The sequence below is a fragment of the Spea bombifrons genome, chromosome 12 (genome assembly GCF_027358695.1).
Source record: "Spea bombifrons isolate aSpeBom1 chromosome 12, aSpeBom1.2.pri, whole genome shotgun sequence".
Lineage (NCBI taxonomy): Eukaryota > Metazoa > Chordata > Amphibia > Anura > Pelobatidae > Spea > Spea bombifrons.
The window spans coordinates 23808812-23952990 of NC_071098.1; the positions used below are offsets into that span (position 1 = coordinate 23808812).

The 144179-nt window shown below is 39.7% G+C and overlaps 5 protein-coding genes across 5 annotated transcripts; 3 read left to right on the forward strand and 2 right to left on the reverse strand.

Moving 5' to 3' along the window:
• The first annotated feature begins 2386 nt into the window (after nt 1-2386).
• On the forward strand, nt 2387-34372 carry LMTK3 (lemur tyrosine kinase 3). The gene is made up of 16 exons (XM_053451873.1): nt 2387-2786; nt 3132-3264; nt 11954-12087; nt 12386-12536; nt 13910-13980; nt 14305-14423; nt 18144-18231; nt 18894-19042; nt 23683-23767; nt 24019-24140; nt 24325-24474; nt 25577-28599; nt 29586-29944; nt 30090-30198; nt 30780-31028; nt 33873-34372. The coding sequence occupies exons 2-16, from the start codon at nt 3177-3179 to the stop codon at nt 33887-33889; spliced, it is 4914 nt and encodes a 1637-aa protein (XP_053307848.1). The 5' UTR covers nt 2387-2786; nt 3132-3176; the 3' UTR covers nt 33890-34372.
• A 9579-nt stretch (nt 34373-43951) lies between these two features.
• LOC128470051 (brain-specific angiogenesis inhibitor 1-associated protein 2-like) lies at nt 43952-84087 on the reverse strand. The gene is made up of 14 exons (XM_053451876.1): nt 83879-84087; nt 74513-74588; nt 70797-70883; nt 65065-65126; nt 64582-64653; nt 64330-64467; nt 54414-54566; nt 52587-52796; nt 50323-50560; nt 47728-47929; nt 46150-46221; nt 45277-45448; nt 45037-45077; nt 43952-44559 (listed from the first exon to the last, which is right to left on the reverse strand). The coding sequence occupies exons 1-14, from the start codon at nt 83924-83926 to the stop codon at nt 44487-44489; spliced, it is 1644 nt and encodes a 547-aa protein (XP_053307851.1). The 5' UTR covers nt 83927-84087; the 3' UTR covers nt 43952-44486.
• A 14213-nt stretch (nt 84088-98300) lies between these two features.
• LOC128470050 (toll-like receptor 13) lies at nt 98301-102015 on the forward strand. Its single transcript, XM_053451875.1, has 2 exons — nt 98301-101053; nt 101694-102015. Exons 1-2 carry the CDS (start codon nt 98361-98363, stop codon nt 101863-101865), a joined length of 2865 nt encoding a protein of 954 aa, XP_053307850.1. The 5' UTR covers nt 98301-98360; the 3' UTR covers nt 101866-102015.
• Nucleotides 102016-106549: 4534 nt separating this feature from the next.
• Nucleotides 106550-112669, forward strand: LOC128470052 (neuronal pentraxin-1-like). Its single transcript, XM_053451877.1, has 5 exons — nt 106550-107584; nt 109676-109838; nt 110503-110750; nt 111293-111472; nt 112291-112669. Exons 1-5 carry the CDS (start codon nt 106769-106771, stop codon nt 112498-112500), a joined length of 1617 nt encoding a protein of 538 aa, XP_053307852.1. The 5' UTR covers nt 106550-106768; the 3' UTR covers nt 112501-112669.
• Nucleotides 112670-121145: 8476 nt separating this feature from the next.
• Nucleotides 121146-134237, reverse strand: CYTH2 (cytohesin 2). Its single transcript, XM_053452121.1, has 12 exons — nt 133897-134237; nt 127393-127540; nt 126863-126929; nt 126575-126693; nt 125999-126079; nt 125244-125356; nt 124649-124797; nt 124197-124308; nt 122190-122266; nt 122041-122112; nt 121731-121885; nt 121146-121371 (listed from the first exon to the last, which is right to left on the reverse strand). Exons 1-12 carry the CDS (start codon nt 133913-133915, stop codon nt 121260-121262), a joined length of 1224 nt encoding a protein of 407 aa, XP_053308096.1. The 5' UTR covers nt 133916-134237; the 3' UTR covers nt 121146-121259.
• Between the last annotated feature and the right edge of the window lie 9942 nt (nt 134238-144179).

Sequence of the window (144179 nt, forward strand, 5' to 3'; positions counted from 1 at the left end):
ATATATCTATATACAGTTCAATTTTTTGCTTAATATAACATTTTCAGACAGCCAATGACATATTAGCCATTTATGTATGTTCTAACCCTGTTATCTTTTCCCAAGCTACTAGACCAACAACTTCACTCTTTATCATACTGCATGTGGTAAACTATAGAATTGCTCAGTGTTAATCACCCAATCAGACACTGACTAATGAAAGCCTATGGAACAATAGACCTCATTAGCATTGCCATAAAGAATCAGCTCAGTGTGGTGATTGTGTAGGACAAAGTCACCCGAAATGTACTCTTACTGATGAACCTTGAAGGTGGCATGAAATCTGTAAATGTAAGTTTGGATGCCAATCCAAATAATGAAAGTAATAAAAACTAAAATATTTTTTCGGAAAAGCCCCAACCCCTATCAGTAAAGGTATGATGTATATATCGTTGCTCGGATGTAAGCAAGTATCGAGCCGTGGTTCCTGCATGCTGACAAGGTGATCTGGCAATGTACTGCCAGCATGCAGGGACCGTTACAATTTCATTCTATTTTTGTTACCATGGAAACTGGCAGCTACCGTAAGCTTCCAGTCCCATGCCTTGACCCTGCTCAAAGGCTGCGATGGGATAATTTATTTTGCTATTTCAGAGAGATGCGGCCAACTTAAAAGGTGCACTTCAGCCCTCTAATGCACTTTAAAGCATATGAATGAGGAGCTAATTCATGCCCTTTTATACTTCAAGCAGCTAAACTCAGTGGTGATCATGTAGGGCAGAGGCAGTGTTAGAGCTGGGGCATTTTCACGACATAACTGATTTTGAAACAAAATGTAAACCGAGTAAAAATACATATTAAAGGACTCACTAAGTGCCTTAACATGCATTCATGTATGGTGACACTGCCTGGGGCAGCAGACCGTACCTTTAACCAACCATAAATCCTATATCTGGGTGTCATGTCTTACAAAGGGATGAAGATGGGGGAGTAGGATCAGGAACTAAGGGATGGCGCTCTACCTGCAGAAGAATGACACCTGGGAGAAACAAATTAGGATTTAATCACATATTCGATAATAACGGAACATGATTCCAATAACATGTTAATGCGGACATCTTTCTTAGTCCCTGAGGTGTTGTCAGAGTCTATGCTTTAAATGATGCGCGCGCCGTCCTACGTGAGAAATCGTCCGCACTGTCTACAAAAGCTATTTTAAAAATTAAACAACTGAGACTTGGCATTGACTCAAACATTTCTAGATGCATATACTCCGATTTCCTCAAGGACCCGTCACATCTTATCCAAAAGATTATCAACGATAGTTGTGGATCACATTGTGGCTATTAAGGTGGTCCGGAGCAAATAAAGACAGGAACTTTAGGGGTATTAGTATTAGTGAATAGTTAACTCTTAAACTGCCTTGTGAACAGGCTGATGGTCAACGTTTGGCAAATTCCCTATAGAAATATAGAAGACGGGACCAATTATATAAAAACGAAATATTAAATTGTGTCGCAACGATCTGTCCATATGAATCAATGTAAACTGTGTTTGTAGATAAGCCTAATATCATCAACATGTGCTGATTTCTTTTCATCTAACTACTATGAATATCACATTTTATTCTTAAGGTTAACATAACATCCGAATAACTGCGATCTGAATATCCGCGTCTCATTAGAATTCTGCGTTTACATTAATGTTCATTTTATTCATAGTTTCTCTGTTAACCATGTGGGTGCCTGAGGCAATCAATATATGCATCAATGAATTGTCCACTCCTGCTCTCCAAAGCTTGGGGGGGGGATGGGGGGCATCTGATCAGCGCTTTGCACTATTCAGCTGTGTAGGGTTTATGAATAACCTCAGGATTCTGGATCAGCGAGCGATATCGATGCTGATATTGTCTTGATTTTTTGATCGCTCCCAGGCTTAGCTACGTTGGCCATCGTTAAACATTGCTCATGGGTGATAATACATGGTCATCTAAAGAGCCAATCTCATTAAATACATATTGTTTCTTCTGGTGTAGGGACTTGGAGTGACATGTCGGGTCTGATGAATCATCCGTGCCCCCCCAGCCCTTTCTAACGCCATTCTCAGCCATCCCCACAATGGTGGTTAATTCAGCTCTGCCTTTCCACCAGATTAGCCTGAACCCTCGTCCTGCAGTTTCTCTGTCAGCGATGCTGCTGCTGCTGAAGCTGCTGCCACTGAGGTATCCATGACGACAGCCATTACCCTCCCCTTTACAGCATCTCTTTTTCCGAGGACCTTAAAAAGACAAGTCAATCAGCCAATCACACTCTCTAGATCTTAAAGGCAGGTGGGCGGGATGATAGGAGGGTCTTCTATCCATCACATAGAAGGGGGGGGCCCTTGCAACATACAGAGAAGAAAAAAAAATATCAATCTCACCTTCATTGCATTTAATGTATATTTTTGCATCATTTTCTTTTGTAACAAAAATACACATGTATGTATATGTATATGCCTATATATACACGCATATCTGGACATACATGTGTTTGCGTGGATTTTGTGTTTCATTCAGCAGCAGGCAGGAATCGTATCACTGATTTGCAGGACTCTCTCCTATTTTCTCTGTCTGCTTCCAGGAAAAGCAGCAAGGCATCCGTGTGCGCGTCTTTGTAAGCGCGTGCGTCTATTCTTCCATTCCACGTTTGCGTTTTGTTTTTTAATCCTTTGGAGGGGAAGGTGATATTTTTTTTTTATTTTTTTTAACAAAACATGAGATCCAAAGCACTGCATTCTGCAATGCCATCATATCAATGGAGATACAGGTAAGCGAGGGGGGCATAGAAAGGCCCCCTATACTTGCTATATCGGTTTGCAATGATGATCTCGGGCAGTCACAATCGGACCAAATAAGATCATTTATAGAAGAGATAAATTGTTATCTCCTAGTTTTAACCTATTCATGTGCCAGGAATCCCGTTAGATGTTCCTTGTGCTACTAATGCTATATATACAGTATAACATATATATATATATTGTGATTTTAGTTGCGTTATTAGGATGTTCTTGATTTCATGATCTTCATATCTGTCCGTATTCATGGTGCACACTGCCTTGTGTTTGTTCTCCCCCCCCCCCCCAACAACATCATTCCCCGGCTCGTGCCATAGCAGAGACTGATCCCTTCAGGGCCATAGAGAGATTGTCCCCCTAAGATGCCGAGACTGGACGCCCTGTTCATCCTGGTGGTTTCCATGTCGTATTTCAACCCCGAAAAGGCCTTGGCAGCCCCAGCAGAAAATGGTAAGCCATCCCTCGTCCTTTTAATGGGGTTTTTAATTCTACTCTGTTTAGTTTCACCCACATTGCATAGATTCTGGTCTCACCTGCTTTCATTGAGGACCCACGAATGGGCACAATGGTTTTCTACAATTGTGATTTAATTCCGTTTTAATCTCTCTGAGATGTTGTCCTAGTTATCACAAATCAATTTCCATTGCCTTATTCATTATACTCCTGTAACTAAGAAACCCTTTGTTATCTGTTTTTTTAAGCTTGATGAGATCATAACTTTCATGTGTATTGGCACAAGTTGCAATCAGAGATGTGGATCAAATTGTATTCTTATTAGTGTCCATGTTTAAGTATAAATCAGCGCGATAACGTGTTATGGTGTTATCTGCAATGCTCACTTAATAGAAGTTCGCAGTTATGGTTTTGAATGTTTATCGCACACACAGAGCTGATTTGCGGTTCCATATAACCGTACTCAGAGCACCAAAATTAGGGCACCCTTGTCCTAGCACCAGTACACGTTATTGATAGCGTAGGGGGATCGCTATGAGTATCCGTTCCCCTTAATGTTTCAGGTGTCCAAATCAGGGTACCTTCGAGAGTCCATCCATCTACCTCACCTGTCCGGCATGCCTGGAAATTCTCGGGGTCACACAATCAAGAGCGGACTTCTTTCTATCCTACACTTCTGCGATCATATCTCAGATTCCCAGATGGTTCTTTTGCCAGTCGTATGTTGTGGTTGAAATCCCTGCTTGAACGCAGGTGACTCTGTTAAGTGTTTTAATGACAAGTCAAGGTTAACACATTTGGGGAGTCATTACATAGAATCTCCACAATGTGCTATTAAATGGTTAATATTTCAAGTGTCAGCTCATTTAGAAAGTTCCTACACCTCATAGCACTAAGCTTAGGTGACTCCCAAGGGGGCCATGTGGGAGATGTCACAGCAATAGCAGAGACCTTTATTGAATTCACAGCTCGCTGGACCATTCAGGGGACATAAACACAGGTTGAGGATCTACTCAACTGGCTTGTGATCCCCCCTGACCTCAAAAGCGGGACTGTAGGGCACAAGACAGTTGGGAGGTATGAGTATGTAAGGCTTGGGAGTACTGAAACGTGAAGCCTACGCTAGTGTCCCTCATTGTCATATAGGTCATCTTTTGGTTAACCTCCATGTGCCCTAATTTACTTCTTAAAACAGATAATCTTGGGTCGTAATGACAAAGAACTACATGATCAGAATATTAAGCCAAGAGGGGAAAATATCTCATTTTATCTTGTGCTTTTTTTTAAAAAAAAAAAGGCTTTTCCGTTGCAGTATAAATTGTGTTTTGTTCCTTTCTGGGATAAATCCCATTGGAGATGCTGAATGTTTTCATCAAAAGCGGTCCTTTGTAACATAAGGGTGTGATGATCAGCAGATACTAATAGTGCTTTTTTGGAACTCCTTGCCTCTCCAGGCTTGTGGGACTGCAACTCCCAGTTTCCATTTCAATTACAGGAATGCCATGCATTTCTTTTGGCCACATTTATGTTAGGTCACATTGTGAATGAATGAAATGTTTTGGTAGTAATTGAAGTCTGCATTCTATTCACCATTGCAGATAGATAGATATATCGATAGATAGAGCTTAGTATTTTCAAGAAGTCAGCTGGACTATTGCAACATCTGGCCACCTGTACCCAATGGGTAGCCACACACTACAGTGTTCGCTTGGCTGCAGAAAGGCACTTATGGTAAGCCTTTGCCCTGATGACCAGTCTGGACCATTACTCCCGATCTGACAGTTCCAGCCATGGTGTGAATCTTATTTTGGCCCTTGATCTTGTCTTAGATTCAGTAGCCATATGCCTATCCTATACATGTTTACATTCCCTAACTGTATTAACCTTTGGGATGCTGTTTCACTTATCTGCCACCCTATCAGTAAAGTATAACTTTACATCTAAGCCCCTGACCCTGTATATTTTGGTTATGACCTTTTGTTCTAGCATTTCTCTTTTCCTCTCTCTCTCAAGCCATTCATATTTATATCTTTTAGTCTTTCCTTAGTAGACCTCCTCTGATCTTGGTCTAGAATGTCAATATCCTTCTGCAGATGGGGGTCTCCAGAACTATACACAATATTCTAGATGAGGTCAGAACCCCCCCCCACACACACACAGAAATAACTGTGGTATTTGAGATTGTCATAAAAGTTTGTGTACAATTCTAAAATACCATGTATATAATCCACTCCAAAAACACCCAAAAAGTAAAAAATGGCTAATTTACTAAAAACACAACATATTTTATTCAAATATCCAAATATCTTTACAGTAAATATGACATTACATTTAGTTATATAGCATATGAATGAGGCAGTAAGAGAGGAACGCTTGGATAAGGATGAGTTGATTGAAGTAGGTGCGACACGATCTTGTTGATCTTGCAGGTGGGCATGGCAGGTGGCTTCTCTTCAGGATATTATGAGGAAAGATTGTCCATCGATACATTACAGAAGTTGCAAGTGACTTTTACCATTGATACTTTGTGTTCCCAAAACGTATTTTAGGATTAATATTTAACATACGGCAGGGTAAAACCTTTCAAATAACACAGATGTATTGCAGTGTTTTTCCTATTTCTGCATTATTATTATTTTTTTTATCAAAAAACAAAATGCTTGGTGCTTTATGAAGTTTAACATGTATAATTACGTTCATCATTTAAGATGGTCTTCATAAATTGTAGTGTGTAGGGCAGCTGAACAACCCCCTGAAACTGTCCCCTTTGCCTATTCAGAACGTTACGTGAAACTTAACAAGGGAAACACAGCTGTCATGGATTATCATTACCCGGCACCGGAGTTAAGTTTATAAACACCGGAATGACAAATTAGGACATGAAGAAGGTTTTTCTTACAAACGTCTTGATGACCTCCTTAGTGAATTTATCTCGTTCAGCTGATATTATATTTCCGATGCTGCTCTACATCTGCCATTATCCTGTGATATATACATAGTTAGACACCTCTGTTGGTCCTTAGGACTTTGTGATACATTATAGCGGGATAACTAATTTGTACAACAAGATGTAGATTCACCGTCTTTGAAGACCTTGGTGATTCCTTTCCATTGGAGGAGACCATTCATTGTGTTCTGTGATAAGCAGGCTATCTTCTTTGGGACCGATATGGCAGCATCCAATATTAGCTAGAAACCAACTATTTAACTTTAGAAAGTTGTCCTGAAAAAATACGAAGATACTGTTTACTATGTCGCTTTCATGATATCTACTCATCTGCTCATACCTTCTCGCAGGGGAAGCTCACTGAGGTTGGCCTTTCATAGTATATGATGAAGCAGTTTAATGTTTGTAATTGAAACTTTTATCAAATACATCTCAGTGAGTTCCATCTGCAAAGTTGACTACCATTTCCCTCCTTCCATATGCTGACCCAGAATGTTTGGATAAGAATATTCACTGTATATAATTATGAGGTTCTCTGAATAGAATGCATTGGCCACAGGGATGCATTTCTTTTTAGTTGTACTGTCAGTTACTCATTGATAATAGCCACAATATTTGAATAAAAATAGATGGTAGCCAAATGCTAGCACAGTCTGTTAAATTAAGATTACTGCCCAATAAATATTTATAGAGTGACAGCCTATTCCATGGCTGGGGACATTAAAATTGACAATATGCAATTCGACAATAAGATATTGTACACATGTTAAAACATACAAAAGACAGAGAAGAGGACAATGCTCTTGCGATTATATTAATTATAGGGTACAATTCATTAATTCTCCTATAAATACTATCATCTCTAGAAAAAAAAATATGAGGTTAAGTTTTGGTATCAACAGGATTCTTGGGACATCCCACCCTACCCAAAATGAAAAGTAGGTCAACTTTGGCTTAAAACATATTGAAATGAAGGTATATGACAGAGGCTGACTGGGCAGTGGAACAGCTGGTGCAAGTTGGACCGGCCCTTTGTAAACAATTTTGGGCTGGCCAGGGGAGACAGGAACGCAGCGGGTTCATATAACACGAGGTTACGTGATCCCGCGGTAAAAGGGTGGCTGCTTGAACAGAGTGTATGAATTAGAAAGAAAACTGCGGGTGAGGTATAGTGAGTATTTATTAATGACTGAAGGTATGTACTGTATGTTAGTTAGAATGTATATGTGTGTTTGTTATACATGTATATGTGTGTTTGTGTGTGAGCATGAATGTGTATGCGAGCATGAATGTGGATGTGAAAGTTTGTGTGAGGGAGTGTAAGGTTTGTTAGGTATGAGTATATGTATCCTATTGTAACTTTGTATTAGTGTGAGTTTGTACTTTTTGTGTAAGTTTGTATACATATGTGTGCCAGCCTGTATCTTGAGGGAGGGGAGCAAAGGACTTTACACCCCCCTCCTCGGGCCTAAAGGTGCCAGCTCTCCCCTGGGATATGAGTCTGAGATAAACTCATATTGAAGTCAAACACATCTCAATTCTAGAGAAATTAGGATATACAAAAATGGTAGTGACAAATGAATTCACCAAGCGGTTTCAGAGGACAGCAGGAGTCATCTACAGCATAGATTAACTTGGAAGCTTTCTAAACCCAGCATGGGTTACACTTGTTGCTTGATAAGTGCATAAACCCTTTAGTGAAAGGGGATGCCTAGTACTTTACGTATGAAACAAAGTTCCATGCTCGTGTTTATCAGCCACCACACTGTGGTTTGATCTATAAATGTGATTTGAAGATCCAATCAAATAGGCATCTTTTGTTCTTTGTTTTTGCTCCACCCTGAAACCATTATATTATAATACAGCCAGAACAATGACCTGGATCGTATCATGCCTGTGATTAACACTTGCAATACCTTGTGTAAACGTTTATTTATTAGAGGGACAGTCTGATATGCCACACAGCCCCATTCACAAAAAATGCATGTTAAAGTACTTTAATATGGATTAATTCCCTGCATCCTTCCAAAAACGCGACATTCCCATTCTGCATGCACTCTGCTTCCCAGGAGATGACATGAATCCATGTTTAAGTATACTGGCTGTATTTCAGCCAGCCAAACTCATTACCGTGCTCACTCCATATTGTTTTAGTTAAGCAAAGTCTGGATGAGCCAATCTGAGCATCATCTGGGCCCAGGCCCAAAACCTACTGTAGCTCTCACAGGTAGACAGAATATCTTCGGCTGACATAGGTGTGTGGGACAGAGTTTGTGAGAGTCATTGGTGCTCCATAACGGTTGCTCTTGAACCATGTAAGCATTCTTCTTCCACTTCTAGATGTGCACGAGAGTCTGTGACTGAAGGGGTAATTCAGCTTGGCTCCACGCACCATGTCCTCTAGCTTGGTCTGTGTAGACCTGTTCTGTGGTACGGCCACCTGGACTACCCTGTATGTAGTGCATTCCTTCTCAATTCTGTGCCGTATCTACTTTCTGTAATCATCTCTCTGAGGGACCTTCAGATCTGGAGCCCAGTGAACCCTAGCAGTAGTGTTGTATGATCTGCTTCCGTGTTAGGTTTCCACATAATTTTCCTCATTGTACCAACATTTAAAATGTTTAATAGCACGTCTAAGATGATTTCATCATTTGAATGTCCTCCAAAATCCCCAGAATAATATCATGCTCCCAGCAGGCTGCCACTAACAGTCTCACCATCCCTCTCCATGTGGGACCTGAAAAGGAGGTGCGTAGTAGACAGAATCAGGGGAACAGTGCTCAACGCTTAATATATCTGCCCCAACTGGAGATCACAAGAACTCTTTTGAAGACCAGGCATTCAGCTGCAGTAATCAAAGCCTTAGGTGTAAATTCCAGCTATATGTCTGAGTAGAAGAAAGTCACTAAAGACATGGTATAGTGTGGCCCATATCTCCTCTTTTGCCATTTAACCTGATAAAACCTGATGAAAAAAGTGGCCCAAGAACCTATCATGGAATGTCATAAAGAAAGTAGCTTCCGTGCACAGTAGGATCCATTCATCCTCCCGCGAGGATCCATTCATGAGTAGTGAGTCAGAGACTGATCAGCAGAATCTGCGAAGTTAAAAAATGTTTTTAAAAATCCTAAAAATAAAAAGAAGAAAATATAACGCAACCGGTGACAGGCTGGATCGCTGTGAACGGCCATTAACCCTCCCAGTGCCGGAAGCCTTGCGCGATCATCCAAGACTCTCCTTATGAATGGATGCATTGCCTTCTCAATGAATGCGACGCTCCATGCATGGAAAGCGGGTGCTGCTGATCAGTCAGAGAACGATCAGGAGCCTTGAAAAAGTAAATTAATTAATAAATTTCAAAAATTAAGAAAAGTGTCCAACTGTTGATCCCTGCTGTCATGCAGAGGATCAGACACTACCCCCTACCCCACCTGCAAATAAAACTACAAAATTGTACACACAAAAAAATACACAAATAAAACACAAGTAAGAAACGTACCCTACGCCAACATGATGAGTGATGGGAGTTGTGGCCCACAAAAGTGCAAGAGAAACATACATTGTGAAAATGTATCTTTTTTTTTATTGAAACTGTTTGTATAGCGTATCATCATTTAACCTTTTATTTTTGTGTGCCCTATTCTCCGTGCTGTTGCCTGTGCCATGATTATTTAAATAAATATACAAAACTCTAGAGATGCTGCTGAATACAGTTTGATCGGTTTCTCTGCAGTTGCATGTAATCGGTGCAAACAATCCCAAGCAGACATCGAAGGTTTGGTGGAAAAACGAAACTAAAATTAATGTTACGGCTCCCTTTGCCAGAGATTATGGTGACCAGATAACCATGGTACATGTCCAAATGTCTCTAGTAAAATACCCTGGCTCGTCTTCTCTCGGAGAATATGTACTTTGGTGAGGGTATTTTCGTGCTGGTGGGCTGCTAAAGAGTCCCAAATGAGACATGGGCTTCACAAAATCAAATTTGAAATTTTCAGTTTCGGAAAACTGTGCCCCGTGACGTCCAAAAAAAACTTAAGACAACATATGCATGCTGGGTTTTTTTCAAATTCAGGACACTTGCATTAATCTAGTTTGTAGTATTTTGGTCAAATGTGTATTTTATTTTTTTAAAAATGTTCATTATTTTAATGTGTCATTCATATTAGGTGTTAGACCATACATCAATAGAAAGCTCTATGTGTCCTTAAAGAAACATTATATAATTTGTGCGGGTGTATGAAAAAGGAGAATCATGGTTAAGGACACATTCTGAAAGGGTCACAACACACCCTCAGTAAAGAAGGGGTTAATATGTTGCACTGAATGCTATGATTTAGACCATGTTTGAATGTAGTAAGTTTATAACAACCTTTCCAATGGTTTCCCGTAACAAGCGACGTTACGTGAACATTAACCACGGCCCACAACCTATAGCTTTTAAAGAGAGATCCGGGTACATTTAACTGTTCGTCTTCAGAACACCTTTAATTGGTTAATGCATTATTAATTAGATCAATCACTGAGCAACTCTCTGATTTTAAAGTTCCCATTTTAATTTGTTACATTTACCAATCACAGGATAAGAAGCATGTCTAGCATCATTTAAGCTCCTAATAAGTTGGTTCAATTAGGGGATCTGTTTTTCAGGCCTGTTTAATTTGTACTGTTTAATTTTGCATTAATAAAATATAGTTACGAGAAACATAATATGAGCGCTATATCTACATGTAAAAAAAAAAATGAATTATTACAAAATATCACTGTATAGAATAAAGGTACATGAATATATTAGATAGATAGATAAAATAGGTTATAGATAAATAGGTTATAGATAATTAAGATAGATAGGTGATAGATATATATATAGATCACGATGGATAATAGGTAGATACATAGGTAGAGCGATATATAGATGAATTAAATATAGGTAATAGATAATATATAGATAGATAACAGATAGATAATGGATAATTAGATAATAGATAGATAGATGATAGATCATAGATAATATATATAATGGATAGATAGATGATCGATACGTGATAGACAAATAATAGGTAAAGAGATAATAAATAGATAATTAAGATAGATAGGTGATAGATATATAATATATATAGATGATCGATGGATAATAGATGGTAGATAGATAGGTGATAGATATATGATAGATGATATATAGATGATCGATGGATAATAGGTAGAGAGATATATAGATAGATAATAGATAGATAATATATAGATAGATGTTAGATAACAGATAGATAAAAAGATAGATAATGGATAATTAGATAATAGATCATAGATAATACATAATGGATAGATAGATAAATGATCGATACGTGACAGATAATAGAAAGGTAGAGAGATAATAAATAGGTAATAGATGATTAAGATAGATAGGTGATAGATATATGATAGATGGATAATAGATAGGTAGAGAGATATATAGATAGATGATAGATCATAGATAATACATAATGGATAGATAGATAGGAAACATGTTTGTGTATTACTTGAAAGTGTTGTGTACACATTTTGCAACTTAATAGAATTATAATATCGTCTTGTGACTGTGTGATAGGCTAACCTGAATTTATTGCCCTCTAATCTTGTTAGCTGTATTAGGAGAGGACAGTCGCTATATCATGCATGTTATTGGAAAGATGCGATCTCGTATAAAAACCAGCCACCTGTCTCAGTTCCACACTGATTACATTCTATTAAATCTCTTGTCAGACGGTTCTTCACAAGGACGGGCTCCTCTCGCCCCACCGTATGCAGTGGTCCTTATCTCCTGCTCAGGGCTATTAGCCTTCATCTTTCTGCTCCTCACCTGTCTCTGTTGCAAGAGAGGAGATGTCGGATTCAAGGTGAGAGTGATAGCTTCTTCTAAATTACCGGGTATAATAGGCATACAGTGTGAAAGCAGGCCCTTGGCCTGAAGGATTTACAGTTTAAGTAACATTGTTCACCATCAAGCGACAAAGACATCCAGCCCTGATAGATGTGTAGTAACATTTGGACCCAACTATCAGAAGCACATTAATTACCACCAAGTAATGCATGACCCACCATTAGCTGCCAGGACAATACCATACCTTGAGATGCGTGCACGCTAATGAAATGTCTTTAAGTTCTACATTTCTTATTGTCTCCTTTTTTTTATAGGAGTTTGAGAATCCTGATGGGGAAGAGTTTTCGGGGGAATACACCCCGCCTGCCGAGGAGACCTCCTCCTCTCAGTCCGTTCCTGATGTATATATTTTGCCTCTTTCAGAGGTGTCTTTACCTGTCCCCAGCACACAAGCTCCTAAAACAGGTACCCTTCATGCCACTGACCTCCTTTTACATGCTTCTGGCTCATACTCATTCCATCGATTAAAAAGTAGAACATTAGCAAAAGGAGAACCAGCTTTTTCTTTCTTTGGCATTGCCAAGGTTTCTATAGTCTGCATTAAATATGAAACCTCCTTGATAGTAGTTCCAATTTCCAATCATATTATATGTATTTTCATTTAGAAAATAACTTCCATGCAGTGAGTCATCACTTATAGTTATATGCAGTGTACTAAAAATAATTGATGGAGAAACAAGAACGAGCAACCGCATTAGAGGAAAGAGGTCTAGGACAATCAATAAATTAGGGTGTTATTCTAAAGAGGGGTGTCCACACCAAGGCTGCTCGATGTCTGGGTTTGAAACATAAAATAGTTTGACATAATTGATTAATCAGAGTTCTGAACAACCAGAGAGTGCAGTTCTCAATTATAATTGTTCAAATATGTCAGAATATAATTTGCATTCATTTCCAGCAGAGTCAACACAAAGTGACTTATAAGATTAAAGCAAAAAGGATATTAAGCAGTCGCAGATTCTTCCCAACAGTTTGGGCTGCATTTGGCTTGTTAACAGGCCCGGACTGGGAATGAAGAGGCACCCCTGGCACATTAACGCCAGCAGCCACCAAATGAGATAAGTCCAGCTGACGGCTGGATATGAGAGACCGCGCGCTCCATTTTTATGCTCACGCGGCAGGTGGCCAGGTTTGGAGCTCTGTTGGCCAGCAGCCCACAGAGAATTAGTGCCAGATGGCCCGTCCGTGCCTGCTTGTTAATGCCACTAGAGTACTCACCTCATTGAATGGTAGAGGAAAGCAACCATATTAAAATCCAGTGTTGGCCATCAATGATATTATACAAATAGCCACATCAACATTATGTACAATGCAGTGTGTGGTTTGCAACTAGGACTAATTTTATAAAACAAAAGTTACAAGGTCAAATTATTTTTGGTAAGCGTATGTTCCCCCGTGGAAAGCAAGGTCTGGTACATGCCATTGAGCTCACACGAATCTCTAGCTGGGTCAGAAACATGGAAAGAACCAGACGTTAATCAATCCTTGGCCACGTCTTAGATTCAGGAGCCATATTAACCTCACTTCTGCTGGGAGACGGTTCTACTTCTACCACCACCTTAGTAAAGTAAAGCACACCAGTGAAGGAAAGCATAACCAATGTCCTTCAACTAGAGCCATTGCAAGCTTTATTCTTAATCAAGTAGGTTGTCAGCCTGGTGTGACAATGGCATTTGAATACGGAGTTAGATGTAGTCTGTGGTAGAATGAAACAAATGCATGTATGTGTCTTTAATGTGGAATTACAGTAAAATATTTATTCTTTATTTACGATCCAGTAAAGCAAACAGGCTTTAGTCGGCAGGATCTAAGCTATCTCCAGGAGATTGGGAACGGATGGTTTGGAAAGGTGAGAATGAATTTCTAGGCTAACATTTTTGCTTTCTATGGCATATTATTGTGGGAGTGGATCTGGTTCCAAACTGTTGTAGCGTATTTCCCATGCAGCTTCTTGGATACTGCTTAGAATTATGGAGAAACTCGGGTTTCGGCTACTCAGGTCTTATTTGGGAAACTGTAACAGGCCTATCATGTGTATAATCATTTTTTTTAAGTAAACTGATGTGTTTTTGTGGCATAAAACAAAAATTAGAATGGAATATGCATTACTCACGAGAACCTTCATTTAGTGTTCTTCATTTAATTATCAACCTCTGTTTATTTCTCCATAAAGGTGATCCTGGGTGAGATTTTCTCAGACTATACCCCAGCCCAAGTGGTTGTTAAGGAGTTACGAGTCAACGCCAGCCCATTAGAACAAAGAAAGTTCCTGTCGGAAGCACAGCCTTATAGGTAGGTGTACCCGTTAATGTTATGGGTTCTTAGAGGCATAAGCTTTGGCCCTGGTAGAGTTGATTCCAGATGACACCTCTGGCCCATCATCCAGAATCCCATCTGAGCCAAATCCAATTTGCCTCCTGAATTTAGATGGACCCAAAGGTGGAAGGGGAGGAGGTGTTTTATACTCCATGTCCTCCACCTGTCATGTGAACTGGGCCAAGGTACATGTTGGATTTAAGCTCACACAGGCTATTATTCATGGCCAAATTGGTCCTTCATGCAGAAGAAACTTTGCAGGATTAGCCATAATGCATAGTATGAGATATATTTCGCAATTTCGTTCGATCGAATGTCATTGGGTCCTGAACCTTGGATATCTTCATTTCCGATGGGTATTGAGAATTATTTATTGTTACGCAGGTCTTGATCTCTACTAGTTATCGATGTGTTTGCGGAATAAAGGCCTGGGAATGATGCTCTGGTATATTGGAAGTAACTACAGTGAATTATTTTAATTGCAAATATTTCCCAGACCCATTTGGCAAGTCACAGATGGCTAATAATTGACATTCAGGGCCACCTCAATGGGCTGCTCTGATTTGTAGAAATCAGAAAGGAAGCAATGTTTTTTTATTTGTTTTAGAACTTATAAGACGTTAGTAAGAAACATATGACGTGGAATAATTACTTTCAACATTGGTTCCATCTGTAGACCTTCTGTAAAGCCCAACTTCATTGAGGTACATGTTGGATAGTTCTGGCCAACATGGATTAAACCCTATATGAAGTAAGTGCAACAGATGTGGCTTACGGGAAGCTGTAGTATTGGATCATTTTATGCTTCAGGACAAGGTGTTATGGGGACAATGTTAGGGTTTTTAAACACGGCTGGAGGCATTCCTGCAGTATAATGTACTTCGTTTCTTTGCGGTGGAAAGTAAATGTAACTAGAAATGGCTTATCAGCAAAACCTTCATCATGTTTATAAACTACATCTGCCCTTGTGCTTGTGCGCTTTCTACGTCTGGAATCTATGATAACTATTTACATAGGTTTCTATACAAGATCCTCGTCTGCCCCACGCAAGTCCTACATTTGGAGATGAATTCACTTTGGTGGCTGAATTCTAGATCGCTGGGGATTATCTGATGTGGAATTTACACAGATCAGCCTGTTATCTGAAATTAGTTTGTAGGACCCGACGATTGTAGGCTTGGATAGAGAAGTGTGGAATTTAAACACAAACATTTAGAAAACAAATGTAATATTAGGCACCTCAATGCAGATTCTGCTGCAGATATGATATATAAATGGGCTATAATATCTAATTTCCTCTTTGCTCTGCGGTTATCGGTTACTCTCGTGTTTCAACACGTGTGTCTTGGATCAGGAGGCAGAGGCATCATTAAACACCAATCCACATCCACCATGCAAGGCAGAAGACCTGCTTATCCACAGAAACCTTGCAGTGCTGCCACCACTGCAGGAGATTCTGTGTAGGTATATGTAAATAAGGCCAACAATGACCACTATTTTGTCAGTTGTGGATTCCAGAACGAATCCCTTATCTACTTCCAAGCCGGGTGCCCTGTCTGAGGGCTTCGAAGCCGGGTGCCCTGTCTGAGGGCTTCGAAGCTGGGTGCCCTGTCTGAGGGCTTCCAAGCCAGGTGCTGTGCTTGAGGCTTTCCAAGCCGTGCTCCTGCCGTGTTCTCTGCCAGAGGGCTTCCAAGCCGTGCTCCTGCCGTGTTCCCTGCCAGAGGGCATCCAGCTGTGCTCCTAGCTTTGCCTTGCCGGTGCGCTTCCAGTTTCCTACCTGTACTGAGCTTGTCACTAGTGTGTCATATTGGTCTACAGCCCAAAAAGTCACAGATAACACAGAGCAAATCAGAACATTAGTATAAACACTCAATAATTGTGTTATTCATTACGCTATCGAAAATGTAAAAAATGTGGGGGTTGTTGCAGTATTGTGGCCTGGGGTTCCATTTGGTCTGCGACTACGACTCAGCTGAGATCGGTGCTGCTATTGGCCCAGAGACTGGGCAGACCAGCAACAGCCCACTTCTTCTTTGCCTTGGCTGCTCCATTGTATGCATGGTTCCGGCCAACACAATGCATTTGTCTGTCTTTAGTGCTGCCTCTATCAGTGAGTGAGTGAAAGAGCTGGAGTTTACTTGAGTTGACATGAATCTCTAGCTGGGTCAAAAACATAGAATTTGATGGCCCATCTAGTCTTCCCATTGTGTTCCTGCTGTAAAGTATCAAACCTTAATCAATCCTTGGCCTCTTCTTAGATTCCGGAGCCATATGCCTGTCCAATGCATGATTAAATGTATTTGTCAGTCTTAAGCACTGCCTCTCTCCTCCATCAGTGAGGGAGTGAAAGAGCTGGAGTTTATAGTGTCGTGTGCTCCAGAGGTATGAACACACCTGGAAACATCCAGGCTCCAGCCACTCGGAGCCCACCCTCCTCGGCTATCTGGAGGGGGATCTATTTACATCAGCGGGCGGTCCAATGATGCCATTGGGCGTTCTTGCTAACGTTGGTGGGCTATCCTGTTGAGATGTGTGCGCAATCCATTGAAGTTGGCGGTCTTGCTAAGGTTGGCGGGCGATCCCACTGATATCGGTAGGCGTTCCTGCTGACATTGGTTGGGGGTCTGCTGACCTTGTGTGGTACGTGCTTCCTTACTGCTCCCCAGACCTGGAGATTCTCAACGGAGACCTGGAGAAGCGACGCTTCATCCAGAGTCCCCCGGGGACAATATATATGAGGAGATTCTGCAGATAATTTCTAGAGATCACTCAGCAATCATATGCATTAAAGTGCGTATGATCTCTGGAGTGTTCCTTTAATACAGGTGTGATGCAGGAGCAATGCAACCTCTCCGATTAGGAGAAACATGCCGGAGATGGCCCTGAATAATACACAATGTGTCATGGAAACTCTGAGCTTTGCTAATAGTATACTAAAAATCTAGACTAGAAAATGCAGATGGTTGTTCTTTTAATAGGCTGCTCAGAAGAAGATTAAAATCCGCGCAGCAGGCAGGAGAATTCTGCGTTGCTTATGATCTCGCTAAAAGTTCTAAAGCAACATAAGCAGGTCACTTGTGAAAAGACAGGCACACATAATCATACAACATCCTACAAGTAATTTCAGGATTATGAATCTGTGTCACCGCATATTTAACTATACGTGGGCAAAGAGTACACTCATAATGTTCTGTCTCAGTAAATTATTTGAAACAAGGATATAATGGCTTATCTGTTCCTGCATGGTTTTCTTTTTTAGTTGTTTTTGTCTCTTTCATTTCTTAAGTACATGCTGCCGTCTATCGTTTGGCTCAGTGAAGAGCACCCTACGGCTTGCGGGCAACAGAGGCTCGGAATAACGACTTAAACACAAAGCAAACTATCCTATTGCTTAGATTACTTGGGAACATGCAACCAATACCTTATTGTGAATATACAGTACATTAATTATACAGGTACAAGGGTAGAGGACGTATATTGCTCATATTTTGCTATAGCCATCAGGGTCTACGACATTATCACGTATTATCACGTCCAATTGTGTCCACCACTGATGCACTGATGCATTTAACACATGATTGATATATTGTATGTAGATTAAGGTTGAGAATAATGTGAAATGGGACAATTTGCCATTTAATTACTGGTACTGGTAACAAGTAACTACAGTAAACATGTTCTTCTCTTGTCTTGAAGGAGCCTTCAGCATCCTAACATTCTCCAATGCCTGGGTCTGTCCACAGAGACGATTCCCTTCCTGCTGATCATGGAATTCTGTCAGCTGGTGAGTTCAAAGAAAACATTACATGCATCTCCGGTAGATGAATCTCTCGCATGCCAGGGGTTCTCAGGATGAAGGCGATGCCAATTTGATTGAAATTCAAAGTATACTCTTAGCTTTAAAGAAGAGCGCTGCATTTCATCATTGCTCATCACAACTGAATGCTGAAATGCTCGTAAATTCATGCCCTACGCGTCTTGTTTCTTTCGAGAATATCAGATCACATCGCATTATCATGTTCTAATCGTTATAAAGTATAAAAAGAATAATGACTGTAGCCATATAAGCCCAAGAGAAATCGGAGACTTTAATTGAAGATGTAAAGTAACATGTGCTTTTTGGATCTCAGAGGCCTCTTCTTTAGATGGAATATAGATCGGCCCAATAAAAGGTACCAACGTCAACTAAACACTCCAAAGTACGGAAAAAACTATTCCCAAACTACGTGAAGCAATAAAGAAGTGAAGTCGTTCTTCATTGGAATAGATAAAACGATAAAGTTAACAATGCAAACAAGGGCATCCCTTCCAGGGCCTGACGCGTTCTGCGTTTCCTCAAGTTTAGTCGTAACATAAAGGCACATGAAGGTTGCCGCTGACTCTCCATTTGGATGTTTTCATTGTGTTTGCTACAACTAAGAGTCATTTTTATATATCTTTTTTTAGGGAGACTTGAAAAGATATCTAAGAGCCCAGCGGAAGGCGGATGGCATGACTCCCGACCTCCTTACGTGTGACCTCACAACATTGCAGAGAATGGCGTATGAGATAGCGCTGGGACTCATGCACCTGCATAAAAACAATTACATACACAGGTATAGAAAAGAGCGAGGTTTATTTGTATGGTATTTGGTATTTGCATTTCCCTGGCACTGCTAAGTTAAACACAGAAAATCCATGTTGGGGAACTAGGTATTTTTATTACTGGTCTCAGATTGAAAACAAAATTTCAGAAATATTGCTCTGCTTTATTTTTTATTTTTTTTAACATTTTTACTTTTTTCTTAATATAATGTTTTCAGGCAGCTGCATATTAGCCGTTTGTATTAGTTCTCTTCCCAATCTACTAGACAACCCCCCCCCCTGACTCCTTATCATACTATGTTTAGTAAATAATAGAATGCTTAGTTTTAATCACCCGGCTGTACTCTCTGACTAATGAAAACCTGCGGAGGAAAATACTTCATTAGCATTGCCATAAAGCATCAGCTCAGTGTGGTTATTAAGCAGGAAAGTCACCCAAAATATCACATGACTGACAACAATGGCGGCCTCCTGGTCTGCAGAGGGAAGGCAGTTTATTGGAACAAAGAGAGATCCAGGTCAAAGAGAAATATATTTTTCCCATGAGACTTCTTCTTAAACTTCATTATTTTTTTAAATACTAATGGGTAGTAAGAATTACTGAGTAAAATGGTGCTAGTTTATGCGACAGGCAGTAATTTGTACCATCCCCCTATTGGGATAGCGCTACAAGATCTGCTTAGACTCCCTAAATTCCAGCATTACTTAAAACAGGATATCAAAACTCAAAAGGCAAACTATCTATGAGTAGTCCTATGGTTTATAAAAATGTTGGAAAAACCTGCCATCGCAAGTTCTGCCAAATCAAAAGTCATCAATATGTGCAAATCTGCTAAATATCTGCTAAAAATACTAGTCAGAGGCAGTGAGCATATAGGACAGAGAGGATGGTTTCATCATTGGCAAGAAGACTGTGAAACTATTGAATAAAGGGAAAATAAGAATTTCAACTTTAGGGAGACTGACTTCTAGGAACTGTGCAAACTTTGGAAACATGGAAACAAGGCAACTAGTGACACAATTAGTGACGGAAGGAGATATATCAGGGGAAGAAAGGTCATCAGCGAATAGCTGGTTCTGTAAACCAAAGGGTGAAAATAGTTTCAATGCCCATGAGAAGTGAAGGGGTCCTAGAACTGTGTCCTGGGGTATGTCAGTCCAGAGGGAAACTGAAGAGGATGGTTTATGATAAAAGAAGACATGGAAAAGGTGAATAGAGAGGAAGGATGGTAACCAGGAAAGAGATCAAGACTTTGAAGGTTTTGAAGATGAGCAGGGTGGTCAACTGTGTCAAGAGTGACAAAAAGGTCCAGAAGGATTAGCGACGAGTTGTGACCCTTGGATTATCCAGTGAGTGGTTAGTTTAGTAAAGACAGTCTTAGATTATCAAGAGAGGAATCCAGATGTGTGTCAAGTAAAGAGTTGGAATCAAGAAAGTTTTGAGGGTAGAAGATATACAGTAGAGAGATGAGAAGGTAGTTTGAGAAATTGGTGGGGTCCAGGGAGTTATAATGGCATGGTTCAAGGAGGACTGGAAAGACACAGTGAAGAAAGAGAGCTTAAAAATGTCATGGTAGGGGCAAGCATGGACAAGAGAGACTGTGTAAAATTAAAAGGGACAGAATCAAAGTGACAGTTGAGTGAAAGGAGAAAAAAAGAGAAAAAGGGGTAAAAAAAAAAAAAAAATCATAGATGAAGAAAATGAGGGAGGATTAGAATTTATGTTTTATTTTGTAAATTATTATTTTATAATGTAATTTGCAAAGTCAGGGTCTGTAATTCTAATGTGAAAGAGAGGCCATGACTGTGTCTAGGAACAAATTGAAGGCACAGAGGAAGATCCGTTAATGGTTGAGAGAAGTATGAGGTGGGTTTGCTTTGCAAGGGAAAGGGCCGAGTAATAAGAATGTAGTATGCAGCTATGGTACTAAGCATTTTAAAAATGTCTTTGATAACTTGAGATCATTGACCTTTTGCCTGTGTTGGAGCTACACATCTATCACATGTATCAATATTGTGCAAATCAGATCAAATATCAGTCAGGAATAGTTACTTCTGGTTGTTTAACCAAGCTGGTGGCCACTCGCACCCAGTAAACAAACAGATTCTATATATTGCTTCTGTCCTTGTAGTTGTAGGCAGAAACCACCGGGCCCTGATGCGAAAATTCACCCTGGGCTCCCCAACTTCAACAGCTAGTCTGTGCCTTCTTTGCACCTTTCCCCCCTCCTTCCAACATAAAACATATGTATACTTACTTATACTCACTAACACATACTCTATCTCACACAGGTACACACCCATGCTAACAAACACGCACAAGTACACATCCACTCTCATACACACAAGTGCACATCCATGCTTACACATGCAAAAGTACACATTCATGCTCACACACATACACACACAAGTACACATCCATGCTCACACACACAAGTACACATCCATGCTCACACACACAAGAGTACACACAGTGCGAGCAGCCTCGGTTTCACCGCAGGGTCATGTGACCCAGATACTCTCCTGTCTCCCCGTGCCTGTTCAAAATAGTGTAGAAAGGGCCCTTCCAACCTGGAGCGGTTGCGGTCCAAAGTCAGAAGGGCCCTTTTTAAAAAATGTAAACGTTATGAGGAGACAGGAAGAAGGGGTCGCAGGGGTTGCACCGGGCCCCCTAGAGGCATGGACCTGGTTGCAAGTGCGACCCCTGCAACCCCTGTAGTTACCCCAGTGGTTGTATATTATCATTTTTTTAGATGGTCTACATTGAAGATTCTTTAGCCTGCAGCTTTGTGTGTGTGTGTGTATATATATATATATATATATATATATATATATATATATATATATATATATATATATATATATATATATATACACTTTATCATACTTCCTAATGCTTCCCGCACTTGATTGAAATGTTAGAGAGGGTGCATGGTTAAATAATATTGCAACAGAATAATGGGCCAAAAGCATATATTTCTATAAAAGTCCAAGAATCCATAACTGACCCACTGGAGTATTGCGAGTGTCAACAATATGTGTTGTTTTGAAAATAGCTTTGCCCTGTTGGTAGAAATCGCCTTGGTTTGCTGGTGTGAACTAGGGTACATTTATATTTGAGATCAGATGCTATAAATGTAAAGTGATCCAATTAGCACCGTAGATGTGAGTATCTTGACATCATTTGGACGCGCTCCTGTAGCGTTACTTAATGCCAAGCCGTTGCGGTTCTGTGCCTGGCTACGTTTATTTAGTCAATCAGAAAGAAATGCAGATGGGTTCTTTCCTTTCGCCATGCAACTTACTCTAAATCAGGTTCTTAGAGAGAGTTTGCTCCAACCGTAAAGCGCGGGATCTGCTGCACTGAAAGCACCTTTGGGGCATGAGATAACGGCGGCTCTCCTCTATGTTTATGTATGTACTGGGAGCAGCGGAGGCACACAGGTCTTCATTATTTATTTTATGATCTAATATTGCTTGTTGCTCTGAGCTGCATACTAATAATTGCGGCATTTTCTTTATGTACGCTGCCGCTGCCGCATATGCTGCAAGCAGTCGGAAGTCAAAGCTGCAGCTCTTTATGTAACAAACGCCCGGCACATATGGGGGAGGCAGAAGGTGGACAGAGCCAACTCTCTGAATGTTAATGTTAAATCTGAATGTATTTCCTCCAAAAAAACAGAGAACATGCAAAACGGTGTACCACCTCCCTGCCCATGTGATTTATTCATTCATTAATCCATTCATTTGTACGTTCATTCATGAATCCATTCATTCATTTGTTCACTCATTCATAGAGAATTCCAGATCCTGCTATTCCTTTGCAGAAGGCACCATATGGTGGATGAAAAGAAGGTGGCCTAAGACTCTGGAGTCCATTTGATCTGAAAATTAAAGATTTCTGAAAGTTAATATCGTGTATCATCTCCTTAAAACATATACTGGGAGCCAAAGTGACAATTTAGAAACATCCAATGCTATGTTGGGCATTTGGAATGCAAATGCTGATAAGCCTCTTTTTAATATTAGTTGCTTTAAAAAAAAAAAATTGGCCAAATAGAATACATTTCAGTGTCTTTCTCCTGTCATCTCCTGTAAATATATTGCTAATCAAAGAGGTTCTGTATTGAATAAGCACTATTGTTGTTTATTATTATTATTATTATTATTATTATTATTATTGTTGTTATTACTATCCCGCTATTTCAAAAGTTACTTATGTAATAATTTGCATTGGTCTTATAAAGTCTCTGATATCTCTGTCCTTTAATTGTCCTGTCGGTTATCACCATAGAGAGATAGAATTTAACGGCAGATAAGAACCGTTCAGCCCCATCTAGTCTGCCTCATTTAATTGGTCATTGGCCTTGTCTTAGATTCAGGAGCCATATGCCTATCCCGTGCATGATTAAATTCCCTCACTGTATTATCCTCTGCCATCTCTGTTGGGAGGCTGTTCCATTTATGTAGCACTCTCTCAGAAAAGTGAACCTGTTTACTTATTAGAGACAAACTCGTTATAATTGAATAGCACTAAAGTTAGATGCCCTATGCTGTTCAAACGTAGAACTAATAACCTTACATTATTTCATTAATATATTAATTTATAAAAGATCCTTTTGCCAATAATCACTATTATTTTTTTATACAGTGACTTGGCTCTCAGAAATTGCCTTCTCACCTCTGATCTTACTGTTCGTATAGGAGATTATGGAATTTCTCACAACAATTACAAGGTACGTGGCATGCATAGGGTCGCAATATACGTTAAAATAAAATTGTAATATACGGTAAAATTGAATTGTAATATGCGGTATCAAACTTCATTGATCAGCAAAATTATGTTCAATTGTTGTGTTAAAATAAAATTATAAATCAAAAATGTTTTTTAAACATGTTCTTTACTACTGCATTTTGGGGAGAAAACATGTAAACGTGAATGAATGAATGTATGAATGATCTGTGTGTTCTTAATGCTTGCGTCCAGGAGGATTACTATATCACTCCTGATCGACTCTGGATCCCATTGCGCTGGGTGGCACCGGAATTACTGGATGAGGTTCATGGCAACTTAGTTGTGGTCGACCAAAGCAAGGAAAGCAATATCTGGTGGGTCACCTACTTTATTCTTGTTACATTTACTCTATATACACAATTGTGAATAAATCTATTTCAAGGGATGTATCATTCAAACCTATCATTCTTTTACTTTTAGAATATATGCAACGAGTTTTCTTCATTTTCAGCCAAAAACCAGAACCTATGCATTTAGCAACTTTGTAACCATTTGCAGGTCCCTTGGAGTAACAATTTGGGAACTCTTTGAATTTGGGAGCCAACCATATCGCCACCTGTCAGATGAAGAGGTGTTGACCTTTGTGATCAAAGAACAGCAAATGAAATTGGCAAAGCCCCGACTTAAACTGCCCCATTCAGATTACTGGTGAGTATATTGCCAAGATCATTGAATTTAAACATAACATTAACACATATGAGAACCCCCCCAGGGGTGGGCTACTCGTAACTTCTTCCTCTTCATGCATAAGTCCGGCTCCCAGACAGTCTTGAGTCTTGACCAAACGGCACGTCTCTGACCAGAGAAAGAAGAAATGGATCTGGAGACCTTCGGAAGTACCCAGAGATCTCCCAGATACATTGGTAGATACCAGGAAAATTTACACTTAAATAGGCTTTAATGGGTTTGATGGCAGAGTGAGCAACCATGAGATACTCACCTCCACCCAGCTCCAGTGCTGTCTCGTGTGAGATCTCCAGGTCTAACGAGACCCCCTACACATGCATTTCTTGCTGCCATTGATTCCTTCCAGTGATTTTTCTTTATGGAATACTTTTAACTATGCTTTAATGCGTGATGAGACTGTCCCGGGCAGTAGACTGTCCTTTCAAGTTGCTCTTCCATTTTTATGGAAGCTGCTTGGTTCCTGACATCCTTTGTAAGCTTTTGCCATCTTCAGTGTGATACATTTTATTTGATCTAAGAGTGACCATAAGGATGGCAATGGTTAATAAACGACCTGTTTAATTTTAAACAATATAACCACTCTTAGACACTGAATGTGCACAGTTTAGATTATTTTCATCCTCTCCTATGTATCATACCACTATTTAAATTTAATGATAATGTATTGATTTATGGTCATCGTAAGTCTGGACGGTTCATTGAAAAGAAATCAGCATCACTTTTCTTAATGTATTGAGACATTAGAATGAAGCGACATCACAGTTATTAATGTAATTCCTAACAACTAATACTGGGTTAACCTAATTTATTCATACTCTGATTAGGTTCCTACATTTTCAGCTATGGAATTTAGCGTTAAGTGGAATATTTTTCCCTCAATTTTCTGATTCATTTTAAATAAAAAATATATATATTCAGATATTAAAAGGTTCTGTATCTTTAGCGTATAATAGCTAAATGGCTGATTGTTCAATACACAATCCACATGTGTTGATGCCCAAGTAAAGTAAAAAACATTTTAATACTCGTCCTTCAAAATATGTCTGTCTCCTCACTTTTTAAGGTATGAAGTTATGCAGTCCTGCTGGTTATCTGTTGAACAGAGGCCCACAGTAGAAGAACTTCACCTACAGCTCACATATCTATTAAATGAATGCTCCAACCAGACAGAAGAAAGCTTCGAGTGGCGTTGGAATGCTCTGAAACCAAGCAAATCATCAGGTGGTCCATTGCGCCACTCAGAAGAGATTTCAGCATTTCCTCTGCTTGACAATTTTAGTAGTGGAGATGGATTCCATGCTGACATGGATGACATTTTGACGGTAACAGAGAGCAGCCGTGGGCTCAATTTTGAGTATATGTGGGAGAAAGCAAGACTCGGGCGCTGGAAGGCATCTTCACAATGCCAAGACTACCCACCAAACAGTGGCGGTCTAACTGTGCCTGCTAATCCATTTTATGATTCCAGCCACCAACATTCACGCCAGAGTTTGGAGACCCCTAGTGTGGTCCCAGTTATCAGTGCTCGCAGTCCTTCAGTAAGTAGTGAATACTATATTCGCTTAGAGGAGCACACAGACAGGGGTAACACTGTTGACTGTACCGTCTGTGCACCCAGTCCAGTTTATGAAAGAAAATATGACTTACAAGAAAAGAGAACACTTCACCAGCGTATGTCTCTAGGGAGCCCGTCCTCTCCTCTAGAACCTCTTTTTCCTTCAGACTGGGACCCACTAGAGAGTGGTAGAACCAGTCCTGATGAACCACCCGCCCACCTGGTTTTGCACGAAGTTCCTAAACTTATAGACAGGTGGACACCAAGTAACAGCAATCCTTTTATTACAATAGGGCGAGAACTTCCTCGTTATGTAAACCCTTTCTGTGGATCAATGGACAGAGATTTATCAAGGCAAGTACAAGAGACATCTCTAATGGATCCCATGTCAGATGTCTTTTCATCAGATTCTATCTTAAATGTTTATCGGGACATTGAAGATCACAGGAGGAGCTGGGACTCTGATACACTTGAAGAAAGAGGGGCTGGAGAAACATTAGCCGGAGATCCTGAATCTCTTGCTGAGTTCTTGGATGATCGTGCCTCACCGTGGGATTGCGAGGCTTCTTTAATGGAAGACCAAAGCACAGAAAGCAGTAGCAGCAGTACAGACAATAGTAATCACCGTAACATGCCTTCATGTCCTTTGTGTAGCAGAGGGATGTTGGGAAGCCTTCAGAGATGCTCTTGTGCTATGTTACGTGGGGATGTTGTAATTGACTGGACCACTCATGTTGCCATGCATCAGGACCATTATGGCTTGGACGATGATTCATCTTTGAAAGTTGAACAAGGTTCTTTATCAGAGTGCTCTATGCAAGCAAGAACATTTGGCGAAGGTGATCTATATTCTGGACCTTTTGGGGAGAGCCTTTGTGCATCAGAACACCAGGAATTTTATGACCCCCTCATGGGCACAGCTGTAAAAAGTTATGATATTCAAGATTATCGTAATCGTAATCAAATGAAGGCTTATGAATCGCTTCAAAAGACTGTATCCAATCATCCACCTTCTCCTTTTATTGGAATTTCTAACTCCATGGCTAACTGCAGTGTGATTGTGCCTATTGAAATCCCACCTCTGTCCACTTTAGCGGAAACCATAGAAGAGGAAACTATAGAGATCGCTCCAGATGTGATAAAAAGGTTCCCAGTCAGTCGTAATTTGCTTGCAGAAAAAACACAGCATGGCCCTAGGGTAGCACTAGACTCTGTCGATTCTTTGGACATTCCATCAAACACTAGCTCGTCAGATGCATGCAGTCCATCTTCTCACTTTTCTTCACCTGGGCAGATGTTTGGAGACAGTGGCTATGAAACAGAGAATACATTCTCTCCTGAGTTCACCTTTAAAGAAATTACAGACGATGACGTAGGGCCTAAAGATTTAAAGTTGACTTTAACACCAATATCAGAGTCAACCAGTGACTTGACATTGACTGAGGAGTTCTCAGAAGCACCAGCTACCCCTATGGAGGAGGGGTCGCTTCGAACACTGGATCTCGCAACACCACACAGAGATTCTGCTTATTTTTCTGATTTTGACAATGAACCAGAGAAACATTGTCGCTCTACTAGACAAAGGCTTGATGGTGAAAATCATAATGGATTTTGTAAGGAGGAAGACATCACATTTACAATACCAGCAGAAGAAAGTGATCATAACGAGAGCGATGAACAAGCAGCTGAAGAAATCAATGCCAGTGAAAGGGCTAACGATGATACACCTAAAGATTTAACTGTCACAGCAATGGATAACAAACAAAGCCATGCAACAGATGATGTTAAAGATGTCAGGGAAGGAAATGTCAACTGCAACGGTGGGTTAAAACCAAAGGAAAATGAATTAAGTCATCTGCTTTCTGAAAAGAAAGCAACAGAGCAAGAAGGTTCTGAAAAGGTACACGTTGGAATTGATCAGAAAAATGGAAATGAAAATGTACTAAAAAAACATTCCGAAAGTGGTTTTGTAGTTCAGGTTTGCAAGGAACAACTTCTGGTCTCGTTGAGAGAAAATGTAACTAGAAATGTATTGTCCACCTTTGAATCATCCGGGACTGTGAACTCTTGTGTCTTAAAAGATACGGCCGTACTGAAGTTTTGGTCCTTGGAGCCAGAAGTTACAAAAGCTGAAGCCACATTAAACAGCGAGCTTCTGGACAGTGATTCACCTGAAAGCTCCAAACATCAAAACCCAGAATGCAGTAATTCACCAACTTGTGACAATACCAGGGACACTAATTCGACTCATGATTGCTCTACAACGGAGTCGGAGGGGATCCAAGAATACAGCAAAACTAATGGGGAGGAAGCCCCCGAAGAAGAAAGTTTGGCGGAGGTAGAGAAAAATGCCTGTAAGCAGGAAAGCTTTGAAGAAACTAAGGTCATATCATCTGAAAAACCCACTAACAACTGCCTAGAGAAACGAGACGAAAATTCAGCAGATTATAGTGAGGAGGAGGAGGAGGAACGATCAAAGCTTGCCGTGGACATCAGGTCTCCAGCAAATCCGGGAAACGAGGCCATAAAAGGTAGAGATGAAATATTGTGTTCTGATACCAGGATAACGAACTAGTTGATTTAGCGTTGCATGCTTATTTATTGGTTGCATCACACTGAGCTGCAATGACATTGACGTATGTTGGGAGTTCTGCGTATCTCTGACCAGCTCGTCACAGTGAAAACATTTTATTATTATTATAACGCCCCCCCCAAATAAAAATATTTATAAAGTACTGTATAGGTCCTATTATAGACCGCACTCTTAAAGTTTGGTGCGTGCTGTATCTTAAAGGAGCACAAGACCTTTTAATAAAACATATGGGTCTGTGCTGAGCCCCCATAGCATAAATAGACCTTTGGGGAGATCGAAGGTTTCCCTTGTACCCGGCCTTGACTGCCGCCCCCTTGAACCTGCAGGCCTAGGCCTGGGTCTGGTTGACCTAGGCCGGGAAATGACGCTGTTTGGAGACCACCACTGAGAACCTTTGTTCTAATGTACACAGATCACTGGACTATGTGTTGACATTTCCGTACGTTTGTTATCTTAAATGTTTTTTGTTCTTCTCATAAGGAAAACATTAGGGGTGGAAAGAACGTAAGTAAGTGGATAGGATATGGTTGTTTAAGTAAAGAAAGGAACCAGAATGCTGTGGGAGAGTCTGGTGCCGTAAGGCAGGGCAATCCATAAACTAGATGTAATTCCAGAGAGGTCTTGAATAGATATAGGATAGTATATGGATATAGGGTGCACAGAATAGTTCCCTCAAATAGCTATAAGATTGGTGAAGGAAATTTCCCCACCTTGATACACCCTAAAATACGGTTGAAACCAACATCAAGATTCCTTTTTTTTGTACTCTGAATTGTCCTAGTTTTGGCTTGGTTTCAAACTGGCCAAATTATCAGGGTTTGGGTTGCAATTGTGTTTTTCCTTAACTTATTTCTAATTGATATTATTTATTGAAACTATACAATAATATATTTAAAAGGTTATTTAAAATGTCTTTCCTTTCAGCAAAAGTGGCAAGGCTCTCTTTGTCCCTTCCACCGCTAAATCTTCAGGCCTTCCAAAGTCCCACTGTGCGCAAGTCATTTTGGGACAGCGCTGAAGAAAACACAAGAGCACTACAGTACAACAAGGATGACGAGGAGGAAGATGATGGGTTTGGATTACCAGAGCCGCAGCGAACAGGCTCAGAGTTTGAAGGAGAGCTGTCAGGGGTCCCAATTGTTGTGACTGAGATGGATGATGGACGCAACCTACGTAGTCTCCTGAAATCTCCGAAATCCGCCGATGAAGTGGATGATGATCTTGATCGAAAGAGAAAGATGGTGTCCTTTTTCGATGATGTCACTGTTTATCTGTTTGACCAGGTGAGAAAAAGAGAGAGAGGGATATATCAATATATTGTATTTCCTAGATCCATCTTTAATGCAGGTTGTTAGCACCCTAGAATTCCAGACTGCAGTACAGCCAATGTTTTAGGTTATTTTTGTTCCGTTTTTACTATTTGCATAGGAGACGCCAACAAATGAACTGAGTAATCAAAACGCAACAGAAAATGATCAGATGCAAAATCCTTCGTTGGATGCAAACATTGACGGTTTCTCATCACCTGACGGCTTTGGTAAGATGGATTTTCCTTTATTGTCCGCATAATTACTAGATCTAAGTATTATGACCAGCTCAGTACCAGAGCATTTCTTCTCGCTTAAGCTGGGAAAGTTATGTAGAATGCTGCCAACTTAACAAATTAAGCAAACTAAAGCAAACTTTTAAAGGTCCTTGTGAGTCAAGCCAACACTCAAGTTCACACTGTCATCAGTATTGTGGCTATTATTTGCGATGCCCGACTTCACATGGTATCTTGTGGTTCCATCCCAAGGCTAGTTAGGTTACCAATGACTCTGTCCATCCTAAAGAATGAATGGGGTTTGTATTAATACGACAGTTTCACTGTCCAACTTTATCTGTCTCAAGTCTTATTTTCATTGAAGGAACACTTGTTTTTATTTCTACTATGGTACCTAGTTATTTTTTATCTTTGACAAAAATACTTCATCAGAGATTCTGGTTTAAGTGAATGAATAATGTAAAGTAAACTCCTTACATTATTCATCTTTAATGTTAAAAAAAATAATACACACATTACTGATTGAGCCAAATATAGGATACAGGCCACTGAAATCATTGCTTTTTTCCCCACAGGCGGTAGCTTTGAGTGGGATGACGATTTCCCACTCATGACGCAAAACTCCTCGTACATTGCCATGGCATCAGAAGGAGCTGCTCTGAAATCACAGATAAGCCCCACCACACCAGCACCCCCTTCCTCACTTCAAGGGAAGCGGGTGGAAACTAACCTGATGGACACACTCAGGTTTACCCGCTTCACAGTCTCTCCTGCTGTGGATCCTCATCTTCCAGTTTGTGACTCGGAAGTAGCGCCGCCTGCAGGTAACTTCTCATAAGACACTATAAGCTCGTGCTTTTAGGGAGTGTAGCTAGACTACCATCTAAAGACAAATCAAAGTGTGAAATATACCATAATATTATTTTCTAGGAATATCCTACATGTAAAAACTTGCATCTTCCATGGAGATGAGTTGTTAAGTAGGAAACATCCAATGTATTGTTTGACTTCCCAACCCAGGCCATACATCAGTACAAAGCCATGTACAGATGTATGGCTATGTAACATCTCTAGGTACCAACACATTCTCTTAATATGAGCTTAAAAGGATGCAAGGCTTTACTGTCCCCATGAGGGGGTGCGTGGAGATTAGCCGCAAGATCTAAAAGGTCACATGGATCCCTGGACCAAATATATAAAGGTCAACAAAAGTTTGGCTCAAAGACTGTATACTGTCCAATTATATGGAACGCATTGACATTAGTGGAAAAGCAGGTTAGTTATTGAATCATAAGTCAATAGCGGTAAAGGGATGAAGACAAAATTAAATCATGGCTTATGCGTTGTCGTCTAGTCTGCCCCTCCTGATTCTCGTCTCCGTCAGCGGATGATTCTGTTTCGTATTCTCATGTGAATTTGGTTGTTTCTATTTAGTGTTTCACTGTGTTGTCTATCATCTTGTTTTAAAATGTCAATTCCTGTTTAACCAAAATACTAAATGTTATGGAATATATTTTATACGCCCAGCACCAAGCTTGCACGATAACAGATTATTATTATTGGTGTTCACATATCCTTTGAATTATTTCATTGCTAAGTATCATATAAGAGGGATTGCTGCCAGACTAATAGGCAGCATACATGGGAACATTTGTAAAGGTCATGTATATATCAAGTTTCCAAATTTACACAGCACTGTCCTTTACAATTTCTTATTTCATTCATTCTCATTGTGTTAAATGGTAATGTTTACTAACCATTAACAAAAGGAAAGAATGTTGCATAGCCTTCCTTGAATACAAAAAAGATGCTAAAATATGAATAATTGATGTTAGTACAACTGAAATCCCCCCAAACAGTTCTCTCATTCTTGTTATCTTAAAATGATGCCAAATCCTACAGAATGTTATAATTCTGTTCACTAAACCTACATAACGGTGCTTACAGATCAAAATAAGAAACACGAAAATATGTAATAAAACACATGGAGCAGCAAGCTTAACTTTGTGCTTGCAGGAACTTCTTATTTTTCCCCATTAAGTTACCTCTTCCCGGTTGAGATGATCATTGTTGATCATTGGGTCAGACAGCCTTTGTACGGGTGGGATGAGGACAAAGAAGACACCTTAATGACAAGAAATTAAATAATTCTATCTATTATATCTATCTATTATCTATTATAAATTAACACTTTCCAATCTTTTTTCACAGATTGACAAACTAAAAATCCCAAGCTATAGGTAGTTCTGCTGGGAGGTTGTTCCACTTGTCTACAACCCTCTTAGTAAACTAAAACTTCTGTACATTGCACCTAAGACTCTGCCCCCCCCACTTCATTCTTGTAAGGAGAAATATTTAGGTATAAGATCATGTTTCTATTTCATTTTGTGACTGTGATAGATTTCTTTAATTAGGAATGCTTCCTGGCAGTTGTATTGCTGTAGCACACTAGGTGCATCTGCTCCTAAGATGAAGAATGTGTTTAAGGTTTTGTGTGAAGGAATGAGAACCCAGGTTTCCCAAATACTGTAAATGAGAAGAACGTGACGTATATTGTGATAGTGTTTTCATCTACTTCTTCCGATTTTACAAAAATACATTTTCCATATAGCTTCCCGACATGTTTTTTAAATCAAAGAGCTATCTAGACGATGCCGTTTGTACCAAGAGTCACACGTGCCAATGACTTGTGTTTGGACATCAGATATTGCATTAGATTGTTGACATAGTGCTTACCGCAGCCATGAGCACAATATCAGGATTATTCAGAACCTTAGCTAGTTGCTAAGTAAACATTTTCTCTGTCTCACGTTACATTTGTATATTCCCCTTACGGCATCATTGCTATTTAATCGTAAGCTTAATGTGTAGATAAAACTCTAAGAACATCATTATATCCTAACGTCAAACAGGTAAATGACCTGCGGTATCAGTGATGGTGTCTCACCTTTACGCGCTATTAAATCATCTACATCATAAAACTCTTGAGAGTGGAACGCTTTGCTAACCTACACCCGGATTACGCATTTATGCAGAAAACAAACCTTCACTTTATAAGCCACCACTTCCTACACACAGATACGATGGGGCTAGCAACACCAGTGGGCATCAAAACTCCTTTAATAATTAGGTACACCTCTGCCTTCAACTGTGTTAGTCTGAATAGAAGTATGCACACTTTGCATCATATGATCATTCAGACTCGAGGGAGGAAATAGGGCCGAAGGTCTCTTTAGTATCTTTTGGCTGTAGGCATTCCTGGCTACTCGGAGATCTCGCTCTTTTGAGGGAATGGCTTTGTGAGGGGCAGGAGTAACCATGCACAAGGGAGGGCCTAGCCAATCAAGGGCCATGGTTAGCCATAGGAGTGGCGTGGCTAGCCATCGACAATGGCAAGGCTAACTCTTAGTGCCATTAACTGGGTTGGGAGGAGAATTGGGGGTTGGTGAGCACTGCTAATCACTGCTCCCCTGCCCTGGGGACCGAGGAGAGTGACTGAAGAACTGGGGAAGCAGTGCTTCACCTTGAGACTCCGGGACAACCTTGGAGAGTTCCTAGTTGGGGCTAGGTCAAAAACAAAAGCTATGAATGTCTGTAAACAATTATTAAAATAATATGAAACAGTCCTTAATTTTCAACAAAATCTAACAGCTGTATCTTTCATCCAGGTGCTATCGAGAACTGAAGATGTTGTCCCTCTTGTTGGACAGACCCTGTGGTGGGCATGAGCCAGCGTGAACCATCTCTTCATACTCCCCAGTGTCCCTTATTTGCCTGGTCAGTTCCAGGCTACAGCATATATCTGTGAAAAAGGTAGACTTCTACAGGATTACAAGTTTCAGGGAGACACCCTGGAAAAGACTTATGGAACAAGTGAGACATTTAATTGCCAAATGAATGATCGATTTAAGGATTAGTACCAGCGCAGGAACTCCTCATCAAATATCCTGGATAAACAGTCTCGCCCTACTGGTTTTCTATAGGACGTTTTTCATATTCTCCATGTGCCAAATTTATTCCATTTTATTTGATGCCCAGTTCCAGCAATGGGTCTTGATTTACATGTCGGTGTTGTTTGTTCTCATTGACTAATACTGTAGCTATCAGAACCTCAACCGTCCGCAATAATAATGTTTATTTTCTAATCATGAGCCGTGAATATAACAAATATCACAAAAAAAACTGAATACATGCACTAACTAACAAAATGTTGGTGATTGTGCCACATACAGTAGTTAATATAGTTACTTGCCATCTTTATATATACCCCCCCCCCCCCCCGTGTTTTGGCCCAGAGGAATAAGCTGTGGGTTTTCTGAGCCATGCGTGATAAAGTTATGCTACGTTTTAAGGATAACTTGGTCATGTCATCCTACACCATGAGATCCTTAATTTGTCTGGTAATAAATCTCTTGCTTCGGTCGTTACCTTTGTTAACGAGCCCCCTAAATCAAATTACTAAACTACTAAAAATTTACTTTTTCTCCCTTGCCTGCCGAAATACTTTCTAACATTTTTTACCCGAGTTCTTTGAAATGTTCTAAAGATGAAAAGGTTAATATTTAGCAGCGGTAAAATAAAATGAATCAATAAGAATAAAGATAAAAAAACATGTTGGGTAATATTTCACAATGAAGTTTCTACCTCTCTCCAGACTTGGTTTTTAACTCTTTACGAGTTGCCCTATTAACATGCCAAGGGTTAAGGGATGATACATACATTAAAGGCAATGCTGAATGGTCTTGTACAGTACAACTAAACAGTAATCGATGGTGAATTACAATTCAAGTAAGACCGCTACAGACTAGGACAGGTGTTTAATTTAGAATGACTAGGTGCATAACTCTAAAGGCTTACAGCCAAGGCCGCCATCAGGAATCTTGGGGCCCAGTACAGACCTAAAGCCTCTGCCCCATGTCCATCCCCTTGTCATGCCTATTGTTTTACCCATGTTCCACCCTCCTTATGAACCGTCCATAAGTACACTTTATGCTCATACCTGGGAACTGTTATGGTCCAGCTACCGGAAGCCCCCCCCCTTGCGGCCAGGACTACCTGCTGACGTCTGTGAGTGGTCCCGTGAGTTAGACACCCCCTTATAAGAGGGAAATGGGCGGGAAGTGGGGCGTGTCAGGACCCTGCTCCCACGGACCAGAGGATTCAGGTTGTCGAACCGTAGAAGCTGTGCTTCTCCCGGAGTCTGCTGGCAAAACCTGGAGAATTCCCAGATGGGCTTCTCCATGCTCCTCCAATTGTCCTGCTTTACGCTCCTCCTACTGTCCCAGCCAATTAGGTGCCCCCTGCTTGGCCAGGCCCAGTATTTACCCCCTGATGGCGGCTTTGCTGACAGCATTGCCTAATGATACATATCCCCAGGGACGGATGTAATCGGGGAAGGTGATTTCATAAGCAACAGCTTTGGATGTATTAGTAGTATACATTATATTTCCTGCGCCTTAAAATGGCTTTCTTCCTGTGAAGGGTAACTAATATCTGGCCACATGCTGTGTAAATGATTCATATAGAAGATCACTTTGCCAGAGCTCTCCTCCCTTACAATCTATAAGTGGCTGTATATGATTGTGTGTGCGCTACCCCTATGTGGTCTCAAAGATTCATCAGATTCATGTTCCCTGCCTAATCCCTTCAGGATGTGAACCTGTTGCTGGCGGTTTGCTGGTTTAGGTATAGTGCCAAATTAACCCAATGGGAGCCTTACTGGTTAGCGCAATGACTTTGGTATTTCGAACCAATGTGAATGCAGATGTTATAACGAACTGGCGTACATTACCGCTAACGGTGTTTGCACTGGGTATACCGGAGATATACCCAAAACGGACATACAATATCTGATTTTTTCTTTTCGGAATTTTACTGTGAAAAAAGAAATCGTTTATATTTCAAGTATCCTGCGAGTCACTCAGAGACATCACTAAAGACTGGGTGCTAATCGGTTTTCTGCTATATATGGGATCAGTGCTTTTTCAAGATTTACAATCAGAGAGCATATATATCACATTTATAATAGGAGGTGATTACTGGACGCTGGCGGAGATCTCATGACATACATACTTGGCCTAATGGAGATGAAAAATTAAGACAAAAAAAGCCGCGGTGTATTTTATTTTTTATTTTTTTTGCTTGAACAGAGGACAATGACATTTTCTGCTTCAACTAAATCCCGGAGTTATCAGTTGCTTCGTCAAAACATTCACGATGTGCTTGAAAACAAGAGCTAACGGAGAACTCAAAACCAGAAGACGCCATTGTTGGACTTATTATATGGCAAACACGAGCAAAGTTTGGATTCTTCTAAAATCCCGTTGTTTATTGACTCCAATGTGTCTTTTTTTTCCACTTATATCAGCTATTGATCAACATCCAGCTTTTTCTGGGTTCTACGAGCAGAATGACAAATGCTGAGCATCTCATCCTGGTGGCCCACAAAGGTTCAGAGACTTAAATGCATCATCAGACTCTTGGCTTCATGAATGTGTGTTTGTACGTTTAGTAATATTTTTTTTATTTATTAGCATCCTGATTTGATTTTATTTACCATTAACCAAGGGCCCAGGAAATGTAAGCAGAATGCTTTCTCTTCTATCTCTTGTGTAAAAGAAGCAGTACTAGATTGTCTAAATAAAAAAAGAAGCCGGGAGATTTATCAGTGCGACTCTAGCTGCCAAACCAGTGGTATTATGCAAAAACAATAAACATTTTACTACAGTTTCTATTTTTCTTAGAATTCTCTTAGAATCTGAAGTGCTCGGTGTTCATGCTGGAAGTTATAAAAGCGATCCATGTTTTAGACACCAATAGTGAGAAAGCGGCACAGGAAACGATTTGTTCAGTAAATCACGATGTGCTAATAATGTCTCTACCCATAGATGAAAAATAGAAGCAAATTAAACATAAAATAAATGAATTCCAAGATATTAGGGTCTCTATTTCTATGATTTCATGACCAGCACCACATTGATCAATCACTCCCCTAAACTTCTTCTGAAGTAGAGCAACACGCAAAGCATCTATGCCCATAACCCTGGGACATTTAAAGGGACTATATGCCCTAAAATCATTTTATAAATAAATAAATGTACATAGATCTTATTCCGGCAAAGATGTGGAGATTACAACACTAGGTAATCTACCAACCACAATGTAAAAGATGGAAACGCCATTGAATGAGTCCTCTCTACGTAGAGTAGGGACTCATTCAATGGTCCAGCTTATTTTATTAGACTCTAGCTTATATTTCCAACCAATTGTGTCATCGTCAGTAGTCCTCTGAAAAATATAGCGTCATTGTAAACGAAGTGACTTCACATATGACATCATACCGCAACTACTCCCTGCTCTTTAGAATTAGCTCCATCGCCTAAAAACAGCTTGATAACCGCACCAGCGTACTTTAACATGCCACGCCACAGTTGCTAAGGCATATTTATTGTAAAGAATTTCCACTGCCTCTTCCCTTCATACTCCAATCATTGGTGTTGACAAAAGGACACAGAAATCTCCAACCGTCAGGCTGAAATTTATTCTAAGAAATGTTTTTCAGAGCATGCCGCATGGCACTTTAACGGCCAACACAAACGCAGTGTTTTATGCCTTTTTTTTTCTCTTTAAAAGCTATGTTTTTGTTTAGGTAACAAACCCCCTTTCACATAAAAGACATACAAATAGTCATTACAAGTAAACAAGTAAAAACAGTCGGGAAGAGAACATTGTGAGCTTTGTGTGTTCGACTGTCTGGAATGACAATTTTGGGTGATTGATCTACTCGGGTGGGAGAAGACACAAACGGGGTCTTCATAATTGCATCTCGCTCTCATTTTTAAGCTGTATCTGCTCTAATGTTTGTTTGCCTATATGCACCATATAGGTCTGTCTGTCTATCGATCAATCATGTTCTCTTCCTGCTGTCATGCTTAATACCGGATCTTACCCGTGCCCATGATCCTAAACATATACGACTAACATGAAACGGCAGTTGAAGGATTTCTCCTATGCTTAGAATGAAATTTTTTTACATCCCTACTGATCTGTCAATGTAGCAGATTTATTTCTTAATATGAGATTAATTGTTTATATGACATCTTTGAAATTATTACTATTATCTTTTATTTATATAGCACCGACAACTTATACAAATATCCTAGAGGTCTTTGAAAAGTAGAATATACAGATTAATCTAAGGCGATAGGTAAAGAGGGCCCTGCTCGGGAGCTTATTATTTTCATGACACATATGCGCCTTATTCATTTCAAACAACGCCATTTGTATACTATGTATATACACCGTGTATATATGTATGGCTCATGGCTCTGTGTCTTTCAATGCAAGCATATATATTATATATGCATATTTCAAGTTAAAATTAACACACATATGTTAATTGGATGTGCCAATTCTGTCCCATGTACTGTATATGTTTAAGGATCTCAATATCTAGTACTGCTTCTTAAAGGTATAAACGTCAGACTGCGCCGGAAAGCTCTTGGTTACTTGGTACAATGTAAAGAAATGTAGGAAACATATCTTGGGAACAGAAACCTTCATAAAAAATGGCAAATGTTCTAATGTAAAGACCAACATCTATGCTAAAGTTCTTAATATGGAGGATTCCCCAGCGTTATAAAGCGTTATTATTTAGCATATATCACTTTGCACCAAAGTGGCTTTTCTTTTGTAAACATGGTTTCATGTTCTGTATCACCCCGTGAAGGTGGAGTTGACAGGAGAGCGGTTTCAGCGACTTGGCTTCACTATATATTATGAAGACCCAACCCCGGTGAGCTTCTGCTGCACGATGAGCTTGGCTGGCCCTGTATAATGTATAGTTAAATCGGTGAAATTGGTAAATTTCTTTCCCTCACCCTTAAATTATCCATCATCCAAGGCCAGCATAGCCCTTCCTGTTGGAGAAACCTGCTAGTGTTGACCCTTCATAATGAGAAGTGCAATAAGGCAATTGGAACCACAACTCTTCTGCCAACTCACCCTTAAGTGAATAAACCCCATGGCACCTATCCCTTATGTCAAATACCCTCTTCAGGTTGTGTAGCCGGTTTTCACATTAAAAAAGAAAGCTATTGTCACTTCTATTATTTTCTCACTGTTCTCAGTGGACAACCCAACTTGACAATGTCCCAAAACACCTCAGAAATTGGCTAGTTCCTTTCTCAATACCACAAGTCAACAAGGCCCCAAATCCCCCCCAGATCATTCAAGGTTCGATGAACAGGGGAATGCTATTGAATTCAATCTCAACATAATTTTATTTTGAGTTTCTTTAACAATTATGGAGAAATATTTGCTGAAGTCAATAGGATCCTGATAGTAATTGAGCTGAATGTATTTCTGACATACATACCTGGAGCTTTTCCTCTTCTGGGAAGTGACTTTGCATAGCGGCGGGGCTAGCCCCAAAAAGCCTATAGTGGGGGGGACTGGGTGGGTAGTAGTGGGAGGGAACTGGGTGGATAGCAGTGGGAGGGAACTGGGTGGGTAGTAGTGGGAGGGAACTGGGTGGGTAGCAGTGGGAGTCCGTGAAATGTGGGTGGTGAGGGGGCATGCCCACGTCGCTCCCCTGCCAAGAGAACGAGAAAACTAACCCGGAGACCCAGGGAAGCAGGACTTCGTCCAGAGACTCCGGGTATACACATGGAACGTTGGCATTCCAAAGGCTGACTTTTATCACCACATTGCTTCCCCCCCCCATGAAACTAATAGACTATTGAATTTTAATATATGACACCAAGAAATATGAATAAAGGGGAGTTCTAAAAAAAAAAAAAAAAGCATTTCTGCTCCTACCGTGTAAAATATTCAATGAAAACAAAAACTAAACACATGATGTACGTATAAATAAATCATAAAAAAAACGCAGTATTATCTCTCAGAAACTCATGTTATTTTTACATGGTTCAAATGTGATGTGCTTTGACATTTTGTATGTACATAGATGCATTTGCTGTTCTTACGTGCAAATTGAAGACGATTTTTTCATTCAAAATGGTGTTTGTTCGCCAAAAACAAAAAAAAATAAACATTAAAACGAGCTCTTATACTGACTAATGGGTAAGTGGTGGAATTCATTTTATGTTCTGTATAGTAACGCTATGTCAAGAGTGTACAGGAGAATTATTTGACATTAATGTTTTTATGGTTATAAATCATGCATGCTTTTGGTTTGCCTTTGTAGAAGGCAGCTAGATTGTTATCTATCCATCTATCTTTTATGTATATATATATATATATATATATATATATATATATATATATATATATATATATATATATATATATCTGCCTTTCTCTGTCACTATGTGACTCCTATGTAATTCTTGTCATTTATTTAATTCACTATATTTTTTAGATGCTTTTGTATCACACAGGAACACGTATGGAGCCCTAAAATGCAATTCCCAAAATTATGGGAAGGTACATTTTGCAATTTAGAACACAAAACAGGATACCAACAAAATCAAATTTTGACCTAATGTTTATGTTTATACATTTGTACTCAATTTATATATTATATATTTATTATTTAGTAATAATAATTTTTTTTTATTTTTTTTCCATGAAGTTACTCATTAACAATAGCTTCCAAAACCTTAAATCTCTTTTTTTTTTTTTTATTATTTTTAAATTGCTTTTTGGTTTGTTTTTTTAGGTCACAATAAAATAAACACAAAAAAAAACCCACAAGAAATTCCTTTACAATGAATGTATTGCCAATATTAAAAAAAAAAAAATGAATTTGATTAAAGCAATTTCTATTTTTCGGTTAGTTACACATATCAGCAAGATAGCATAATGTATGTTACAATTATGTTACAAAAAATGACAAAATTAAATGCAGATGTTAGACAATGTTCACCTAAAATATACACATTTTATAAAGTACTTATATAAAAACTCACAGCCACGTGAACACAAGTATTCCACTGAGAACACGGAGAACACTGCATGATCTCTGCTCTCAAATTTTTCTCCAACTGGATTTTTAAGTAATCCTCATCTATTTTTATCAAAATATTATTTACTGAACTAAATGGCTTTACAAGAAATTAATGCTATTTCAACTTTTTGGGACCATGACCATGAATCATCAACAGGAGATACAAGTTAAAAGATCTGTCCTAGAGAAGTTGGACGTTTTCAATTATTTATAGCTTCTAGACCAAGGTGACTCCAACGTAGACTTCAATGGCCATAGACTGGGACAAATACTTGTTTCATCAAACTTTTATAATATGAAATGTTAAAGTTGTGCCAGGAATATGAAGGGGATATTTTTTTATCAAGGATCACTGTCCTTCATCAAGCCAAAGGCAGCAAAAAACACACATAACGGGAATACGGCTCTCAATAACTCTGTCGCATACTTGGTCATCTCCAACATTTGGATTTAAGAAGCATGTTTTTAATAAACAGTTTTCATTTTCAAACATGGATATCTCTTTAGTGAGACATACATTTTGCTCTCTCTTTTCAAGGACGTGGTTATTGAGTCCCTTCACACAGAGATCGCAGACTTAAGCATATAATGGAGTGCTTAACATCTTATAAGAAACACATATCACGTAAATCACAAGAAGCTAACAGCTCAAAGATCAGCAGTAGGTCTGCAGCAACGTTGGTGTTAATGATTATTTTATGACGTAGGGGTGACTGCTTTTTGGTGGGACACTGCATCTGGTTAAGCTTCGCTGAGGGTTGTTACTGGGGGGGAATTCATAAAAGCTGAAGTTTTTTGGACCGGGCCTGAAGCAAATGAATGAACAGCCAGTACCGCTTATCTAAATTCCATGCACCCATCAATAAACTTTTCTTGACATTACTTAATCTCTCACATGGGGAACGTCCAAACCAACCATCTTTATAGAATATGTAGTACCACATCATAGAAGAACAAAATAAGCAAATTGCTATTTTACAACAGCAAATCATTTCAATGTAAATGAATGCATTGTTTATAATCCAAAATCATGCAGGTGGATATGATTCTGGCGTTTTGAAGGTGTCACCGACAACCACAACCGACTTGCCAGCTCCTGAGATCATAGCCACATTATCGTTTGTTAAAACTATCCATGGATTTTGTTCGAATTTCCTTTGCTTGAGAAATTTTGGGTACATTAAGAGCTTTTCTGTGTCAACAGAACTAAATTGAGTGGAATCTGTGATAAATCTTTGGTTACTAAGACTAGTTCTAAATATGATCCTATATCCCTTCTTATTGCACCTTTAAAATTGTTATTCTCAACGAGAATTAAAGGGATAATGTTTTCCTAATGCATATTTTTATTTTAATCTAGAAAGGCCATTACCATTTATCGAATATGACTATGAACTCGGTCAGAGAGCGGCAAGTCAACTTAACATTCAATGCGTTATGATGTGGAACATTTCACGTTACGATACTATTCTGTCCCCATTCGTTAACATGACAAATCTTTCATCATTCCATCCTTAACTTGCTTATTCTTTCTATATATATTATTCCTCCTCAGATATCACTTACTTTTTAGCTTACAAAGGAATTGTTTGCACGCTTAAGATTCGGTTTACCCGTTATCCATCAGAAATGGTGATTTAGTGAAACCCCATTAAATTTGAGTAGGCCTATAGGCCTAATTAGGTTCCTCCACTCTGACTGTGGCAGACCCGCAGATATCAATGCTGAGGATTATGACAGCTATGATAAGCTACGAAAATAACGTTGTCAATGTTATAGAAGTTTTTGGTGCTGTCCTAGTGTCTTGTAAAGGTGCTGTTCCACTGCCTGTGATTAAGCCAACACTCAAAAATGAAATAGAGAATTAGAAAAATATTGAAGGCCTAAACCATTTCTCGAAAAATGGAAAATGTTATCTTATGCATACTATTTAACCCCTTAAGGACCATGGGCTCTCCTTAAAACCATTAAAAACAATGCATTGTGAGCCCGGCTTTGTCATGAAGGGGTTAAGGAATGCCTAAATGTCCCTTGACACAAAAACAAACACTGATAGGCAATGTTCCATCTAATTTTTCTTAGTTGGCGTGCGCAGAAAATTTCTCTTGAGCAAAAATTTTCAGAGAGCAAAAATTTTGTGCGCACAATATCCGCGCCGCATTAAGTTCCAAAAAAATTATAATTTTTTTCTTTTTTTGGGAAAAACTGTTGTGCGCACAATTTTTGGACGTGTGCGCTCTCTAAAAAAGCTATGTGCGCGCGCACAAGCGCACAGCTTAGAGGGAACACTGCTGATAGGTTGTTGCCATTGACACAGAAAAGGATTCTTAAAAGTTTCTGTGTTGATTTCATGCATTTCACTGTTCAGGGGAAAGAATACAATGACAGAGCTGCTAATATTCATTTACTTAACATACTAGAGACCTTATATTTAAGCTAAGTGGGACAGCACCTTTAACACTTATGGTATGCCACCTACTGGGATTCCCAAACCATTTAAAGCATTAAACAAGATTGTATGGAACCCAATATAGCCCAGCCCTAAATGTATATCACTTTTAGAAGAAAAAACATCTAAATTGTAATACAGCCATCTGAGTGCTCAGCAACAGGTTGAATGCTTATTATAATTGTGTGCTTATGATTTAATTACTAATATCTACGTTATTCCATGTATCCAAAATATGGACTGCTGCAAATTGTGTTAAATTGTATATGCCATATTCTACGTACATTCATTATTTTTACGGTTACATTTTGAATTCAATTATTTTTTGTAAGAAGAGCCAATGCCATACCACGTATACCTAGAAACACTTTTACAATCTGTTTTCTTATTAATTGTAAAAGCAAAAATTGAAGACTTAGATCATCCCCAGTGTGTTCACATAAAATAAACCATTAGCGTGTTGCCCAGGCTCGTCGTAACTCATTCTTTTTGTAGCTTCCGAGTAACTCTTGAAAGTCACTTTCTGTTTAATACTGACAAGGTCGTTCCACCGATACGTCATTAGAAAGGTGCAGCACGTGGGGGTGTTTGAAATCACTGACGTTATAAAGTCTCATTTTACATGCTAGCGAGATCCGAGGATTCCGACACGCAAGTCGAGCTGTACGAAGCAGGAGAAGTCCTATGAGGTTGCTGTAAACAGAACACTTCCACAGTTATAACGATTTAATGATGCAGCCCTTCAAACAGCATTACATTAGTGCGCTGCGTTCCACGGAGATAAGTCAATAGGATCTTTTTTTTTTGTCCATCTTCAGGCATATCTTGAAGCAGCTTGGAGACAATGGTGTCCGGAATGCAAGGTCACTGGATTACCGGCGCCGAGCGGTCATTGGTGATGGTGCGTTTCAGCTTGACGTGGGCGAATGGGTTGTTTCTGAAAAATAAACACATTCAAAGCACGTATACGTTAAAAGAGTAAGAATTGGATAATATTGTAACACCACCCATTCTTTTTTAATAAAAAAAAACCCCATTCGTTTCATTAAAACAAGTTATTTCCCGTGATCGCTATTTAAGGTTATTGTTGTCCTTGCCGGTGGGAATCACTAATTATGTGGAAGGCCATAGCCCACCACCAAACCACGAAATACACCAACATTCTGCCATGAATGCATTTTTTTATTAAACTGATTGATCGATTATTTTCAAACCATATAAATAATGGGTCCACTGCTTGGGATGTAAATATGCACTTTCTATATTATATATTATATATATATATATATATATATATATATATATATATATTATATTTATTATTTAAAACAACCATGCAATTGGTTTTAAAATATTAATGGTTTATCAGAATAGTCAGAAAATGTATTTCATTTATTATACACTTTGGTTTTACCTGGAAGGAGAGGAAGATGGGCTTCCAAATTCATTTGCAAGCTAAAAGAAAAAAAAATAGCATTGACAGACAATGTATTTCTTAATGGACCGCTATGATTTATGTTGAAAATTAAGAACAGTATAGATCTTGATTTTTTTTTCATGTAAGAAAGACAGGTTTTTCAGAAGTAGTGACATCAGATGATGACATCACTTTGTCTTGGCGTATTTATTTACATGTGTGTACCAAGCATCTCACCTGCACCAGGTCAGGGTTGATCATGCTGTATGGTCGCTGTCGGAAGGTACTGGTGCGAGGCGACGGAGCGTATCTCATTGCATCCTTTCTGATGCTTTCAGACTCGGAGGGTAATATTCCCACTTTGTCCAGGTTCCCAGTGCTGCTGCTGTTTAACTTACTTAATGGGAAACTGCAATGTAAGGAAAAAGGGCCATTTAAGAATAAATACAGAAAGCTAGAGTTGTAAACTTATGGCTATAAGCAATCTTATTTGGCTGTGGGTATATTGTATACCTGTACTTGCCAAATGTACCCATCGGAGAGGCATGCAATGCTGTACAGAGCACCTGTCTGGCATTTAAAGGTCTAAGTATCCAGCCCACCAAGGAGTTTCACAGCCAACCAGACTTACACTAGCCATAAGTCACACAGGACTAATGCCCAACTGGCCACTGGATCAAGACCTAATTTGTAATAGAACGGTAGAATGTAAACTATGGATATTTGCCCTTGGCATTTTTATGGTCCTATTCTCATCCTGTTGCAATCTTTTGTGTACAAGGAGAATGCACGGAGAGTAATAGTGTTCAATCACAAAGTGGATCCAGTGACAGTGTAACTTATGAGGAGCTCTCCCAATCTCAGTATCCAACTAATATCTGTTCCAGAGCCAGAGAATAATTTGGGGGTTGTCAGTTCAGATACCTCCTAACCAACCCAATTTTTGGGCAATGTCCTACAGAGTTGCCCCACCGTCATGCTTTTGTGGGAAGGGTGAGAATAAATTATTTACCCTCTATATCTGAACTAAATCATAGCTCCGTGATGGGAAAGCAAATGTTTTTGCACAAATAGACATTCATCAACAAATAAGGAATTTAAGTTACTCACCCGGAGTTGGGCTTCTCTGAGGTTTCTGCTGGTGGCAATGGGCGAGTATAGGAGAATGGAAACCAACCTTTCCTATTAAAAGAAGCCATTATTAAATAAAACGATGAGTTTCATAAAATACCAAATACTAAATTGTAGAACTTAATAAAGATTTTCTATACATATTGTGACAGAAAGCAGGGGATGATAATGGAGGGAGTGTATTTATCCCCTTATATTTTGCAGGGTGGTTACCCTCAATAGTTTCTACTAGCCCCAGGGAGATGTCTTGTCAAATAGTGGAATTGTTGGATGTCTGTTATTTGTGTATTTTGGGTCCCTGGGGTGGAGCATTTGGAGAGTGGCCAGTGCACGGATACTCTCCTAAACACTCACCTGTTTCCACTAATTAATGGGAGAGGCAGTTAAGTAGCCTCCTGATCTGAGAGCAAGAGAGATCATTTGGCTTCCTGAGAGACAGGGAGAGAGCTGCCAAAATACTGAGTTCTGCCAATATTGCATATAAACTGTTATTTTTTGTTTGTTGGGAACGGATAAGCCGTCCAACTGTAGTTAGGTTGGAGATCCGTGTATTAGTTAGTGCTCACAAGAGCAAGGCTTTTTGTTTTGATTTATTTTTTGTTATGCCTGTGGTGAAAAATAAAAACAGGCCCAGCCTTTTATTTTACCCTCCTCGTGTCTTAAGCCGTCTCTGCAGCCTGGTAGACTGTGTGTGAGTAAAGATTCCCAGACAGAGTACCAAGTAAAGGGGTATTGTGTCACAATATATATATATATATAGATAGATAGATAGAGAGAGAGAGAGAGAGAGAGAGAGAGAGAGAGAGAGAGAGAGAATGTATTATTCATTAGAGATTCCTGTCATTCACATTATCTTCCACTAGAGGGCAGAGATGCTCCACTAATAGCGCAAAAGTTTATCCAACTTAATATAAACAGACAAAGCATCACGCATCCTCATGACATTCATGGATCAACCTTCATTTATGTATACAAAAACCAAAGAATTATGTAATATTATAGTTTCATATTTATATCATACAAGTTTAATGAAAGCGGGATGAAAAAGGGATGTTTTTATAATAATGGGAAACATAATTAAACATTAACCCCTTAATGACAAAGCCCGTACATGTACGGGCTCAAAATGCATTGTTTTCAATGGCTTTAGGAACCGCCCATTGTCCTTAAGGGGTTAAGTAAAATATTAATAAAAATAAACATATAAGTACATAAAAGTATGTGCTAACTTTGTCTGAAAACCTAAATAGTTTATTACATTATTATAAGATACATGACCAGATTAAATAAAATATATATTTTTTTTGGTAATGGGTTCTATAACATTTGCAGCAAAATAACTGTAATTTCCTATGATTGACCATATGCTGACAGGTTTCTAGCTGGGCAGATCTATGACATAACATTCACGACATTGTGCATACTTTGGATAGTAGGTGTCTTAATGAACAAACAAGCATTGACATTTAATAATTTCTATAGGCTTAGGGGTAATATCACACCCTCTATGAATGAAGTTAAGTTGTAAATTAGCCTTGTCAAGGGTATCAAACTCACATTTTGGTAGCTTCGTTCTCTCCATAATGCCAGCCATCCCTGGCCTCTGGTACAAGCAGAAGAATAATATCGCCTTCCTGGAAATTGAGAAGGTTGCTGTTCTCCCCGGCTGTGTGTGAGAAGACAGCTTGCACTCTACGTCGTTCCACACGAGGGGGTAACACCGATAAGGGGCTGATTCGAGGTAGGGTCTTATTTTCCACTAAAACCAGAAATAAAGAAGATTTTACATTTACAAGACACCTCGCCAAACTACAATAGAAAAAAAGCTTTAGTTTAATGGAAGCCCTCTATATACAATCAACGGGGCCAAAAAGCATCGCTGGTGTCAGGCATTTATTTTGGCAGGGGTTGTGAAGAGTCTGAATATACTGAGAGAGAACCTGAGGCTTTCTTTTAGTTTTTAGATCAGAATCAACGCGTGCTTAGATTCAGAACATTCCAAGTTCTTCTAACGTTTTAATGTTCACCCACCCCTAGTTATTTAGGCTAGTGTATATATATGATTTCTTACTGCGGTTGATGCAGGGGTTAACAGAATTTTTCATAATTCTGTAGCTAAACAAAAACAGAGGAAAGTAGATTTCCAAGGAGAAGAAATTTTAGAACAAGAGGTCATAGTCTAAAACTAGAGGGTCAGAGGCTTAGGTACAATGCAATAACTTTTCCATGGCTATGAAGGAGATAGGTAAGTGGAACCTCAACCAGAAATGATAGAGGTTAGTACACTGGGGGGATTTAGACACGTGGGATAGATATAAGGTTAGCCGGAACCTGAGACAAGATGGGACTGACTAATGCTCAAGGTTGTTAAAGGAGCAGAATAGATGAGTCAAAAGGTCCTTATTTGCCATCATGTTCTCTATTTTCACCGTTGACCATGAAGTCTGCCCATGGTAGAGCTAATAATAAGGAGAATATTTCCTGGGCTGCTCTGGAGCCAATACCTTTAAACAATCACTGGATCCTTTCAGTCATAGGCTATTTAGTTCCTTTTCAGAACGAGTGTTGGAAGGATTGGCCGTGAATATTTTTAGTGATCTACTAAATGTATTTGGCTATTAATATTTTCCGAGCTGTCTGGATGTGCTTGCTTTAGGAAGGTTCCCAGCAACCTGGTGGTTTTCTAACACCAATCCCACTGGTTATCAACTGCACCCAGATAAAATGGTAATATTTACCCTCCCGTCTCCCACCTATCAACTTCAACGTGCGCCTTCATACTGCACTTATTATTCCATGGACTTTCTCGTGATGCTCCAAAGATATGAACAATACTAACATTTTCCAGACTACCTTCCAATAGCTTCTGCTACTAATGAGAATGAAATATGTAATAAGAGTGATTCATGCGCTATTATTTTTTTTCATCTATTGATTCCAAGGTATAAAAATTATTTCTGCCATTGAAAGATGGCTACTTCAAAATTATAATAAGAATTATATAACTTGCAGGCAGGATCTTCACTAATATCCTGTTTTGTGCCTAAAATGAAGATCTATATATGTTTTCTTCTTTCTAATTTCTTTCTAATATTCAGTAGAGTTAATTGGCCCAGCAAACAAGCCATTGTTTTATAATAACCACAAGTTCCAAAGGTTCAGCGCGTAAGACGTATAATCAGGAATCCAGATGGTAGGCAAGGTACATTTGGCTGATTCATTGTCTCCATTACCGAGATGTATTAAGCCTTCTTCCTATGTAACACTCACTCAGTAGTCCCGTTAGGCATAAATCTCTGGATCTCTGGAGTTCTCAGCTGTGTTAGGGATTATTTTGGCTCCTACTAAAGTAAGCTATGGCTCAGTGACTGTCTGGGACAGCTTACACCTTTTCCAAACGAATGTCTACAATCCATATCCTACCAACCAGATGGCTCTTCACATAACCCTATTGTTACTCCATGAAATCTATGAGGTATATTAAATTTTTACTACTGACCGGCTTCAGGGTCGTTGTAAATTAATTTGTAGTTCATCCAATGGCCAGTTACCTAATACAAAATTATTGATGGACCTGGGGCCTCCAGGTGAAGCTCTTCCCCAGGCTGCCAGGTCAGCTCCTTTCTTCAGGCAGAGGAGTAAATTGTCCATGGCTGTTTCCCAGCTTCCCTCTGCCTACTTCCCACTCCCTAAAGTCTGTCTAGGGCTAGTCTCGATCCTATGTGCTGCCAGCCACCCCCAAAAACATGAGGTCTCCAGGTAGCCTACTCCAGGAAGTTCCCATGTCTCATTATTAGACATGTTCATCAAGTATAGTACTGCAAAATATGTTGGCGCTATATATTATATGTATATAGATATTAAGCAAATTTGGGAAAGTTCTATGTTTGATGACTAATTACTTTAGTATATATTTATTAGGGAAATTGGAAAACAAATGTGCCTTTTTGCCCCTGTAGCAAATAACAGCTACATATGTTCTAAATAGGTGTAAATATTATGTATTTTGATGTTTTTAAAGGATAACTAACACTTATCTAGAATAATAGCTATAAATATAGGTATCATTATTTAGTAAGTCTCATAAAAAGGAAATATTTTTTATAACATCATTTATTGTTTCCAAAATAATATTAAAATGTTTGCACTTACCCAAGGTGGCCAATCTGTTCTCCGATGCAGGTTTGCGAGGCATTGGTAAGGTACAGGAATACATCTCATTCACCTTTGGGGGTGGTGGTGTCGGGGAAGATGGCGGACCTTGTTGTAGAGGAGTCACTTGAGTAGGTGATAATGAATCCACAACAGTTGGGTTCCCCAGATCACGCGAGGGTCTAGTACGATGGGTCTCACCATTTGGAATAGGAAGAACCTCTTGGATGGACATGCGCTGTTAAGAGAACTTTGAGTGTTAACCCACTGGTGTAATTTGGGCCACAGTGCTGGAGCAGCCTGCATTACAGTATTTCTAAGACTAAATATAAAAATTGGCCCCTGATAGCAGCTGTGAACTCATTCCCAGAGTCTCCAACCTTTTAAAAACCCAGAATACACGAGGGTCGTGGGCCTCCTCCTTCGGTCTTAATAAACTTGGTCGTTTGACAGTGATATCATGTTGAGATATCTATCAGATTTGGCAAACCCAACCAAGAAATACAGTGACATTACCACGATGGGAAAACAGAAGTTCTATGAGATCTTCTAGAACCCTACGAGGGACAGCTGCAACGCTACAATGTTCCTGACACCTTTCACAAACAGAGGAATATTACAAGTATACCCACTCCTGCCTGTCATATGTATTAGTGTTCTTTATGTATCCTGGTTCGTGGCTGTGATGGGAACGTATATTCTGGAATGACAACTGGGACAGGGGGTAACAAATGTAAAGATATTTTGTGAAGGACACTATAAGGCATTACAGTGGCTTTTTTCTCTGTGTTGCTGTGGGTTCTTGGTTTCCCTTTCTTTCCCTGCCCATGTTCCGCGTATCCTTTCCATGTTCCGGGTTAAATGTGGATGGAGATTATACATGGATTGAGCAGTAAGAGTCAGGCAGAAATGCTGCTTCACCTGAAGGCATGAGATGAATTACAATGAGAGAGCATGCAGCAAATGATGAGAGGCCAGCTACATCATCACCTCCGTACCAGTGCAAGTGTATTACAACAGTGCAGCGGGAGAGAGGACGGCGTAGGATTGAGGGCAAAAAAAGCGCCTTCTTCCTCATTTATTTAAACCATCTGTACTAGAGGGATTAGGTGGCCATTGCGGTATAGTGCATTTGATGGCACAATAGTTACAGTTAGAGATACAACAGGGAGGGAAATTACAATTACAGGAATAAGACATGAATGGAAAAACAGAAAGAAGTCTTGGGTGAATCTATAGTTCTAGGAGTTCTCAGTGACTCCTGTGATGGCCGATTCCCAATATCAATGGGTACTGTCAATACTAAAACCCCTGGGGTAGGGTTGCCATAGATATTCACACTTAGACATAGCATCTCTGTGAAATGTCGATGGTGGTGAGAATGCCCTTTGTAGGTTCTCAATCCATTAGAATGTTGAGGGTTTGGTGGTGGATTCCAGGACATGGCACCTAGACAAATAAGTAAACACCAGGGCAACCCAGTAATGGGAAGCAGCAAATGGGATGGTTACGGCTCTACGCTAGAGTGAGACTTGCCATTTTATCATGTGTTGGATAAGCTGCTGTGCACCATGTGTTACATTAACTTGAAAACAGTAAAGTCTTGTTGAATTTGCACCATGTGCCTACCCACAGGGAACATATTGTCCTTTGAGGATGTAACACTGACTGGGTAATGATTGCTCATGAAACTCCTGCTGCACCATAGACCATTCATATCCAGCCTATGCCTGGCTGATGTGATGGGAGTGGCGGCCTAAAACAAGTTTGGGTTCCTAAAGGTTATCTCATTGACGTTAAGCTCAAATGGGCTTTGTGATAGAGATAGCTAAAGGAGTAACGGCAACAATATATTCTTAATTTGAAAAGGAAATTAAACTGGAAGGGATGTAAAAATGAGGATTAACTCACGATAAGAGTTGCATGTAACCTCCAGCAATGACATTTACTTAATAGATTTAATTTTTCTGTTCCTATAAATTAACTTGTCCATGTGATTTGCGTTATAGTAAAATTTCTCGGCGACAATCAGTCCTTTCATTGAAACATTCAGATCATTCCCACTAGACTAGACTAAGCACTGATACGTTTCTTTTTATCGATTGGATAATAAACATGACAGATTCCCTTTTGTACAATATACCTACTGGGATTTAAATAAAGTGGCGTTGCCAAACCTCTATGTGACAAGTAAATGTTTATTTATATAAATTTGTATATTGAACTGGGTTACTTTTCATTAACCCTTGGTACACCGTACTCACGTGATTTAAGGAAAGACCTCCTCCGATGAGTGGTGCTAGCTCTGGTGGTACCTCCAGCGGTTTGGTGCTTGGCACCGGATCTGAGATTACTGGCTCCGCAGAGTTGTTGGCAGTTTGTTTTACCAGAACCAGGGCTCGTTCAGGAAGTTTGGTGGGCTGCGTACATGACTGCTGCCACGAAGGAAGCTTGGCACTTAGCAGCTCCTTTACCTTTAAAAATCCATCAAATAGTTTAATTAAAAAATTGGCTTGAAAGAGAGGAGATCAATGCTACATTTTGAAACAGATTCGGTTCTTAAATTCTAAATTGCAATTTACACTCTAATATACACACTAATATACTGTATTTATTATAAAACTATAGCATTATAGCTCAAGTATTATAACCATACCTGGGGACATCCCAGGCAGCTTTTAGTGGGTGAGGAGTGGGATGAATCCAATCACTGCTTCACACCTCGGAGAAAGAAGAAACTGACCCAGAGACCCAGGAAAGAGTCGCTTCACCTGGAGACTCTGGGTCAAACCAAGAGAGTTCCCAGGTATGATCGTTCATTACATGATCTTGTTGCTGATACATTTTGTAGTAATACTGGTACCACATTCTCAAAAAATATTTTTTAGCTAATAAAACATTTTATGACATTTGCCAAAAAAAATTTATAACACGTTTTATTATGACCATGGTCAAGTGTTACAAATCGTAAGGATTATGAATTGTACAAATTACATGTAAGACACTGCACGATTGGCAATTAAAGGATGGAGTTGTAATGAAGATGTGTAAAATAAAACAAAAAGACAAAGCAAACACTAGTAGAGAAAGTCAGAGTCACTTTCAGAATTACTAAATACATAAAAGTATAGGAATAAAGTTACCCCTACACTACTAGCTGAACGGAGGTAATCTTTTGAACTGTAAACACTAATCATCAAACAAAAATCAGGTACAGGAAGTTTTAATAAATTTTGTAATGCTAAAAACTGCAATTACACTATTAGTGTGGGACCCTCAGTGAAAGTGAATTTCAGAAACATTTGAGTAGCACATATGGCAAATGCTAGATCTGGGCAACACTGTGTAAATCAAAAATGAGAAAAATGGTGAAAATGCACTGGACAATTTCTTGTCCTAGCCGGTGACATAGGTAGCTGTTACATTTCTGTCACAATGTAATAGCTGGAATTAAAAGAAAATGACAGAACAGTAGGGTACCAAGGTGTCAATGATCAAAAATGATTTACATATGCTCAATGCCATTTTAACAACCTGTTTTCAGGATCTGGATGATTATTCCTGTCCAATATGTAATTCTTACCTTTTGGTGAAAAAGTATGATACTGACTGGTTTCTCTGATTAGCCAGTGAGCTTAGTATACGAGCTATAGGTAGTTTTAATGCATGGATTCAGTTATCCTACAAAACTGTGAAGGTGACAGATCCCCCTTTATAATGCCTGGGAACTCTCTGAGTTTGACCTGGAATCTCCAGGTGGAGCCCTGCTTGACCTTTCTTTCTTCTGGGAGTGGTGTTCCATTATCCCAGCTTCATACCTACTCTCAACCCACTCCTCACCCATTAAAGACTGTCCGTACCTAACCCTGCTTGCACACAACTAGCCATGCCTTTTCGAAAGCCACTCTACCAGAAAGGGTAGAGCTCTGGGTTGACTACCCTGGAATGTTCCAAGACTTTCCTTTAAGGCCATTCTTTCTGAAGAAGTGTATCCAAAAGTGATCTCAGCTCTATTGTAAAAGATACCTTATCGAGCCAATCCACCCCTGCAGTAGTGTCTTGGATGAATTTACGTGCTGATGTTAAAATACCTTGCTGTGATAGGCACTAAAGTGTTTGGACACGGCACACTGACGGTCCACCAGGAAGGAGTAGCGGCGGCGTTCTTCAGTAAGCGCAGATTTGTATCCCTCTGCCACGAACTGTTCCAGCTCACACTGCTTGGTGCTCATGATTTCTACATACTGTATAAACAGAAAAAAATACAGCCTTAGAGTGACTGATGCAGAATAAAATGACTGCTATTGTAACAATCACCAATGTAGATGCAATTACAGGAAGTTCTCATGGGACAGATATTCCAAACACCCCATTTGTAATGATTTGTTTCCATTTATATATATATACTTAAGTTACACAAAACACAAAAGGCAGACAAAGTTGTGATATTTCCTTAAAGGGTAAATGGCTACTTAGAACCTGAGTAATATGAGCAATCAGTACAGCCTATTCCTAAGAGCTGGTCCTAATTACTTCCATACTGGTATAGAGTTGTTCTTTTATTACAGACTACTTCATTTTGCAAAGTTCCATTTTTAAGCACAAAAGCCGGAGACCTGTCTTTATGTTTTTTACCTTTTTTTATTGGACTAACATAATATTTCAAAGACGACAAGCTTTCGAGAGTTATCCTCTCTCCATCAGGTCTGAAGCAATACTGATCATCATGACAGAGGTTACAACTTAAAACAAGTGATGGTATTAGAGAAGGAGAGAGGGGGTTGAGTGGGGTGTCATAAATAATAGGCCTGGAGGTGAAGAATGCAGAGAGGGAGAGAGATAACCAAAGGACAGAACAAATAAACCTAGGGAAACCAACACATTAACACATCAGAGACAATGACAGCGATTAGACACATGTTGGACATTAAGATGAATGTCATATGAAGTTCTGGTATTGTGTCAGGAAACCAGAATCCACATTAAGACCCTCTTTTATGGTGTTGAAATATGTTATTCATCTCAAGTGTTTTCCTTTCCTCAGAGTCTTTAAAATTCCCTTTGAGTACTCAGATTTTGGATGGAGTGATTATTCTGGGTGAAATGATGTCCTACCCGGGTGCAATATTTGTCTTCCTCGTGGTTTTTGATAGAGCTTCTGTGTAAGTTCCTTCTGAGGTGCAGCTTAAGCCCCGTTTCCCCAATGTAGCACCCTTTGTCACATGCTGACCATTGTATCATGTACACCACGTTTGCAGAGGTACATGAGTATGAATCTTTGATGATGTATGTTTTGTTGTTGTGACTGGCTGTGTTACTGTCACATATATGTTGACAAAGTTTGCATCGGGATTTGTTGCATTGTACAGTGCCATTCTGTGTATGCTCCTGTTCTGGGGCCAGTTTTCTGCAGACCAATCTTTTGGTAGTTTGGTGGTTGTTTAAATTGCCAGTATCTGGGATTGAGGAAATATTTTTTTCAGTACTGAGAGTACTGGCTGTAGGTCTCTAATAATTTTGCGTATTTCCTCAAGCGCTGGGTTGCAGGTAACCACCAGAGGGATCCTGGTTGTTATTCTTTTTTTGTACTCTAGAAGCCTTTCCAGTGGTGTTCTTACAGCAGATTTAATTTTATAGAAAAAGCTTATTCCCAGTAGCCCTTCCTCTGAAATTACTCTGCCAGGGCACCTAGGTGTTTGTCTCAGTCCTCAGTGTCAGAGGAAATATGGTGGTATCTGATGGCTTGGCTGTAGATGACACCTTGTTTTGTGTGATTAGGATGAAAGCTTGAATTGTGGAGGTAGCTGTACCTGTCTGCGGGTTTTCTGTACACAGAAGAGTCGAGTGAGCCATTGGTGACAGTTATGGCGCAGTCCAGGAAATGTTTTGAGAAATGTATTTTGAATTTTATTGATGGGTGGAATGAATTGAAAGATTTTAAAAGGTTTTCTTCTCCTTCTGTCCATATTATGAAAATGCCATCGATATAACAATAATATTTATGTGGTTTGTGGGGGTGAGTAGATAGAAATCTCAGGTCTAGGTTGGCCATGAAAAGATTGGCATATTGTGGTGACATTTTGGTACCCATGGCTGTCCCGGTCATTTGTAGATAGTGGTGTTGAAATTGAAATAGTTGTGTGTAAGTATAAATTCTATGAGCTTGTCGAGCGTTTTACTATCATATTTGTCTGTGGCACTATGGGAGGAGAGGAAATTGATGCAGGCCTCAATGCCATCTTTATGGGGGATATTACCATATGAAGACTCCACATCCATGGTAGCAAGTACAGTATTAGCAGGTCTGTGGTGTCCTGTATAAAGCTCTCAGTGTTGATAACTAGGGGCTTAAGAATGTTTACTATAAGGCCAGATATTGGTTCACTAAGAGTTTCCATACCTGTAATAATGGGTCGTCCTGGGTTGCCTGGCTTGGATCTGATTAGTTTAATAAGATCTTCTGTATATTACCTGGTGGGGTCCTGTTTCAATTTTTTGTAGTAGAATTCGTCAGACAACTGTCTGTTTCCTTCTGCGATGTAGTCGATGGGTGTTCATGATGACTACTGACTTTGTGCTAGGACAAAATGTAAGCCCCTTGGATAGGACTGTTTTCTCAGGTATTGATAGATGATGATTCGAGAGGTTAACAATTTCATTATTGTCCATGTTGCTTTCATGGTGGTTAACCATCTTAGCTTGGATAGATAGATATTAGTTAGTGTGGAAAAAATAAAAGCTGTATTTTTTTTTTACTTGCTATACAAACCGTTGATATTGCTGGAAGGATACGTCCAAACTTCTGTTTGGGTATTCTAATGCTGTAAATCAGCAACAATGTCATCTGACTGCCAAGCCTTAACCACGAAGGGGTTAAAACTGCCCTGACTGCTTCTTGACATCTTGAAGTTACAGTTCATAATAATACTATTATAACACAGTTCAAAATATTATTATTGCATTATAGCATTGGGGACCCTGTTCCGTCAGTGACCAGAAAAGAGAGGGATTTAGGAGTAGTTATTTCTGATGACTTAAAGGTAAGCAGGCAATGCAATAAAGCATCTGAAAAAGCAAGCAGGGTGCTGGGTTGTATAGCGAGGGGCATTAGTAGCAGGAAGATGGAGGAGGCTCCATCACTGTAGATCTCTGGTCAGGCCTCTTCTAGAGTATTGTGTAGAGTTCTGGAAACCCCATCTCCAGAAGGATATTGATATACTGGAGGGAGTTCAGAGAAGGGCTGCAAAATGTGTGAGATGTTTGTAGGATAAAAATTATCAGGAAAGAATAACGGATCTCAATGAGAAGAGAGAAGATTTGATATAATCATTGAAATACTTCAAGGGGTTTAGCACTTCATGAGGAAAATTTATTTCAAAGGAAGAGAAATGTTAAAATAAGTCAGAGGCTTAAATGTAATGTAAGCCAGTTTTACTTTACTGAACGGGTGGCAGATAAATGGAACAGCCTCCCATCAGGGTAATTTGAACATGGGATAGATCTAAAGCTCTCCTGAATCTAAGACAAGACCAAGGACATATTAAGATCTTAGTCTTATACTCAAAGGGTCAAATGGTTTTTATCTTCCAGCATATTCCATGTTTCTATGTTTCTAATATGAACTGCTCCCTCTTGTTTCTGCCTGTGAGGGCCTATGAATGATACGCGAAAGAAATCAAATGTTCTTAAAAAATTACCAGTGCATTAAATTAAGCTCTGTGTTTTGTTATAGACAAAAAAAGGGTATACATTTTTTACATTCATAACATTGCACATAAAATGGCGATTTACATAGGTTTTTCTAATCAGTAAAACAAGCTTTCATACAAATGCAACTATGAAATAACAAAACCTACAAATATGCTCTTTACTGAATTCGATATGTTTTGGATCATCAGGAAGAACCGGCACGAATCCCCTTAGCTGCTCAAGCACACGGTACACATCGCAACCAAATACAAAGGCTGTCAAGAAAATGTCTTGCCAAGCCAAGAGAAGGAGCATGGACTACGAGACTCTACATCTGAAACACAATGTCTGACTGAGGCCCTGATAAACTTTGTCCCAGCCCCTAGGACATTCATAAAGGGTTATCTTTAGGTCTCTGGCCTCCTGATGTATGACAGAATAGACAGATAGCACCAAAGCATTAAGTGTGTATGTGGGAGGGGGCATCCTTGCATTCTTTTGAAGAAACGGGCACTTCTCCCTCCCTCTAACGCCCTTTCTTATTCTTTCTCCACTTCACCTCCCCCATCCCCTCTTATACCATGTTGGCCTCAAGTAGGTGGCCATGATCCAGAAGTAATGGTTGCCATGGTGACCTTGTTTACAAAAGGGTTGCAGAGATAATGCCCAAGCCTTTCCAAATCACTGGAGCCAACTGTTGTTTCTGCGGCCCCCACTCTCCCAAACTGCTGACATGCTAATGAAAAATGGAAGAGACGGCTAAAGCAAAATAAAGATAAATGTAGAGGAAATCAAAGGCCCTTGCTGTATAATGAAGACGAGGCTGTTAATATGGGGTTACTATTATGCTAGTATGACCCTATTCTCCCCGTTTCCATGCTGCATTCTTAATGACACGCACACTCTCTCTATGTTCCAAATTGTTAATACTCCATAATGAGGCATTCATTACTGATTTTCACAAGCTAATGACCATAAATGCACACAAATAGCACAGTAAAAACAATAAATATGATAAATAGGTAACGATACACCATATAAACATTAATAAAACAAACAAGCAGATATTAAAAAGAGGATCTAAATTTCAATATAGTAGAAAAAGAGTAGAAAAAGCAGTAATATGTGGCGTTCTAGCGTTCGCTCTGACAGATAGGAACGATCTTGTCAACAAAAGACAATAGATGGCTGATGGTGGAACGAGGCATGATGTTTTAAGGTGTATAGACTCTAGGGCGAGATTGCCTCAGAGGGCATAACGTTCTTTTGTCATACAGACCATAATAATTTATATAGAAAAGTTTCTCTGAGATGTATTGATGATAAATTTTAAGCTATGATCCCGTTCCAGGTTGGACTCTCCTGACTTCTCCAGTATCTAGTTAGGCAAACCTTGATAACTAATAGTATGTAAGATGTGCTTGGTTCTTTATGGGTATTGGGTGGAATAGGAGATTTGGGGGGTGAGATTGTACAGTCTAACCCAAATAATTCATAGAATAATTTAGATGTTTTACTAACAGTTTAACAAAATGTGTTATTTATTATTTAATATGTAAAAATATTCCACTAAGCAAAAGAGAGTTAACCTCTGTATGGTTGACAATCTTTATCTACATGTAACCAGAGGATACCTTTAAAGGCGAAGGATGAAGGCTACAATGATATCCATTTAATTACAGAAATAATTTTCACTTGGCAGGAAGCAGTTGCTATTATTAAAAAATAATGAATGGTTGCCAGTAGAATACGTTACTAGTGCCAAATAGTCCACTAAATAGACCACTGCTAAAAGACACAGTCATTAATAGACTTGGACACAAATATACATTTGCTTTGTGATCAGCTCATTACTATGTATGTGCTTGCGAATGCAATCCCCTTGCTTTGTCCATTCATTGCTAAGCTGAAGCTGCAATCTTCAGTGAAAACAACTTAAAATAATCCTTCCACCCAAGTGCCTCTATTTCTGATAAATAAAGGGACCTAGTCTTTAAAGCTCAATATCACCTAATTAAAATGTGTCATAACTGTAAACTAAATATTTTGGTGGTCTACAAGCATGAATTAATATTGGTAGTTGTTATTTAAAGGGACACCGAACAAACAATGCATATGAAAGCACTTTTAAGTTAATAAAATAAAAAATACCTACCTTAGAGAGCCAATCAGAGAGCAGGCAAGCAGTATTTGACCACGCCCACCCCCTGCCTATTTCCCTCCCACTCCCAACCCACTAAGGCTGTTTGGGGAAAGCCCGGCACCTTCACTAAGCTGCTCCCCCCAGAAGAGGGAGATCTGTGGGTCTCGTATCCTGTGAAATCCCTAGGTATTCGGGTACACCTATCATTTTGGTGAATATTTTTTTGTCCATATACTGGTTAAAGCACCGCATTAGAATACAATTCTCTCTACTAAGCAAACCCTATATAGAATTTGATAAACCTGCCAGTTCTAGATTATAGGCATCTACCTACACCGATGTCGCACTAAAACTTTTTTCATCTTCCATGGACTTCTCCTGGGCAAGAAAGACTTTATTTTTTAATATCTCTAATACACAAACCTGGATTTGACCTGCTTATAGATCATATTGATACCAATCACCCACAATTCCCTTTTCCTTTTGTGCAACTTTATAATTTCTGTCATGGTACTTGGGCATTCACAATACAAACCTTTAGATATGAGTAGGTATTCTCCATCACTATAACAGATCTGGGAAAACAGCTAAACCGTGAACTGCCGATGAACCACACCATTACTACTAAACAAAACATTTTTTTAATAAAGAAGGAATAAAAAAAATCAAAAAGTGTGTATATTATCTAAAAAAAAAAAAAAAAAACACCCTTCCCTTGGAAGTGACAAGAACATTTTAACAGACTTCAGCTATCCTGAACTAAGACAAGACCAAGGAGTGATTAAGGTCTCAGTCGTTACAGCAGAAAAAACGGACAGACTAGATGGGCCCAATGGTTTGGTTCTACAGCCAAATTCTGTGTTTCTATTATCTAACCATTATGCTCAATTTCTTGGTCCAAGGTTATTTTTTTATGAGATAACTAGGTAGCTGGTTTATTTTAAGATCCGAGAGGAAGCCTGTATAATAATTGAGTATTGTTGCTGTACTCTAGAGTTTCTACAATACCAAGATTATCGCTTCAGTATTTCCTGGACGGAAGTGATGTAATGTTTCTTGTCTCATTCCACAGACAGTCTAAAAGAATTCTATTGTCCTGTGCTGCATAGTGTGCGTAAATTTAAAACTGAACATATATGTGGCCATATATATACTAGGAGACACATGTATTCACTAAAAAGCCAGATGACTGATATGATAGCCCGACCATATTCCACTAATGCCAGTGAGTCACACATTTATTCTGAAGTAAAGCACCAATGCAGTTCAGTTTATTAGTTAATCTGTGCAAGATATAAGGGTATGTTAAAATTATGTTCAGATATGTTATATTTGTTATAGTGGTTACTACCACTATCCCCATGTTGTTATTTTACAGGTAGTACCCAGACCCAGGTACCACTTATGCCACAAGATCAATGGGTCCTTCTACTGTAAAACGTCCCATGTGTACCCCATTCTTTTTGTAAAATGTCCTACGTCACCGTAGGTGGGGAAACAGGCCAACCAGTAATAAATGGCTAAAGAGCAAAGCTACACCAAGGCTTGGCCATGATAAAGAATTCCAATCACATTACCACATTATGCAACAACCTAACCAGCATACAGCCATTCTGACTTCTTTCAAAATTGTGACTTTTGACACCTCCAGGGACCTTTGACACCAGTTGAGTAGCTTATACCTGACACATTTACCAATGACTGATCAAAGCCTGGACTTTAGTTATCTGATCTTTGGGCTGTTTCACTGACCAAGCAATGTATTTGTGTAACTATATTTTAGAGACACTTCAGACATTTTATAAAATTTAATCTGAAGAAGAGACCTAAATTATTTAAAAACGTTGCACTTTAATTCTACTAAAGTTATCACCCTGAGTCTTACGTGTTTCCTATTTTTCCATGATCAACATGGCACCCCTGTTCACTTATTCACACGCCATTATGTTGTTTTATCTTAATGGTAGCAACAAATAGTAAAAACAAAACAGGCTTATTTCTCTTTGCAATCGGACGATGTCCAGCAGTGCCATCGGCTCTACATTGACAGAAAGCAGTGGGACCCTGGTACACCGATCTACTGTCTGGACAAGTCTGGTCAGAAGTGGTCCTCATGGAAGACTTGCCAAACCTCAGAAGGGGAAACAAGGCCAAACTATTCACAAAAACACAGGGACCAGGGTGCAGAAAAATCACAGAAGGTGCTCTGTAGCGATGAGTCAAAATTTTAAATATATGGAAGTGATGGTATAGCCTCCACAGAGCCTTCATCTTAACAACATTGAGTCTGTCTGGGATTAGACAAAAAGCGAAAAGGAACAGAGTCTGCCTAAATCACCTGTGGTTTGTTCTCCAAGGTGTTTGGGTTCCTTAAAAACAGTGTACGAGTGTACCTAGAAGACTTGATGTTGTTTTGAAGGCAAAGGGTGGTCACACCAAATATTGATTTGAGTTTTCTTCTGTTCATTCACTTTGCATTTTGGTACATGATACAAATAAACTATTAACATGTCTATTTTTAAAAGTATTTTTACTTTACAGCAGTTTGCAGGCAGGCATAATACACTGGAGAACAGACTTAGTCTTAAGACTATGCATAAGAACATCCTTGTGTTTGAATGGTGGCCGGACCATTTCATTCCAGAAAGATACTATTCCCTGTCCTCTTCTACAAAGAAAAGTAGCTTTGTGGGGTGCACGTGAATATATACATACATATCACTTTTACTATAAGCAAATCAACCTCTCCCAGATAGCCTCTCACCTTCTCTCCCATACCACCTCAACCTTCTAATAGATTGTAAGCTCGCTCAGTATCTCTGTTTATGTGTGGTCATGCATTGTGTGTCAATTGAGATAGAGCATTGTAAATAAAATGTAATAATATATTAGCATTAGCTTCGCCTGTTGTGGAGTCATCAGGATCCTTGTCTGCAGGAACAAAGCACTTGGAGGAATTGACTTCAAATAGTTATTGCAATGCAAGCTGACAGTGGGGGATATGAAAGCTATTATTCCCCCCCCACACATCCAAACACACCGCAAGTGACTACTGCCTGGGCAACAGCAACTACTCTATCCCACTGTGTGTAAAACGCTTGCACATTATTTTATTAAAACAGACTCCTTGTGTCCTGTGTTGAATCGAGCAAACTGTTTAGCTTGTCATTGATTCTCACTAAAGCTCAAGGACTCTTCTGGCTGACACTATCCTAGATGATTCCTATGTGTACATGGCCTATGGTAAACCTCCTATGACAATGCTTACACTTTCTGAAGCATTCAGCACTCATTGGTTTTAGCTGTAAACCACAGGGGCAGCAAGACAAGAAGCTCCATTACAACCAAATAGCTGTTTAGAGTGAGCCTACTACATTACACTGTGGTCCTGTCTATTGGATGGAACCATCAAACCCCAGGCACTGGACTAATAAGCAGAATTAAATCCACATGCTATAGCTCCACCATGTAAGCAACATCCTTCAAAATACCATAAACGTACTGATTCAGCAAACATCTGACAACTGAACATTCAGATCAGAAAGAGAACAGAAATGTAGACTGGAGAATCAAGACAGAAGAGCTGGGGTGAACAGAGGTCACATTGAGACAGACGGTGGACAACACACAATGACAAACATTGATTACCATAGAGCTCTGGACAAACATAAATAGTCTTTTGTGCTGACACATCTGATCACAGCAGGCCAGACTGGCCATCTGGGATATCAGGCAAATGCCCACTGGGCTGGTGGCCAACAGCTACACATGGTCACCCAATCTGTGAGCATAAAAACGTGGCGATTAGCCGGCTTTTAGCCGCACCTTCATCATCAGACGGCCATTGGACTTAAAGTACCAGACCTGCCTCAACATCGCCAGTCAGGCCCTAGATCACACGTACAATGACATGAAATGTCGAAAGGCTAACCGTGATCAGATATAAAATATTTCCGAATATAACTTTAAATCCTGTTTATGAATGTTGCAATGGCCATAACAATTACCTTGGACCTAAACTGCTCTATGTACGTGATGTTATTCTATAATAGGAATGGATAGGTTCACTTGACCCTTTAGAGGACATGAAGAAGGCACTATGTGATTTTGAAACATTAATACCGTTACTCAATAAATTATTAAATGATAGTCCTAAAAAAACTAAATAGAGGTACCTGCACTTCCCTGTCTCCATACTTTTGGGGGTTCTTGCTGTTTTGACACTTCTTCCTCAGTTTCTTCAGCTCAGAGTGACATTTTTCAATAGACTCACTCTTGGACCGATGCTCAACTTGGTATTTTTTCAGCGTCGCCTGGGGATAGTGAGGAAGCGTTATCAGTTACAATGTGACAAGTTCACGATACGAAGAGGTGGGACAAAGGTGTGAGAATAGATAATGAGAACGAACGGAAGACGACGTACGTACAGTCAAATACTTGATGTCTAATTCCAGCTTGTGTTCCAGTTGAGCCAAGAGTTCAGAGTGGAAAAGTTTCAACTGGAAAGAGAAAAGGTTTTGCAAAATATTTATTTTCACAATTTATTTACACAGTTTTCTAGGTTGATTTAGTTTGATTGAAATATGTTTGCACCACTTTGCGTCATAATAATTTTCCGAAGGAATCGTTTTAAATCTTAACAGATCCAAGCCAGTTTTGCTTTCATGAGAGCGCAGCTAAAATGACTTTTCACCAAGAATACTTAAAGAAAAGCCCAACTTCATATCAATGTCTATGCATTTAGAATGTGATGCAATAAAAGTCCCTGTTGGTGTAATGGTCAGGTGTCCCAATACTTTTGTCCATATAGTATGTACATGTGTATTCTACCATATCTGGGGTATAGGAAAAAATGGCAAATGCATAGGGGGGATAGTATCATCATGTCAAAACTTTAGTATAATACTCACAACTTCCTCTAGCTGAACTTGTATTTGCCGATGAACCTCAGCCATTTGGAATAATGTATCCCCTAGAACGATATAAAAAAAAATAAACAAGAGCACTGTGTAGCCAAATTGGTTAGTCAGTTAGAAAGGGCTTAGGGGGCAAAAAGCCAAGTTAAATACCAAGCTGATAAGAGCGGCTCAGGAAAGTTTAGGAAATCTCAATTTCATTATTACCATGGCCAAAAATAATGTAACATTGTGACACAGATAAAATAATCATAATATCAGTTTTCATTTAAGTTGAGTATCATTGTATTACTATTGTAGTAATAGTAAAGGAATAGTAATGTAATTTTAGTAATAGTACTACAAAGATACTGCAAACATTCTTCTGCTCTCCCATTGGTTGGCTAACTAAGGATTCCTTCAGACGGTGAAAATATGGGAAAAAAATGTTTTATTTTTTTTTGTTACATCACAGTGGATCTTAAAAGGAGAGTTGTTGTCATCTCAGCACCAATAAACCCAAATGTACACATTTTCAGGATCTCCTCATATGACGGCAGATGGATCAATCAGTTACTCAATTTTCAAAGCCATCTGTGTTCCATGAGGAATGAGAGAAAACCAGCAGTACTGGGCACCACTCCAGGAACTGGCACCAAAAAATGCTGATTTTGTGCAATGTGGGTATTTTAGAATTATGTGCAAAGCCTACATTTTTCGTAAGGTGATGGGAATTTGTACTTCAAGTCAAGTTTTGGTCAATATGACGAGACTTCCTGCTTACCTTGTTACAATAAAATCTGATAGATTTATCAGGTTAGAGACACTTGAGCCAATCTGCTAACCCTGTTTAATTTGTGTGGCTGTAGCTGGGAAGCAGACTAGTTATACAAATGTTGGGAAATAACATATTTAATGGGTTTCTCACTGGGCGTCTCAAGAATCTAATGCATAAAGACAGCACGACTGCCCTAACACCTTTGAATATGGTGGTTGCGCTAATGCAGAGCATGAGGGGCAGTGTCCATGTTTCATAAATCCCCTCCTACATGTTGGTATTACTGATTCAGGCTCTTTCTGTTGCTGGTCACCAAACGTTTTGGCTCCTTTACACATTTTAATTAAACACATTTCATACTGCTTGATACATTTCACCGCATCAACTGGAATACCAGAATCAGAAACCATGTTGGAGATTTCCCTCCAAGAGACGGGCAGTGTTTGGTGTACATAAGGGCTGCCCTGGCAAAGAAAAGTGAACCTGGAACTTTAAGGCTGGTGGCTGCTAGATAAGTGCGGCCACACATAATGCCACGTGAACGTCAAGAAAGGTAAGTGATGCACCATCTGACATCACCTCAAAACTTTGGTTGGTTTGCCAGATGGCCAGTCCGTGCCTGGTGCACATAATCTAGTTACCCACACGGTCATGTCTGATATGTTTTAAAAGCTGTATAAAATCTTAAAAAATGAAGCACACAACAAATAGATCAAGTTAATTAAGAGCAGTTCAGAAATACCAACAGAGTTTAAAATGCTACCTCAACCTTCTGAAGAAAGATGCATATTGTCTCCAACTGTTCTAACCCTAATTATGACATTCTTTAAGCTCAATGTGACTCAGATTATCATGTAGTTGCACTCCTGACTTAAGACGACTAATGCAGTGCTAATCGTGCAAACACATAGCTGGAATACTCGATCACACAGGGAATTTAACAGGATAAATACTTGTATGGACTGAAAAGAATGGCACAATAGGAATGGTATCGCCTGTGCATAACGTTATTAAACATTACGTTTTCAGTAACAAAGCTGTTATTTGGAATTATCAGGACTTTTAATGAAACATGCATTTTTAATTAATTTATTTATTTATTTACCACTCAAGTTCCAAAAGCCTCTGGCAATCAGATAGTATAGAGATGAAATGTATGACAGTCACACTTTCACATGGATTAATTATTCTAAGTTCTTTAGATATAAAGTCTTGGCCAGATCTGGTGTTACTATACATGTAGACAGGATTGATATAAATATTAAACCAGACGAATCAAGTAATTAACATCATAACTAATTAACAAAGTATCTCAACCAAACACATTTGAATACCAAACTTGCTCAACGTGATGTTTTTAATTAAAATAAATCCAGTCCCTCCAGGGCTCTGGCCAGTTGTGACCTTCTCCTCCACCCCCTATCGGGGTTTTATTACATCTTCAATCATTCCCTGCTGTTATAAGTGGCGTAATCCACCATGCATTCTGTACATTAAGGAAACCGCTGGATCGGACATTCTCCAAAGTGCTCACTGAAGACGTTTCAAGCCATGGTAGGCGGCTTAAATAATATTTACTGAATTGATGCTTTAGCGATGTTGATAGAGGATGTCAACTAGAATCTACAGGATGAAAATTAGATTATGTGATCTAATTATCACAGATAATGATGGTAATTAATTTTCATATATATCATAATATAGACTAATATAACCAGATAACAGATGTTCTGCCCTGGAAATACTCCTACTACTTGCAGTCAAAAGAAGACACAAAGCAGACAGTATAATGACATAACCATGTAATGGGTCAAAGTCACGGTTGAAGGGACAGTCTTTGCATGGCTATTAATTGTATTGACCCCTTATATTTTATATCATTCCAGGCCTTCAAAGTTATAATGGAGAAGGAAGTGTTCACATTATGTGAGTCATATTCTGGAAGCTTTTCAGATGGGGCATTAATACTCCATACCAGAGTAGGGTTACCACCGTCAGTAGTTTTTTCCAGGACACACATACATTTCTGAGGAACACATGTAAAGAGCATGGGGAGGACCGGTAATGGGGCAGGGGGCAATTGCCCCCAAGTCTGGTCGATTTTGAAGGTTTGGGGCCAACTGACCCAATGGCAACCTAAAACACATTTGACAGTTGTATACTTTACGCCGGCTGCCTTCTTGCTGCATAAAGCGGGGTTACCCATTAAGAAATATAAATAGTCCCTTCTGAGATACCTGACCCTGGCAGAGGTGTCTATAATACCTCAGAATTGGAAAACAACAAAAAAAACTGAGGATATATATATATATATATATATATATTATGGAGGAGGGGGTCTTCTGGCGTAGAGGCCACGATGAGAAACACACAAGAACTAGGTTCCTCTGTCTTGACTTTAAGACAGGCTAATTATATTGTACACTTACCCAGAATTGAAGATCATGTCTTACAACTAAGAAGATTCCACATTGAGACATACTTATAATGGCTTTACCTTTGTCTCTTCTTACACGACATGAGTTCATTCCTGAGCACAATGAGATGATCGGTGATTGTGACTACTAGACTTGTGCGCTCGGATTTGTATGAATTGCAAATTTGTTGAAAACGAGGCCAGATCCCAACAAGAAGCAGACGAAAATAAAATTACATCTCCGTGGACATAATCAGGAGGAAGTTCACCTTAGGGTGCCGTCATTTTGGCGGAAGTTTGTGCCAGGTTTTATCCATTGATTTAATTTAAATTCACACAACGTATTATGTAGAGGCAGGAGGAGAGGTTTTTTTATCCACACACAATAATATACAGCAGTTTTATATTTCTGTAATTATCTGTTCCATTTGTTAGTTTGTGCTCTTTTGTACTAAGAATGTGTACAGAAAAATTAAAAAAAAATATATATATATATATATATATATATATATTTGAAACAAAAACTAACAAACTCCCATAAAAAAAACAATTCCAACAACGCAGAGTAACAAATACTGACATAAATTTATAAAAGTTATTACAAAAATAATTGTAGCACAATGTAAATAATATTTCAAAAGGTGGTTTTCATGGATTCATTGTTGGAAGAGTTTGAAATGTCTTTCAAAGAGAAAGGACTAAACAAGTTTATTTAAAAGCATTAACTCATCTACGGGCTCTTAGTCTCCCATTTGACTCCTTTTTTTGAGCAAACAGCCTCCATAAACACAACAGAACTGGATTCCCATAAAGAGAAAGGCAGCTTTATAGAATAGTAAATAGCCACCGATGATTTGGAGAGAATTATTTTTGCATAGCTTTGAAGGTCTCTCCAGCAACAAAAGGTGTTAGTGGAAACAACTAGCCCTGGCATGGAGAGGAAGGCCATGGGAGAACCAGGCAGTGACTGTCTGTGCACCTCACACAATCCATTCTGGCGTGTTAGGGGAACGCGAGCACGTTGCCAAGACAGCAAAATGGGGAATGTGATTTAGGTTAAGAAAAGCAAGGAGTTGGCTGAGCTTTGAGAGAAGGAACAGACACGGAAGGCTAGTTAATTCGCTTTTTTTTTCTTCTTCTTGTGTTTTCCCTTCCCCCCATTAGAGCTCTACAATATATTTCACATCCCAGAAAAAGCTATATGTGACAGTTAACAGGAATCGCAGGCTCTCCACAGGAAAACGGGACTTCCTGTTTAATCAGCCTGGCCATGAATACTTAATGTTCGTGTGTCCTACTGTTCCTTTTCTTGCTGACAAGGAACTGTACTTAAGACTGCAAGACAACAGGGATAGGGAGGACGGTGATATATATTCATTAAATACGTGGCTGGTTTGCCATTAATACAGGCGGGTCAATGCATTGAAGAAGCAGGAGTCTAATCACCCAATAGGGCAATCTGCCCTTGGTTTTGAGGGCTACTACCCTCCCTGGGCTGCCATCTCTACCTGGCTCTGCCACCCTAGACCAGAATGTCCCACTGCCTGCCTGTCACAACAGCTACATTTCATTTCTTGGATGCTAAGCAAAGTCCATGTTTACATCATGTCCAAGTGCCTTCTCATAGTTTATCAAATCATTATGTAGATATGTGGTTGTTCCTGCACTGATAACATCCATGGTGCCAAGTGGTGGAATGGTCCAAAATTCTTCACTAAGAGTGGGAAAGCAGCAATGTTATGTGACCCCGCAGTAAAAGTGTTTAACTGTGTGTGTTTGTTAGCATGAATGTGTATTTGTAAGTGTTTGTGTTATCATGAATGCGTATGTGTTAGCATACGTGTGTAAGTCTGTATTAGAGCTGTCATAGTGAGTATGTGTGCGTTAGCATGAGTGTCTCTGTGTCTTGTGTGAGTGTTTAAGTATTGTAGTGTGTGTAAATATGTGTGCTAGTGTGTATGTTAGTTGCCGGGAGGGGGGTAAAGGGCCGAGGGGGCTGAAGTGCCAGTAATCCGCTGATGGAGCCACTGGTCCATTATACAATCAGTTTATGTACATGCTGTATAAAGCCAATAACCAGTGTGAGGGCTTAAGAACCGCTATCTACTTTTAACCAGGAGTAAGCAGATCTGCAGTGCAGTCATTCAATCATCTATGGAGTTAATCATAAAAGTCCGAGCACACCATTCTGTATATATTATTGTTGCCTGTTACTGACCATTCAGGACATGGACGTGCATAGATTTACTATGATGAACGAACTTAAGTTACAGTTTTTAGGGTACGTCTGAAGTATGATTTTATGGATATTAAAGCAGATAGGCAAGTCAGTACAAATAAGGGAGCCACTGGTCCACCTGCATTGAAACAGAGATGGCAATAAACCAAAAACACTGGCTAGTTGCCTTTGTATACCAACACCGGCTGCTCTCGGTAGTTCTAAACGCTTTTTTTTCATAATCTTCTCTTACCTTTAATAGGTAAATAAAAGTTATACCCATTGTTGCCTTGCATTTACCAGAGTAATTAAAAAAAAATATGAAAAAAACTCACCAAGCTCCTTAGACCCTTGGCTAATGCTTGCTAGTTCACCGAGTTTTACGAGGGCATCAAAATAGCCTTTTGCTGCTACAGTCACACCTGTAAGAGAAATCAAGTGTTCTTTTAATGGAACCCAGAACTAGCACATTACTAAATCACCACTTGCGTCATGTCATCTATGATTTTTTAATTTACACTATTATAGGCATCATAAACACACGGAACCAGTACTTCCCGAGGAGGAAAAAATATTTATAAAGCATTGGTCCAGACTCCGAACTCAGCTATAAATGTGTGTCTGTTTATGCCATTTCAAAAACATTATGGCTGTTAAACTGAATCACTCTGGGTTGCTAAATATTGAATTGTTTTTGTTTTTTTTTTGTTTTTTTAAAAAGCAATGAAATCGCTCACATACTAAAACCAAAGAAAAGCCAGGAACTGGTTTACCTCCCATGTGACCCTTAAACACACGTATAAGTTGTACCCACTATGTTTCAAGCTTCTATACATTCTTGTTCATAAAATAATAAAAAATGTTATATCTTACATTATTTTTATTATTTTAGCAGGTCAAATTCAGAGAAGACAAACAAGAAACAAATGAAATGGGGTCACTTGGACCCCCTATTAACCAACGGGAGGATGGCAATCCCCCCCCTCACGGTGAAGTAAGGTAATATATATAGTGAAGAGGTATATGCTCATTGAATAATGTAGAGAAAAAGGAAAGCATGAACCCCAAACAGCATCTTCACCTTTGCTCCCATCCGGCTCTTAGAGAGATGGAGATTAATGTAAAAAAAAAATGCCCCTTGGGGAGGCATCATTCAACTCCATCATGGAGAGTCCCCCCCCACCATGTGGCTGCTATATAGTGAGAACTAAACTAGGTAGAGAAATTACAGTACTGTAGGATATTAGCACCTTACTTCTTATTCCCATCAGAAGTGACTTTATACGTCATAGGTCAGAAGCCGTATGTGCTTTTTAGGTAATCATGTTCTGTTTTAATTTTTATCCAAGTCTAGACTTGGATACAAATTAAAATGATCTTAACGGAAACAGATTGTCAATGTGAATAATTGAAAGGAATTTACTCGTCTTCTTGATATCGGGTAGATTGCCTGTTAGTTGTATGTGCTAGTTCCCAAGCAAATCAAGAACGCCAAGTAATCCAAGGCTTGGATCCAAGGGATCAGTTCATCTAGAAAATAAACAGATCATACGTGCGCTCTTCCCTATCTACCCAGAGCAAAACCACAGGTATGCACATGTTACTATGGAGCATTGCCAGTGTTATAGTGACTCCGTGTATGTATATGTAAATGTGGGCTGCAGTGATAAGAAAATTCAGCTGCGTGAAAAAAATATTTACTTCAATAATACACAAGAAGAGTAATCGTATACGTACCATACCGTGTGGTTTAAACAGGATGGCTCCTCTTTAAACCACAAAATAACAGGGCAAAGTGAAACATTGGCACAGCAGAGAGGAGAAATCATCATCAAGATCCTCTGAACAAGAATTAAGGAAGGTGCTCTCATGGCATATATATATGGGAAAAACAGACCCAAACAGGCCCCAGAGAAGTACATGTTGCTGAGAAAGTTATATTATGGGTCTTCAAATTATTTTACAACATGTCACCTGTTTGCCCCATCATTGTCAACAATTCTAACTCTTTTCTACCATTTTTTTTCTACTAAAAATAATTACCTTCGCAACCCAACTGTAAGTCATGGCTTCTTGAAGAAGCCAATCGCTGGTAGGAAAGTACTCTCATTGAAGTCAATTGGAGTGCTTTAGAGCATGGCTGGTAGTAAGTGCCCTACACATGTGCAGTGCTACAAAGATGGAACACATCTCCTACAAGGCAAGGCGGCGGAGGTTAGGCTAAATGCTTAGAGAACATCCTAAAGAATCCCTCTATGGATTCGAATACAAATGCACGGGGTGATTCTGCAGAATTATATATGCATTTGCCCCTTTGTCCACTCCCCCAGCTATTTTCTGTGCACATAATATACTCAACTCCACTCAGCTCCAGCATTGGCTTGGTAGACATGGCGGAAGTCTACTGAGACTTCAGCGTGGATGCATGGAAAGAGCTCACATCAACGTTAAAGGCAGCGCATTCCTGCCACTGGTTGGCTGCTTGAAGCAACCAATCGGTGGCAATAAATTCTCAGACTTCCTTTTTTAAAGAATAAAAGTACTTTAGTATGTATTCTTCTTTAGTGGGCCCGTCATGGATAATAAACCATCCCTTGAAAGTGCATATGATGGCTAGAGTATACCTTTAAGCAAATGAACGATAGCCTTTTAAGGATCTACTATTTCAAGCTTTTGCTTCCAGATTAAGCATACAAATACCTCTTATAAATATTTTTACATACGCTATTACATATTTAGATTCTGTACAGCCGTTCCTAGTCTCTGTTGCCAAATAATGTATCATTTTCTCAGCTTCCAAGACCTTACAAAACTGGGAAAGGAATTTTTGGACACTTCTAGCCCTAAGTTCATTCAAAGCCGCCACGTTGCATGATAATTTTATCTCTTTCGCAAATAACATCTGGACTCCCTGATACGTTCCAGATCATTTTAAATTTAAAAAAGAGCATGTTAAAGCAAAACACGAAAAACACATCTGTATGGACAATATTGCTGGGCCTGAATAAATAAGTCGGGAGTAATCACTTACTTCAATATATTTTTTTAATATATATATATAATTTCAAAATGATCTAATTTTTGCACATTTATCTTGTTTTCGACGTTAGGGAGCAGCATGGTGGCCATTTCATTAGCACTGCATGTCGATTATTCCTTGACAAAGCACCTTTTGGTGCGAAACACATTAAGAGTCCTTCTCCTGAGGTATCAGCGTGTTTGATCGGCTGGTATGTTTACTATTTTGTTTTGGGATTTGTTTAACTACGGGACTGTGGACCCAAATAAATTTTTAATGATATACAACTTGTTCTTCTCTTCTTTGAAGGAGTGCCAGCGCTTTGCATACATGATAAAGGAACTCACTGACGAGTGACCACATGTGGTTGTGGAGAAAGGGCTTAATGCCAGTAGATTAGCTGTCATTTCATTACTATGATAATTGAAAACATTTGGAGCATTATTCCAAGTGTGACTGGTTTGTACAGTGTGATCAGCAGATTTGCGCATGCTTGCTACAAATTTTCCGGTTTTTGGAGGCCCCCTACAGACATCCTCAACCCGGTGACCGACATCAGTAATGAATTGCGCCCCATAGTTTGAAGAACCACCAAACATATGGTCTAGTAACCTTTGGAGGGACAATTTTATTTAGAGAAACTTCAATCTAGTATGACTGGAAAGCTAGATGAGGTTTTGCCACCAATGTAGCCTATAGTTTGCACAGCACAAGTAGTAGCTAGAAGCTCAGAGCTGTTAGTGTTTTTCAGGATAGAACAGGTCTCCATGTCTATTAAAATAATTAATCCTCATGAAATGTATAGATTTGATTGTACCATCCGGCAGCTTACTGCATGAAATGTATTTATAAATACTTTTTAACATATGGGGGTCCCTGTCTTTGCTTATCTCCCAGCCCCTTTTTCTTCAGCCATATGGTAGGAAGTGTCCAGGGGTCCCACGGTCTAGAACCAAAGACCATTGGCACAGATGTCTCCTCCTCGATAGTTGCATCACTTCTTGCTGGGATGTCAAAAGAAAGTAAAATTACCTGAGAGTGCTTTCTCATAGTGTTTTCCCATCGTCACAAAGTTCCTTAAGCTTGGGTTGAATTGGTCTAATATGACCTGAAGGAGAAAAAAATAGTATGAAAATTAATTATGCCACATCATACATGTATATTTTCATACCACTCAACTTTCACCGTGGACAGTTTAGATCTTATACATCCAAATACCCAAATATGCTAAAAAAAGTTACCTCTTCACCTAAAATTCAAAACTCTCCCCTTTTTAAATGACTTTTCCTTCAAACATCAAAGAAGATCACATTGTATATCTGTATGGTTAATTACGTCTAGCTTTGGTCAGGTGTTCTGATTTATACATCCAATTTTACAAGTTCTAGGCTTCAGCATAGTACAATATTACATATCACACTGGCTATAGCATATGAAAAGTATCACCGGGTCAGACCACCTAAGTGGTCCCTGTTAGCAGGACAAGGTCTATCCCCAAATCCCAATGTCCCTCTCTGCAGGCCTTATTTTCCCTATGAGCTCAAAATATTTGTAAATCACGGTGTACTTTAAGTCACAGTATCGTCACTCCCTTCCCCAGGCAGGTCTCCTGGACAAATTTATTTTTGGTGTTTTTTATAATTAGGTTTTATGAACTTTATATCATTTTTTTAAATATAATTAGTTATTTGGGGTTATGTCCTCCTAAGAACTAACTTCTAACTCACAGGTTGATGAACCTGGTCGTTGCTTGCTTTCTTCACCTCGCATCAGCTTGACTTTGCTGTAGTAGAGTACAGGCCCGGACTGGCCATCTGGCTCCATACTCACCCACTCATAGAGTGCTGCTTCCGGCTGGATATGCCCGGCCGCGTGCGTCATTAACATAAAAATGTAACATGCAGCCGCATATATCCAGTCTGGCCCTGGTTGAGTATATGCAAGTCGAGTGTTATTTTATGTGAGTTGGTAGCAGTGAATATCCAAGTTGGGCTTTAGTTCGAAATTTATCAAATAGACATCCTCGCCCGTTAATAAATACAAATGGACCTACATTCTTTACAAAGATTGGGAGAGACAGACACATGGTATCAGAATGTACATTTTTTTGAGGGCTAAAATGTTCTAAAGGGAACTTTCCCATCTGTTCACAAAAGATAATTGTCTGGTGAATGTTAAGAGTCAAGCATGACAAAAAGGCTGTTTTCACTGAGAAAAATGCCTAAGCACCCTTCTGAAACGCTCTCCTTTAAAGTAACCTACTAAACTTTAGCGAGGTTTCGCCATGGTTTTCACAGAGCCGTAATTGCTTGGGTCATGGGTGAAACCTACTTCCAGAAGCTTCCATTTTTGCCTCAGGTTTTCACCCTAGACCATTATTTTACCAACAAAGAAGAAATAAATGGGGAGAGGACAAAAGAAATGTGATTACGCAATTTCCTGTTCGAAAAATGGGCCTTTCATGACAGAAAACAAAGCTAAATTATTCAACAGAAAACGTAAATTACGTATTATTTCAGTAAAGCACTTTTTAAAGTTATATAAAATAGGTCTTGAACTAACTACCATGAAATTAATGGAACAAGGGAGATTTACAAGGCATATCTAGAAACTGGTAGAAGACTCCAGCATAAAAAGTAGAGGCAAACACTAAAGTGCATAAATCACACCTCCCAACTGTCCAGTAGCCAGTGGGACATTCCCGATTATTGGGCACTATCCTGCTATCCCACCGAACTGCCCCAATGTCCTGCTTTTTCAGGCAGTGGGAGCTGTTCAATCAATTACGTAGTACATAAGGTTGAAAAAAGACCTAAGTCCATCAAGTTCAACCCTTCTACCTAACCTTCCTGGTCCAAGAGAAGGGAAAAAAAAACACCCTAATTAAGCTACTTCGAATTCTGCCACCAGGGGAAAAATTCCTTCTTGACTCCAAAATCAGATTTCTCCTTGGATCAAGAAGCTCTAAAATATTAACAATATTAATAGCCATTATAGCCATGCCTTTCTAAGAAAATATCCAGACCCCTTTTGAAGGTATCTAATGTATTTGATAACACCACCTCCCTATGCAGTGAATTCCATACCTTTATTGTCCTCACTGTAAAGAATCCCTTCCTTTGTCGTCTATGAAATCTCTTCCAGTCTCAGAGGGTGACCTTTTGTTCTTTGTACATTTCTGTTAATGAACAGGTCACTGAAGAGCTTGTTATGTTGGCCCTGCATATATTTATATAATGTTATCATATCTCCTCTAAGACGATGTTTGTCCAGTGTATATAATTTTTACTTTTTTAGTCTCTCTTCATAACTAGTATCTCCCAATCCCTTTATTAATTTTGTAGCCCTCCTTTGTACTTTTTCTAATTACATAATGTCCTTTTTAAGGACTGGTGCACAGAATTGTACCACACACTCAAGGTGAGGTCTTACCATTGACCTGTAATTGAGGCCTGTGTCGTTGCAGCATCTCCTACATGGCTACCTCTTCACACTCTGCAGCTCCGCAAGGTGGCTCTTCGGGTGGCCTTTAGTCCTGATCTACAGGTCAGAACTGGGGGGCAGTTTATGGCCCTTACAGTCTGAAGAGACATTTAGCCAGCTTGGCTTTGCTTCTACTTATCACCACCTGTAGATCTGGAGCTTGCCCCACATTGAACTTAAACCCACAGAGATCTCCCTTATAACCAGCCTATTCAGCAGCAGCACACCAGGGGACCTGATCGCCCAAGAGGGCAATCTGCCCCCCCGTCCCCGGGTTTTGCGGCAGGGGGATGGGACACCCTCTGGGACTGTCCCCTTGGCCTTGGCCTGAATACATCACTTACTGTTTCCCTTAAGGTAAACTTACCCCTTCACAAGTATGAGGACCAATCATCACAATCAGACATTCAATACTATTTACAGATTAACAACTTGTCCTCAACACAGGACATTTTACGTGTTAAGTTTTTAACATCCGTCTTTGCTCTCCCATGAAAAGCAATTACTATTGTTCATGTGCAGTGCCTTAAAATAGCATTTCCTTGGTAAATAGCCCTCGGAATTCTCAGTATGCATTCTGTCCAGAGCTGAGGCCACCGAACGCTTTGATCACCATTGTCTGAACGCATTGTTCTCCTTATGGTGGCTAAAGCGTAAAATCCCTTGAGTGGCAGCTAAACAAAGCAATGACTGTAGGTGAGGTTGAGAATAGTTCTCGCTTTCAATCCAAGTTCCTGGTTCTGATTTCACCTTGGCGTGTTCTCTTTGGTAATAATCCTTCAAACAAGGTGGACCCATCAAGACTTTTGTGATTTTTAAGTGTGTATTCAAACTGATAAGTGTGTAGACAAACTGTCATTAATACTTCTTGATTTTTTAAATCTTTTTTTTTTTAAATGTTTTCAATAGAATTTAGAGTTCTACTTTTTCTACATCAGATGAGGTGAGTTTGGGCAGAACCATCATATTATGTTGTGAGTTTACCGCCCTTTCTTCCTTTCCTTCTTCTAAAGCTTCCAGGGCCAACCAGCTTCCACCAAAGATGTCAACAGAATAATCAGAATGACTGTGTAGTAATACATATGACTCTGTTATTTTAATGCAATGCATAAACTCGAACCTCCCAAAAGTCCCAGTTTTTGCATTATATTCTCAATTTTGGACTATGGTCCCACTGTCCTGCATAGCTGATTGGGGAGAACCTCTGATTTGACCCAGGGAGCTGTAATGTCAATGGAGGTCTGTCCTGCAACATCTCCATTACAGCTCCCATGTGTCCACCTTGTTACGTTCTCACGAAAATCAAACATAAATGATGCAGTCGGGTGAAAAATCCGAGAAAAACAGCATTCTCAGTTTTTTTACTCCAGGAAAATAGTTTATTACCTGGTACTTCGCCATTACCAAGGACCAGATGTCATGGTTCCGTGGTTTCTGTATACTGCTTGTCCATTCTTTTCCATGATGTCGCTGCACTTTTTTGGTGTTATTGTGGTATTTAGCAACCAACATTTTGCATTTTATTAAAGGGATGAAAATATCCACATGTGACTTAACTATCTTTATCTATAATTATAATAAACTTACTCAGAAACTAATTGTTTCCAATTGTCCATCATTATACAGATTTTTGCGCATGTGTTTTACATACACCTTCCACTCCGTCGCATTATATAGGTCCACTTTTAAAGAAATTAGCATACTAATACCGTTGAATGAGCTGACGGTTTAACCCTTTAATAGCTCCTCGTGAGGATTCTCAGTACTGGCTAACCAAATGTGTTAACGGAAACCTCATGGAAGCATTGACTTGATATTCTTGATTGAGTCACCTGCATTCAAGCAGGGATACCACCATAACATACAAGTATCAAATACCCCAGTAACTGTGTTACCCTGAGAATCTGTCTCTTCACCCCGTGACCCTGAGATTGGGGCAAAAACCCTGAGACTCGGGGTCAAACCAGACGCACGCTGACACATCCGTCTGAATATTTCAAAAAATGGGCAATAACACACAAAAAAAATCCAAATAATAAAAATCAACTGGAATGTAAGTGCGCTTAGTTCCAGCCAATAACCTTGTAACATGAAACCAATGAATACATTTCAGTGTTCTTCAGGAAATGACTCTTACTTATTAATCGTAGTCATTTTGCCAAATCAATGAGTAAAACTCTCTTGTATGTGCGTCTTCCTGTATGTAACGGTACTTTCTTTTATCTGTAAACTCACATGACCTCACACGTTATATGTACTATCATATTAAACTAATCTCGCTCTTGTCAGCGTTCCATCTTGGGAACTAACATTTTTTATAACCCCTATGGTTTATTGTCGATTAATACAAACTAAAAAGAAAATCCTAGGTTCCCGACGTATAAAGCCATTTGTGTTGAGCCCCAATTTGGCGACTTCCTAAAGAATAGAGAATAGATACTGTGATAGAAATACTGCAGCTCTCCGTGGCAAACGAGAGGTTACCAAGGTTCTGGGTTGTTTTCTTGATCTGCTCGACAGCCCCAGGGTACTCAGACAGCTTCAGACTTGCAAGGGTGCTGATCCGACATAGTTTGGTCTTCTGCTTTTGTGTTTCAGAACAAGCTGGCGTTTTTCTGCAGCCCTGAACTAGAATTTCTTAAGTCAAGTTATATGCTGGGAGAAACTTGTTTAACCCTTATCGATGAGTAAGGAACAATTGCATAGAAACATCAAAATATAGAATTCCATGGCAGATAAGAACCTTTTGGCCCAATTTTTCCTTCCGTGGAGACTCAAACCTCAATCAGTCCTTGGTCTCGCCTTACATTCAAGATAGCTTTTATGTCTAACCCATGCATGTTTAAATACCTTTACTGTGTTAACCTCTACCACTTCTGCTGGGAAGCAGTTCAAGCCATCTTACTTAATAAAGTAGAACTTCCACCTAAAGTTTAATCTCAACTGAACTCATTTGAAGAAGGGGCCCTGAAAGCTTATGTGACTCTACTTTGTTGAACTAAACCTTCTTTTAGAAAAATGCTGTTATATCAATTTTCCTTACCGAACTAACCCGCAAGTTTAGTGAATATATCCCTTTTTAAGAAAACATACATCAAACAGCCATGCATCGATGCGCAAACTTTCATTATATACAATATACGTAAATTATAACTCCTTATCATAATGCCTGCAGTAGACAAATAAATGCCTCCATCTAAATCACCCAGGTGGACCCTCTAACTCATGAAATTCTATGGCGGAACAGACTTCATTAGATATACAGGACTTCATTAGCATTGCCATAAAGCATCAGCTCGGTGTGGTGTTTGAGCAGGAAGTATCACATGACTGACAACAATGGCGGCTTCCTGGTATTTATCAATCAGACTTCGCCTTTAAAGACATTTTTGTCTGCAATTCCATATTTTATCGTATACGGCTGGCCATTTCTCCGGCGTTTGTTGTAACTGCAGCTGCAGAAAAGCCGCTGGACAGCACAGTGGGAACGCAGTGACTCTGTTCCGCCTTCTTAAGCTAATCTCAAAGCCTGAGCCTTTCCTTGGCAAAGTAAACCCGACATGTCATGCTTCGACTTCTGCAATCATCTGCAGATTTCTCAAACAACTCATACATTAACCCCTTAATGACAAAGCCCGTACATAGACGACAAAGGAAGGGATTCTTTACAGTGAGGACAATAAAGGTATGGAATTCACTTCCAAGGGAGGTGGTGTTATCCAATACATTAGATATTTTCTTAGAAAGGCATGACATACAGGGATATAAATAGAATAACATTAATATTTTAGAGCCTCTTGATCCAAGGAGAAATCCGATTGCCCCTTGGAGTCAAGAAGGAATTTTTTCCCCCCTGATGGCAGAATTCGAAGTAGCTTAATTAGGGTTTTTTTGCCTTCTTTTGGATCAAGAATAGGAAGGTTAGGTAGAAGGGTTGAACTTGATGGACTTAGGTCTTTTTTTCAACCTTACAAACTATGTAAAAACTATGTAACTATGTAAAAAATAACATAGAGGCTTTACACAGCCAATCAGTGACAGGAAAGCCTTCCCTTTAAAAATCAATGGGAGTGCTTGCCGTGGATGCGCGCCTGGGTCTGAACATACCCCCCCCCCCCCGTTCACGGTGTTCTGCAGAACCCCCCTCCCCCAACATTTGAGCATTTAAAAGGACCATAATACACAAAAAGTGTATGTAAAATGCAAAAAGTCTCCCTTGTAACCGGCCCATTGTGCAATCTGCCCCCCCCGGTTATGTACCAGGGGGTCTGCCGCCCCCTAGAGCTGCGGCCCTCGGCCTGGATACGTCACTGGGCCTACGAGGCATTTATTCAGTGTGCCAGATGGCCAGTCCAGGCTTAAAAGGAAAAATTAAAGTAGTCACATACCCATTGTACAGCGCTACAGAATATGATGGCGCTATATAAAACAATAAATACGAATAATAAACTACATTAGGAAAATTGGCTATACGGGTTGGTTTCATCCATTTTTAGGGCAGTATCGTGCCAATACAGACAGTTTCTATTATACATTTCCTCCACGTATAAATCATTTATGGTAGATTTTCTTAAGCTCATAATGAATTTAAAAAAAACTATTTTTCAGTTCTCTGACATATTCTCTTGAAAGACTCCAAGAATAAACGATAGTAAACAAATAAATAAATAAGTCAGTAAGAACCATATGGACTCTGCTCAATATTTTTGAAGTCTGGCAACAAAAAAAAAAAGACTTATTGTCCCCCGACAGCACAAAAACCCCAGGCTGTGATTTACATTTATCTGTTTAACTGAAACCTTCAATAGGGAGCGACTGACAGATAATATACGACACAATAAAAAAAAACCCATACGGCAAGAATATTTCCCCTAATTACAACAAACCGGCTTCATTTAATGATTAATATATCATAATCACATTAATATTAAATGGATTACATTTCTTTTATATCATACATTAATAAATATATATATATATATATATATATATTTATATATTTATATTATGGTATATATTATATATATTATTATGTATATATATATATATATAAACATTATGTTTTATGTATGATGTAAAGAATGCATTTTTCAATCCAATAACATTCTTATAACATAGAATGTGTCATTAGATAAGAACCATCTAGCTTAGCCTTATGTCTATCCCATACATGCTCAAACTCCTTCGCTGGAAGGCTATTCCATGCGCCCACTACCCTTTCAATACAGTATTACAGCTTAAGACTATGTCCTCTTGTTGTGGTAGTATTTCTCCTTTTAAATGAACTCTAATCCTTTATCGTGTTGATTCTCTTTAAGTATTTAAATGTTTCTATCATACCCCCCGTCTGTCACGTCTTTCTTCCAGGCTATATAGGTTAAGATCCTTTAACCTGTCCTGGTAGCTGAGTAGCCCTTCTCTGAACGCTTATATTTTATACATTTATCCTTAAAGTCTAATGGATCTAATGGATTTTTGGAACACATCTTATGACCCATCTGTTGCATTTACACTCATTTTAGTGATTTTTTTTCTCTTTAAAATAACGAAATTTTTTTCTTTTTTCACAAATAGGACATTCTTCTATATTAGCCGCGGACTATTCCCCCGGGAAGCCGCCAGGACATCAGTAACATATAGCTGGTGGAAAGATCCACTTTCAGTACAGAATCCATCTGAATGATGCACTTGTGCTCCTGCTTAGAATGAGGTGAGAAGCCTGAAAATGTATCCTCTATAAACATTGCATGGCGTTTCAGTTAATTTTAACCAGATCTATCCACATCTGTTTATTTTTCTAGATAACCTTTTTTGGGGGGGCATTTATTTAATGAAAGCCATAAAATTATAATCTAAAGCGGGATACAGAATTAAAACAAAAAACTTCAAGAAAATTCAATGTATTTTTGTATTTATTATTTTGTCAGCGGCTAAAGGCAACGATTGTCTGTTCTGTAGGAACAATTCTTTAGCTGTGAGTAAGATCCAGAGGTATGACACTTAGGTCTCTTGTATCGCCAGCGGTTAATCATTTTCAATGAGTGATGGGGAATTTAAAGACCATACAACAGCAGGATACGCTTGTCGGACTTAACCCCTTACTGTCCAAACCACCAATCGCCTTAAAATGTTACATCTGCTAGAGCTGGAAGTGTTAATGAGATCACAGTTGTCTGCACAATGCCCCCCATTAGTAAATGATAATGGGTCTTATCAGTCATTCTATTCAATCTGTCTCAGTGCTAGGAAGAGGCAGCTCCATCGCTGTACACATAACCGGCCAGTCTGGACCCCTAAACAATACGGCCCACCCATATGAGGCTGCCCTATGCTGTAAACCCTTTTGACATTTGTGTCTTTGTATCAAAGGGTGAGATCTGCCTAAATACAATACAAAAACAGGCAATATGTTTCAGTTTTTCTATCTTTCCATAATAAATATAAAAAAAAGAATTATAATAATAAAACATAAATCTGCAAATATTGTTCTAATACATAGAAAGGGTGGTAGTTAAGTGGGCCAGTCTCCCAGGTGAAGTGGTAGAATATATGCACATGCATATGGCTATCCTGAATCTAAGACAAGACCGATGACTGATTAGGATATCAAAGATTGTAACTGAGCTACATGCAAACTTGCATAGATAATTAAGGACGGAACGCTCAGCTTTAGGTTATGGAGCAAAAGAAAGGACCCTAAATCAATGTAAAACTGCAGAGAAAAGGGGGATCCCCACCCGTCAGCGTCCATACATTCAGAACGTCATTTAATATATATATCCTAATGTATCGGTTCGTCTTAGTCTGTCAGTTCTTTGTACCGTAAGAAGCGCTGCGTAAATTGTTGCCACTACATAAAATAATAACAATAATATAATAATAATAATAATAATAGTAGTAAGATATGATACTCACTCTGTAAACGTTCTCCGTTAGTCTGTTCACCTCATCGGACCTGGACATGTTGCTTGGCTTGGAGTTGTTCACATGGAACCTTGATGGAAGGCACAGAGAATCCAGTTTTTTGGGGGGGTTGCGCGTCCCAGGAGATGAGACAGAAGGTGTCTCTCTGATGATGACCACTGCCCAGGCTAAGGGGTGGGAGACTGGCCGAGGGAGGGAGAGGGGCCTGCAGAGGAAGCAGGATGGGAGGGAGACAACACAGGCTCAGACAAAAACTTCTGCACTTTACAATGAAAACTTCCAGCCAATAGGGTCTGGGATCCGCTGTCACCCAGCTCCAGCTCTGCATAAGAGGGAGGGTTTTTTGTTGGGGCTTTAACAGAAAGGGGAGGATTTCCACTCAAAAAGACATCTGTGGAACACTAAAGAGGGGCTTTTAACCTAGAAGACTTTTCCCTTCACCCTTCCTCTTTCATCTTCTCCTGACACACAAGCTTCCCCTGTTAGGGAAAAGGAGACAGGACACTGTAAACAGTTTAATCCTCTAACGAGGTCCTTAACCAGCACATTCCCGGTCTGATCGGGAAAAACGAAGCCGCGTTTGGGTAGAAATCTTTCGTTCTTAATGCCCTTTAATACTAGTCTTTAGTCTGTTCCTTTCGCTGTTCATCGCTGGCTTTATCAATACGCATCGACGTACCTGGGAACTTTAGTCAACTTGCGCTATTAACCCTTTAATAACCCAGCGTGAAGATTCCATATAGTGACTCGCCAGATGTGCTACCCAAATGACTAATACCGTCCTTGTGAAAACCTGGACTTGTCATTATTTAAAGATACGCTTAATTCACCTGCATTCAAGCAGGGATATCAAGCATAACATACTGGCAGTAAAAGCACCAATGGGCAGTCTTATATATAATCACAGCCATGTAAAACTGTTTTAACAGAAAACTATACATATAAAGATTTTATCATCACAAACAGCTATAAGTTATAGAACACTCCTACCTTTTATTTGGTTAATAGTGTACTCATTTACAATCTCATTATATTGTGCAGATATACATTTTTTTTTTCTGGCACTTTATCAAGGATTATAATTCCAATGTATATAATTACGAAAAGTGATCTTCCTGCCAAGACAGAGAACACACAGTCATATATTCATTCCCTTTAAAGGCACTGCTTCCCAATAACACGCTAAGCAGATAACCCTTAGCGGATCCACCATTTTATTATTTTCCACCAGAACAACATACAGATTTTTAAGAAGCCCTATATTTCTACTTCTATGGCAATAATCTATCAGTGCCTGCTGATGTGTCTATTTCATTCTGAATTAAAGATTTTTTTTTGTTTCTGGAAAGGGTTAACATCCAGTTAGCCAGCATTGTCTAGCAAGCAAGGACCTCCATGCCTTCTATCTCTGTTTAACATTAATTGATATGTGTGTCACGGGAACCAGGGGGTCTTAGCGGTACCTCCCTGACCGTCATTGCTTCCTTCCTCACACTCTGGCCTGCTACACGATGGTCGGCCACTCGGGTTCTTGGGCCAAAGGAATACTCTGGGTAAACAAACTCCAAACGAACCACCAGCGTAACGACACCACATGAGCTTTGGGACATGAAAACCAAAAGCCACTATGGGTAAAAGGACAAATCAGTTCTGTTATCACTTTCTTTGACCAAAAGGACTTCGAAGGTGACAGGTGTATGTCCTCCTTAAACTGGCCAATTAATTCAAACCTGGACAGGCGTGACGTGGGAAATTGGTTTGGGAAGTCGCCATTGTCTTGAATAGGTGGCCTGTAGCTTATCACATAGACACCAGGCGCTCATGGGAACAATACAGAGTGTGCGGCACAGAAGGGACGTGAGGATGGTTCCGGAGACACCAGGGGCTGATGGGAACAAGGGATAGGTCACTGGGTATGGAATATGAAAAATATGAATATACAGCAAATTATACATATAAACATGTCAATTACCAAAACGACTACATATCAACAGGACCATGATCCATTACCATACATATATATAATAAACATTATGCAGTAATCTCAACACAAAAATCTTTGCTCTGTAAATTAATACTATATAGATTTATTAATGATCAGTCACATGGAGAAATACCGGTATATTCATAGATTACACTCAAAACGTAAAGGGACAATCTAGTGCCTCATACAGACCCACCAATGAAAAATACATATTAAAGAGCTTTATCTCCTCCTGGAGATAAAGGAGATGCTGAACCTCCAAAGCTAAAGCATGAAATAATTCAACATTGCTTTTAGATAATACAAAAAATCATGGGAGTGTTTCTTTAAAAAACCTAAAATGACCACAAATATAGCCAACAATACTGTAGAGTGATGCAGTATACACATGCACAGCCAGCTAGTAACATAGAAAGCCGTTCATCTTTCATTGAATGATAAATTGTTTTTGTCCACCAGGGGGCGCCATGATGTTTGTAATGCTGTTAATGACTTTTGGAATTATTACTAGGAGTGTGTAATATCTCTGGCTTTTTAAATTATTCTGTTACCTAATTAAGTGGCAAAATCAGACACGCACAGAGATGTGTTTCAGAAAAGAAGCCAAAAACCTCAACAGGTTTAGACATGGGAAGGACTCACTTTTACATGGGGCCATGTCTTGCTACTTGCTACTCTCGTTGATATGCAAGCACACTGTGGATATCCACAGAAATGCTTCATGTCAGGAACAATGGCAAGATCAAAGTTATATGTCGAAAGCTGGATGAACATTAGATACTCCCGAGCCTGAAACATTGTAAGAGTTGACATACATTCTTGCATACCATGAAACATCATAGCCAGGTTTGCTATAGCAGCATTGGGTGAGGAACGTTGAGCAATCTTCATGATTTAAGGGGAAAAAAATCTTATCTATCCTTTGGACATTCCTAAAGAGGACCAATGTGATGATGTACTAACTTAAGGTACTGTTCAACGTATTTTGCTGATTTTAACACTTTTGCAACTAAATGCTGCATTAGAAACATAATTTGTAATGCTGGTGAATGCATAAATCTGTCCAGCACACAGTACTTTAATCCTGTAAAAATGTTGTTTCATTGCAGATTTTTGCCGGGAACACAATTATCACGTGACACAAAATCAGGTACTGATAGGTTGTTTAAAAAAAAGCTGCACTATCCTTTCGGAAGCCTACGCTTTAGCCACACTCCTAGTCCTTATGTTAGAAATGGTGGTATTGTAGGCATCCTTTTCTCCTCTAACTACTCCTTTTAGAATACACCAGTTCTTCCATCCCTGTCATTCAGTTCATTCAATGAATTTTCTCTATCATCCACCTGGTCCTACTTCGCAGTTCTTTGACCATTTTTCTGCCCAGCTCCCCTTCTTTCTGTCTTCTGACATCCCATTTCATATTCTATGTGATTATCACATTCCTCCTGACACATCTAACACTTCCGCTAGCTCCAAACTCCTCTCCCCAACCTCTTAGTCTTTCCCAAGGGACTAATTCTGCCACGCACACTGGACACTCACTCAAACTGGTTTTCTCCAGATCATGTTCCTTCTCAGATTTCTTAATTTCTGTCTTCCTTCCTTGTGATCACCACTTTCTAACCTTTTCTTCTACACTCCCCCCACCAGTATGTCATCCCAAGGTCCACCTCATATCTACCGTATAGAACACCGCCAGATAATACCCGTTACCAACTCTCAGCCTCATTGAAACATGTCATACCTTGTATCCTAACCCTTTCATGTCCAGACTCAGCAGCTTCTTTTACAACACCTTTCCTCATCTTGACAGTATTGCCCTACACTACTCCCAACAATTTAGGCATCTACCATTGCACGCAAAAAAGGCCGTTCCTCCAGATCTGCTCGCTGCAGAACACAACTTTGGGAATTCCAAATCTACTAAAGACTTTATTCGCAACAAATTAATGCAGTGTTACTACTCTGCCCTCACTCTAAACAACTCTACTTCTCCACCTTCATATCGGCCCTTTCTTAAAAGCCACAATGCCTTTTCTTCACCTATGGTCCTCTCTCAATGGCCAAAATTTGGCCACCTATTTCAAGAAAAGATTAATACCTTCAGACTGGACTTGTCTGCAACATTCATCTATGCCACTCACTACCTCTTCCCCTACCTACCCCAGACTAAATGCTTTTTCCCCAACAAATGAAGAAGACTTTTATTCGCCTTTCTTACTAATACTCGTGGAAACACAATGATATCCTTCAAAAGGGTCAAGTTATTTTAAGGGGCCTGTGGCTGCCACTTCTTATTCTGTCATGTAGGCATGAAGGAGCTTCGAAAAAAATAGAATGTTGTCTACATTAAAAAGATTGTCAGCTCTTTAGGGAAGCCTTGATGAACCAGCAACCCTGGAATGTTAATGTGCGTGTCTTTTAGGTTGTGCGCTCCTCTGTTTTGTTATATTTTTTTGACCAAACCTGAGGGTTGAGCAGCTCCTCCTGCCACACAGGAGTCTCATTAATGGTGTCCAGAGAAGGCTTTGAGTTGCATGAGAGTCTCAGTGTGTTAAGGTGCAGTCCTGTCCCACTGATTCACCTGCTTGGTAAGCAATATAGCCGTGTAAAATTAGGTAGGAGTCGCCAAAGTTGGGGCACTGTGACGAAGTGTCGGGCTAAGCAATATTTGGCCATATAATGTATGGGATCCCGAATATTTATGCCTCAGATGTTTTTTGAATGCTATTCACTGGTTATGTGCTTAATTCTTGAAAGAATCAGAAAGACTGGTCTTCATAGGGATTATAATCTGAAATAAAGGGTCCGCTAACATAATTGTGCAGCATTTGGTCTTACATACATCTCATAAGACATTCAAAAGTAATGTGGTTTTCTCTGTCCTCGTAGAACCTAATGTTTTTTAAGCAAAAACAGAAATCTTTCTCTCGCACGCCCGTTAACTCAGCGCTGGTTCTGCTGTCAACTGTTAAAAATGATGGCACCTAACATGCACAAAGGGACACAGACCACCAAGGAAACAGAAGTATATAGCATCTCTGATCATCTCTGCGGAGTGAGTGGAAAAGAAAGCTTTGTAGGGGGAAGGAAAGAATCGGGGGGGGGGATGGATAGTGAAAGAAGAGATGCACATTTAGAACATTATAAAATGGTGATGGAAGGACATAAAAACAAATGGATGAATGGACATATGACGAATAGGGCAGCACAGAAAGGGTTAACATTGCAGGGGTGGAGAATGGACATGAATGAATGAATGAATGAAGCAGACAGACAGAAGATGGTGAGGGGGGAATTCCATCACAATAGGACAGCCCCCGAAATGTATTTCACAATGGAGTCTTTCATTCAGATAAAACCAATATAGATACTGTTAAGCGTTATGTATGTAGTCCTATGTATGTCTGTGCAAATTCTTACATACAACATGCAGAGACGCTGATATCAAATTTGATGGCTCATTTGGACCCGGTAAAGCATGAGCATAAAATACAGAGTGTAACACGCAAACCCTTAACAGTATTCTAGAGCCTCATCAGCAAATAGAATTTCTTGCATGCATTTATTTCAGGTTGCGAGACTCCATTTACATGTGTGTGAGGTTTTATATGAAAGGAAAAAGACTTGTCTTACCTCTGGATGGGGTATCTGTCCACATATCTGCAGGCCTTCCCAGGAGCAGATACAATATACTATGTGGCAGCTAAGCACAGCACTGCAGTGTGATCATCTGCTCTGGAGTATATTCATTCACACTTCTATTATATGTGTGTGTGTTTTTACAGAGCTACCCGGTTCCAAAGCTTTTGTGTATTTAAAAAGAAAAATGCTATTAAAAAAAAAAAACAAAAAAAAAAATATATAAAGTCAATCCTTACTCTACATAATAATGCAATGTGGCAGATATGTTCCGATGAAGCATTAATTCCAGTCTGGTGATAGCGCTTGTAAAGAAGAAAGAGTCGGGAGGAGACAAGTAGGGGATGTTGATGAGGAAACTCCAGCCGCTAAAGAAGTAGTCTGGTTTTCTGTCGATTTCTTAAAAAAAATGTAGATGGTTAATGCTTTTATCCATATAATTTATAAGAAGTGAAACAGCTTTTTATTTTATTTTAGAAACTTTGAACTTTTACATTATTTGGTTAAGATGGGGGTGCAATGCCTCCTTCTTTAATGAATGCCAGAAATGAGAGCTGCGTTCCTCCACATAAAACATTTCCTAGAGAGTAAGCGTGGCCTAGCGTGTCAGTATGAAAGTAATATTAGCCATTTGCTGGATGCACTCCGTCCAGCATTCTGATTTTTGGAAACCCCATTCGTCTGTCCAAGTTGCTATGGAAGCAAGAAATAAACACGTAGAAGAAGTTGAATTAAAATGGCGAGAGTCTCCCCCTCTAAGTGTAGTTAAAATGGCGGCCGCGGCAACAAACGAATAAACGAATGGACAAAGATTTTTGTATTGTCCACATTTTGTTTACTTTGTCTTTTGTCCAATGTTCCTTTTTTTATATGGACAAATGGACAAAACGGCAAAATTCGCAATGAAAATGAGTCTACAAGTCTGCAAAATACAGCTTATCCAAATTATCTGGACTGTCATGCAAAAATGGAACTGTTGGGAAGTATGGTGCCTAAAATTGGATTACATATTCCGAATGAGGCCTAAAAAATACTTTGTTTATTAGCATAGTCTCATTCTCCAATGCATTGATACCCTTTTGAATTCATGGTACAAATTTATTTGCCTTAACAGCTGCCAGATGGGGTCAACTAGTGCCCCCAAAACAAAAAGTGCCAATTATCCAACCTGACCCCATTAACTCGTAATTAGCATGTGCTTTATTACCCAGATGCATTACTATATGAGTATTAAATCTCATCTGCAGCATACACATATGTGTACTTATAACCCCTCATCATTTACAAACAGAAAATTATTTTCAATACCGAGTTATACCGTATGTTATGGAGTACTGTGTGAATCACAAGTTTGCAAAGTCTGCTGTACTTGGTTGCACTCCGCTATTAGTGAATTAACCCCTTTGTCTTTTTCTGAAGAAGGATAGCCAGGGAGTCTTCTTCTTCCAGAACCTGATGTCTCAAAACTCCAATTGGTGTATGCACCCCGTGTTGACAATCTGGCAACAGTCTCCCAAATATGCCATGTACCATGAGATAACCAGGACACTTGGAAGGTACGCCATATATAAACACCACAAACATTGATAATACTGGGCTACAAGTTATCTCCACAGCTGTAAATTGTCCCCTGCTTCATCACGCCTGGAATGCACCCTTCCGCAGGGACTGTGGTCTGCTTATAGGTCTTGGTCAGATCTTTTTCCTCAAGAGCTTCAGAGCTGGGAAGTGACCCTGAGATTACTGATGACCTGTGTCCTGATTAGACTGTCTTTGGATCTGTACGGTTTAGTTGGTTGAGTGAAATGAAAGTGTGTGCGGCAGATTTTCACCGAATGTTCATCAGAAGCTTCTGCTTCTGCATTTCTTGGTGACATCTCAGTTGCTCAAATTCCGGTGATTAAATCCAAAATATGCACAGTTTATGTATGGATGTAGGTACCGTATATTTTTCCATCTATCTGCCTGTCAATATATAGATGGATGTATTGGATTTCGTTGTGGTTCTGTGTGATTTCGCTCATTTGATACTTGTTCATATCTTCGGCGCTATCCTGCCGCCGCCTAGTGGATTCATTTCAAAAATGCATTTATCTGTTGAAGGCTTGTTTGCACATAAGGAGAACATGTTTCCTCAGCTTTATTACTATTGTCTCATTGAGAACATATGAATGTATAACTCATAGACAATGTGTGTAAGCTTTAAAGGTTGACAGGTCACGTACACAGGCAGCATCAATAATAATTATAAGTATCAATCAAATAAGCATAAACCAGACAGAAGCGCTCTATTCATTTTCTAATAACAATTTGAATATGAAACAGTCATGGTTCACCCGTTGTCCTGCATGATTCTGATTAATAATGAATAGAACTTTACAATGGAATATTAGTAAACAAATATATTTAACATTTACAGAGAGGGGAGACGAAGATATGAAGAGAGATATTTCAAAATAAAAAAGGGTTTAGTGGTTTAGTTTGTAATTGCGAGGGGTTTATACAATGAGAGGGCATAGGGGTACAGGCGATGATATCTCGAAAGCGAAAACAGAGGGTGGAGACGATGAGGGTGCATTGAGCATTGAGGGCGACATCATGAACTCAGCCAATCATAGTGGACCGCACAGACCATATCTTATCTTAGGGGTGCAAGAGAGATGTTGTGGGAGATGTATTCCATCTGCCTAATATATTCCACCAGCTATAATACTTCAGAAAGCATAGGAGTACCACCTATACCACACTATGTTCGCAATTTACATGTAATTGTCACACCTTGTTGACTTGTTCACAGGAAAAGTAAGGATCTGAGCAACAAATTGTGATGGCTAGATGACTGGGTCAGAGCATCCAAAAACTGCAGCTCTTGTGGGGTGTTCCCGTTCTGCAGTAGTCAGTGCCTGGTCAAAAGTGGTCCAAGGAAGGAAAAGCGGTGAACCTGCAACAGGGTCATGGGCGGCCAAGGCTCATTGAATCACGTGGAGGAGGGTGAAGGATGGATGGCTCGCGTGGTCAAATCCAACGAGCTACTGGAGCAAAAGTTAATGCTGGTTCTGATAGAAAGGTATCAGAACACACAGTGCATAGCAGTTTGTTGCAAATGGGGCTGTGTAGCTGCAGACCAGTCAAGGTGCCCATACTGACCCCTGTCCACTGTTGAAAGTGTCTACAACGGGCATGTGAGCATAACAACTGGACCATGGAGCAATTAAAAAAGGTTTTTCAATTGTGTAGCAGATCTAGATATGGACAAATTGACTACTGAATATAAAAAAAAAAGACCGGATGGGATTAGAGAAGGTAAAATCTTTCAACGATTTTTTAGGGAGAAATAGATTATACGACCTATGGCGATCATTACATCCAGAAGATCAAGATTATACCTACTACTCAAGTTGCCATAAATCATTTTCAAGAATAGACATGGTTTTAGTTAATGCGCCATTGATAAGAGAATGCAAGAGAATATGGATAAAAGAGATCCCTTGGTCGGATCATGATTCAATTATGATAATACTAAAGGGAACCAGTAGAAGTATAAGACCTCCATGGAGATTAAATAAAAATCTATTAATGAATGCACTATATAAGAAGGAATTGGAAAAAAATTACTAAACAATTCTTTGAGGAAAATAATCCTAGCGAGACGTCCTTCGCGAATACTTGGTGCACATATAAATGTGTTATTCGGGGACACTTGATTAGTAGAACAGCATATCTAAATAAAATCTAAAACACTTCCCGATCAATATATTCACCTTGAAGATCTATGTAGGAGAAATAAGGTACGGTTGGAGCCGTAACTAAAATATGAAATTGAATTAACCAAAAAAACAATTAATGAGCTATTGATGGAAAAGGCTAATAATATATGAACTAAATATAAGCAAAAATGGTATTATATGGGGAATCGTCCGGATCAGCTTCTCTCTCGTCAACCATCAATACGAACAGCTAATTCTAGAATACATAAAATTATCTATAAAGATAAAAATTGCATTTCACCAGCACAAATTGGAGAAGCTTTTTGTATATTCTATACAGAATTATATAATCTCCATGATAATAGCTATAAGCGAGATATAATCAAGAAATATTTAAGATCTTCTAAGATAACACAAATATCGAGAGCTCAAGCTGAAATTTTAGATCGCCCTATAGAAGAAAAAGAAGTGATAAAAATAATAACGCAATTAAAAAAGGGTAAACCTCCGGGCCCTGATGGATATATCGCTGAATTTTTTTCAAACTTTGGATACTAGTTTGACTCCTTATCTGTGCAATATGTTCAATGAAATAAAAAATCAGAAAAAATTCCCACGAGAAATGCTACAAGCACACCTATGCCCTATTTTGAAACCTGATAAATCTGCCCTGGACATTAAAAACTACAGGCCAATATCTCTGATAAATCTAGATACTAAAATATATTCTGCGATAATAGCAAATAGGATTAGACCTAACCTAGAGGTATTAATACATAAAGATCAAACAGGCTTTATAAAATCTAGATCTCCTAGCGACAATGTCAGGAAGATAATAGACATTTGTAATTATGCAAATATTACCCAGGCCCCCTTGCTGGCCCTGTCATTAGATGCAGAAAAATCATTTGACAGGGTCAGCTGGGAGTTCCTGGAATTGACTTTAAAGGAGATGGGTTTTGGACCTGGTTTAATCGATGCTATTATGGCATTATATACTACTCCCACAGCTAAAATAGTGGGGCAGGGATTTGAAACTCAATGGCTTAATATATCCAATGGCACAAGACAGGGATGTCCCTTAGCCCCTCTCTTATATATTATTTCCTTAGAACCCTTTGCTTCTAGAATAAGATATAACTCCAACATTGCTGGGATTAAAATCGGTCAATCAGAAATGAAAATGTCCCTTTACGCAGATGATATTCTCATTATCTTAGATAAACCTAATGTTACGATTCCACTTCTACTACAAGAAATCGAATTATATGGCACTATATCTAACTATAAGCTAAATATGGGTAAATCACAGGCAATGTGCATTGCAATGACAGAAGAAGATAAAAATCTAATAAAATCCAGGTTCCAATTCTTGTGGCCAGCTACAGGCATAGACTACCTAGGAATAAAAATTCCGGCAGAAGGCATTAAGATAATGGAAAGGAACTGTCAAGTCCTTTTAAAGCAGACACAAGAGAAATTAAATAAGTGGAAGTCTCTTCCTATATCATGGATGGGGAGAATTAATATTGTAAAATCATACATACTACCAGCGTGGCTCTATAGATTTAGAATGATTCCGGATATTTTGTCTAAAGATTGGATTAATTTAATACAATCAAAATTAATGAAATTTATATGGCGTGATAAACATCCTAGAATCCAAAAAAACACCTTGTTTCTACCTAGGAGTTTTAACGACCTCATAACTAAAAAGGCCCTGCTAGAGCTCCTAAATAAAAACAACCGGGACATAAATCTAAATGAGTGGGAAAATTGTAGGATAACAAGAATAGAGGAATTTACGATAGGAAATAAACTAAAAGATTTTTCTACCTTGAGTGCTGAATATGGTCTTACTAATAAAGAAATATTTAATTACATGAGAATAAAGAACTATTTACTCCACTCCCTTTTTGAGGAAAATAAAGATGAACACGTGATAAAGTTTATGAAAATATTTGACAACCAGACTAAACAGAAATCCTTAAAACTCTGTACAGACCTAATCTTGGAGCTAGACGACCTTAAATCCCCACCTGCTTGGAAAAAATTGGAGAGAGATTTAAATATAGATAATGCTTCCCTTACAGAAGACCGCTGGACAAAATCTTGAAATCAAGTTATGAAAAATGTTCACTGTTTAAATTTACAGGAGATCTACGTTAAAATTGTAAATAGATGGTATATGATCCCAACAAGGCTCCATAAGATAAATCCAGCAAAACAAAATCTATGCTGGAGATGTCAAGAAGCCGAGGGAACATGGATCCATATCTAGTGGTCATGTACCAAAATAGCGGAGTGTTGGGATAAGATATTTAATATCATATCTTGTCTAGTAGAGAAACAGATGGATAAGTCACCGATTAGAGCATTACTACTCCAAGATTGGGAGATGATTCCGGTAAAACAAAAAAATCTAATAGATCATGTGATCCTAGCGATGTTGGTAGTTATAGCTAGAAACTGGAGGCAAAAAAAGATAATTTCCTGGACATATGTTAAAAACCAGATTCTTAATCAAAAGAATATGGAATATGGTTACTACAGAGCTAATGGGTTTATGCATAAATACTGGGAAATATGGGGAAGACTTACCCTATAAATATTTATAAATCAGATGAGAAGAAGATTAACCCACTTTGGAAATATATATATGAAATGACCTTACAGATACCATAGGCTATTTTTATGTCCATAATGTTGTCCATATCTGTCATATGCACGCATAGATAAATTGTAGCTAGATTGAATTAAGAAGATTATATAGACCTCTATATATAATAGAGACCTATAGATGACCAGCAATAATCAATATCATATGCTGCTAATGTATTGTAAGTTATTGTCTTTTATATGTTTTTTGTAGATATTTGTATCTAAATAAAAAATAAAAAAAAGAAAAGAAAAGATATCTAATGCCTTGATAATGCCAGTCAGTACCGTTCAATCACTCATTAAGAAGTGGAAAATTGGAACAAAAATTAGCTTTATGGTCGAGCTACCAGAAAAAAAGCCTTATCTGCAACAATGTCACAAAAAAGCCCAGTTACAATATGCCGGACAACACCTTGACAGGCCTCACAGCTTGTGGCATACTTCAATTTTGAGTGACAAGACCAAAATTTAGCTTTATGGTCACAACCGTAAACACTACGTTTGGAGAGGGATCGACAAGGCCTATTGTGAGAAAAAGACCATCCCCACTTAGAAGCGTGATGGCTCTCTGATGTTTTGGGAGATGAGCTCAAAAGGCGCAGGGAATCTTATGATAATTGGCGGCAAGATGAATGCAGCATGGTATCAGAAAATACTGGAAGACAATTTGCATTCTTCTGCACGAAGGTTGCACGTGGAATGCTCTTGGACTTTCCAGCACGACAATGACCCTAAGCACAGGCCAAGTTGACCCTCCAGTGGTTACAGCAGAAAAAAGGTGAAGGTTCTGGAGTGGCCATCACAGTCTCCTGACCTTAATATCATCGGGGAGATCTCAAACATGTGGTTCATGCGAGACGACCAAAGACTTGGAGGCATGACCTGGAGGCATTTTGTGGTGACTAATGGGCAGCTATACCACATGCAAGAATTTGGAGCCTCATAGACAACTATTACAAAAGACTACATGCTGTCATTGATGCTAAAGGGGGCAATACACAGTAAGGGTATGCAGATCTTTGAACAGGGGCCATTTAATTTGTTTCTTTGCTGCCATGTTGTGTTTCATGATTGTGCCATTCTGTTATAACCCACAGTTGAATATGAATCCCATAAGAAATAAAAGAAATGTGTTTTGCCGGCTCACTCATGTTTTCTTGATGGTACATATATATATCCAATTCTCCAAGACTATGCAAACTTTTTCATTTGGTTTCCCGCACATTGCGCATACTGTTTCTGAGGAAGTATTATAAATTACAGTAAGGGAGGAAATGAAACCTATAAACAAATACTTGTTACAGTTTTGTAATAAGCATAGTACTTTACAGCAGAGAGACGGAGACTGATTTGTTGATGTTCAAAGGTAAGGCATTTCATGTACATGTATATTTCCATGATCCAATTTGTACTCAACACTGGGCCAATTGCCAAAAGTGTGCTACAGTGTCAGATTATGAAGGTGTAAAGAGGAAGTTGTGTATAACCACTATGTTAGTAACAGGTTAAAACAGGCCATCGGGTATTCATAGGGTTAATCTACCATTAAGGGGAAGGGTGTGGGCATGGATTTCAAATAAGGAAGCACTGAAAGCATTAGGTACCTGAGAGGAGTGCATGAGCTGCAATTGCTGGCTGGAGGCTGCAGGTTGTAATATACGTTCATTTTGTGTCTTACTAAGTGAATGAGTAAATGAGTAAGTGAATGAATGTAGATGTGTTTGGGGCAGAGGTGGCATAGGCAGACTTTTTAAGGGGCATAGGTGGTACTGGCAGGCTGTTTTGTTGGCATGGGTGGCACTGGCAGGCTGTTTGGGGCACAGACTAGCTGTTTGGGAACAAAGATGGCATAGACATGTTTAGGGGAACAGATGATGCAGACAAGCTGTTTGGGGGCAAAGGTGGCACTGTGGGACATGTTGCTTGTGAAGTTGGGGTTCCCTGGGGCAACTTTCCTTACAGGGTTGTGTTTTCTAGTAACGCCCCTAGTGGGGCGTGTGGGCACATGAACTCGACCATGCAATAACATTTATGGGGCTAGTGTCCAAATATTTCCAGGGCTGCTTTTCATTCTTAATCTGGCCCTGCTTGGCCCTGTTATTACGTTCTCCAAATAGGACATAGGTTTGTTTGATGTTCATTTTGGTTTGTGCTGTGTTAAAGTTCGAGTGTCCCACAAACAGAGACAAGCTCTAACTTATGGAATAAATGCGGCTCACTGTCTAAAAGCACCCATTGTGTTTACTTAATAATACTGTAAAACAAAACACGAAGGCACCAAACCTCACAAGTACATATATATCAAATGATAGGACTTAAAAAATGTTTTTGCTTGCATACACTGTTTTACTTATAATGATTCCAGACACGTTATTATAAAGTAATTATATTAATAATTCTCCTTTATAGATCAAGAGACTGGCTTGCAACAATGAACATATCTTATATTTTTGACAAGGCATAGAACAAAGCATTAAACATGAGCCTTTATCGACTAACAAACCACGGAATTTATCTTATAACAGTGGCATTGCACTGCATCACGCTCACTACAGGATATGGTTACTCTAAATGTTATCTGCCATACAACAACAACAAATATGCTGACTGTGTAGGCCGAAGGGTTGTTGCCTTAACATCAGAGATTAGGAATCTTCCAAATGAAACACAATGGTTAAACATGTCACAAAATGAAATCAGGATCATAGAAGATCATGCATTTTCTCATTTGCCCAATCTCCTGGAGATCCAACTGAGTAAGAACAGAATTCATACTATTCAACACAAGGCATTCCAAAACTTAAATAACCTTCAGCTCCTTGACCTTAGCCAAAACCTAATCGAGTCTTTGGATTCCCTGACAAATCTCACAAGCCTCAGAATTCTTTGCATCAGTCACAACAAGATCTTCACGATACAAAGTGAGATCCTGAGACCTTTACAAGCTTTAGAAGAACTTAATCTGGCCTCTAATTTAATTTCAGATTTTAGAATGGTGGCAAAGGCACTCACAAATTTGTACATGGTTTCTAAACTGAACCTTTCCTCAAACACTATATCCAACCTGAGCAGTGAGCAACGTTTGATAAAATTACCGTCTCTACAATACCTGATCCTTTGCAATAATACAATTTCTGTTTTGGATCTCTCCTATTACTTCATGCCTAATCTTATAGAACTGAATGTGTTGAGGAATAACATGTCTCGCATAAATGGGAGTTCTTTGCAAAATGTACCCAACTTGTCTAAAATTGTATTTGATGAAAACCCTTTAAACATTTCCCAACTTTTGGGAAGCTGGCTTCCAAACCTGACAGAACTTCACTGGTCAAGTATGAGACCTGCTCCACAGCATGACCTGTCAGTCGCTTGTCAAGTTTTCCAAAGTTTACCATTATTGCGATGGCTTGAGCTCAAGCATTGCAAAATCTCAAGCGCTAACTTAAAGGTCATTGGACAATGCACAAACCTTACTACACTTGTCCTGTCAACAAGTTCTTTCATCAGGATGGTAAACAATAGTCTTCAGAGTTTTGAATATCTTCAGGTCCTTCACCTTGATAGCTGTAAGGTAAAGCAAATTAATGTCAATGCCTGGAATGGTTTGAAGGCCCTCCACACTCTAAATTTGGAAAGAAATAGACTCTCAGTCTTGAAAACAAACATGTTCAGTCCTTTAAGTAAACTTCGCGTTTTAGACTTGTCGAAAAACTATGTGACATACATCGACAAAGATGCGTTTAAGGGCTTATACCATTTAAGATACCTTAGCCTGAGAAGCTGCAAAATAGCTTATATAAAAGAAGGAAAATTTATGTATCTGCGCAATCTCAGAGTGCTTGATTTAAGGGAAAACAGTTTATCGGTAATCCGGGGCAAATCATTTCACAAACTGAGAAAACTTCAAACACTTTTATTGTCTGGGAACAAAATATCCTCCATTCAAAAATATGCTCTACAGGGTCTTAGCTCTTTGGAGCATCTTTCTTTGGCAGATAACGGTTTTTATAAATTAACTAATTTTACTTTACAATTTTTAAAATCTCTTGTCACGTTGGACCTAAGTAAAAACCAATTGTGGGCTTTTAATAAATATCAGTCACCAAATCCATTCTTGTATCTTAAGCAATTAAAATCTTTGGACCTGAGCTACCAAACTCAAACCTTCAGTGACATTAGTGTTCCAGCAACGTTGTTCAAAGGTCTTCAGTCTCTTCAAAAACTGAATCTCAGAGGAAACCCGTGCCTATTTTTCAAAAACAAGTCCTTGACACTTCTTGCAAATCTAACGGAATTGGATATTTCTGAACTCTACCCAATGACAGATCATTCGGACCTTTTTAAACCAGAGTTATTTCAAAATCTCACTCAACTTAGGCACCTTAACGCCGACAAAAATGAAATTCGGGATCTTCCAGAAAACATATTTTCGCACGTAACACTGTTGGAAAACTTGTCACTAAAATACAATAAACTTCGAAATATCAGCAAAAGCATTTTAGAAAACGTGCCCAATTTAGTATATTGTGATGTGTATATGAATCCACTTTCTTGCTCCTGTGAAAACTGTTGGTTTCAAAATTGGTCTGAGTTTAACACAGTGGTGCAAGTTCCCTTTATTCAGTCGTATAATTGCTTTGGCCAGCGAGCTCAAGACAATAACTTTATAAACTATGATCTCAGTTTTTGTGGCACCGACATCTCGGTCTACTTCTTCTTTGGAACATTCTTCACAACGTCGCTATTCTTGATCGTAAGTCTTTTGATTGTTAAGCTGAAGTGGTCGATACTCTATGGCTACTATATGTTACGAGTCTGGTTCAAGTGGAAAATTCAAAAGGAAGAACGCGCGTGTAGATATGATGCATTTATATCTTACTCTTCAGAGGATGAACAATGGGTCGTAGAAAATCTACTATTTCAACTGGAAGAGCAGGGCAAATATAGATATAAGCTTTGCTTCAAACCTCGAGACTTTGTTCCAGGATGCTACCATATAGAAAACATTCAGGAAGCCATCAGCAACAGCCGCAAGACGATGTGCATTGTGAGCAGACATTACCTAACAAGTGAGTGGTGCAGGATTGAAATGGAGATGGCGTGCTCCAGAGTCTTTTTTCAGAAGGAGGATGTCCTTCTTCTGGTTTTTCTAGAAGATATCCCAGACTACAGGTCAGTAATACGTGTAATTACAGCAAGAACCACTTTATTGCTTTGTAAATTCAACAATATATATATATATATGCTATATTGATTGGGTACATATATTATTAATAATGAATGCCCATACACAGTTGAAATGATGAACAGGGAAAGCAGGACTTCAGTGAGTAATTTATATATTTTTTAACCACATTGTATTGATGCTGTAGCCCCCTGATGGGCTGAGACCCTCCATCACTTGGAGCTCAGTGTAAGCTGCAGCTAGCACCAGGGAAAGAACCCACTGTGTGATGTGTGTGACTATGTGTGTATATGTGACTATGTGTGTATATGTGACTATGTGTGTATATGTGCCTGTCTGTGTGACAGTGTATGTAATGTCTAGTAATAAACAGGTTGCCAGTGTCATCTTTGTCCCCAGATTGTCTGTGTTACATTAGCCCCCAAACAGCTTGCCAGCACCTTCTGTGACCCCAAACATTACTTGTTCCAAAACAATAGAAAGTTTAACCCTTTCAAAAAAGAATCTGTATTCTTTACATTCCTTTAACCATTACTTGTTGTAAACTACACGCTAACACGTCTGGATGTGTAGTCTTTATTTTATGTACAGCTTGTAAACCCAATTTCTCTGCTCTCCTGTTTTTAGACTTTCTGCCTATCACAAGTTAAGAAAGCTAATAAAGCAAAATACGTACCTCCACTGGCCTGAGGACCCCCAGGGCGAAGAACTGTTTTGGTTTAAACTTAGTGAAGCCTTAGGCAAGGAGATGTATGAAGAGGATACAATACAGCTTGGAGTGGCCAGAAGAGCATTTTAATTTTATGATGTATTTTCAGTGCACCAGAAAATCCTCTGATGTTCATATACTGTACTTATATCTGTGTGTGTGTGTGTATCTATTTATCTTTCTACCTACCTATTAACTGTACAATATCCGTTTTTTTCCTATATTTTTATTGATGTGTGTTGTTGAAAAAAAAAAAAAATTTTGGATAAATATTTCAAATCAAAATTCTTTATTATGTTTTTATGGAGAAAACTTTTAAGTTTGTTTCCTAAGGCAGCAGGGATATTTTTCAAACACAAATACATTTAAACGAGGATACAATGTGAGGGTCTACATTGTTCATTCAATGGGCTTACGCACAAAGCAGGTGAAAAAAATGTATAGATAGCTATAGATAACTAGAAGGTTACCCTTACGAAAAATTACTGCAGTTTTTCTGAAGTAATACTGCTATTTTTTGCACATGAAAAAACTGCAATACTGCACTTTTACTGCAGTATTACTGCACATTTACCGCACTTTTTTTTTTATATATTGCACACCTACAGTTGTACTTCAATGTACTGCAGCTTTATTGCATTTGTACTTCCGTACAAAAATAACTGCAGTACACCTGCAGTACAGTGAAGTACAAATGCAGTAAAAGTGCAGTATTGCAGTTTTTTCATGTCCAAAAAATAGCAGTATTACTTCTGAAAAACTGCAGTAATTTTTTTGTAAGGGTAAAAACACTCAAGTTCCCTTTTTGATGCCCTAGAACACAAAAATATATATTTTTTAATTTCCTCTTTTCTCTCCAAAAGGGGAAATAATTTATTAGGCATAAGGCATCTGTTTTATATCTGGTTTGTAATTCTACTTCTACAATAAAACAAAAGTGCAATAAACAAAACAAAGGTCTCGCTACAGTTCCCCCTTTGCTGTAATCCATTCCTGGGTTTCCATATGCTCTGTGCTTCTGATTCCTTGATTCCAGTTCTGCTCATTGCTTCAGCTCTGTTCCCTTAATAAGGCGTGCCCCACCTGTGTGTTCTGTTTGTCTCAGTCAGTAGTCTGAAGGTATGTCCATGCAGGGTTTGTGCTCAATGTCTAGTTTCAGTTTGTTAGTAATTCGGTAGGCAGGCACAGATTTTGTGCTCAATATTTAGTTTCAGTTTATTAGTAATTCAATAGGCAGGCACAGGTTTTGAGCTCAATATTTAGTTTGTTTATTAGTAATTCAGTAGGCAGCTTTAGGACCCACCGAGTACTTTGGCGTAGTGGTTGGGCTAAGCATACTATGGATATGACAGAATCTCCAATTGTTATCACACAGTCCTAGGCTAGTTCCTGTATTCGTGTTTGTCTAGCTCTTATGTAACTTTGCCCTCTTTGAATCATCTGAGGATTTCAGTTCCTCTCTCCATGTCCCAGTTAAGATCCTTGCTTAAAGGAGAAGCTTCTGAGGATCCTGTCCTTTGTTGTGTCCTATATTATGTATGTCTTGTCTGGCTATATTTCTTGCTCGGTCTCCCTGTCCCTTGCTTGCTATGTTTTAGCTGTTACTTCCAGCTTAGCTTCCATACTCCCAGCATCCTGCACATTTGTCTGTAGAGCTATGTCTCATGCCTGCTCCAGGGTGCCTGCGTGATAGCTCTGAGTTCTGCTTTGTTCTGGACAACATTCGCTGCTATGTCAGGGCCCTGGTATGTGGCATCACAACCCTAGGTGCTCAACACCCTGGAGAGTGCAGTCGCCCTGAATCAGGCCCCGTCCAGCTCTGCTACTGCACAATAACTCCTGAACTCCATCTTTGGGCGCTCTGGGCCAGTTAGCTTAAATTTTGGATAGGAGCTTCCCTCATAACTGTTGTCTCAGCAGGAGTGGCAAACCATGACTCTGACACTTGCCTACTATCATAAGAAAAGACAAAGCACATTAGTTCAGTGACCTATAAGAGTGGTACATGAATGTTATAGGGTCTAATGTAGACACAATTAAAACTCACCCAACCCAGATATCTAAAGGCTCTGTCAAGGACCATTCACTTTCCACCTGGAGCTTCTATGAAAAATATACACTGTTGGCAGTCTTGACCCCATACTAATACTCAGCATCTGTAACCTACAAAAAAAGCAAACGGTGACCTGGTCTCTGGATAAAAGACACAAAGACCATGCCCCATCAATGCTAGTTAAGACACAAGTTTCCTGGTCTTTGCCATTCTCCCAGCCTACATGTTCTGACTTAGGAGGGAAGCTCTGAGGTAGCCTCAGTTTGTCTCTTCTGGCACAGACCTTGCTAGATCACACTATAGTGTAGCCCCCAAACGCGGATGCACCGGCTGTGGAAAAAGGCATATTTGGTTGGATGTGTATTATGTACCTATAATTTGTCCCCTAATATGATTGTATCTCTTCATTTGTGTGCCAACGCTGCATTATATTATATACTGTCACCTACCGGGCAATGAGTGCAATCTACGTATATGTGCAAGTCCATCTATTGCATATGTTTACTAGGGGGTTAAGAGTTTTGAGAGAGTTATTTTTATTTTATTTTTTACAATGACTCATAATAGAAATTTTATGAAAAGAGGAAGTATTAATTTTAGGTTTAAAACTGATTATTACAATATTTCAAAGAACGTAACGTCAACAGGGTCTAAACTGATGTGAAATCATAGGTTTAAGGGAACTGTCACTTTCACAGCTTTTTGCGTGACTAAATCAGTTTATTTTTTCTTGCTTGTTGATCAGTGTAATTGCTTACGAGATAATTCTGTTTCAAAATAAGGGAACATTTAGGCCTGTGGCAAAAGTCCAAACGGACCATCTTATCAATTACTTGCGATGACGTTATCTACGTTCTACTCCTCTCATTCTTACATTCTGTTTGAACCAATTGACAACTATAGCGTAATAAAATGGTAGAGATAGGGGAGGAATAATCACATAACTCCTAAGATTCTAAACGCACAGTATACACATATTATGACGCGCTACTATTTGTCTTGTTTGCCAATACTAGAGAGCAGCAACATACGATGGCGCTATATAGATCAGTAAATGATAAAGTTGTTTATTTTGTGCATTTGGTTATTTAATAAACATCATTTTAAAATGTAAGACTTGGAAAAATAATAAATCTATTAACAAAACAAGCGAGTACCCAAAGTTCTAACACTCAGGTGTCATTAGGGTTGCCACCTTTCTTGCATAATCTGTCATATAGGGGTTAAAAGGCATTTCTAGAGGCAGAATGGCATATAGGGGGTTAAAAGGCATTTCTAGAGGCAGAGTGGCATATAGGGGGTTAAAAGGCATTACTAGAGGCAGAGTGGCATATAGGGGGTTAAAAGAATATCATGGGGCACTCTGCATCCAGAAAAGCCTTATAATATAAAAAAAAATATTTATATTGTTTTGAAATTTACAGACCGCTGATAAATCCATAAATCCCAATCTGTGTCTCATTCCATTCCATTAGTTTAAATATTGTCCGGGTCTCTCAATGTGATAAAAAGTAGATTAAATAGTTCTGTAAAAGGGGATTACATTAGCTACTGTGACGGGACCGACCTGTACCTCTACTGGGTACTCCCGCCAATCGTTGCTTCCTCCTGCCGGGACACCAGCGATTAACCCCTTCACCGCCAGACAGAACCAGCGTGCAGAGAGAAGGGGCTGCTTTACCACTAGCTAGCCGAAGCTGCGCTACACAGTGGGGCTATCGTCCTGAAAAGGACAATAAGTGATCATAGCAGAGGACACAGCCGTTCAGGAACCTTGGCGCACTGTAGTATACGGAAGTATAGCAATACAGCGCGATACCGCCCTGATAAGGGCAGCGTCGAGGCTTACCTCAATATTAACTCTTTATTTGGGAAACACATGGGCTTATATACAGTTCAACACAGGAAAAAGGCCATAAACCATGTCCACATAGCCCTGCCCAGTCTGACGTCACACTTAGGCCACCGAGCCCCGCAATATCCATACAGCTTTCAATCATCGGTTCGGGGTGACCCCGAAATCCTGGGGTACCGATGGATAGCTCAGGGTCCTGAGGATATCCTGCCCAAAAAGCGACGTGATCGCGGGTTCCATAACTGCGCCGGCTAACCCCCGCTCTCCTGGAAGTCCTGTCGGCCTGGAATCTTCAAGCGGCTCCCTCCCACCCCTGGTCGGCACCCCCACCACCCGTGGGGAATCTCCATATGATAGTGCTGTTTTCGGGCCGATGATGTCCGGGTTATACATGTTTAAAAGTCTAGGGGCAGGACATGTGGCACATGGATAGGGTAGGACATGAAGGAGAACACAGTATACACAAATAAACACCACATATATGGGGAAAGTACATAAATCACCAATACTTAATATACCCACACATTTTAACCCCGGACAATCACAACCACTACTACAGACGGCAATGTCTGAGAGAGCCTCCATTTATAAACAGATTGTTTTAAACAAATAGGCAACATGGTTGTAATGATATCTCAGAATGTCTAAAACCTGGTGGATTAAACTGGCTGCCTACAAGTGATTTTAGGGCAGGAATAGTTTACCAGGGCATCATCTCCTTAAAGTACTCCTGAGTTCATTAGCTATGTTTAAAGTAAGTCGTTGATCTGCTCTGAGTGCATGTAGGACACCTAGATTGGAGGTGGGACCTCCTGGACATTTAAGCACATTATCTTGCTAGCTAATACCCCTTCCAGAACAGGTTGCTTGTGCTAGAGAGGTATGGAGTGGTATCAGAAGAGGATTTGATCATTATAGAGGGAGGTGACATTACGAACACGACAAATCAGCTTTTGAAATCCTTTGAATGTCATTTGGTTGCTAAGAAGGACAACAGACGCATAGGAAGGAAGAGACATTCAGAAAGTATACCAAAATACGAGCTTTGAAAACTCAAGACAAGGTAGAAAGTACCTCCAACAAATATGAAGCTTTCCTCAACTTTTGTGGCTGTGTACCTACTCCTTGTACATGTTTGCTGGGGGGAGTATTCTCTTCCAAAATTTGTCTGTACCCCAATGCCTCTGGATATGGATTGCCAGTCAAATATGCAACGTCACAGTGCAGGTGCAGGTACAGGTAACCATTGGGTAGGGATGCAGGAGGAAGCCAAAGAAACCATCCTGCATTTACGTGAGACGGTGGTACATCAGAAGGAAACAATTTTAGACCAAAGGGAAACAATCAGGGAGTTGACTCTTAAATTAAGCCGCTGTGAGGGCTATCCACACAGCAGGGGGCATGAAGAGAGTTATATTCACACTCCAGAACATGGACAAGAAAGGGAACATGGACATGAAGACAGTTATGGACATGAAAGTACACATGGACATGAGAGTGGGCATGGTCACGAAAGAGAGCATGGACATAAAAGGGAACATGGACATGACTGGGAAGAAGGCCACGAAAGAGAACATGGTCATGAATGGGAGCATGGGCACAAGAGAGAACATGGACAAGAATGGGAAGATAGACATGAAAGAGAACATGGGCATGAGCGAGAGCATGGCCATGAAAGAGACCATATTCATGGGCACGATGATGTCCATGGGCATACTAGAGATCATGAGTACCCTCATCTCACTCATCGTGAGTATCGCGAACAGCCAGCTCATGACTCTTATCGAAAACCCAGTGCTCCACCAAACACAATGGAAGATCCCCCAGAAGTAACCCCACCTGGAATTCCTCAAATGGAAAGAATGCTGGAGACATTAAAAGAAAGACTAGAACATATACAGGTAACTATGATAAAACCTGTTTACAGGTAACTATGATAAAACCTGTTTCTTGTTCATATATGGCTGATATATGCAAGTGTGTGTCAACTTAAATCAACTTGCCATTGTCGGTTTTGTAGCAGTTATTGGACTTCATCAGATGGCTAGGGGTTATGGGTGTTGCAAATATGTGCAAAATTTCATACCAACAGTAAAAATAATTTATTTAAATTTCTATATGTAAATCAATTTTATACTATGGGGTTACCTAAGGCATCTAAAAGCAGACAGAAGTTTTAAAACTTTTAAACTATGGTGTGCTTGATATAGCGTTAGAGACCCATTAGTGACCCCACAACGTTATTAATTTGCAAAATACAATTTCCGTGAATGAATGTACTGTACATATCCTACGTGCTATGCATATGCTGAAGTGACTTGAAATCAGCAAAAGGCAATGCCACATATATCAGAAACATAAAACACAATTAATGCACACAAAAAACTATCCTTACTCTTACCTTACCTCTTGGCAAAAAACTTTTGAAACTCAAAATTTAGTTATTTCTTCAAATAAGTGAATTAAATATGTACATCTTTACCTAACTGTGTGTCTGGAGCCCCAAGAACTCTTGTAATATAAGTAAGCATAAATGGTTTTTTTTACTGTTAAATAAAAAATAGTTTGTAAATAGACTAGCTATATTCTATATTTTTTTTAAAAATATTATTAAATGTTATCTAAATTACACTTCATTCCCTAAGTCCGAGTGCTATATATCTCATCCTATTTAAAACGGAACTGCATTAATTAAGATTATTCAAAATAGTTAAATGGAACAGTATTCTAAAAAAAATATTCTTTCAATTTAAAAAAACAATATCGACATGAAGCACTGGGTAAAATAATTGTAGAGACATAGGTAGAAAATGAGACTAGTTAATATGCAGGGAGATTTGGTAGCTATAATATAAATAGAACAAAAATACTTTTTACCATATTTTTTTTAAAAATCGACTTTACTATACACAACGTATACAGTGTATCTTTAATTATTATCAACAACTGCAGGAAAGCAGATAAGCAAAAGAGATGATGATTATTGATTCCAAATTACAGCCTGGAGGGTAAACCCAGCCAAGTTGCCCTGCAATAAAGCAGGTCAAAACAAGGCACCGTTCATGTGCACTATACAACGCCGTCTTTACCACTTTTACAGAAATAAAGTTAGACGGACTGTATCCAGTCATTATATAAATGCTACCTAACCCCATTGTGCCTTGTAGAAGCTCTGATGATAAAATGTGGAACACATTTATAAAAGCAGGACCTGATGGGGCCAGTATAATATATTCAGCAGATGACCACACACTTCTATATTACACCAACCGCCCAAGGAGCTTAGGGATGGCTTATGAAAGATCAGTATACCCTCGCAATAAGAGAAGCCCTTGCCATGCCTCCCTTTCCAGTCATGCTCTTACAATAAATGAACACATGATGGCCACCATCAGTCTGTAGAGGCAATGGACGAAGCCCATATTTTAATCAACAATATAAAAATGTATGAATCTGGATCGGTTTTCAGATTTATATTCCTGTAATGTGTTATTAATGTATATAGGACAGCTTATTGTAGGACAATAAACTGCTAGGTCAAGGGGATATCTGTTCACAAAAATGTGCTAGGGTGAAGCACACGAGTTTTTTGGGCAGTTGCTCCTTTTGCTCACTTTATATATACCCCCTGGGTATCTTGCAGCATATTAATGTCCAATGTGGAATAAAAGCTAGATTGGCTAATGTAGAGATAGGGTGTTGTGTGAATTAATTGTCACCCATAACACCTGGGGTTCAACATTTCATTCATAGGAAGCCTATCAGATCTACATGCCTTATGGTGCCATCACAATTCAATGTGTATTCAGTTTTAATGCATTCTAAGATTCTACCTTAAGATATATAGTGGAGCAGTGGCTTCTGAAGAACAACTCATGTTGGAGAATGGCATCTGGAGCATAATGGATGGCATTGTGTAAAGCAGGGCATTGTGGCATTGTGTAAACACCTGGCCGTTCGATATGTGGGTCTCACGTTTTGTCCTATTACAGACTTCCAGGAACTCAACACTCTTTTCCACAACTTTGAGGGACAACATCCAAAAAAAGATCAGCATCCTTGAACAACAGATACATGACAAGCAGAATGGTACTGGTCATCATGAGGACACAGTAAGACACAAGCTGGATACCAGCATGGTCGGGGGAGAGAAAGGTAAAAAAAAAAAAAAAACGCCAAGTAGGACTTCAATTGTTCTTTCCATGAGGGGCATAATTCCGCAACCAATGACTTGTGGCTTTTGCGTATACCATGCAGTATAGTCCAGACATATACTCTTTAGTCTGACTTTCATATCTGGGGGTTTCCAGTTGGGTTTGCAGGGGAGCTGACATTTCAACTTGGCGCCTTAACTGTGGGTCTTCATAATGCGCAGAAATGCTGAAATGGCAACTCTCCTGCAAAGTTATCTGAAAACAGGTTTTAGGGAATAAAGGCAATAGCATTTGCTCATACTCCAACACAAGGAGTGGTGTGTGTGGCTTCAAACAGGTTCGCCAACCTGCCAACCATCATATTTAAAATAACCTGTATTTTTATACACAGAAACCAGAGTTTTCATGCCATCTATTATGGAAATTTAATTTATTACTTTTCTTTCTGCTCCAATAACTGCAACGTTTTTTTGCTGTGCAGCTGAAATATGACATGTCATTAGTTTGCTTAACTATTAAACCACAATAATATAAGAGATACATATTTGCTAAATATTCCTTAGGGATTTTATTGACAGCAGTATTTGTTTATGGGATTTGTTGAAGGTTTGGTGCTATATTCTAGGAATGATTATGCTTCACCACTTCTCATTATCTTTCAACAGGACACAAAAGTGATAAAAAATCCAACGACTTCCGAGTCAGTTTCCCATTCAGAACAAATTATATGTACGCCAAGGTGAAAAGAACCCTCCACCACGAGATTTTTGCCTTCACCATCTGCTTGTGGCTAAAGTCCAACTCTTCTCCTGGTGTGGGGACACCCTTTTCCTACTCTGTTCCTGGCCAATCAAACGAGGTGGTGTTGATTGAATGGGGACACAACCCAATGGAATTACTTATCAATGACAAGGTAATGTTTAAAACGTATGTCCTCCTATTGTTAATTAGTTTAAACAGGGATCAACAAAAGAGACGGAAGCAGGCAAAAAAAAACCCACAGTGACATTCTTTCAAGAACGTAAAAAAACACCCCAGTGAAATATAAACACAGAGACAATAAGATGTTTCCTGGTTCAAACTTTCCTAGTTAGAAACTTAACACTGCCTTGCTAGAAATGTTCAGTTTGTCATTCAAGAAATATGCCAAAGCAACAACATGTTGTAGCAAATTCCATATTCTGTAATAATAATAATAATAATTTACTATACCAGACATAAAAGGTCTTGAGTGCCCCATATCTGCTGTGATTGTCAGAACTATCTTCATATTAAAATTAATGATTTTGATATAAGCATTCAATATAACCTGTACATTGTAATCATTTACGTGGTTGCCGTGTATATAATTTGCATTCATTTGGGGTAGAGCTTTTTGAGTCTGCTTTAAAGTGTCGTAAATCCGCTTGCTAGTATTTTATTTTGATTTGGAAGTTTTGATCTCGTCTTTTCTAGGCTGCTACTTTACCATTAGCTATAAATGACGCTAAATGGCACCACATTGGCATTACTTGGTCAACCAGGGATGGGGTTTGGGAGTCCTACCTGGACGGTGTAAGAAGAGGAAGTGGTGAGAACCTGGCGTCATGGCACCCAATCAAACCTGGTGGAGTTTTTGTCTTAGGACAGGAACAGGTAAGGAACCTTAAACTATTTCCATCTCCCAAACATAGGATACTTTTCATAATTAACTTGAATATAGTATTTTTGGATACTTTTATGGTTATAGGTGAGCAGCACGTTTCAGCTCAGGTAAATGATTTAGGTAATGTTACTAGGAAATCTTGATACAAAGGACATGGTAAAATAATCTGGTTCATAGGAAGCATCAGAGGGTCAGCAACTTGAGATAAGGATGCTATCTAGACCTCTAGGAGGGGGCGAGCAGGGGGACAATTTACCCCCAGGCTGGTCTGAATACTTCAAACAGCGCTTATTAGATTTCTTCAAGCAGGAACAACCTGACTTCTTAAAATGCGACATTTGACACTGGACCGGCTTGTTTTTGGGAAGTGGGTGCTCAGCAGGGTCATACAATATGATGTAACACTACAATACTTACTTACAATACGATGTAAGTGGGGGGCGCTTACTTGTACCTTTTCCCCCTGGGCTAAAAAGTGCCAGCTGCCCCATGCCAGAGCCCATACTGGTGGTGTTATCACAGGCCGAGGTTAGTAGGAGGCCTTTGTCAACGTTACAGATCAACTTTGTAACTGTCTATCTTCTGCATGGTTATGTGTGGCAATAGAGTGAGTGATCCCACACTGGGTCTATTGGCACCTAAGTCAGCCATAGTTTCAGTATTCGATTCACTGACACCTTGTCTACCTGTAGTCTGCACTTCTAAGGGTGTTGTTGGGACACTAGCAATGATTTTAGGAAGGTTTGTCTAAGCAGTAAAGCTTTTGAAAAACAACAGAGACAAAAGCTAACTCGATTTAATTTTCTAGGATGCTCTGGGAGGAAGATTTGATGCCACTCAGGCCTTTGTGGGTGAAATTTCTGACTTTAACATGTGGAGTCATATTCTGACACCTGCTGAGATTTTCAAGATGGCCACCTGTGCCTCCCATTCCACTGGTGATGTCATAGAGTGGGCAGAGTCCTCCATGGAGCTCCACGGCGGTGTGTCCAAACTCCCATTTAACTCTTGCCATTGACATGAGGAGTCCCTCCCTGTGCAGCATGCTCTGATACAGAACCCAGACATGGAGTGGGTTCCTGACACCCCAATGACTATTACTTCAGTTGGAGTAGAAAACCTCTCCCCTTCAACATGTTTCCTGCTAGTTTATGTTTCTCGCTGCTTTTTAATTGCTTATATCATGTAATTTTTTTTATCGGTTATCTTGCTACCAGTTTTGTAGTTCTTCTGGTTTTGCTGGTAGACTGATATTAGGAATGGGTTCTCCCAGAAATAATACTTACTGAACATAAAAGAAAAGTATTTTCTGGCTTGAGCCTATTGTAAGGCAAGATTATGATTTGGTTGGTGCTACATTTACATCAATAGGGAGAGAGGATGACGAATGGCAGACATAAAGATGCGTTATATTTGGTTATTGGTGGGGAGAAGGGCGCCTACTAAAGATTGCTGGTCTAGGAGTGGGGCTAGACGGCTGGAAAGTGGGCAGGGGTTTGAAGTAGGCATAACCAAACCCTACACCCCAGTCCAGATGAAGGTGAAACTGAGACCCAGGAGAGCGGGGCTTCACCAGGACACTCTGGGTCAAACCTGGACAGTATGATGATAAATCGTTATTAATCATCATCTTTATTATTCCCCATTGGCCTAGTTTCTATCCCATTTCATTTCCCAAGATCCCCTACTTATCTTATACATCTCTTGGCACTCTTTTCCCATTATACTTCTTGCTCTCCCTCCAAAAAAATCCCTGAGGCCTTTCCCATTTTAGCCACCTTTCTTGGTACAGAATAAGGCCTTCTCCCTTGTGGTCTACTACAGCCACTGACTGTGTTTCTACCAGGTCTTCAAAGTCTACAGGTCTACACCAAGTAGTATGGGGTGTAGTATGGTTTTACAATTGGAAAGGTTACAAATGCTTTGATATCTTACTGCGATGGGAAAGTTATTAATGAAAACAAACATTTTCTTGTGACTTTTATGTATATTTTTGGTTTAGTCTGCCAATAGAATTCAGTGGCTTTGTGCTGGTTGACTTATATGTTGGAGAGCCTTAGAGTTGTATATTTTTGGTATGCTTTTACACAATTATACCGACTTCCTCTCATTCTATCTGGAAATGTTAGATATAACTGTAAACCTTTTTTTGTAAAGCGGGGATAAATACCAGAGCATTCTGTCAGTTATGCAAATACTGGCACTTCATTTATTTCATCTGCTGCAACTTGGAGGATCTATCCATGTGTTACATATATAAATATAATATATATATTATGTGTGTATAACAAGTATACCGTTTTATGAATGTTTGTGTATTTTGTTTGTAGCCTAGTTACCTGTACACGTGTTAATAATAGAAATATCGATCATATGTTTTCTATTTTTTTTCACAACTCTACATATTGTGTGATGTATAATTTTGAAGGCTTAAAATAAGGAGAATAAATATTGGACACATTATTCTTCAAACTGAATCCACCCCGAAAAATCTTACCAAATAGATGTTAACCCTAAGAAAATTCCAACAGTTATGGTTATGCTAAAGCGTAACAGAAACATAGAATATGACAGCAGATCAGAGCCGTTCGGCCCGTCTAGTCGGCCCGTTTTTCCTGCTGTAAAGACCTTAATCAGTCGTTGGTCTCGTCTTAGATTCGGGAGCCATATTTCTATCCCATGCATGCCTAAATTCCCTCACTGGGATTCTGTTCCATTTAAACTTCATCTTTATCTACAAGAGAAACCATATCATTGTTGGAATGGTAAGAAAAAAGTGGTTTGGTAGAAGCCACTATTAACAGAAATATGGTTAAAATACAAAATAATCAGATTGTAGTCCATATATCTATCTCTCAAACTACGTAATTATTCATAGGGAGGGACTATTACATTTCTCTAATGGTGTTAGTGTTAGCAAGCAACCTTGTGTTGCCAATCCATAGAAGGTGTGATAGAAAGTTTTTGATAACTGTTAGTGGGGGTCTAAAGGCTTATGCTATGGTGTTCATGTGACGTTACTGTTCCAGTGTGTTGAAAGGTTTGTTTACTGTAATCTGCATTGAAATCGCCAGATAAACTATTTTCTCCCCATTTAAGGGAGGAGTAGAACATGTTAAAGGATGACATCAGAATAATGCATCAATAAAACATGTCAAATCATGTATAGGACGCCCAAAATACTGGTGGCAACACCTTCGTAACACATTGTGCTTCCGATTAGTGGTTCTCTCTGGAGTGATCTGGTTGGACGGGGAGAAGTGGACCTCCTGACGATTTTCTTTGCTCCTATACATCTAAATATTAGTTATGTGTCAATTAATGTCAAAGGCTAATGATTTGCTTGTATTCTTTTCTGTATTCGGTTTTTGTAATAAATGAATACCTTAAATCCTGAATTGTACGTTTTATAGACATTGTTAGTCCTATGATGTCATATCAAGTTCGGATTACCTCATGCGAAGCAAGCAAGCTACAAAAGTAATTTTTTTTAATGCGTGATATATTTTCTTTGGAAGAATATTTTGCACAAAAATCAGTCGATGTAAAGAAGGTCAGAAGGGTCCCTTTCTAAACTCTTTTAAACGGGCACGGGGAGACAGGAACATATCTGGGTCACGTTACGTCACGTGACCCTGCGGTGAAACCAAAGCTGCTCAAGAAAGTGTGAGAGCAGCAGGATAGCAAGCTGCAGAAGCGATGAGAGGTAAACAGGGGCAGGGGTTGTCTGTTTTTATGTATATATGTATGAATGTGAGCATGGTTGGATAACTGTGTTTCTGTGTGAGCATGGATGTGTAAATGTGTGAGAGCATGGATGTCTAATTGGATGTCTAATTGTTTGTGTGCATGTATGTCTAATTGTGTGCGATTGTGTGTGTAGTTAGTGTAACTGTGTTTACATACGTGTGCCATGTGTATGTTGCAAGGGGGGGCAAGGGGCAAAGAAGGCACAGACAAGTTGATTGGGAGCAACAATGGCACAGACCAGCTGTTGGGGGTCCCTGATGCAATTTTCGCACCAGGGCCCTGTGGCTTCTAGTTACGCCCCTTTACATGTTTCCCAGCTCAGTTCTTAGTAGTTCCATTCAAAAACTAAATTCAAATTCAAAGTCCATTCAAATACTAAAAAAGTAGTATGAGATCTCTGCAGCTCTTAGCTTCAATACAAAAGCAGAACTGAGGGACAGCTCAGCAAGACAGTGCCAAATGATGACTGTATGACTGTCCGACTTAAAACGGGATACTTTGTAGGTATGCACAAATAGTTACAGTCCTGTGGGACATAACCAGAACTTCTATCAGTATCATGAATCAATTCTTGCAAAAGGTCTGGGACCCATACCTTGGAAACAGACTGCTTGGACTAAACAAAGGGACTGGCATATGTAAAACGCGTGGGGGAAGAAGAGGACCAACTCCACCAAGATATCTTTAAACAGAAAAAAATTGCATTTTCGCCAACTTTTACCCACCTTTACTGCTAAACAAAGACAAAGTAAGATCATTGCTAGATTCAAAGGATCAGAAAAGACATCGGATCACGATAATTAGCTTGGGGGGAGATGAGAGAGAGGGGATGTGATAGAAACATTTTAATATATAAAACGATTTGACAGGAGGGACAGAGGCTTATAGGTAATGTGAGAGAGTTTTACTTTACTGAAAGGGTGATAGATAAATTCAACTGAAGGAAGGGAAAGAGGCAACTGGTTGGGGGGGGGATTCTCCAGAATCCTTCCATGCATTTACAAAGTTAAAGCAGACACTCAGCTATCATATGCATGTCTGATGTGTCCCTTTAATACTGGGGAGAAATAATTGGTTTGGTAACCAAGGCAAGGTTTGTGAAGGTCCATAGAACATTTAATTGTCCACCACAGACCCCAGTAAATGTCCACCATGAGCAATGTTGGTTTCCTTAATTCACTCTCACAGTTACTACACTATATTGGTTTTTCTGTGTTTATATCTTACATGCCAAAGCATGTTTACAGAAGACCATCAAGGATAATCACTAAGTATTCTTCTATGTATTGATTGTCACGTGTGATATCACATTCTATAGGGCTTGGGTATTTAACGTCACCTTTGGAAGTTGTTAGCGAGTGTTCTATGTATAGTTGTAGCTGTCTTTTGATTCACAAGATATTTTGACTAATAAGGCGCTTCAGTATTTCATAGATTTGTTTTTCAGTGCTATTATACTGTCTTGTATTTGAGCCAGGTATTGTAGCTCTTGCTGAGGGGCATCATGCTGATCTCCTATGCATCAGCAGAAAGCTCTCCCTACTGATGTGAAATAGCGGAGGTTATAGCAGTATGTTGTTCGCCCACGTTGTGGTAATTGTTGATGTATGATTGCATCCTTTATTGCGAAGGGGTTCTAGATAGAGTCATGAAAATAAGGTGGTGTTTTTCATTTCCTAATCCACTGCCGTGTTTGCATATGCTTGGTACGTTATACGTAGCATTGAGCATAGCGAAGGTTGGGAAATTAGGCTGGCCACAATTCCTAGATTTAATCATGAATGCAACATGCTCATCACAATTAGCTGGCACAATATATTTCGATGCCACTTCAGTTCCATCCGATGGCACCGTATCATGGCAATATATAAACATAGCATGCATTTTAAAGGCTACATGGGTTAATGCTCCACTGTTACTTTGTAGACCCTCACCTAAGAGGACATTACTTCCAGGGACTGCGTGCGATGTTCTTGGATACTCTGAAATGGTATAAGCTTGCTGCTAGATCAGCATCTACTTAGACTTTGGATTTATCCTTCCCTGAAAACAAAACTCTCTGCTAATCATCTCATTAGCAAGAGGATCAGTGCTGATGTCATCTCCAGACAGGCACAAGGTCAAGGTAACATATAGGAAAGCTAAAGTGTATATTAAATCCTTTTTTTTTTATACGTTTACCTATATACAGATAAAGTTTTCATTTGTAAATTTAGTGATAAAATTAAATGTTTGTCCTCAGAAAATACACAAACTGACAAGTCATCGAAACACAGTGATATTCCATTAATTTTAGCAAAAATACAAGGTATAGTTATCTTTATGTGGGAATGAAGAACAGCCTTAGCTGTAATTGCTGAAGGAGTTAATGCTGGTTCTGATAGAAAGGCAACAACCAATAAGTGAAGATAATCAAAAAATGTACTTCCCAACAATAAGCAGCTGCAACCCAAGAAAAGTTACTGTGCCAATGTGTCCTGTTCTCATTTTAGAGATCGTGAAAGCAAAGATTTGAATTATGAGAAGAGCCGGATGAGGCAGTGTGATGCTTTGGGCAATGTTCTGCTGGGAAACCTTGACACTTACCATCTACCCAAGCATAGAAAATTGTTTAAGACCAAACAAAGCAAAACAGGTGCCAGATTTGTCAGTTTTTATTAAGTCAACATTTGCATACAATATTAAATAGAAAAAATTACAAACATAATCCAACCCTTTAATACCATTTCCTTCCAATTACAAGGAAGATGAGGTATCCAATCCAAAGGTGTATTCACAGTACTTCCTGTCGAGAGAAGAGAAGGTAACAGACAGGCACGGTGCAGGGGGAGGGGGGGTGTTCAGGAAAAAAGCAAACCCCCCTTTGGCACAAAAATATACAAAACCTGCCAAATATATCACATTACAAAAACTGAAACCCTCTTTAATGTTAATGCCCCTTAGCTTACAGAAAAAAACACGTTTGTGCTTTTTATGCCTTCTAGACAACTTTACCGAAAGGTAGGAGTGAATGTTTTCTAGACTGTAGTGTTTTATTGCGATTTGAACACGGCAGAACAGTGTGAGGCCCTCGTGCTGTTGAGGATGTCACAGTTGTAAACTGTGTATATTATATTATATATATACATATATAAAAACACACTCATAGATATGCATTTCCAAAGTGTGTGTATGTTTGTCATAACTGGCGCTCCAGCACTAGATTGCTTTACCCCAAAGCTGCTCTAGCAAAACCCATTTACTTTGAATAGGCAGAATAGCCTAAGTGTTTATACCGTGCAACAATACACGGTAAATGGTGTGACTGTATTCTGCCAAGTAAAATTTGAAAAGAAGACTTAAAACGGGGCAGTCGTGTCCAAGTAAGTTTTGCTTGGTTCATTGCTCCCCTAAATAAAATTTAAAAAAATATTTATATGACCATCTTGTTTGGGGGCTTTATTAATGCAAAAACACAGCAAACTTTTACAGAGGATTTAAGCGTTTGAGTGTTTTTTTAAAAAGAAATCACTGCAACAGGAAAAACACTAATTTAAGGTGGTAAAGTTCAATGACAAATGACTGCAATTGGAACAATCACCAGGAAGCATGGCGTGTTCTGTAGAATTGCTAAATGTAGCCGATTAACTGTTCTAGAAGGTTAGCAAATAGATGTCTACGGAAGATAAGGCAAATATTAACGTTTTATTTCGCTAATATTTTGAGATAGCTGTGTTAGTAAGTGTATTGAAATACTCAAGCCCAAGTCATTCGGTTAGTGCTGGTCCCTTTCCATGGCTAGGGAAAAGAAGACGGGGGGGGGGGGGGATATAGGACCTAACCTAGACAGTTTCTTTTTAAAGCAAGACCGAGATGTGGCTCCATACCAACATGTAAGATACTAGGCACCAGCTGTTAAACTGAACATTTTTACTTATACCAGACAACCATGATTTTATGTTTTCATGCCATAATACTAAATAACATAATAGTAATAAAAAAACACACACACGTTCCTCTAGGGCCAAAACACAAAAATGCTTCTCAACACCCGCTATGATTTAGACACCGATTTAAATTAACAATAAGGAACTAGACTGTCTGGTAATATTTCCTTCCTTCGCAAAGATTAATTATATGATCTAATCTACGGGTCAATGTAAAAGAGCGACTGAAGTTTGGTCCTCGTGACATTTGTCTAATTTTGGAAGAAACAACCACACAAAAGGTCGGGCTGGCATTTTTACAGCCTTGTTTAGGTGTGGAGGAAGAGGGGAAGAAACTGCCCTCTATAACACAATAGCATGATTATATGAAAATTGTTCAGTGCGATGTGGGGGGGGGGTCCACTGTATTAGGTTTCCCCTGATTCTTCCTTCCAAGGCTGCATGATCAGCTTTCGCCAGCAGTGGTAAGAGTGACATCATAATTAATGATGGGCACCAGCTATTATTTCAGTGATCTTCCAATACATTTGTTTACTCTGTAACCACAAACGGATCTGCCACTTTCCCAAATGCTACATATTCCAATTCAGTGCACTAAACAAATGTAATGGTGTGTACAAAAGAAACAGGCAGTACGTTCACTAGAACCCCACCACATGTTTTTACTACGACAGCAGCTCTCTCAGGATTTGTGTGGTTATTGCCCACCATGATCTTACAGTTCACCTTAGGGATAAACTTACAACCTCCGAATTTAATGAGCAAAACAGAGAGGATACCAAACTAATAAATCGACAGTTATTCTGGTCTGAGAAACATCTCCGATTCTCCAACCTGCTCCCTTATTTTAAAACCAAATTATTCCTAAACTATAAAAACACAAAGTCTATCTAGTTTGAACACATGCACTTTGTTACGATTAGATGTAGATGGCACACCACATTTAACCACTCTTTGTAAGAAAATATGGCAAGTTAAACCCTTTCAAACCGCTTTAACGTCTGGTTGGAAACCATGATTTGTCACGCTGCTGAGCCAAGATGCGTCTATTGAATTTACCGCCAGGGGCACTAAGGGATGCTCGAATGTGATGAGTGAACTAGACCCTGAAACGCACCCGGGCAGACACCGCTTTAAGACAAGCGCATGCACCGTGGTTTACAACAGGGCACATTATTATCTAACCACCTGTGTTTAATATACATGAACATTTGTTTTTGACCGCATGATAAAGGCTTTTCTTCGCATTAATTTTAGGGTCTGGGTTTTGTTCTACCATTCAAAAACACTGAATATGCTAACAAATCAGTAATGACAATCAGGAGGGTTTATGTTAAACAACAGTCAGTCCATCCTTTCCGGTAGAGACTCCTATTTGGGGATGGGGTAGTAGGAAACCTGTGGCTCCTTCTGTTGCAAATAAAGTCTCCATGAAGGCTACAGGTTACCTGCCCATGGAGAGTAGATCTTTAGCCTGCCGCTATATCCCTGTAACTCAGAAATGCGTTTGTACTCCAACATTTGCTTACCAGCGATGCTCAACAATGTGTAGGCATTTTCACTAAAGATTGCAGGGCAGTTGGAGAACCAGGGAGCACTCAATGTTACCCAACTAATAATCTGTGGAAGATCTATAGGTCCTATCTGCGCAGAGATGTGGGTCTTTCACACCACGTGCAGCTGTACACATTCACAAGCATTGGTTTCGTGAGTACTGCTGGTCATATTGCTTTTTCATGCACCATGTCACAATGTTTACCTGCTTGTGAGGCTTGAGCCAAAAAAAAAATTCAACAAAAAAAAAAGAAAAAGGCAGTAAGTTTGAATATTAGAAAAGTACAGTCTTATCAGGAAACCTGCCAAATGGACTCATTTTCAATGCACCAATACCAACGTGTTTACAAAGAAGAGTTCTGAAATGCTAGAGACCAGGCATGATCCAGCCATAACCTCTGTTTCTACATAGCGACTTGATCCAAAGTAGCCATTTTATCTTTTAGAGCAGATATTCTTTAAAGTGGCAAGAGTCATCTTGCTAAAGGAGTGTTTGGAAGAGGCCAGAAGATTGGAGTATTGCCATATCATCATCACCGGGGTCCTTTTAAGACTGTTCTTGTTGTTGTTGCTGCTGCTGCATCTGTTTTTTCTTAACAGAGATGCGCTTCTTCCGAGCTGCCAGCATCTCATAGAATGGGTCCACGCTCACAGCTGCCCTAAAAAAATAAAGATATCACAAAGTTATGTTACCAGCCACAATATGTATATTAAAAAAAATGCCAAACTTTTTTAAAAGGACTATTACTTTTCTTAATATAACAAGAACTCCATTTAAGCCATAGTTACAAAACGATGTGCTACATATATAATAATGAAAATAAGCCACAGTACACTGGCCCAACCAACAGTCAGCGTCCACTGGGAAAGTAGGCCAGTAGCGTTTCTATGCGGTAATTCACTGATTCTTTGTGGTATTAAGAACTGTTTTACTAATTGATGATTAAAAAACTGGCACTGCTGTACTTTGTGTAAAAACGTGAACTTTTAATATTGCACGTAAAGCAAGGCTTCTTACTTTATAGACTTTATCCACTCTTCCTTTTCTTCGGGTGTTGGTGCTGAGATTCTGTAGACATTGTGGTTGCCTTCCACTACTCTGCCATCGGCTTCGGTCTTACAGGCTTTGATTAGTTGCCCCTTGTTATTAGGAATGTAGAGCTCAAAGCAGTTCTAATGCAAGAAAACATAAAAGCAGATGTTTCAACCAATATATATATATATATATATATATATATATAAAAAAAAATCTAACCTTAAAGGATTTTTACACACTTCCCACTTAACCTCAACTTGGATAAATTAAGTTATTCGGCATTAATGCTTACTGGTTTACGTGGATCTTCCACTTCCCGAATACTAAGATTCTCCAGTGGGATAATTCCTCGTGGCTCTTTATCCTGCGTATAAAAAAATTACAATGTAACAATTGCTTTACAAATCACGCTTTTTAAAGATGAATACACACACAACTCACCGTAGTATATTCAAAATAATACAAACAGTTGTCAGTCAGAATAAACCAGCGCCGCTTCCATGTTTTCACTCTACCACCTGGAAAACATTTTAGGAATAAAACTTAGAATAATTTATGATGGCTGGGGAAACAAAGTGGGCACTGTTACCCCATTAAAAAGGAGAGAACAGGTAAGCCCACAAAACACCAGGAAACACCCAAAGGCTGCATTTTCTTAAACGTTGCAATACGGGTAAAGTAATAAAACTATTGTATATCACAAAAACAAGTGGCAGCAGACTTAAAGAGCCAAAACCTTTAAAATAAACTATGGCTTCTCCGACAGGAGGGTTTCCGATAACATTTTCAGGGAAAAGGGTGTATCCACGATACATTTAGTTTTCTGTAGTTGTCTGGCTGGCAAACTTGCTGTTGGAGCTTGAATGTGTCTCAGCCTGAATGTGCTGCAGTAAGGACTCCTTTCGGATTTCAGGGGACCCAGCAGTAATCCCCACCATCAATCCTGGTTAAAAGGTGAGCCTCTCACAGAAGAATAATGGTTGGTGACCAGATTAATGACTTGAAGCCGGGGAGTGCTGGTCACCTGAAAGGAAAAGCCAGCTTGTAGCTTCTACAAAGCAGTTCTCAAAACTGTGGGAGGATATGGTAAAAAAAAAAACGTATTTGTTAAAAAAGCCATATATTTTAAGTGTGGTGGCTCTTTAACACTGGTTTACGACAGGTGAGACTATTTAGAAGGCTGAGTGAAACATTTAGCTCTACCTACCTCCTGGGTAGTTTGTGAGCAGACGGAAGAGCAAATGTCATCAGCGGCGTAGCACATAAGGCAGGGAAAGCAGAGAAAGGGGAAAATGCCGAGGTTGGTGGGGGGGGGAAGAAAAAAAATGGAGAGATGCAGATAACATGGGAAGGGAGGGAAGCCAGGTGGGTAAGGAGAAAGAGAAAAGGAAAAAATAAGTTACATAAACAAAAGGCGGAAAACTAGGTTCATACACATCCTCTAGGCACAGTGTGCGTTAGTGAATAATTATTATGGGGCATTACATCTAGCTAAATCAGAAATTAGAAAGCATTAATTCTCAAACTGGTCCTGTTCATCTACGAGTTGTTTTCCGAATAAAACAGTAAAGATTGTTATTGGGCTACAAACTTTTCTTGTGAAAGCAAATTTCAGAAGGTGTGCGTGTGTGCGCGCGATGATCTAAACTGTGAAAGGGTTGTATATTAAATAACATGTCAGCTCATATTTGTTTGTGCAACAACAAGTACAAGAAAAGCAAAGTGAATGAATGGCAATTACTCTGAGATGACCATCGGGTGGCTCTGATGAGCATGAATTGCATGGTAGAGATGCACGTGAAATGACTACAAGTTGCCATTTGTGTCTTTCCAGTATCTCAGCCAGCATTACAAATATATTCAGTGCTGCTCATTTCTGTGTAGAAAAACAGGTTTTGAGTTGCTTGCTGAATGTGTGCAAGGTATGGACATCGCAAGTGAAGAATAGAGTAAGCATTAGTTAGGACCTTTGTCCTGTGTACTGTGTATTGAGAGATCTGAATAAATTGCTTTCAATTTGGCTGATAACGTTTGTTGAGTTAAAACTATTAAACAGAAAGAAAATTAAAAAAAAAAAACCAACTCGTATACCTATAGCTGGGAGAACATGCTGGACTCCGGTAACAGGCTGTGTGTACAGTTAAAAGGTTGATTATAAGTATGTCTAGCACAGGTGCAAGCTGGTTTCTAAGCAAGCTTAATGTTTGACTTTCACTAGAATGTTTACTGGACGTGTAATGTACATTTATAGACATCTTAACAGCACATTTGATGACAGTGGTATGAAACTTTGTAATGCTATGTATATGAATTAAATGTTCCAAAGTGGCTCCAGAGGGATGTGGTGGGATGGCAAAGGAAGGAGCAGAAAGACACAGAAATATAGAAGGTTTGAGGATGAGGATTCAAATGAATTTAAAAAAGACCGTAGGAAAAGGTTTTGCTCACCCAATTTGAGGAGCCAACCTTCTCTATCTGGGTTGAAGAAGGTGTGGGTCAGGTCATTCCCATCATCCTCTGGGATCTTAAATGGCTCATTTCTGATACTGTCATACAAATTCTATGGAGAAATCAACGAATACACAACATTTGATTAAGCACCAACGGATATATATATATATATATACACACACATATATACACACACACTGTACATATCTATAAAGCATCAATCATGTAACACGAGCACTGCAAGTAGTAGAAGTACCTCACAATCTTACCTAACCTGTATGTGTTAGTTTTCTCTTTTACTGCAGTGTACTCAGTGATTTAAAATAAAAAGCGTAGAAAGGAGTAATATGCAAAGCAGAAGCCTTTAACTGAGATATTTCCATGATGCCAAACTGTGCATATTTGTAACAGAAAGCGAGTACAACCAAAAGCATCATCAGAACTCTTACCCTGAGCAGCTCCTCGGGAAGGTCTCCCCCATCGTTAATGCCTCTGTTCATTGAGATGAATCTCTCGAAACCGGGCTTGTCTCGAACATTGGGATTGTGCAGACTCGTGTTCAGCATAATGACCGCAAAAGACAGGACATAGCACGTGTCTGCAGAAGATATGAAATTACAACGAAGGGTGTACCAGGAAAAAAGAAAGCTACACGAACATATGGCAGACTCGAGCCATCACATGGACTTTGGAATCATACGCAAACATCAATAAATCTCCTTTTACAACACCTCGCTTTTGAGAGGAAAACCATCATAAAATTAAATTTGCACAACAGACTTAATTGACATAGCAATGTTGTGTAGTTCTAGGGTGTGAAAATGGTTTATTTCAAAGCAGATGACTACTATAGGATTCCATATTTCTGACATTATTATTTATTAGATTTCACTAATAATGGAAGAGGTGAGGTAAAGGTTGGGCAGACTGGATGGGCCTAATGGTTCTTATCGGCCATCACTTTCTATGTTCTGTAAAATAAACTACAGATGTTAACGACCGTGTCCTGAATTTCACACCAACTGCCATGTCCAGAAGGCTTACCTGTAGACTGAAACACGCCAGGGTTACACATGCAGTATCTCTGTGCAAACGCTTCCATCATGCGGTCAATTTTCTGAGCCTCTCCTGGAAGGCGGAAGCTCCACAGGAATTGCCTAAACACGGCAAAGACGTGAGTTGCATTAGGCTGTCCAGGCCAACAGAAGATATATCCACTTTGGAGTTCATGTTTCAACACATTGCTTAATTAGCAACTATGGTATGTTTGTCCACAATGCCATAAAACATGTTTTGGGGCTATATTAACTAAGCCTTGAATATTAGCCACTGGGCCAACTGCTACTCTACAGATGCACTGGTCAAACTGAATGCCCATTAACATTAAATAAAAACAAAGACAAGCTCCATCGAATACTGCAGTATTCTACAGACATACGAGATAACCCTTCTTAACAGTAATGAAGTCAACGGTTGCATTAACGAGCACATTTGGTTGCGGCGTACAGGATGGAAACCGAAAATTAACTGCATCCTCTGCGTGTCAAAAGTAATTTGGAGGTATAAATGCATAAAGAAAATACTGATTTTAAAGCTATGCCAGTGCGATAAGATGTGTCAAATTCAGCTCACAGGGCCTACAAAAACATTTGGCCTATTTGGAAACCGTTGCTTAACTCTGTGGTTGAAATGACCACTTCCTCCCATCACGTAGCTTAAGAAGACAAGAATACCGCAGCTTTCGGGTACAACAGACGCTAACCAGATATAATCATATTTCCTGTAACTGAACAACGTACCTGAGGGCTTGGACCAAGTTGAGGTCTGTAAACTCATGAAGGTCCACAAAAGCATGAAGAACAGCAATGTTGAAGTCCTCCCTATGTTTACAACAATGGCGAAAAAGCAATAGAGGAATTATAGTAAGTTTGCATGTAGACAAAGGCACTTGAAATGTAGTTAACCAATATATACTCTATTAAGCGGAATCATGTTAGAGCCCTTGGAGCTTTTCAGGAACGTGTTTGGCCTGAAAGCCGTGGAGCTCAGGATGGAGAAGAGACTAATGCAATTGTGCAGAATCCCTCCATTCATTTAAATTGGCGACCAAATTAGAATTTAAAGGAGGAACCCAGCTATTATATGCAGGAAAGCATAGAGGGTCTCTAAGCATTATTTAGACAATAAATTGCAGCTGTCATTAAAAGCCAAATGGCCAAGAACTGAATGGGTAAAACATTTTAATCTCCATGTAGTTTGTGTATGACAGGTCCACTAGAATTCAGATATTCTCTCTCTCAAAGATTTAAAGTGAATGTGTATAATGTACTTCAATATTCTTGCTTGTGTTACCCATGACCACAGCTATAATTTACCTCTCTCCTAAATAGTCCCCGATGGCAGTTTTATTAAGCCCTTCACCCTTGTAAAGAAAACGTGCTATTTCTTCCGGCGTATTCCGAAGCAACTCATTCTCCTGCAGGTACGCGATGCCCTGTGTAGAGAAAATTAAAATGAAAACTTCTGGAAGGCTATTGGAAAATCTTTCACATGCTTTAGATTGTGAAATGCATGACCGTGCTGTACATTATAACGAATTTCACTAAAAGTCAACATTACAGAGAATAAATAAAAAAGACGAAAAAGAACACTTGCAAACGTACCTTTTTAGGGTCCATGTTGAATTTCTTCCTCCCCATGCCAACCTTTCGATTTCTCTGCAACGTTTTACTATAAGAAAAAACAAAACGTAAATGAACCACAACGACCACGATCTGTACGAATAAAGATACAATATAAAAAGACAATCATTAGGGTTTGCAGCAGCCGCCATGGAACCCAACGGGATGTTAAATGGATTAGGAATAATCTCACAACAATAGGCCATGATTACCAGAAGGTTCCATAGCTTCACCTAATTAATAAAATTACTAAAATGAACAATGGGCCACATTTGAACAAAGCAGAATTGATACTTTATGTACTCTGCTGCAACACTTTGTCCAAGGGTTAATCTTTATAAATTATGGCCCAAACCTCTCATGAGCACCACTGAAGTGATTTGTGATGATGCCTTGCTAGAAAGTTATAGAAGGTTCCTAGCTGTATGAATAAATAATAGATGTGAACCAGTCAATGTAGCCAAAGGGATTCCCTTTAATACAAAACAATAGAAAATTGTCAGCAGTAGTACCTTCCTTCATTTGCCTCAAGGCCTTCCACCTCGTTCATGGCATCTTTCAACTCATCTCGCAGTCTCTGGATTTCTACCAGAAGTTCCTGTTTCCGACGTCTGATATTTTCCAACTCAATACGCTCCTCAGGAGTCAGGTCCGCGGGGACTATAGAGGAAGCGAAAAACAAACATTCTCATGATCCCTCAGGCTCCTCACGCTTTCTCACAGTGAAATCACGCAGGATATATCTGTATACGGACTGGAGACCCCCGCACTTTCCCTACAGACCAAGGTTTATGCAGTTACTTCCAAATGACTTGGGACAGAATAACGAGATGCGCCCTGACAATAACTATAGATGTGGCCTACTATCCGTTACTCTTACTAGAGGTTGGAAGTAAGAGGTTACTAGAGGTTGGAAGTGCTTTGTTACTAGTGAATAATTATAATTCGTACCTAAACGACAATTTCCTCCAAAACGTGGAGAGATGTGGCTTGTGTGCACGTATTTACATGTATCGAGTTTAATTATTCATTATAAATATATATTAAAAGAACCCAACATTGGTCCTAGCATTATAAATCCAACCACAAACTAAAATTGATTTCCAAAAGAAAACCTCCCCTTGCCTCTCAAAAACAAGAATACATCAGGGAACAGAGTTTGGAGGTCTCCATGCAATAAGCAACTGGACCTCGGCTCCAATAAAGACAGCGCTGTGTGTGACGTGAATGGATTAGCAAACTCAAATCAATACTCCCCGCTTATTACTGCATTCAGCTACAGCTGGGACAGCGAGAAACAGTCGCTGCACGCGCTAAATGCGACACTTAAGCCGTCAGCAGTCACATAAAAATGAAAAGCACACAAAAAAGCGCTTACGGGCGAGATTTTATTTCACGTTATTGCATTTCCAGGGTAGCAGAAACAGGAATTTCGGCTCATTCTTCATTTTGCAAAGCGAAGAAGGGGGGGCATTCACGCCCAATTATTTTTATAGAAAATCGGGCATTAAGAAGGACCTCAAATTGCTTTCGGGAGTTTGCTCGCTAAATGGAGCGCTGTAGTAGTTTTCATTCCTTGACTTCGCTATATATTATGAAGGTCCAATCACACAGAGCTTCTGCCGTGGGAAGAGCTTCTGCCGTCCCTGAATAATGTATAGTTTTTTCTTTTTTAAAGTCTTACACATTGAAATATACATTTTACAGAGCCAGCTCATTCCTTCGTGATGGATAAGCTTACTAGTGCCGACTCTTCATAGGTAACTGTTCTTTTAGTGAATAAATCCCAGACCCATAAAGTTTGAGGCAATGCACTAAATGCCCATCTTTACGACAATTCCAGAAGTAAACACTGGCGCTGAACGGTTATTTTGAATAATGCATTTAAGATGTATGCCGGTAGGACAAACATTCTGCCACTAATGCCACTGCATATTTGGAAAGCATACTTGGCCAGCTGACTATAAGGAATTCAAGCACATGGTCATGTAATATCATCGTACGCTTGGCTGCCTCGTTAAGAGAGGGCTGAAGAGCATAAATCGTTGGTATCCAACTGGTTGCTTTCTCGGACAGCAACAGGAAGTGGAGTTATTTTCTGAACCTACGACAAAGCAAAATTCCCGGGATTTGGCAGCAGATAAGTCCATTTTTTTTCCGACTTGTTATAATATACGAAATCTTACGAAGACAGCCTCATGCTTAACAACATCAACTCATGCTTATCAACAAAAACGGTAAATTAGATAGCAGGGGTACGCTACGTCTACTGGGGCCAAGCTACAGACCAGCAGTTATGTGAAACAAGATGTCCGAGGGATAATCGAAGCATTGTTGCCGGGAAAAACCCCCTACAATGCGTTATATGGAAGCAAAATGCTAATTAACTCTGACCTCATACTTCAAATATCAGTCTAATAAATGGTTTCCACAAAGGAATCTTTATTATACAGTAATCTGCTTTGGATTTCCGGCAACGCCAGCTTCTTATAACTGCCCGCGTAATGTTGTAAGAAATTGACATAGTCTTGGTAAACAGCTGAAAAGCAAAAGTTTCTCAGTTACTTGTAAACTTCTCGTTACTTATTTGCTGTATACACTACTGTTCAAAAGTTTGGAGCCACTTAAAGATCCTCGTTTTCTGATAGAAAATCACATTTTGTTCATTACAATAACATGAAATGGATCAGAAATCCAGCACAGGCATTGTAAATGAATGCGTTGTAAATTAATTTTGAAGCTAGAGACGGCTGATTTTTAATGGAATATCTTCATAGGTGTAGAGGTCCTTTAATTACGCCCATCACTCCTGTGCTCCAATGGCCCTTTATCACTCCCATCATGCCCGTGTTCCAAAGGCCCTTTATCACGCCCATCACTCCTGTGCTCCAATGGCCCTTTATCACGCCCATCACTCCTGTGTTCCAAAGGCCCTTTATCACTCCCATCACTCCTGTGCTCCAATGGCCCATTATCACGCCCATCACTAATTAATATTTTGGAATAACCAAGACCTATCAGAGGGTAAATAAATGTAAGGGTCTATATAAAAAGGAACGGTGACCTATAAAGGGCTTGCGTGATATTAAAGTTTTCAGCGTGATACTTTAAACATGGTAGCTTTGGAGCCCATCATAGCGGATCTTTCATTCAGCTATAAAGAACTATTGGAGATATCCAGTACTTGTTGGCAAACAATCTAAGCACCAGTATCGGTAAAGATCTTATTAAAGGGACACTCTTGGGTCCCAGACGTCCTTATTGATAAAGAATGCATAATTTTGTATGAATTTTGGGGAAGCTCAAGCTCCAGTGTAACACCCCACAGTGGCACTATTTTCACTCCAGTGATCAGTGTAACCAAAATTCATAATAATGGCAGCACTTTCTATGCATGTACACAGGGGTCCCAGTAGCCCCCACTCCTGAAAGCCCTTGCCAAACCAGAAGCGGACTGGCGGGGAGTATATTACATGGGTGTTCAGCAGAAGGAGATGTATTCATCTGAAGGCACCTCCTGCAAGCCTTGGGGTTGGTGGGGCAGGGAAAGAGGCAAATACATAGGGTAGACTCTGTAGAATACCCCCCCCACCATGTACTTGCAAGGAGGAAAACACACAGCTACCATATGCATTTAAATCTTTATTTAGGAGCTGTTGAACCATTTCCGGAATGTTACTTCAACATACGGATTTTTCGTACATTCCGTGCTAACGTAACATTCCAATGAGTGACAGTTTCTTTTACTTTTTAGATTCACATGCTAACAAAAACCCCCGAGTGAAAAAATCTGACACAGGTTTAGCCACCATGAGTCACTGCCTTTAGGAGGGGTTGCAGGAATGCTAGTTCCTGGCATGAGTAGCACAATTTACTTGGGAAGGATGTAGACAGGAACCGTCTTACTAAGAGGACAAAAACTTTAAGACCAGACAGATTTTAGAGAACGTTGAATGAGAAAACAACTCGGTACAAGGACCAAGTTGCTGGATGATTCTTATCTGCCCTATATTATACGCCTTATGAAATGCCCCACTAGGTTGTTCTAATACGCTTAAGGCAGTTTAAGGCAACTCAGGTGGTCCGATAGCTCTGAGACTACTTTGGGTAATAACTCGTCAGGGTATTTTACACACGTAAAAAGGGAGGAAAAATAGCAGATATGAAGCCGTCTCCCACCATAGACCGTTGGATGCCGTAACATTGGATTGCCTGTGCGATCTCATGCAATCCTTCTCGACTGCTTCATTATTTCAATAGAACCCCGCTATGACTTACATGCTGCCTTGTTGTGCTAGCTTTATACAAGACTCATTGTATTCGCCATCACAAACTTAGAATTTGAAGAATCATAGTCTTCTCCAACCTGCTCCATCTACAGGAGATCTCAGGCTTTTCTGGCACAGAGTGCTCTACAGACCATGTAAGGGCCATATCCGAGCCCATTTTTATTTAATATTAAAAGTTTCCAAAAGTATAAACTCTTTCCCATGACGGTGCATTTAAATGAGGAATGAAAATGGTTCTGCAGCTTCTTGGGGGCGATATATCATCGTATTCATGGTTTGTAAGGGCACCTTTGAGTCACAGCAAGGCAGGAGAACATAGTTTGCGGAGGGTTTTTTTTTTTTTTTTTTTTTTTTTACTTACTGAAAGTACTTCTAACATGTTTGCAGAACCAGACATTTTTACTTTATTTTTGTCCTCCAGCTCTTTGTGCTCTTTTAGATGGCTCCACAATACATAACCTTGATTAACCCGGGTATTTTTTCTGATAACGGAGGCTTTGTTTGACAAGAGACTTACTCCGCATAATTCCCATTATATAAAGCATTATCCAACTCATAATACCAAAAACAGGCTTGTGTTTGGAACAAGGATTTCAAAATTGCCAAGATCTAACAAAGCCTTTGAATTCCTTGCAGGGTATAATTTAGAAAACGCTCCCATGTGGGCTGCCTGTTCCGAGCGCATGGAAACAACGTAACAGAGGAATCAGGTTAATGGGATTATTAAAGCCATGTTTCTTAACATTGTTACATATCACGCTGATTATGTATGATACTTTCCGTTAATAAGAGACCACAGGTTGTCACGAGACATTATCTCCTCAACGGCTGCCATCCACAACGCATTGTTCTTTTAGTTCATTTATCTCTCGGTATTTTCAGGGTCTTTTGAAAGCCTTTCGATGACTGGTTTAAAAATCCTTTGGAAGTCAGGCACTTGTACTTTTGACCAGTGACATGATGTCTTGTATGACATATAGAGACCACCCATGAGCTCAACATACATCATATACATACCTCAGAAAAAATTAAATCACATCGCCATGAGGTTATTAAAGACAATCGTCAACACATCCAGTTATTAACTCGACTGATATTTATGGGTGGACTTATGTTAAAAGGTAGGGCAGCGACCAAAATTAACTCTCCAGCTGATGCTGAATCGAAGCCCCTGGATCCTAACAAGATCTGGAAACCCATCATGTGGCTATCCCCACTATTCACATAGTGGTCCCAGTAAAGGGGTGGCATTTGAGAATGTATGGCACACAAAGAAAGACTTGTCAGACACAAAGTGGGGAATCCACATATCTACAATCGGGGAACGCGCGTACACTGAAAGGGCCATAAAGAATTATTCAGCAGCAGCTGCACATAATCACATTCATAAAATCGCAAACTTCATCACCCTCTGCTCATTTCTTAATGCTCTGACACAGCTCGCTATATGCCAATAAAAGTTCCTGTGTTTTATGAATCACAACAGATTAAACAGTAATCGTTTCTGTTTTGTACAGCCCCAGGGAGTCTGAAAGAACATTAGGCAACAAAGTACTCTTCTTCGCACATATACAAAACATACGGCTTTGTCTATCTGAAAACACAGGCAACCGCAAAGCACGGACAATATAATAAAATATTTAGGGAGATATAAAGTATAAATGACCATGTCATATACCTCTCACTAAATAATGTATATTAACTCCATTGATAGTTCCATAATTACCCTAGCATTCACACTTACCAGTGGAGTTATGCAGGTAAATGGAACATGGCCAACCTGGGATGGCGTGTTGCTTCTGCCAACATTAATAAGCCACAGGAGCATCTAGTGGCACCGCAGCTCTCACACTCCCATATACGCTTCATATCTATGATCATGCGACCAGCTGACCTGCTAATTTCTAGCTATGATATGTAATGTATACCATAATTCACCATGTGGTATCAAGCGTCAGCCTCTGTCACTAGAAGCCTTTGCCGGTATTCTCCATTCAAGCAAAGCAGCTCCTACCTCTAACGTCTTTTACTACAACTAAAACCGGTGACAATCAGTGATAACGATTGTGTGGATCACGCTGACAACACAACCATGATCCCCCTAAATAAAACACAGGAGGCCTACAACAGATGGCATGTTCTCCTAGCTGTAAAGAATGGAAAGCAAATGTCAACGGCAACCCGGCTGTCGGGCGTACATCACAAGATATGATCTGTACAGTTTCTGGGACATTTTCATATACGATCACAGCCCAATTCCTTCCTTCCTACTGAAGTGCTGCTGGATTTCCTGTTTCCCTATATCAGCCATGGAGGGAAATGGCAGCTTTATCTTGCTATCAGTGGTTTCACCTATAGAAATCTATATAGACTGTCTTCCTCCTCAGGTATGCCCAGCAACATGACTGAACCGGTAAGACTACCCCTGTTTGAACCTAGATGAGACAATCCATGGCACGAATTCGCCCCAATGTAAGCCTTGATACCCAGTATAACACAGAACGCAGCCTCTTAAACCCCTCTATGAATACAACCGCCTTTCCCAACCCCCCTTCACCTAGCATATCAGTAACACCCCCCTAGGACAAAATGGAACATCCCAGGGGCCACATTCCCATTCGAAGGCCTACTCAAATGTACGCAGGCGTTCGAACGTTAACTGGCCACGAGAGCGGATTCAGTCAGTAGTGCAGTATGTCCCCTGATCGACCGGAACACCCCACTCACCGCAAACCGTGTCCTCCATACTGACGGGGGTGGTGCGCCCGGTCAGTGCGTAACCCACGGCTACAGGCAGCTTTCCTACGTCAGTTATCACTATACGACAAGCAATCCGTTAAGCACCGGTCCGTCTACGTCCCCTCAGTGCTTCAACCGGTTACCACACATAGGGTAACCCACCCAGATGCCCCTTCTTCTAATCCCCGCCTACTGCTTCCATAGCAGCAAAACTCAACCCCGCCCTCCGTGGTTAAAGCGCTTGACGGATAACTGGAACACCAATCAGCCCTCGACTGTGAAAATTGTTGAGGTGGGCAGATGAGCGGGGCTGGGATTGAGTCTCGCGAACTCTTTGTTTCCAGGATGTCCGTTTTTAGTTGACTGGCAGCCCGCATGTCCCATTGGAACGTACGTTTCCTTGTAGGGGCGTGGCGTGACGTTAATTGACGGCTTTTAGAGCCAATAGAATTTAGACTTTTTTCAGAGGCGCACTCAGTCGTTGTTTGAGGCGGGAACATGATCAGATAGCGAAAGGCGCTGCTAATGGAATGTATCGTAAATACCAGAGCGATTATCTAGTACGGGTTTTGCAATAAGAGTTTACCGGCAACGGGAGTTAGCGCCGGGAAATTTAAGTGAAGAATAATTTTAACACGTTTGCTGAGGCGGTCGTGTGTAGTATGCTTCAGGGTAGTGGGTGAAAACCGGAAATGTTCCAGAAGCAGAACGATTCCATAATGGTGCGAGAAACAGCGCCATCTACATTCTGGACAAAAAGCTGCGGAGCCCGAAAGGAATGTCATGTAAAGAGAGGCTGCTTCGAGAACAGCTTATTGTGGGGGTTAATTGTTAGAACCTTTTCTGGGCAGGTTGCAGACGTATTTACCCCTGCTGCTAACCTAGGCCCGACCCAGGAAAACACCCTCAGCTCCGTCTTTTTCATCTTCCAACAGAGCGCCACGATATGACATCATTTTCTGGCGCTTTCTGGCTTAAAGGAGCACAGCTAGTTCTGTACAGGCCTCCATAGTGTGAGAGGGAAGCCATATGTTTTGCTACAAGGGACTGCCACTCCCCTGGACCCACCACCCAGGCCTAGTCTCTACTACATCGACAGGGCTGTGTCGTAGTGTATAGCCCCTAGAGTGCTGTCCGGCTATGTAGGTAATCTACATAGGGTCCACAAAGCGGCAATCCTGACCCTGTCCTAAGTAATTGCACAAGGTGATTGCTCAGGCCATTTTTTAGGTGGCACTGCGGGAGTTATTTTGAATTTAATTTGGTGTGCCAGCATTGCAAGTGCCCTAATCGCGCCAGTCCACACCAATGTTACCACAATGTTGCAAAGTCAAGTAGATTGGTCTCTATAGCTTAAGAGTTGTCTCAATCTTTATTGGAGGGACATAGTCCTATTTAACTTTGCCACATTACCAATTCTCCTCATGTGGTTTTCAAAATGGTCAGAAGTGGTAAAAAGTTTAAACAGTGATGGGCATAAAGCTATCCGTAATCTAAGACAAGGACTAAGGTTTCATTTACATCTGGAAGAATGGACCCAATGGTTCTTATCTGCTGTTGATGTCATAACGTTCTAGTGGCAATGCCATAAAGAAAAGGTCAAAACAGGATTAAAAATAACTTTCAGATCATACTTAATATCTTTCTAATTTTTAAATCGATCTTTTGCATCATATTAAAGATCTGTTAAGATGTTTGTATGTCCCTCTGTGGTGTAATAATGTTGTAATAATGATGTATATTTGTTATTACATCATAAGATTTGAACACAAATCAAGGCCTATTTTGTTCTTTCACATATCCACTCAGAAAAATAAACATGGTGAAACTACAAAGTGGATGTGAAAATAGTTTTCTTTTTTTGTTAAACTAACTTTGGAAGGCGTTGGTGTGGAATCAGCTACATGGGACAGGCCAATATGCCCCTAACTAGATTCCCTGAGCTGTCTAGTCTTTGGAAATACTGTGTCTTAAACAAGACCTGGACCCACCAAACTGATCAGTCCAAATTCCATGTTTGAAAACTGCAATGTGCATGTTCCAATTTTGAATACGCAGAGACATACCCATGTGGGGTATTCCTGTACTCAGGGGGTGGGGGGTTCACATACCCAAGGAACACAAATTGCTGAAATGCTGTGTTTGAATAGAATGGGTTTGTTAAAAATGAAATTTTACACGAAAATTTACAGACTGGCACTAAAATTGTTAAATCAAAAGTATCAAAATGCCCCTAGTAAAATATTGGGATGGCAACTTTCAAAAAATATATACTTTTGTTTAGCAGTTTTTCTTTTTCTGACCGCTATTGGGGCGCAAGTCCCTGCATATCGCATTTAAAAAAAAAAAATCTTGTTTAGAAACAGTGATGCACGTCATACATATTTAACCCTGTAAGTACCAAAATAAATGAAAATACCAGGCATATGTGGTGTTAACCAGAGCAGGACAAATACCCAAATACTTTTGAAGTTTTGTTTTTTTGGGGATTTGCACTGCTTATATATACTTTTTATGGGAGAAACTAGCTATTTTTCATACCAAATTATATATATAAAATATATATATATATATATATATATATATATATATATATTCAATTATTTCAGAAGAAAGCCCTACTTGTGTGGAAAAAATAATGGCATCATAATAATGGCATCATTGTATTATAATTATGACATCATAATGGTATTATATTTTGATATCACAATAAGATCTCTTGATTGTGATATTATAATAGTATCACTGGAATTATAACTCCTTATACAAGGGTGGCTGGTCCATCCCTGACAATGACACTTTTATCTCCTGTATAATATACTCTAACTCCCTCTAGATTGTCAGTGTCATGGAAGCTTCACGTAGTTCCCATTATAGATGATGGACCCCTGGATTGCATTACATACTTCCAGCAGACAGTGGGCACTGATTGCAGTGCAATATCTGGTTCCCTTGCTTGGATTTATGTGTAAGTCACCCTGTACCTGATTACTAGTACAGGGTGGCAACAGCGAGAGAGCCAGAGCTCTCTAGATCCCAGTTTCCCCCTTCCTCCTGCCTGTCTGACCAATATTATTGGCTCTGATGGCAGGATTGTGTAAGTTGGTGTTGGTTGCATAATTTGCATATGATCTGCATATTGCGTTTTACATAGGGTGTAATGCATGCTGGTCGTAACTCAACGCAAGCCTATTGAAAGGCTCTTGGAGGCTGGTGGTGATTGTTTCCTCAACAAAGTTCCTGTTTTAACTTAAAATGGACAGAGTAAAGCACGCAGTGATGTACAAGGAAGGGAGGCAAAGGCGTGCCTGATATCCCTACCATGCTGAGAGCCTTTTTTGTGTGCCACTGCATGCGCAGGACTCTGAGACGTAGTGAAAGACTCTGCTGGAAACTCCATGTCTCACTTCTTCCTACTGCCCCTGTGGAGGCAGCTCAAGTGGGACAGCTTCGTCCCTTTAAAATTGGACTTTGCCCTGGTTCTACTCGGATGTGGGCAAATTTGTAAGGAAGCGCCAAATGGAGGGAGTTAAACCAGACCTGTGGTCACCCCGTGTGATCCACAAGCTCATCAGAGCCAAAGACACTATCGAGAACATCCCAGGGCTCCCCGACGCCACTGCCAGGACTGTTTGGGCTAACGTGGCATCGAGCAGGCTAACCAACAGGCATAAAGACATTGCATGGATGGCCATTCAGGGAGGCCTCCCCCTAAGGACATTTATGCATGCCAGGGGGCTGTGCAGATATAGACACTGTCCACAGTGACTATCCCTTCACTTGTTCTGGCAGTGCCTGTTTGCACAGGCCTTATTCAGAGCCCTGGAGCTGGATCTCAAGGACTCCATCGAGAGAAAGTACCAATCTTACCACTCTGTACTTTACAGACTTTTTCCAGGAGCACACACAGAGAGCGCTATTGACGATGCTTGGCGCCTAATGTGCTTTGTAAAGGACGCTCTATGGTTTGCATAGTAATATGCAGTAAAAGCAGTGTACAATTACAATTCCAGATATGGCATATATTGTTAGCATATTAATGGCAACAGCCGGGGGAAATGGAGTGGTCGGGGGTGGGTGAGGGGTAGAGTAAAGGGGGCTGAGAAGAGTGGGGCTAGTCTTCAGGCTCCCCACGCTGAGAGAGGGAATGATCACGATCTTGTATAAGCAGAAGGGGAAGAGATGCGATCTTAAAAATTGGCATCCCATCTCTCTCCTGAATGTGGACTACAAGATCCTCGCCAAGGTACTAGCCACCAGGTTAAAGAACGTAATCGGGCACCCGGTGCACCCCAACCAGACCTGCGTTTTCCCAGGGCACCGAATCGCAGACAGCCTGGCCCTCATCAGAGACACAATCTACTACATCAACGAACGCAACGTCCGTGCTGCTCTGGTCACCCTAGACCAAGAGAAGGCATTTGCTCGGTTGTCTCATGGTTTTATGGGTCAGGTACTGCGGAGGTTCGGGCTGGGGGACATGTTCTGTTCTTATGCTAACCTGATCTACCTTGATATCCGCAGCTCGGTGCTGGTGAGCGGCTTGAAGACTGACCCCCTTCCCTATCCTCTCTAGGGTCAGACAAGGCTGCCCTCTCTCACCTCTTCTTTTTGTCTGTTGTATAGAGCTATTCGCCGAGTGCATCAGACGGAATCCAGAGATCAGAGGGATCACTGCACCGGGCAGAGACAAGAAGGAGATAAAGTGCTCGCTCTACATGGACGACGTGACCATCTTCTGCGCAGATCGCCGGTTGGTGAGAGCACTCGTCCAGACGTGCGAGGACTTAAGCCAAGCTTCAGGCGCAAGAAGTCGGAGACCATGCTGTTCGGGCAGTGGGACCTGACTTCTGACCCGATACCGTTTTCCATCAAGACCGACTTCCTAGAGATCCTGGGAGTCTGGTTCGGCAGAGGCGGCACTGCCCTGAAAAGCTTAGAGTAGCGACTTGCTAAAGTAAAGCAGAAATTTGGGGTGTGGAGCCTCAGAGACCTTACCATCGGAGGGAAAGTGCTGGTGCTGCGCAACGAGATCCTTCCCGTGCTGCAGTTCAGGCCTGGCCCTTGCTGGTCACCATTCACCGAGCCATCAACCGAGTAGTTTTCCGCTTCATCTGGGTGTAACGGGTTCACCAAGAGAGCTGTAGTAACTCTCAGAGATCACCCACGTGTATCCTTCTGTTGTCCCCGGAATCACTTCCAGCACCAGCCAGCATGCACACCTTGGAACCCTGCTATGTGTACCTGATAAGTAGACACAACTACCTTGAATTGAGTACAACAGGAATGAACAGTTTATTATTGTAAAACATAGACTCATTTATCCACAGAACAGCATTAACATAAATTAACAGATACATGTATTCAACCCAACCTTTAATCCCTTGGCAGCAATCCTATTGATGGGATTAATTAAACAATGGAGATCCTGCCTTTGCTATCTTTGTTTGACAGCCAGGCTGGAGCCATCTCTGAGTACCTTGGGGCCCTGTATGACAGGTCATTCTGTCACACTGGGGCTCCAAAATGGACAGAGTAAAGCGCGTAGTGATGTACAAGAAACCCGGCAAGGGAGGCAAAGGTGTGCCTGACATCCCTACCATGCTGACGGCTTTGTGTGCAACTGCATGCGCAGGACTCTCAGAGACGTAGTAAAAGTCTGCTGGAAACTCCATGTCTCGTTCTTCCTACTGCCCCTGTGGAGGCAGCTCAAGTGGGACAGCTCCGTCCCTTACAATTGGACTATGCCCTGGTTCTACTTGGGCGTGGGCAAATTTGTAAGGGAGCACCAACTGGAGGGAGTTAAACCAGACCTGTGGTCACCCCCGTGTGATCCACGAGCTCATCAGAGCCAAAGACACTATCCAGAACATCCCAGGCCACAACTGTTTGGGCTAATGTAGCATCGAGCAGGCTAACCAACAGGCATAAAGACATTGCATGGATGGCCATTCAGGGAGGCCTTCCCCTAAGGACATTTATGCATGCCAGGGGGCTGTGCAGATATAGACATTGTGCACAGTGCATTGTGGAGGAGGAGACTACTTCCCCTTACTTGTTCTGGCAGTGCCCGTTTGCACAGGCTTTGTTCTGAGCCCTGGAGCTGGATCTCAAGGACTCCATCGAGAGAAAGTACCTGTCCTACCCCTCAGTGACTGCAGCAAGGCTTAGCCACAGCCTGCTGAGAGACTACTCTCTGGAGGACAGTCTAAAGGCTGACGACTAGCCCCATTGTCCTTGACCCCCTTTTTACTCTCACCCTACCCGAGCATTCCATTCCCCCATTTCACCAGGCTGTGCCTACTAATGTGCTAACCATATGTGCCATGTCTGAAATTGTAAGTGTACACTGCTTTTACTGTATATTACTGAGCTTTCCGTAACTGAAGTCGTACTGTAACTTGCATTGCCCTGCGCAGCGTCTCAGTACTGCTTTACGACTTTCTGAACTAACATAATATTGTCAAAACAGGCACAAAATGTTTTATCATAAACAGTTTTGTATAACTAAACTTAAATACAAAAAAAAATGGGGTAAGCCTCTGTGCCTCTTGTCAGGGCAGTAAAGCACTGTATTGCTATGCTTCTCTATACTACAGTGCCACCGAGGTTCCCAAAGAGCTATGTTTCCTGCTCCCAGTGGCCATAGGTAGAATGAAGGATTGCCTGGCGGGTGTACCCAGTCGGGATACAGGTCATTCCTGTCACAGTCAGCTCATTTGAACAGGGCCCTCCTCACATGTTGTTTCTGTATGTCATGTTGTTATGTTTTAACAGTGAAGACACATTTTAAAAAAAATATAATAATAGCAATAATCTACTTTTTGCGCCTGCCCACACCAAAAGCGCTTACCGCGGAAGTATATGTTTGTGGGGTGTCTGCACCAACAGGCATCTACCTGCCTACTGGTAACAGGACCCCAGACAGATCTTTCTATACCTGGTGTCGACAGACTGACATCTGACCGCCGGTAATGGTGACCTGGGACGAAGCCCCTGATACCCGACATCTGCGTGCAGCTGCCTGCCCGTCAGGGTCATGGCTTGGGGCTGTGACGCTACTTTTAGAACCATTATGTATGTTATTAACAGTCCTAACTATGGGGATTTCCTATATTTCATTTAAACGATTACTCATTATGAAACTGACATTAAAAAAACATTTGCAAAGTCATAAAAACTTATCTTATTGGGGAAAAATGTTCATGGTGAGATAATCTCCAGGATAAAAAAGATAAGTATTATTCACAGTTGTTTGTAAGAGAAACGATTCTCACCGTGTATCAAATTATGAAATATTTCCATATTCAAGGAAGTTTTGTAGAAGTCATTAAAACAAAACAAAAATCATGCACTAAAACGGGACAACATTTTTGCCCAATGATTAGACTTTTCTGGCATAAAAGATCTATATATTTTGGGCAATGATTTTGCTCCAGGCACAGTTCAGGTGTTACTTAACCATGCCACCATTTCCCTTTCCAACTACAAAAACGTATTGGCCTCATTTTTGTTAAACACTGCAAAAGATAAAACCCTTGGCTTTGGAAACATCAGGTTAAAATTAGCACACAGCTACGTAACATGGAACAGTTGTGCAACTTTGAAGAGCAGATGTTGCATTATCATGATTGATAATAACGACTTATCGTGGCACCGATAGAGAGACTTCACATCATCAACTCTTTTTAAAAGGCCGGACAGGGAGGGATCATACATTTAGGAATATAGGCATTAGGAGAAGACGCATTTGAATATTCTTGCAGGAGACAGATGCTCAGTATGGGTCAAGATGTGTCGTACTGGTGGGTGCCACACTCTTGTCATAGCTTGAACCTAATTTCAGTTTTCTTTTTCCTCTCTAATGGCGATGCTTACAATTTTTACAAATGTCTGCATTTATTGCAAACATCAACATTTATTGTATTCCATGAATGTGTTGTTATCCGGCAGAACGTCCATTTATTGTTTGTTCTTTTTGCTTTATAATCTGTGTTATTGATTTAGAGAAATTTTGATCAAAGGGTTACCTTATGGAAATAGAATATGTACCATAACTTACTGTTTCCTTACTCTTATTGTATCTAATTTTGATACACGGCTATGTAGTCATAATGAGTGATGACCAAGCTCTAGTGCTGGGCACACAGAGAAAAGTGAAAAGGAATACTTTCCCTTTAAGAATCTGGGTTCTTATATTCTTACACAATCTTGTAATGTGATTGGTGTTAATATGTGAAAGACTCCTATGTGAAAAAGAAAAGCCCGACCCAGACGCTTTTGAGCCTCTTGAAACACAGTAGTGAACAGTGGTCCCCATAAAGATACAAGAGAGAGAGGTATTTAGTTAAAAATAGTATTTAATGTAACACAAATCAAATAGTTGCTTACATCAAGAGGTAGAAGCTGAAGCATAAAAGCAGGGCAGCATTCCTGTGTAAGTACAGCACCTTGAAAAGGCCAATTTCTGTCCAAATGTGTTGTACACATGTGCCTATACTCGAAAGTGAAGAACATATGGACGTTCTCTGACAGCAGTGTCAGTTGAAAGTGAAAAGGTTCCCAGATGTTCTATCCTGGGACCTCTGAAGAGACCACCCCTGATGGCTGATCACAGGTACTGCTTAGTGATCATTCTGTGATCAGCAGCAATGGAAATTTTTTTTTAAATAAAGAGAAAAAGCCCTATCGTTTTCTGAAAAAAAAAACCATTAAATTTGTGTGGGTTCACAAAACATGGAAAAGGGGAATGGTTGAACAAAAAAAAAAGAGTAAGGCAGGGGTTAAAAACCAGAAGGTAAATTAAACAGTATGTTTGCGCCATCTTGTGGAAGTATATAGTATATGTGTGTAGCTATTTTTGTTTAAAGATTATAATGTACTAACATGAAGTAATGAAATCGATAATTAAATCACATTTTTTAGTGTTCTGGCATAATTAGGAGGAAATAATTATTGAAACCTTGTACTAATTTGAGAAAACCAATATAATTCCCACCAAGATGATTAATGATAACAGAACCGGAGACAATCCAGAATACCGGTAACCAGACCTACAGCTAATAAACCATATTAGAAAAGGTATTAATAATAAAGTTTGTCTTTGAAGGTGTGCTGTGGTATCTGCACCAAGACGTTAGCACCAGGTTCTTCAAGTCCTGTAAGTTGTGAGGTGGGGCCTACATGGATGCATCCTGGTGCCATGTGTTCTCCAGGTAAGCGACTTCTTCCATTACGCCTTTCCTGCTTCTAACGTATCAACTCTGAGGATGAAATGTTTACTTGCTGCCTAATATATCCCACTGATCTAACAAGATTATCAGTGATCACTGCGCTAGATTTCCATTTCATGTTATTTTAACGGGCAAAATTAGCTTTTCTTTCACAAATAAGGACATCTCTATGGGAACCCAAACTTTTTGAGGTCTGATTAGAAGACAACCTTGAATATAAGACTGGTTATTTTCCAAGGTATTTACTCTGAAAAAAACGTATAATCAAGCAAATACGGTGTGTGTATATATATATATATATATATATATATATATATATATATATATATATATATATATATAAAATGTATCTGTTCTACAACAAGCCATTGACTGGTGTCAGTTTCATGAAAATAGGCCAGGCAAAACTGGCATGATGCCATATGCAGCCGTGATAGAAACCCTGTGTCTAAATGGTGTTGAAATGTCTTCACACCCTGTGCCGTTTAATATATCAGCCCTTATCATAAGCCACTCGTCAGCTGTATCCCTATCCTAATACTGAAAGTGCCATGAACTCACAGCACTCTGGATCATTAAATCCTTTACCATTTTTAGAGCTGCTCTTAGAACATATTAATCCAGTTATTTCTGGCATTGGGGTATCAAGGACACATACAATTTAAACCAAACACCTTTCACTGGATCATTAATAAGATAAATAGACGATATGTATTGGAACATAAAAGAAAATAAACTGTTGTGGATTAAACCCAAGAAAAAGGTAATGTAGATACAGTATATCCCAAAAATGTAAGGTGTCCGAATCAGAGCACCTGTGTTGGGGGTGTGGCTAGAGGTGGGAGGGGTGGGGCACAGATAGGGGTGAATGAGAGTGGGTACAGAGAGTTGCAAGTTAGGCCAACTTGCAACTCTCTGTACCCACTCTCATTCACCCCTATCTGTGCCCCACCCCTTCCACCTGGACCAGGGGAGATAAAATAATCTCCAATGGACTTAAGATCTCCAATACCCACAAAAACAGGACAGGACTACGGG

Excerpts from the sequence above, each read along its gene's own strand:
- LOC128470052 (XM_053451877.1), top strand. The coding sequence starts at position 106,769 with ATGAAGCTTTCCTCAACTTTTGTGGCTGTGTACCTACTCCTTGTACAT. Across the intron at positions 109,839-110,502 it reads CATGGTCGGGGGAGAGAAAG|GACACAAAAGTGATAAAAAA; the intron begins GTAAAAAAAAAA and ends ATCTTTCAACAG. Across the intron at positions 111,473-112,290 it reads TTGTCTTAGGACAGGAACAG|GATGCTCTGGGAGGAAGATT; the intron begins GTAAGGAACCTT and ends TTAATTTTCTAG.
- LMTK3 (XM_053451873.1), top strand. The coding sequence starts at position 3,177 with ATGCCGAGACTGGACGCCCTGTTCATCCTGGTGGTTTCCATGTCGTAT. Across the intron at positions 12,537-13,909 it reads CACACAAGCTCCTAAAACAG|TAAAGCAAACAGGCTTTAGT; the intron begins GTACCCTTCATG and ends TTTACGATCCAG. Across the intron at positions 23,768-24,018 it reads TTTCTCACAACAATTACAAG|GAGGATTACTATATCACTCC; the intron begins GTACGTGGCATG and ends GCTTGCGTCCAG.
- LOC128470051 (XM_053451876.1), bottom strand. The coding sequence starts at position 83,926 with ATGTCCAGGTCCGATGAGGTGAACAGACTAACGGAGAACGTTTACAGA. Across the intron at positions 54,567-64,329 it reads ATGGAGACAGGGAAGTGCAG|TATGTAGAAATCATGAGCAC; the intron begins GTACCTCTATTT and ends CTGTTTATACAG. Across the intron at positions 45,449-46,149 it reads TCAGAGAAGCCCAACTCCGG|TTTCCCATTAAGTAAGTTAA; the intron begins GTGAGTAACTTA and ends CTTACATTGCAG.
- LOC128470050 (XM_053451875.1), top strand. The coding sequence starts at position 98,361 with ATGAGCCTTTATCGACTAACAAACCACGGAATTTATCTTATAACAGTG. Across the intron at positions 101,054-101,693 it reads GAAGATATCCCAGACTACAG|ACTTTCTGCCTATCACAAGT; the intron begins GTCAGTAATACG and ends TCCTGTTTTTAG.
- CYTH2 (XM_053452121.1), bottom strand. Across the intron at positions 122,267-124,196 it reads AGGTTGGCTCCTCAAATTGG|GTGGTAGAGTGAAAACATGG; the intron begins GTGAGCAAAACC and ends AATGTTTTCCAG. Across the intron at positions 122,113-122,189 it reads ATTATTTTGAATATACTACG|GATAAAGAGCCACGAGGAAT; the intron begins GTGAGTTGTGTG and ends TTTTATACGCAG.